Source organism: Engystomops pustulosus, chromosome 1 (assembly GCF_040894005.1).
Source record: "Engystomops pustulosus chromosome 1, aEngPut4.maternal, whole genome shotgun sequence".
Taxonomy (NCBI): domain Eukaryota; kingdom Metazoa; phylum Chordata; class Amphibia; order Anura; family Leptodactylidae; genus Engystomops; species Engystomops pustulosus.
The window spans coordinates 213,269,620-213,381,086 of NC_092411.1; the positions used below are offsets into that span (position 1 = coordinate 213,269,620).

General features: G+C 39.9%; 1 protein-coding gene across 3 annotated transcripts; it reads left to right on the forward strand.

Moving 5' to 3' along the window:
* The first annotated feature begins 30,770 nt into the window (after positions 1-30,770).
* On the forward strand, positions 30,771-96,678 carry LEF1 (lymphoid enhancer binding factor 1). 3 transcript variants are annotated; one of them, XM_072119324.1, is made up of 11 exons: positions 30,774-31,499; positions 38,796-38,853; positions 44,050-44,180; positions 62,411-62,543; positions 64,446-64,536; positions 69,940-70,062; positions 70,944-71,106; positions 77,194-77,301; positions 78,943-78,991; positions 80,662-80,705; positions 95,012-96,678. In XM_072119324.1, the coding sequence occupies exons 1-10, from the start codon at positions 31,281-31,283 to the stop codon at positions 80,697-80,699; spliced, it is 1,113 nt and encodes a 370-aa protein (XP_071975425.1). In that variant the 5' UTR covers positions 30,774-31,280; the 3' UTR covers positions 80,700-80,705; positions 95,012-96,678. The 3 variants fall into 3 exon arrangements, with proteins under 3 accessions (XP_071975424.1, XP_071975425.1, XP_071975426.1); XM_072119323.1 differs by lacking the exon at positions 80,662-80,705 and having other exon boundaries at positions 30,771-31,499; XM_072119325.1 differs by lacking the exons at positions 30,774-31,499; positions 80,662-80,705 and adding an exon at positions 32,957-32,980.
* The last annotated feature ends 14,789 nt before the right edge of the window (positions 96,679-111,467 follow it).

Consider the following 111,467-nt stretch of genomic DNA (forward strand, 5'->3'; position numbering starts at 1 on the left):
TAAAAGGGGTTGGCCACACATATAAGAAGGTTTACCAGGGTAAGTACAATACCGTATTAGGGTCCTTCATATTGTACTTAGCCTGTTAAACTTTACCCATCTGCCAATAAGTGTCATGGGTCACGTGACCCACCAGCAGCACTTTCGGAACTTTCTATGATGTCCTGTGTTCCACAGACCTCCATCGAGAGTCCCCTGAGCTAACAGAAGTGCGCAGGTCACAGGACATGACAAGAGGATCTAAAAGGGTCCAGGGTCACATCAAGTACAGAATGGGTACCTATTAGGGTATTGTACTTGTCATGGTAAACTTTTCTAAGTTTGAACAACCCCTTTATTTATGGAGTCAGAGTTGCAGTAAAGGATCCATGTTTGAACCCTAAAGTGGGGTTCAGAGGTTTCTTCTAACATATTTAAGAATCAGTTCAGTAGTAGTTCATCGGTTCAGTGCAGGTGTTTGCGGTTCAGTAGTTGATTTTTTTTTTGTCCATCCACACCACCACTCTCACACAGACAGAAACTAACGACTGATTCATATGTATTACGCCAACATCTGCCCTTCAGTACATGCCCTCCTAATGGAGTAATTATCACACCACTTTTGCTCTCGCAGTAATCATCCACTTATTAGCCCTCTGATCTTTCGCTTCCCTTTGATAGCATTACTCCTTAATAAGTTGTATAATTCTATGTTATAATGAGTTATTTTACATTTTCCATGTGCATGTTTACCCACCAAAATCAAATATGAAAGCCACACTAGATTTTGTTCTGACTCATAATTGTAGTTGTTTATATTGTAATAGAACATCCATTATTTTCCGATCATTATCAGAACTGTCTGTGCTTCAATATACAAATCTTCTGAAGGTGTATTAACCTGTCCTATGTAAAGGATACAAACTTTCTTAACAACAGGAGAACCCAAAGAGAAGACCCATCATCTTCCCTGGCATATAATCATATAATCATTGTATTTCCAAATAAATACCCGGAATATAAGAACTCTGCATTGTACTGTCCTTCTAGCAAGAATTGGGTGTTCACCTTTTGAGGGGAGTCTAACACTGTCCAAACACAACCCTAAAGGGATTTTCCCATGAAGCAAAGTTAGGCCCTATCCACGGGATAGGGCCTATTTTGCTGAACAGTGGGGTTCTCTGTGCTGAGACCCCTGAAAATTGCGAAACGATGGGCCCCTCTTTTTACATTCACAGGAACATATACTCGCCTGGCCATAGGCCATATAGGCCACGTCAGAGTGCTGGAGAGGAGAATGTATGATAGTTGTTCACCCCTCCACTCATGTCCTATATTTCACTGTACACAGCCATGGTGAGTCGACGTGTGCTCACCACACCATGACCTGGCGCCACAGGTGTCAATGAGGACCGATATCAGTCCCCATTACGATTGTGTGAATGAGGCATAAAATTGATGATAACTTATTCTGAATCTTATTTATCTAAACTCTAAACTATTATCACAAGGTCAGTGCATGGGGACCTGATGTCCCACATAACATTAGGGCTCATTTTCGTTTTTTGTGAAAGTTATTCCAAATTCTGTTATCGAGGACTTAAATAGTTAGTATTCACTGTAAACAAGAATATTCATCTATGAACAAGGAGACATTAGTGAAAATGTGGTTTTAGTGTAGGAGGTGGAATGGAGACATTCAGGTTGGAAACGCTGATAAATGCAATGACTGCAAGCATGTTGCTTCATGTACCGTAATAGTTATTTGCAGGCTGGTTATGTCTATGTGTATTATTTATAGATTGTTTATATCTAGAAATATCTCATGAAAAGCAGATAAAGGTGAAGAACCTATATACAGATTGACTCTTAAAGACTGCAAACAGAAGAAAACATGTTTCTACCTTTACAGAGCATTACAGAGAAAGAACAGGGTCAGGAGAAATAAAAGAATTGAGGACCCTGTCCCAAGGGCTTCCACTCTGTGAGCAGGTAGCGGTGACACAGGAGTGATTGTACAATGGTCCAGCCATTCTTTATAAGGTATAAGAATAAATAAGTAAATAATAAATCATTCTGCATGAGATAACATCTCTCCATCCGCTATGTTTCTGTACAGAGGTCATGGTTCGTTGGCCTGCAGATTAACCAGTATGATAGTATAAAGTACTGAGGGATTACATAGATGAGAGGAGTAAACAGGGATGGGTTAGTGAAAAAAGAATCAAAGTTGCATGGAGTTAGGGAGTGTCATAGGCCTGCTTGAACAGATGGGTTTCTAGAGCACATTGAAAACTTTGCTAGTTGGATATTAGTCTGATAATACGGGGTAGTGCCTCCCCCTGAATTAGTGCAGCTCAATAGAAGTCCTAGACATGTGCATGGAAGGTTCGGACTGAAGAAAAGAATGATCTTAGGTCACTGGCAGATTGACGAGCATGTGTAGGGTGACAGACTGAAATAAGGGTAGAGAGGTAGGATGCAGTACTGTGCAGAGCTTTGTGGATGAGGGTGATTAGGAAGGAGACAGCTGACTAGTTCAGAAATTAGAACAGACTGGAGGCATCCGTTTATTGTGTGAATTGAAAGACAAGGCCCGCTGTTACATTGTTACATTAAAGAAAGATTGAATAAGAGAAAGTTTCGTAAGTGCAACGATAAGGGTTTTAGAGATTTCAATGGTAAAAAATTTGCAGACTGGGGGGGACTATAACTGGAGGCAGCAGGGGGGACTATAACTGGAGGCAGCAGGGGGAACTAGGGCTGGGGACAGCAGGTAGAGGACTATAACTGGGGGCATGAGAGTAACTATAACTGAAGGCAGCACGGGGGACTATAACTAGCGGCAGCTGGAGGAGCTAGGAATGGGTGCAGCAGGGGGGACTAGAACTGGAGGTAGAAGGGGGTGGGACTATAACCAACACCAGGAGGGGGGAACTAGGACTGGGGGCGTGGGGGAACTAGGACTGGGGGCAGCAGGGAGAGGACTATGACCAACGGCAGGAGGGGGGAACTAGGACTGGGGGCAGCAGGGGGGACTAGAACTGGGGGCGTGGAGGAAATATATCTGGAAGCAGTGGGGGGGCTATAACTGGAGGCAACATGGGGGGAGTATAACTGGAGACAGCAGGGGGGAACTAGGACTGGGGGCAGCAGGTGGAGGACTAGAACTGGGGGCATGGGAGGAACTATAAATGGAGGCAGCCGGGGGGACTATAATCAACAGCAGGAGGGGGTAACTAGGACAGGGGGGACTATAACTGGAGGCAGCAGGGAGGGACTATAACCAACGGCAGTGGGGAAATAGGACTGGGGGAATCAGGGGGGACTATAACTGGAGGCAGCAGGGGGAGATGGCTGGAGGGGGGGAGTAGGATTGGGGAAGCAGGGGGACTAGAACTGAGGGTGGGGGGACTAGAAATGGGGGCAACAGGGGGAGAACTAGAACTGGGGGCAGGAGGGGGGACTAGAACTATGGCAGGAGGGGGGAGAACTGGGGGCAGGAGATAGGGAAACTAGAACTGGGGACAGAAGGAGGGGAACTAGAACTGGGGGCAGGATGGGAGGCTGGAACTGGGGGCAGGAGGGGGGAACTAGAACTGGGGGTAGCAGGGTGGAGAACTGGAGAAGCAGGGGGAGAAGTAGAACTGGGGACAGGAGGGGGGACTACAACTGTGGGCAGGAGGGAGGGGGAACTAGAACTGGAGGCAGGAGGGAAGGGGAACTAGAACTAGAACTAGAACTAGGGCAGGAGGGAGGGGGAACAAGAACTGGGGGAAGGAGGCAGCACCCCATTTCTGAAAACATAAGCTTTAAAGATACTCACTGAGTAAGACCTCTAAAAATATCCACTGGAACTTTCATGATTGAACTTATTGTAAGTGTTTACTGGAGAACTCTTTTGACTGCAGCCTGTTTGTATCTCTGCAAGTCACAGATATATGTCATTAGTTCATGATATTGTACTGATACAACTGATCAATGAAATTTAAAAAAAAAATAACAAATAAAAAATAAAAATGTCCGCTGGTATCAGGCAGAAATGGAGCTGGAGCTTCCACAGATTGGACGTGTTTTTCTAGCACATTCCACAGATGCTTGATTAAATTGCTTATTAATAGGCCAAATCAATAGCTTCAATGGCAGATCTTCATATTCGGTAATATAGGCGGGTACCCAAAGCCTTCGGCTTCCCAGGGGTCCATGCCCACCCATACCCTGGCCCTATATGAAGATCGTCATGGCCAATAGCTTCAGGTTAAAAAAAAATGTATACTTGCCACCGTCTTCTTCTCCCTGTGGCTCCCTCTTCTCCTCCTTTTCCTTTCCTCTGCTGTGGACATTTTATTAAAGGGGGGCTCTGCCTTGGATATTTCATTAAAGGGAGGCTCTGCTGTGGTCATTTCCATAAAGGGACCTCTGCTGTGGACATTTAATTAAAGGGGGCTCTGCCGTGGACATTTCTGTAACAGGGAGCTCTCATGTGGATATTTCATTATAGGGGAGTAAGTATGGCGCTGTCATCGGGTGGAGAAGATTAGGCTTCAGGGCACAAGGTTGGTTTGGAAACTGAGGGGCCCTAGTTGTGTGAACGGCCCAAGGCCCATGGGACAATTAACCCACCATTGAATATCTTTAACTCTTTTGTTCAATTTCCTCAACTCTTTCTAAACCATTTTTGCAATATGGCAGTGTGCATTAAGTTTATGGCGATAAAAATACAAAAACATCAAATTTTTTGACAGTTTTATTCCAAAACTTTTCTGTAAGATAGGCTGGGATGCTTGAGCCATAAAACCAGTATCCACAGGAACCAGATCCTATCATAAAACACAATGGTCTGATGTAAGGGAATTCTGATGTAAGGGAATTCTAGCAACATCCATTACAGAGGCCAGTAAAAGATGATGCCCTGTATTGCGGAGGTCATATCTAGAAACCCCCATCTTGCCATCATGCTATACACATCAAATAAATATGTTGCATAAATCATCTTTCAGAGATGTTTTTCTCCAATTACTCTTTCTAGATCTCTGCTGTTACTGTATCAAAGGCCACTGAATAGCACCCCAGCAACAGGAAGCAACTAAATAATTCCCAAATGATTACTACTGTATCATCATGCTTAGTATGTATGTGTTCAGGACATTATGATGAAAGTAAGACCCAGTAGGATGCCCACATGGTAAGATATTGTCATATAAAGATTTTGAGGCATAAAGGTGTCGTAAAACTCTAAAACTCGTAAAGGGGCATTACAGTATTTTTTGGACTATAAGGCGCACAAAAAAATCCTTTGATTTTCTCAGAAATCAAAGGTGCGCCTTATAGTCCAGGGCGCCTTAAATATGAAACATACTTACAGAAAACAGCTGCCTTGAACTGTGCACAGGTCAGCCACCTGCTGGTCATTCATCCTTATAATCAGGTGGGCCTTATAATCAGGTGTGCCTTATATATGAACCTGGATGTTTTTAGCAGGCATTTATTGATGGTGCACCTTATAATCCGGTGCGCCTTATAGTCCGAAAAATATGGTAACTTTAAACCTAGCCTTCCTCATGTCATCACAGGAGGGGGGGGGGGTTAAAGAAAATCTACCATTTGATTTGATGCATTATGAACCAAACATACCTTGAGAATGCTGTAGCTGATGCAGGATCATATCTTGCTTAATCCCTGAACTGAGTGGATTTGCTAAAAAAAACAATTATAAAATTCAGAATAACGAGTCTCTGACACTCCTTTGCCTGGATCTATGCTTCTCCTCTTACAGGAGAATGATGTAATCCCTGACAGACAGAAGTAATCAATCGCTCACCCCCTTCCCCAGCTGCTGTGTATGAGTGATCTGGTTCAGGTTGTTTACTCCTGTCTGGAAGAGTACAGATAGCTTGTGTAATTTGTTTATGTACTGCAAAAAGCATACAATCCATTTTTTCTAAGGTCCTGAATGTTACAATTGTTATTACAGCAAAACCTTTTAACTCAGGGATTAAACAAGACATGACCCTGCATCAGTGTAGCTACAGCATTCTCAGGGTATGTGCTGCATAATGCATCAAATCAAATGGTAGAAAATTACTTTAAGGGTGGATGTTGGAATCTTACTTAGGTAAAAGTGTCACCATTTGTAATCATCATTCTTTGAGGATCCCTTGTGGATAGATTGATCCCTTCCCCAGGCACCAGACTTATAACTTCACGTAATTTATTACATTCTTTTTTATCCCTTTTATTTCACCAAACTTTTTATTTTTGAACTGTATTTATAAGTTTGTTTACCCCTTTGTTTTGGAAGCCCTGTCCTTTTGTATATTAACTTCAATTTAATAAGAGCCTTCTTGTGTTCTAATGATTCCATTAACTCAGAAGAGACGTTTCCTAAATTATTCGCTTAATGACAAGTGGTGGCAGCTAAAAGTCCATCATCCTCACAATCCTATTTAAAGATGCCATGGCCATTAAAGAATACAAGGGTCTTATTGGGGTATAATTGGTTCCATGGACCGGCAGGGACCCGAGGTCTCCACGCAGAACCTATGTTTTCCAACAACCGATTTGGCAAGCTCCGTGTAGCGCTGTGTAAGTTGTGTGCAATATAAATAAAGGAATTATTATTATAAATCGAAATAGCACCTTTCCTTCAGGCAAGCACCAAAAAGAAAAAGATATTATAGATTCATTGACTGTGACCAGTCTGTTATTATGAAGCAAACTGTGATGTACTTAGTGTTCTGATACCTTTCTATTATAGCCAGGAGTGGACCGGGAAAAAAAGTGGCCCTATATTTTAGGCTGGGCCAGCCTAGATGGGCGTGGTCAACACAGGTGTGCGGGGTCCAGAAGTCATTGGTGGAAGATTAGCAAAATAGCAGTAAGTAAGGTATCCCTCAGTTATGATAAAAACTGGATGACAATATCATGGATTAGACATCATCGCCTTAATGAGATACAGGCAGTCCCCGGGTTACGTACAAGATAGGTTCATTAGGTTTGTTTTTAAGTTGAATTTGTATGTAAGTCGAAACTGTATATTTTATACCAGACAAAAACAGTTTTCCCCAGTGACAATTGTAGTTTCAAATTTGTTTGCTGTAATTGGACCAAGGATTATCAATAAAGCTTCATTACAGACACTTTACAGCTGGTCATTACAGCCTGGGACTAAAGTAACACCCAGAGAGGTCACCAGAGGTCACAGTGGGCAGAGGGGTCCATTTTTAATGAGGGGTTGTCTGTAAATTGGGGGTCCTTAAGTAGGGGACCGTCTGTATACTTATAATCTGTACAGTGCCCATGAACCCCCCCAACATACTTATAATCTGTGTAGTGCCCATCAGTCCCAATCCCCCAGTGATATATTCATAATCTGTGCAGTGCCCATCCATCCCAATCCCCTGCAATATAATCATAATCTGTACAGTGCCCATCCGCCCCAATCCCCCCCACAATATACTCATAACCTGTACAGTGCCAGTGCCCATCAATCGCAATCGCGCCCCCGCAATATACTCATAATCTGTACAGTGCCCAGCCATCCCAAACCCCTCCGCAATATACTCATAATCTATACAGTGCCCATCTGTCCCAATCCCCCCACCCCCTGCAATAGACTCATAATCTGTACAGTGCCCAGCCATCCCAATCCCCTTCACAATATACTTATAATCTGTGCCCAGTGCCCATCAGTCCCAAGCCCCCCACACACACATTATACTCATCTGTGCCGATCCAGCTCTGATACCCCCTCCCCCTCAAAGCAGTAAGTAAATAATCAGCTCACAATTCATTTTATGAATAGTGGTGGCACTGTGGCAGTAATTATCCATATTAGACAACCCCCTGCGGCTGCCCGATTACTAGTGGTTAAGTGCTTGTAAAAAAAAAGTTAACTTACCTATTCGGCACTACCACATGCTACTAATCTGCTTCTTCGGGACGCTCCTTGTGAGGAGGAAGCTCTCAGCGTGCAGCACAGTACAGGTAGGATGACGTCTGTGTGTGCCAGCGCGGGACTGCTTCAAGCCCCGTACGCCGCTGAGCAGCCTGCGCAATGATGTCATTGCAGGGGCTGCTCTGTACAGCAGCAGCGTGTGATCAGCGGCGGCGTAGCACCAGCGATGTGCTACTACTGCTGCCTCACCTGTCAGTAGGCCAGACCGGCCTCAGACCGGCCCTGACCTGTCGGCCCACCGGGAACGGCCCGGTGGGTTGAATAGCCAATCCGCCCCTGATTATAGCAATAATTATGTGAACAATTTGTACTTCTAAGACCAGGGGTTGGCAATTAATTTACCCATGGGCCTCATGAGAAATAGTATAAGGGCCGGATGTGACCCTCGGGCCGTACAATGCCGAGATCTGTTTTAGACCATGACTCATTGTCATTCCTAAGACCACTTTAGACACTATACATCGGGACATCCTGCAATGGATATGTTCTAACTCGATCATCTACTCACCACAATCTGTCTATTGTCTAAATCACTTGTGTCCTTATACTACCCAAATTCTCAGCATCTAACCTATCAATTTCATTAACTGACTGTTCTATTGCTGTCTTATATCCAAACATTTGACAGGTGTCATTTACACACAACAGCAACTGTTTTGCCAGTTTTTGCTTTAAATGAATCATATATTATATACTCAGTTTTCTGCTAATGGACTGTTTGGAAGGTCTAACACCATGATGCAACTACCGATTACTGCCATTGCAAAATAAGTCCCCTTTAGAATATTCTAGAATATATGTTTAATGACAAAATGTATTAATTTTTATATATTTATTTCATCCATTAGACATTGAACCTTACTAAAGCATATAACAGGACACGCAGCTGACAAGGGATCAAATATCTAGTTTCTGATTTCCTGCTTGGTTGATCTCAGGCAGTCAGATAAGACACAAATTTGTATAAATCAACTAGAACCACCTACAAAAATACATTCCTGTACTTGGTAACTAGTCAGAACTGTGTTAGGACAGCATCCCAGTACTGTAGGCATCACAGATACTTCTGGAATGGTCAGTGGGGTAAACCCTGGGTCCCCCAGCACAACTCTGCAGCTTCTACACCCTCCTTTCCTCCCTGGCTCTGCTGTGTATTGTTGGAAGCTGTCCAGTCTTGTGTGTTATGAGTGTGTGTGTTTTTTTTCTCTTTTTCAATCCACAGTTGAGCAGATCCAACTCCAAGCTCTTTGATGTTTGCCTGAGTCTTCTTTACCCGGAAGAAAACACTTTTGCCTGCTCAGCTGGGAGCTTTGAGCACACGTGGAAAATGAAAAAAAAATCCTTGCACAAGCTCCAAGTTTTTTTTTCTTCTTCCAAATTTAGTCACACAAAAGGGGCCTAGAGGAGAGAGAAGAGGAGGGGGAGGGAGTAGGACAAGGAGATGAAAGGGACTGCCGCCTGGAGATGAAAGGATCCAGCCTGAGCAGCCAGAGCCCGCCCTAGTGTGTGTATGCAGCCAGTCCCCCTACACACCACAGTCCTGCAGCTTCTCACGCAAGCCTGTGCTGCTGCTGCACACCACTGAGTCACACACGCACTTACGCTGTATACCACTGTGTCACAGCGCTTGTGTATCACCCCACTGACTCAGACACAACTATTACATATGGTGTCCACCGCTGTGTCGCCCTCTTACAATACTTCTGGGTGACTCACAGATTGTGCCCAGTGTGCGGTTCCTTGGGCCCAGCAGACAAAATTATTCTGCGGCTAACCTTCCATTAACCTCTAAAAAAATAAACCTTAGTTGCCTTCAAAGTTGCCTTTCATTGGTCCTCTGACCCCCACTGTAAGGTTGACCAGTTTAACCCTGCTTGTGCAATACACAACTGTGTAGAGATTCATCGCTTTTACTGAGCAACACCAATGTTACATCCATCCAACCTATGTAAGAGCATGAAAAGGATTTGTGAATACAGGACTGTAAATAGACCTAATCAAATGTCTTCAGACAAGGACACACACAGAATCAGGCAACCACATGTACTTGCCAGTTGCAACCTATAAGTGCCCTTATAATAATAATGCCCCAATAAAATTGACAATGGCAAGAGACAAAGGCCAATAATGATATATTAATGGTTTAACTAGTAAAAATGGGTACTTAGCAGTACTTTAAATTGTACCCTATACTTCCATGACCGTCATTATGAGCAAGACATTTTTGTTTGCCTCTCAAATGCACATTGATAATATACAAAGTGATGTACCAATGAGTAGATATTACACAGTCAAGTGAAAAAAAAAACTGTGCAAAAATAGCAAAAAATGGCAAAAAACAGAGCATGAATATGAGCATGATGAAAGACAAGGGAAATTACATACTTTTTTCTAAATCTTAAAGGTGTGGAAATGATTAAGTACATCTCCACAGTAATAGTACTGGAGCAGCCTGTTCTGGTTGTATGGAGTACTTATCAGTACTTGATGGGGCCCCCTGTGAGGAATTGGGTCCTGTCCATACAGTAAGTGACAAGGGGGTGGTCTGTGAGCCCTGCTGGCTCAAGGGCCATTTCACAATAGTGATATCTGAATACAGTCATGTAAAAGAGATAAGAGACACTGCAATGTTACAGTTCTGGGATAATATACATGGTCATTTCATAGCACGGGGATAATACATATAGTGATGTCACAGTACAAAAACAATGTACACAGTGATGTCACAGTGCAGGAGCAATATACACAGTGATGTCACAGTACAGGAGCAATATAAACATTGATGTCACATTAAAAGGATAATAAACATAGTATTGCATTATATTATAGTCAGGCCTTGCAACCACCATCATGTTTTTCAGGGGGTGGTGGGTGGCTCCCTGCCCATCACTGTGTGCCAGAAGGCAAGGGGTGCAGTCATCTTTTCTGTGCTCACCTCATCTTGACTAAAAGGGAACACCTACAATGAAACACTATAGACATTATGATGTGTTACAATTGCCTATGGAGTATAGAGCAAAAACTCCAGGTCATAGAGTGAATGTAACCCCCAAGTTGAAAGTCATTTGGCAGCTCTGGTTTTCTTTCCAAAAGTACTTTCCATTTAATGACACAAGTATGGGGACGCCAATAGAGTGTACATAGCTGGGAATCTGAGTATTACCTCTGGCTGAATACTCTAGTTCTGGCACCAGAGGCTGATTGTGGGGGAACCACTTACGGTATCTCCCAACTTAGATGATGGAGAAAGAGGGATATAAGTATCAGTGGTCCTAAAATGTTAGGGTCCATTGGACCATAAACACTCAAAATAATATTGTGATGACATTGAGGATTAAGACTAACCCAGCCATAAATAAATTCTGGGTTCCTCCTATAACAGCATTAAAAGTATTCAATGAGTTGTCCAGCTTATATTTATTGATGACCTGACACTCTGAACCCCAACTAGTCAGCTGATCCCTGCTGCATCAGCTTCTGCAATACATAACACTATTCTCTGTTTACTTGATGTTAAGGGGGGTGACTTTCAAGGTAGCAAAAAGAGGCATTGTTTTTCCATTTAACACCTTGGAAAACATATTTGCATACTTCCCAGAATTCCCTAGTGGAGCATCTATGGCTTTAAGTCTCTACATGCCTTTAAAGGAAACCTACCATTTCAGATCGTCGGTGTAAGCTGTAAACACCGAGCACCAGCTCAGGGTGAGCTGGTGCCGGTGCTTAGTTTCGTTAGTGTTATAAACCGCAGTATCGCGGTTTTAACACTTTTTAAACTTTATAGCAGAAACTGTCGCGCGCGCGCCTACATAGGAAACGCCGCAGGCGTTGCGCGCGCACGGTCGCGCACAGCGCCGAAGCGGCTTCTGCTATAAAGCTTAAAAAGTGTTAAAACCGCAGTACCGCGGTTTATAACACTAACGAAACTAAGCACCGGCACCAGCTCACCCTGAGCTGGTGCTCGGTGTTTACAGCTTACACCGACGATCTGAAATGGTAGGTTTCCTTTAAGGTGGCCTTAATTGCCAATCTCTCCTTAAGGAGAACACCTACTGTCACACCATTCTCTGTTAGTAGCTAGGGTAGGTAGATCAGATGTAGAGCATCATTCATATTTACAAAGTGCTGTATGCACACAACGTTCAGGGATTCACAATCTTTCCTGAGACTGTCCACGAAACATCCCCACTAGGGGACAATAGTTTATGGGGGAGCTGATAACCAGGAACTGAGTGACTGGCTGCAAGTGTCATGGTAGCCCTGCGCTGGTGTAGCTCTAATCCACACCTGTCAATGCCAGCAGGGTGCAGCAAGAAGAGAAGGAGGCTGCATGACAATTAAGATTCACCCTGGGGCACTCCCTGCGTAGGTGACAGATCCCCAGGATATGGTAAAAAGGAGGCCCATGATGGTGGTGGCTGCACAGGGAGGCACACAGAAAACAGAGATAATAATTCTTTATATAGTGCCTATAGATTACGCAAGCGCTGCACAAAGCATGCCAAATTGGTCCCTATCCCCATGGGTTTCAAAATCTAAACTACCTACCAGTATGTTTTGGAGTGTGGTAGGAAACCGGAGGACCTGGAAGAAACCCACACAAGCATAGAGAAAACATGCGAACTCTTTGTAGATGTTGTCCTGGGTGGGACTGGAACCGAGAACCCCAGCGCTGCAAGGCAGAAGAGCTAACCACTCAGCCACCGTGCTGCCATCAGTGATAATGTAAACTTAGGGTTCCTTTATTAGAAGAACTCTCAACAGGAGTCCATTAGCAGCAAGTAACCGCTAGTAGAATGCCATTCTCTCAGGGCAAGCAGGGCTGTTAGTTGGCTAGCTGTAGCAGGATAATAGTCCTCTAGATAGTAGGAATTTGCGGTGAGTACTTTCCAGGGAGCCAGTTCTACTACCAGCTCTACTACCCTAGCAACACAGAAGCAGCAATTAGTGTGTTCAAATCTCAGGATAGAAAGTCCAAATAATAAGACCCAGAACTCCTGACTGAGCCTTTATAGACTGGCTCTGTCTAGACAGTTCTTGGCTGCCAGGCAATGACAGCCTGCAAAGCCTCAGGAAACTTACAATAGTTTAAGACATAAACAAAACTCTTAACCCTTTCAGGTTACACAGGTTATACAATTGATTATGCACCTATTCTCGCAACTTAGTGGTGGTGTTACATCATGCAGCCCACATCAGAGGGATAAATATATTAATAGTACCTGAAACAGTATAAGTTGGAATAAGTCTTAAACTAAGTGATACCTGGGCTGTAGAGCTCAGAGGGGTGCACAGTCCCACTGGGTCCCGTAGGCAAGAACTCTAGGGTTAAATTTTGTAAGGGATCCATGCACCATCCTTGAAATTCATTATCCCTGTATCTTCTTTGACGAGAAATACCCAAACTATCCCTGATGATAGTCATCAGTATCAATAATGCAGAAAACCTTAAAGGGAACCTGTCACCAGGAGACCCATTTTTAGCACTCCCCCAGTCCCCACAGAGCATAGTACATACACTGCCAAAGTGTTTTGTTTTTAAAAATTGGTTTTACAGAAAAAAAGATATGTTATATTGTACCTTTCATTAGCATCTGCCTTGTGACTAGGCAGTTGCCAATTGGGAGGGGCTGGAAAGGAGCAGTCCCCCCCCCACCTTTGGGAAATTGCTTCTCCATGTGACCTTTTCAAATATTTGAAAAAAGCCTTCACTGAGCTTAGCCACGCCCCCTGCTCCTCTGCAGCCAATCCCGAGTGTTTGAAAAGGTCACATGTTTCCCAAGGGTGGGGGGGGACTGCTCCTTTCCAGCTCCTCCCAAAAGGCGCTAGTAGATGCTAATGAAAGGTACAATATAACATATCTTTTTTTCCGTAAAACCTATTTTTTATACAAAAACACTTTGGCAGTGTATGTACTATGCTCTGTGGGGACTGTGGGAGTGCTAAAAATGGGTCTCCTGGTGACAGGTTCCCTTTAAGTATATTAAAAAGTAGAGTATATGTTAAGTAAGTAGTTATGTTAGAGAGGGGGTTTATTTCAGGAAACATATTTTATACCCCCTATTATAGAAAGTCAAAGTTTATAGTGAAGTGATAATTCATTGATTTCAAGATGGAGTGTGGAATGTTAAATTTCCTTCAAGCATGCTGTTGTTACCCCATTACTAAAGAAAGCTTCCCTGGACCCATCCAGTGCTGCTACCTACTGACCAGTCTCTAATCTCCCTTTCATCTCCAAACTCCTGCAAAGCCTGGTTTATTTTCAATTAACCAACTATCAACTATCAATCTGGTTTCCACTATATGTCCTGTACTGAAACTGCTCTTTCTATAGTCTCCAATGATCTCCTCACCTCTAATTTCAATGGGCACTATTCTCTCCCCATTCTTCTTGGCCTCAAGGCAGTGTTTAAAATTGTGGAACTCCAGCTCCTTCTCAGGATGCTTCACTCTGAAGGACACTGCACTATCTTGGTTTTCTTCCTATGTCTTACCACACACTCAGTGTCTCCTTCTCTGGATCTCTCTCTTCTCCTCTTCCTCTCTCTGTTGGGGTTCCTCGTGGCTCAGTCCTAGGTCCTCTTCTTTGTTTCCTTTCACTGCCTCCATTGGACAAACCATCAGCAGATTTAGATTTCAGTATTTTTTATGCAGATCATACCTAACTATATAAGTCTGCACATAATGTCACTCCCGCCTTACTGCAGAACACTAGTGACTGGCTTTGTGTTGTCTCTAACATCATGTCCTCTCTCTTCTTGAAACTTAATCTTTCGAAAATGGAACTTCTTGTCTTTCCACTGCCTACTAAACAACCTGACCCTGATCTCTCCATTTCTGTATGTGATGTCACCATAATACTGAGGCAACAAGGTCTTGGAGTTGTGCTGGACTTCAACCTCTCCTTTGCACCGTATATTCAATCTCTTACTCACTCTTGCCATATGCACCGTAAAAACATTTCTAGAATCTGACCATTTCTGACAATTGAAACCTTTAAAATGCTAATTGTCACTCTGATTCACTCTTGTCTAGACTATTGTAAATCCCTACTAATCAGTCTTCCACTCACTAACCTCTTTCCTCTACAATCCATCCTTAATGCAGCAGCCAGGCTTGTCTTTCGGACCAAATGGTACATGGATTCCTCCAGTCTATTCCAGTCACTGCATTGGTTGCCAGTTTCCTTTTGAATACAGTTTAAATTAATCACCCTCATGCACAAAGCTCTGCATAATGCTGCACCTGTAACAGGGTTCACGTTAGAATAAGAAGGTGGAATACAACACAGGAAGAGGTGTGCACCCGAGGGGCTCCTCGAGTCTTTAACCCCAGAAGAGGTGGTGAGATTGAATGCCGACTGTCTTTGATACAGAGTAGAGCACTGACATTCTTTCTATAATGCTGCACCTCCCTATCTCTCATCTCTTATCTTAGTCTATCGGCCAACCCATGCTTTTCGATCCACCAGTAATCTTAGATTACTGTGTTCCTAAATTCAAACTTCCCACTCATGTCTCCAGGACTTCTCCCGAGCTGTGTCAATTTTCCCTACCCTGGTCTATCAGACTAATAACCAAGGATTCAAACATGCTCTTAAAATGCATTTATTTAGGCAGGCTGATCACACACTTATTAACTACATGCAACTTCAACTCTCTTCATTAAACAATTCTGGGTACTCCCCCCTCTGTTATCCGGAAAATACCAGGTACCAAGCTATAGGATTCTCTGCAGTCCCATTGACCTTGGGCTCTGTTCATAAGATGGCAGCTGATGACTGGTTCAAGCAGCAGCATTTATATTTATTAAACTATATTTATTCTATTACCTTATAAAGAATGGCTGGACCAGTGTACAAGCTCTAACACCTCTTGTGTCACCCACTTCATCTTCATAGACTTTAAGCTCTCACTCCTATTGTTCCATATGACTCTGTGTTATTACTCTGTGATTTCTTATTTTATTTGTATATGTTCCCCAGAATTTAATAGCACTATATAAAGATTATTATCATTCTTCTGTGGTGGTGTTTGTAGAGTAAATTCACACTTACTGCCAGGTCTGGCAATAGTGATCCAATATCCAAGAAGATACTAGATGATCTATTATCAGGAGGAGCCTTCTGAAAAATAGTGATTGTTCAATGTGGAAAACCCCTTTAGGAAATTGCTACAATTGAACAAATACCCCCAATTCCTCGAGGTCCCAAAATACCCTGTGTAAATGAAGCAGCACTGCTTATGGGTGATCTCTGCTCCATTTACTTCCATGGGAATAATAGAGATAGGTCAGTATAGAGCTCCATAGTCTCATATATGTTAAAGGACCTTTGTTCGTAATTTATCTGTTCCCAACCTGATATCTAAATGAAAGCACATACACTCACCGGCCACTTTATTAGGTACACCATTCTAGTAACGGGTTGGACCCCTTTTTGCCTTCAGAACTGCCTCAATTCTTTGTGGCATAGATTCAACAAGGTGCTGGAAGCATTCCTCAGAGATTTTGGTCCATATTGACATGATGGCATCACACAGTTGCCGCAGATTTGTCGGCTGCACATCCATGATGCGAATCTCCCGTTCCACCACATCCCAAAGATGCTCTATTGGATTGAGATCTGGTGACTGTGGAGGTCATTTGACTACAGTGAACTCATTGACATGTTCAAGAAACCAGTCTGAGATGATTCCAGCTTTATGACATGGCACATTATCCTGCTGAAAGTAGCCATCAGATGTTGGGTACATTGTGGTCATAAAGGGATGGACATGGTCAGCAACAATACTCAGGTAGGCTGTGGCGTTGCAACGATGCTCAATTGGTACCAAGAGGCCCAAATAGTGTCAAGAAAATATTCCCCACACCATGACACCACCACCACCAGCCTGAACCGTTGATACAAGGCAGGATAGATCCATGCTTTCATGTTGTTGACGCCAAATTCTGACCCTACCATCCGAATGTCGCAGCAGAAATCGAGACTCATCAGACCAGGCAACGTTTTTCCAATCTTCTACTGTCCAATTTCGATGAGCTTGTGAAAATTGTAGCCTCAATTGTAGCCTCAGCCCATCTGCCTCAAAGTTCGACGTACTGTGCATTCAGAGATGCTCTTCTGCCTACCTTGGTTGTAACGGGTGGCGATTTGAGTCACTGTTGCCTTTCTATCAGCTCGAACCAGTCTGCCCATTCTCCTCTGACCTCTGGCATCAACAAGGCATTTCCGCCCACAGAACTGCCGCTCACTGGATGTTTTTTCTTTTTCGGACCATTCTCTGTAAACCCTAGAGATTGTTGTGCGTGAAAATCCCAGTAGATCAGCAGTTTCTGAAATACTCAGACCAGCCCTTCTGGCACCAACAACCATGCCACGTTCAAAGGCACTCAAATCACCTTTCTTCCCCATACTGATGCTCGGTTTGAACTGCAGGAGATTGTCTTGACCATGTCTACATGCCTAAATGCACTGAGTTGCCGCCATGTGATTGGCTGATTAGAAATTAAGTGTTAACGAGCAGTTGGACAGGTGTACCTAATAAAGTGGCCAGTGAGTGTATATTGGGTCAACATAACAGAGATAAAGTTGTATTCTTATCCATTGCATTTCCACTGGTTATGGACAAAACTCTACTCTAGTTTTTCCAGACCATGCATGTTAATTACCAGTGCTTTAAGATAGGCTATTAACATGAAATCTGTAGAGTGTGAGACCCAGAACCCCAGCCAAAAGCAGTGCCCATGTATTACAGTGTTTCAGTTTTACTGATCTCAGCTGATTGTAATACTGTAGTTTATATATTTAAACTAGACTAAAAAAAAAAAACCATCGGTGGCCGGGAGGGGGCTAGTTAAAAAAAATAAACGTTTACTTATCTCTGCGGTCCCTCCCGTTGTCCCGCCCTGCCATCTCCCGGGCCCGTTCTCTATGTAAACAAACAGGGGCATGGAAGCTGCCCACCGTCCCGCATTATACAGCACTGGAAATAGGGACGGATGGATGTGCCCAGTCAAAGTTAAACACAGCGCGGCTTGCCTGCCCCTGTTTATTTACATGGGGCAGGAACCAGAGAGATGTCACGCCGGGAGGGACCACGGAGGTAACTAAATGTTCATTTTTTTAACTTGCCCCTTCCCGCCACCAATGGGTTTTTTTAATGCTCTCAGACAACCCCTTTAATGACCTATCCTGATAGTTTAATGGGGCTTCTATGTACCCTATAAAACAGAATGTTGCTCCTAACATTTACACATTGCAGTTTTAAGATACCTTGTTTTGTTATGTTCTTATGATCTTTTGCATTGATTGAGAATGGTATTCCTATTGGTAAATGTAAGAGAAACTTATATTGTTTACTGACATGCTTAGACACTGTGTCACTTGAGAGCAATGACTCATGTGGCAGCGTGTTCTGCAGCTCTTTGAAGTGATAGGGTCCCCTTGCATTGAGTCACTGTCAGGTAATAAAACCTTCACAGATTGTAACCTGGTGGTGACTCAATCCCGGCATGCCTGTTGAACTAATGTACACAAAGAATATCTGTTTTGTGGTGGCTGCAGGCGCTTTGTTTCAATGTTGGTCTTGTTTGTCTCCTCGAAATTCTCTTAGTTTCACTCTAGACAAATTCCTGCAACAAACCTAATGACAAAACAAATATAGGGGCTACCCAGATGTTTTCATGGTCACAATCACCCCCACAAAAGAGAAAAAAAAGTTAAATTGCATTAGTCCTAGATTTATATTAATCAAGTCAATTTATGGGCCGAGATGACCATAGACAGAAAAGGTTTATGCTACTTAAAGCATTAGTAAATTCTAATTTGTTGTCTCTCAGCATCAGCACTAGAAGTGGTTCTGTAGCTCATCATGGGTTATACAGTAGTTTCTAAAATGATGCTCAAGAGCCTGAAATCTCAGTGCCAGAGTCAGCTGTAAAGCACAGCACAACTTCACTGCAACAATGAAAATGGATTTTCTGATGAACAAATCTTTTCTATCAGATTGCTGCTTGCAAGGATGTATAGTGCAAATCATTGGGTGACATTTTGATTATTTTTGCAACTATGCCCCCTCCACGCCACGTGGACATGGACGGGACATAAGGGGTTGAGCGTTACTGCCCCTCGTCTGCCTACTTTCTAAAAGCCTATGAACATTCACCATTTAATGTTTGCAGGTTTTATACGCAAAACGACGACAGGCGCTGTCTTAATTTTGCCATGTGACACTACCTCCCGACGGATACGTCAAGAGGTCTAAGCCTCTTCATGTATCCACTGTGACAGGGAGGGCATGGCTTGCAGCATACGCTGGCACACGGGCGGCGGAGTATGATAAATTCCCCCATTATCTTTATTTTAAGACCAAAATGTTTTGAAGGTGTAATTCTATGTTGGGATGTTGTCTGGGATAAATTATTTTATTAGTGGCCTCAGTGGCTCTAAAAAAAATACTAATGCTTACATCTGTAGCCTCCCCCTCCACTTGTGGTCCAGCACAACTCCTCCCATCATCAACCGGCCATTGTCGATACATAGAGGCTCAGTGATGATGTGGTCCAACCGTGCACACTAACCAAGGTCTAATACTGTCTTCAGGTGCAAGCTGTAGTGGGTTTGTGCCGGCGGTAATAGGAGGAGCAACCCTGAGCTAAAGGTGGAAACCGAAGTCATTTTTTATTTTTTACCTCAAAACCCTTAACACCTTTAAGACCATGTAGATGCGCTGTGCGTCAGCACAAGCCAGATCCACCAATAATAAATAATGCAATGATCAGCCCCTTGTTTGCTTCAGCCTTTTATAAGACAAGTACATATAAAAATAATGATCTCATGTGTATGGCTATTGATGTGCAATTATCTATGCAATGTTTGTTTAGAATTTGAATTACTATCATTATATCTTCATTTGTTGACTATTTTTTTTAACTATAGATCTATATAATACCACTCCGAGGAAGATGATCATGACCAAGCGACTCTTGGCCTCAGTATATTTATACCAGGTTAGGGATATGAAGCCTATAAGTGAATCCAGCTGGCTAAACAGGGCTTACAGATTTTGTATGATGCTACAACTTGCATTGAGTTACAGTTTTAATGTCCTCTTTAACAAAGAGATGACATAAAGAACCTTGTTTATTGCAGTTCTTTAGTGGAATTTTAACTTCCATTAAAAACAGCAGACCTGTGACCTCTTTACACGATGTTAAAATTATTTCTATAGAGATCCATGGATGAGATTTAACAACTAAATTTTTACTCATGTCACATAGGACATTTCTGCTGCAAATTTCTCTTAAAGGGAAATCAGCCTTAGATTTAACCACTTCTTTATGGCAATAACCTACATATCTAGCGGTGTAACAATTGTGATAGCAGATTTCTGATTGAGTGAATTCTGCAGATAAGTTGCTGCCTGGAGAAGATATCATGAAGTTCTGTATCAGATGAAGAAGAATTGCCACATGTGAGGACTCCACCAGGATAAGGAGCAGTCAGCACAGAGGGAGCAGGGGGAGAGGTGACAGCAGTCGTGCCCGATTTATACAGTGGGGGCAACTTAACTCCAGGGGACATTCACTTTTTTGTGGTGCTCCCACTGCTTTTTCTCCTTTATGACTCATTTAAAAGTGGTCGCTAACCCACAGTGGACAGGCCCCTCCAAGACTGTTGGGACACAAAAAATGATGGTATGGTGTGGTATATGGGTTACAAATATAGTGGAGCCATTCTTCATCATTGGAGACCTCAATGCCACTGGATATCTGAAATTGCTATATGACGATGCACTGAAGATGACACGTTCTCTGAGTTTTAATTTATTTGGCCCCCGAAACTGATGATAGATGCCCTTTAATTTTATTCATGTTTTACATGTTTTGTATTTTTCTTTACATTAATCACATGTACAACTTACCTGTCATGTCAATGCATCACATACTATTAACAAGTAGCAGGTTAATTTGTGGTTTATTTCTAGAACGTTAATATTGTGTGGCCTGATCAACCTTATATTGATTGCAACACAATATCAAACTTTCTAGGATTTTAAGGCATAGTTGCATGAATTGTGTAGTAAAGGAAAAGTTCATGTGTAATGAAAAGTTATACAATTTTCCACTATACTTTCTCTATCAGTTTCTCATGGTTTTCTAGATCTCTGTTTGCTGTCCTTTTCTAGCTTCTAGGTTTACTCCCAGTGGATAGAAATCTGTCCATGTTCCCAGGTGAATGAGCCATTATTATCACAAAGAATAATCAGAGCCGTGTAACAACTTGTGCACCTGCATGTCCATCACATGACCATGGATAGATTTCTATGTATTCTATGTAAACATAGAAGCTTTTTATAGAAAGATTGCAAGCAGAGATCTAGAAAACTGTGAGGAATTGATACAGAAAGCATATTGAAATGTTTTCCCACATGGAACCCAATTTAAAGAGAATCATTCTCCTTTCCCTATGTATTCAGTGACAGATAAAGTGTCCCATGGGCCTGGGCTGTTTACATGACTAGGGCCCCCCAGCATCCAAACCAACCTCAAGCCTAATCTCCTCCACCTTGACGACACCACCACAGCCCATACTGGCAGCCCCATTACAGAAATGTCCACAGCGGAGCCCGTTTTAATGAAATCTCCACAGCAGAGCTCCCCCATTTACAGAAATGCCCATAGCAGAGCCCCTTTTAATAAAATATCCACAGCAGATGCCCTCCTTACAGAAATGCCCACAGCAGAGCCCGCCCTTTACAGAACTGTCCACAGCAGAGCCCCTCTTTAATAAAATGTCCACTGCAGAGCCCACTTTAATGAAATGTTCATAGCAGATGCCCTCTTTACAAAAATGTCCACAGCGAGTCCATCTTTACATAAATGTCCACAGCAGAGCTCCCTTTAATCAAATGGCTACAGTAGAGCCCCCCTTTATTGAGAAGTCCACAATAGAGCTGCCACCCCTTTAATGAAATGGCCACTGCAGAGCCCCCTTTAATGCAATATCCATAGCAGATGCCCTCCTTACAGAAATGTCAACAGCAGAGCCTCCTTTACAGAAATGTCCACATCAGAGCCCCCCTTTAATTAAATGTTCACAGCAGAGCCCCCTGTAATAAAATGTCGACAGTAGAACCATCCTTTGATGCTATGGCAACTGCAGAGCTCCCCTTTACTGAAAAGTCCACAGCAGAGCCCCTCTTAACAGAAATGTCCACAGAAGAGACCCCCTTTACAGAAATGTCCCCAGAAGAGACCCCCTTTACAGAAATGTCCACAGCAGAGCCCCTCTTTCATAAAATGTCCACAATAGAACCCCCCTTCAATGAAATTGCCACTGCAGAGCCCCCTTTAATTAAATGTTCATAGCAGAGGCCCCATTTACAGAAATGGATACAGCAGAGCCCCACTTTACAGAAATGTCCCCAGCAGAGCCCCTCTTTAATGAAATATCCACAGTAGAGTCCAATTTAATAAAATGTCCACAACAGAGCCCCCCTTTAATGAAATGTCCACAGCAGAGCCCCCCATTTACAGAAATGTCCACAGCAGAGCTCTCCTTCACAGAAATGTCCACAGCAGAGCCCCCCTTTACAGAAATGTTCAAAGCAGAGCCCCTTTAATGAAACGTTCACAACAGAGCCTCCCTTTAATAAAATGGCCACTGCAGAGCCCCCTTTAATAAAATGTTCATAGCAGATGCCCTCCTTACAAAAATGTCCATTGCAGAGCCCCCCTTTAATGGAATGTTCACAGCAGAGCCCCCTTTAATAAAATGTCAACAGTAGAACCATCATTTGATGCTATGGCAACTGCAGAGCACCTCCTGTAATGAAATGTTCACTGCAGAGCCCCCATTTACAGAAATGTCCACAGCAGAGCTCCCCTTTACTGAAATGTCCACAGCAGAGCCCCTCTTAACAGAAATGTCCACAGAAGAGACCCCCTTTACAGAAATGTCCCCAGAAGAGACCCCCTTTACAGAAATTTCCACAGCAGAGCCCCTCTTTCATAAAATGTCCACAATAGAACCCCCCTTCAATGAAATGGCCACTGCAGAGCCCCCTTTAATTAAATGTTCATAGCAGAGGCCCCATTTACAGAAATGGATACAGCAGAGCACCTCTTTACAGAAATGTCCCCAGCAGAGCCCCTCTTTAATGAAATATCCACAGTAAAGTCCAATTTAATAAAATGTCCACAGCAGAGCCCCCCTTTAATGAAATGTCCACAGCAGAGCCCCCTTTACAGAAATGTCCACAGCAGAGACCCCCTTCACAGAAATGTCCACAGCAGAGCCCCCCTTTACAGAAATGTTCACAGTAGAGCTCCCCTTTAATAGAATGTCCACAGTAAAACCCACCTTTAATGCAAGAGTGTATGCAGAGCCCATTTTATTGATGTCAAAACCCCCTGTCTTACTTTAAACTTCCTTCTCACCTCATCCTCAGGAATTCTCTTCAGCCAGGTTAGCAGTATCAGCATCAGTGAGGAGGCAGGCTAGTTCACTGTATTCTGCAGCTCCTGCAGGAACAGAGGACATCAATAAGAGGTCCTCTATATGGTCTGTGGGGGAGGGGTGTCTTGGTGACAGGTTCTCTTTTACACCAGATGATCAGTATCAGACAACAATAAAACCTGATTATCTACATTGCCATTGTCTTCTCTGAAACATCTTTAAACATGTCTACCTAACTGGGAATTAATGGTATTGAAGATCCCCAATTGACAGATGAACACATCTGATTGGTAGAAATTACTTGCTGGCATTTGATCTTACGTTTCCATAACCAATAATACTTAGGAGTCTTCCACCACTGTCAACCATTGCACATCAGAGCCCCCTTTAATGAAATATCCATAGCAGATGCCCTCCTTACAGAAATGTCCACATCAGAGCACCCCTTTATTTAAATGTTCACAGCAGAGCCCTTTTTAATAAAATGTCGACAGTAGAACCATCCTTTGATGCTATGGCAACTGCAGAGCGCCCCCTCACCACATCACTAGTTTGCATAGCTAAACTATGCTAACAAAATAGTATTTTTGCTAAATTATTGCAATACAATAGCAAAATTTTAAAACAAACTGTGGAATCATTAACAAAATTTCAAGGACATACAGTGGTTGGCAAAAGTATTGACATCCCTGCAATTCTGTCAGATAATACTCGCTTTTTTCCAGAAAATGATTGCAATCACAAATTCTTTGGTATTAATATCTTCATATATTTTGCTTGCAATTTAAAAAACACAAAAGAGAATGAAAAGCAAGTCAAATCATTGTTCATTTACACAAAACTCCAAAACTGGGCCGGACAAAAGTATTGGCACCCTCAGCCTAATACTTGGTAGCACAACATTTAGACAAAATAACCTCGAACAACCGCTTCCGGTAACCATCAATGAGTTTCTAACAATGCTCTAATAGAATTTTAAACCATTCTTCTTTGGTAAACTGCTCCAGGTCCCTGAGGTTTGAAGGCGCCTTCTCCAAACTGCCATTGTGAGGTCTCTCCACAGGTGTTCTACGGGTTTCAGGTCTGGACTCATTGCTGGCCACTTTAGAAGTCTCCAATGCTTTCTCTCAAACCATTTTCTAGTACTTTTTGAAGAGTGTTTTGGGTCATTGTTCTGCTGGAAGACCCATGACCTCTGAGGGAGACCCAGCTTTCTCACACTGGGCCCTACATTAATGCTGCAAAATTTGTTGGTAGTCTTCAGACTTCATAATGCCGTGCATACGGTCAAGCAGTCCAGTGCCAGAGGTAGCAAAGCAGCCCCAAAACATCAGGAAACCTCCACCATGTTTGACTGTAAGGACCATGTTCTTTTCTTTGAGGGCCTCATTTTTTTCACTGTAAACTCTATGTTGATGCCTTTTCCCAAAAAGCTTTACTTTTGTCTCATCTGACCAGAGAACATTCTCCGAAAACGTTTTAGGCTTTCTCAGGTAAGTTTTGGCAATCTCCAGTCTGGCTTTTTTATGTTTCTGTGTAAAAAGTGGGGTCTTCCTTGGTATCCTACCACACAGTCCCTTTTCATGCAGACGGCGTCGTATAGTACAGGTTGACTCTCTTGCACCCTTGGACTGCAATGCAGCTTGAACTTGTTTTGATGTTAGTCAAAGTTCTTTATCCACCATCCGCATAATCTTGCATTGAAATCTCTCATCAATTTTTCTTTTCCGTCCACATCTAGGGAGGTTAGCTACAGAGCCATAGGCTTAAAACTTCTTGATGACACTGAGCTCAGTAGACACAGGAACATTCAGGTCTTTGGAGATGGACTTGTAGCCTTGAGATTGCGCAAGCTTCCTCACAATTTTTATTCTGAAGTCCTCAGACAGTTCTTTGGTCTTCTTTCTTTTCTCCATGCTCAATGTGGTGCACACAAGGACACAGGACAGAGGTTGAGTCAACTTTAAACCATTTCCACTGGCTGCAAGTGTGGTTTAGTTACTGCCACCCCTTTTAGGTGCCACAGGTAAGTTACAGGTGCTGTTAAGTACACAAGTTAGAGAAGCATCACATGATTTTTCAGTGCCAATACTTTTGTCCACCCCCTTTTTTATATCCAATTTGGCTTTTTGACAATTCTTTTTGTGGTTTTCAATTGAAGACAAATTAAATGAAGATATTAATACCAAAGAATTTCTGATTGCAATATTTTTTTTTTAAAAACTGAGTATTATCTGACAGAATTGCCGGGGTGCCATTACTTTTGCCCACCACTGTATGAAAGGACTGACTAATCCAAGTGAAACATCAAAAAATAAGTTTTAGCAAAAAACATGCTTTGTGCATTGTGGTTGGAGTCTGGATCTCTAGTTATGCATGAACTGTGTTGTGTTTGCGGCTGGCATGGTCCACAGTACACCATCATCAAATATGGCTTATATTAATCTGTTTATGTCAGGGGAGTTAGGATGTCTTTTAAACATAATACTTAAGAAGATTAAAGTGGCAATATTGGACTCACCTGTGACCTCTGATTCTCTTGGCGCAATTCACTTAGCATCACTTAGCATGTACCACACTTTGAGCAAATCCAGAACAAAGTACATGCTTTTATTTTTTAAGCTTACCACCGCTGACTACTTTAGACATATGTACATCACAAAGTCCAAAACTAGGTTGACATGTCCTCTTCAATTCATTGATGTTGTAATGACACAGAAGATGTGGGTCACCATTTTTATTTGCCCAGGGTTTGAACCAATCTTAATCATACCTTAGTATACAGGGCAGACAGTTTCCAATTAAGCCATGAAATAAGTATAGCTGTTTTTAACCTCCCAAGATCACTGGGCATTATAGAAGTGATACTATGAATCCTGCAAACTTCTCTGAAATACAGGTCCTTCGGCACATGAACGATGGCAAGTGCCTGAAGCCGGTCGGTGTATGATCCCAACTATTTTTACTAACATTGTGAATAAAATAGTTTGTTTTAATACCTACAAAATTGCAATTCCAGCAATATTTGGCTGTTTACAAGCTATTTTTTTTATCATGTGTTGCTCCCCTCAACATGTCCATATCCTTATATATTTCTCTAGGAAATATTAAATTTACTATTCATACACAAGTACTGGTGTTAATATTAATATTACTTTTTACTATTATTGTACTTTTTGTGCTCATACTTGTATTATATGAAGGGACATCAATGGTATTAAAATATTTGCAAAGAGTTTGTATGTTCTCTCCGTGTTTGCGTGGATTGATGGGTCCTCCGGTTTCCTCCCACACTCCAAATCATACTTGTAGGTTGATTAGATTGTGAGCCCCTTTGGGGACGGGGGCCGATTTGGCAGGCTCTGTGTAGTGCGGCGTAATCCTTAAGCACTATGTAAATATGGGAATTATTATTATTATTATTATTATTATTATTATTATTAAAATGTAATTCAAGTCCAATTCAATATTAAGGCCAGGTTTGTAAATGAAGAAGCTCAGAAATGACAGTATATGAATTTTTTAAATATTTTTTGTGTCCTGTATTTGAGGAGACCACTACTACTTAAGGAAAGAGTTCAGAAAATATTCCTGGTACTAATGCTATAGAAAATTCCATCTCGAGTACACTATTTAAATAGTTTTTTTCTGGATTAAAGCATATGGGGATAGTATATGTTTTGGACAAAGACTGATGTGTTGTTAATTGAGATGTTACCCTTTGTAGCTGTTTAATACTCCAATACAAAGTCACAATGTCATTTAATTTAACGTAAACCTATTCAACACCTTCATATTATTCTGTAGCATTATTTTTTAGAAACATTGTAGTTGCTATAATGTAATCCGCAATTGCAAATGACAGATTTCTGATTTCAGACTTCATGAAAATGTTGCAGAGATTTTTATCACTGAATCTATGAATGATTATGAATGATTTTTTTTATTGAGGTACATTTATTTTACAATCATTGACCAGATTAGGCCTAAAAAAGCACAAATTAGATTGCTTTGTAATGACACAATGTATCATGTACACAAAACAAAAAAATACATTCATAAAATTCAACATTTTATTTCCATCAAGAATTATAACATCTCTGTGATCTGTAAATTAGAACATAATAATAATAATAATATTAATAATAATAATAATAATAATAATAATAATAACTGTTCTTCCCATATTCTAGGCCTACATAAACATTAGCACATGAGTCAGACACTACTAATTTAATGCCCAGTTACAAGATCTTATTGTTCGTAAATGGAATTATGCAATGTTATCACGGTTCTTGATAATTGAATGCTTATTATAATCTTCCAACGGAACCCATAATAATTAATAGATGAATGCAGCTAATATTTGTAATTCATTGGGGTAATATAATAATATCTCCCCTTTTATTCACAAAGCACAGCTCTGCTAGATTTTGCCAGAGATACAATAAAAACATTTCTAAACTGAAAAAAATTGCAAATTGAAAATAATGTACATGTCTTTATTATAAATATTATTTTTATGCGTATCCAACAGAAAATTAAGTTAGAGGTAGCTTTAATGTTCTAATTGTCTTCTACTATTTCTGCCACTTACTAACCACACACTCAATGTCTTACATAAATGTCTCGAATGCAGATGTGATTTTAAAAGGAAACGGGCTTTACAAAAAAAAGTATTTTGATGTCTGTTTCCCTCCAGCTTTTTCCTTTCCTGCTCTCATAATAATCAGCATCCTTTCCTACTCCCCCTTATCACTGTAATCTCCTCCTCCCCCAAATATTCCTGCAGGTTTGTGTTGTCTACAGTTAAAGTTGGCGTGCTGGTGAGGTTTCCTGAGCTCATGTAGTAGACATAAATCATTGTACCTCTTTTGTATGTTATAGAAGAAAAAAAATCTGAAGATGAGGGAAAAATGGGAGTGGGATAACGTGCTGCCCACATGAAAGAGTTGGGAGATAGGGGAGGCTGCAGCTCATAGCATCTCTTGTAATGAGGCTTCCAGCTTTCTGCTCAGCCTAGAATAAACACCCTGCAGTCTTACAACTTCCTCTCTACTTAAAGCAAGAAAACAAACGTGAAATTCATTAGTCCTTAGAGCACATGTCAAGCTGGTCATGGACGTAATGATTTGTCACACAGTCCAGCCAGAAATTAATTAGAAAAATTCATTATTTATATTTATAATGCAACATCTTCTTCTCTAGAGCTGTGCGTTCTGTTATTATAGAGGCAATAATTTCAAAGATGACAGTAACAGGATACAATAGGGGAGAGCCCTGTCCATAAGAGCTTACAGTCTAACGGATTGAGGCTATAGGAAACTTGTTATGTCTGCGGATAGATAGACATAGATAGTCACATTTTATTTACATGGTTTTACTTAAAAAATTAAGCAGAAACCAAATATTTGGCTGCGTTACAATAATTTCTGGGGCATTCACCTGCTGAGAAAATAATAAATCCTTCTTCCTAAAGATGGTTTGGAATTGTAAGCAAGGAAGTCAATTGTCTTTCCCTGAACCAATTCAATTGTCCAAATCTCAAGATTTCTAAAAAAAAAAATGCTCATAACTGATTTAGAACAATATCAACCTTTATTGTTATTGTGTTTATAAAACAAATATTGCAAACAATGAATCATATTAAAATTAACAATGCATGCATCTAAGGCTTCAATTTCTAGAGTCTTCAGGTGGTGGTTTGGTATATCTAGTAAATGAAATAAAATAGAAATAAATGGTTTATGGTATATAATTATCTATCTATCTTATTCTCTGTCAATGTATTTATTTCTATAACTTTCTTTGAATGCAATAATATATCCATCAGCTATATTACAGCTTCTATTATTTACCTGTCTATCTCTCCTATTCTCCCTCTATCAATGCCTTAATCTAATTTTCTGTCTTCAATAATCTATAAATCTGTTATATTATCTGTTTATCATGTTATTCTCCATTTATCAGTGCATTTATCTATGTAACTTTCTTTGAATTCAATAATCTCTTTACCTTCTATTTTGTATCCATCAATCTAGTGTTCTTTGTGAATGAATAGATCATGGTTGCATTTGGGCAGATAATACAAATATTTAGCATATACTCAGCTTTTTTTCCTGTCTCATGATAGCACCCTGCCTTTCTTGCCCTATCTCCCTGCAGTGCAGTCTGTGCAGGGAAAGGTGCTCTAAAAATTAGTATGCAAATCCAAGCAATTAGCATGAGGGTGAAATAGGATTTACACAGGCAATATGTGTGATTCTGTGCTAATGTGTCACCAACTTCCAAATAACTGGCTGCCCCCTATCTTGTCACTTTCTATACTGCATGATAATACCAGAGAGGCTCACTTAAGTACTTTCTTGCTCTGTAATGTCTTATTTTGTCTGCATATTGTACCCCATAAAGCGATGAATGAATATGAGGGTGCTATATAAATAAAGATTAATTATGATTATTAATATTACTGCATGGTGACACATCTGCATCTGAATCTATAAGGACGGGTCACACTTTATTATACAACGCATGATGTGCACTTTTTTATGTTATATCTGAGAGGTGCAGTGGGTGCCAGTGAGTGCAAGGGTGCAGTGCAGAGGGTGCCAGCATGAATCTGCAAGGAATGTGCTCACCTCCAAATCTCAGCTGGCCTTCTCCTTACAGGAGCCCAGAGATTTAGCAGCATGCTCCTCCACGTCCTCTCTGCTAATAAAAACTGCTGAGATCCCTTCTTCTATATCCTTCATCATTCAAGTGGGATCTATATGGTGTTACTTGTGTTTGATCTCAGCTTATACTCACCCAGCATCCCAGTATTAGAGAGCTCTCCTGCTGCCTGCAATTATTCATACATACATAATCAGACTAATGCAATATATAGCAATGTAACGTATATAACATTTTCTATACATATAAAATACTTAGTTGCTTAGTAGCAAAATATCCATGAATATATCTCATAGATTGCAAGCTCTTGTGCGCAGGGACCATTTTCCTATTGTTTGAAATGACTGTATTATTACTCTGTGATGTCTTGTTTTGTTATACATGTATATATGTACACATATGTATATGTACCCCATGATTTGTAAAACGTAATATAGATTTCTGATTGTGTGATTATTGTTATGTCTGTATAATGTCCGATGAAGTTTGGCTGGGGGGGTCTGTGGTCCATCCAGGACATGTACACCTGCCCCACTTATTAGATCTTTCTCCTGTGTTTGGCTTAATTGCAGTTATTAGGAGTATTTCATTTTGGGCTGTGTTGTCCCCTCTTGTCTGCCCCCTCCTCTATCAGGGAGCTGTCAGTCAGTGCGGCGGCTTCTCTTTCATCTCTCTCCACCGCCTCCTCCTCCCCTCCAGCAGACAGAGAGGAGCGGGGGAGGGGGGCACAGGAGGAGGAGGAGGGGGATGTTAAAGTTACATTACACAAACACACAGGGAGAACACAATCCCACCCAGAGCAGGACGTGGAGCAGGGGCTGCAGGACAACGTAATGGAGTAACCTGGGCTTGGTGGGCTCTATCCTGTGAGGAGAGTAACAAAGAGGGATCAGTGCTCCTCAGACATCCTCCTGGTCTACTCAGCCCTGACTCACTGCCATCTTACTCACAGTCACAACAAACTTTTTGTCTGTTCCCTGCCGCCTTCACAAAGGAGAAGAAAGTTTGGATAGTGACACCACAAGGCTTGTCCTCGGGATCTCACAGCACAGGTGAAGCCTGGAGAACCAAGGAGTAAGGAGAAACTTCTCAGCCTGGATTCAGGGATCTGCTGCTACTGCTGGGTCTCCTTAGGGTGGGGGAGATTGGGCATTTTCTTTGGTGATTTCTCATCTCCTGGGCACAGAAGTGGTGTCTTCTCCTGTCACAGCCATGCCTCAGCTCTCTGGAGCAGGGGGAGGCAATGGAGGTGGTGGAGACCCTGAGTTGTGTGCTACTGATGAGATGATCCCATTCAAGGATGAAGGGGATCCCCAAAAGGAGAAGATCTATGCCGAGATCAGCCACCCGGAGGAAGAAGGAGACCTGGCAGACATCAAGTCTTCTCTGGTGAATGAGACTGAGATCACCCCAAACAGCAACAGCCATGAGGTAACTACAAGTCACAGTCCTAGGAGCCACCTGGGGGTTCAGCATGGGGTGGGGGGTCCTGTTTACATGGAGTGGGGTCAGCAACATCTATTTTCCTAGAAAATTCAAAATCCACAAGAGTGTAAAACTACAGAGGGAAGCTCTTCTCTAGACCATGGTCTGAGCTCTACAATGTGTGCATGGTCTTCATGTGTTAGTTTAGGTCAGTTTCATGGTGTGTCGTGCATGCATTGTATGGAGTGAATGGATATGTAACTTATTTATGTGTACTTTTTAGGAAACATTCTGATAGGATGAACATATATGTTACAAATTGTATCACCTATATCAAATCTGTCCTCATACACGCTGCATAATAGTGAACACATCATTGTGGTAAAACCCACCTAAGAACTGCGTGGGCACATGTGCAGAGATCAGATACATCTACATTTTTCTATCTATTATTTTTCAGCTATACCTTACATGGAGAATACCATCCACATTTCTCATTTTCACTGAAAACACACAATCATTTGGAGACCTGCACTAAAAGTTAATATTTTAGCTAATTTTCTAATGTTTTGAATTAGTAACTCTGGAAACCTCATTTTCCGTTCTCAGTGTTTTTTTTTTGAGTGACCTTCTATGGAGTACATGACTCTTTGGCCTTAGCATGTGTCACATCCATTGACCATGTGAGCAATAGTGCTAGGTTTCATTTTTGAAACGGTGTATGTAAATATTACACAACTAGACAGTTAATAAGCAATTGTTTTTGTTGAATATTGATTGTGATGGTACCGTATAGCCATGTGATATCAATATTAAAGGCACCAAGTGTCAATATGTTATTTTTGCAGAAAGCAGCCATGTTAATAGTAAAATGTGTGGCATTGATGGTATGTTTAATAGGTAAAAAGAAAAACACAGGAAGCAACAGTTTGTCACAGCTGTGCAAATGAGCAGAGGCTGACCACAGGTGACTGTCTCCAAGTGCTGGCCAGACAGCACTTCCAGGAGGGGGTTAATTGGATCTGGGGTAGGAGGGGAGGAGATCTTCCTGTTATACCATTCATTTAGTAAAGAAAATGTTACCCATCACTAGGGTCTTCATTGACTTGTTCATACATATTCTACAATTTAGAACTTTTTTTTTTCTTAAAAAAAAAATATTATTTTTAAAATTTGTATTAGTAGATTTTTCTTTCACATTAATCAGACTTCTTATAAGTGACTTAATGTATATCTTCAGCTGGCTGTCCAAAAGATTACATGTTTATTATTTTGATATTTCCCCAGGACTTTTTTTTTTTTATGTGAGAACTACATGTATTTAATACATTAAGTATCAATTGGATTTTCGTTTGGAACATCTAGTCATTGTTTTTTTCAACCACGTTGTTCATTGAAACATTTGGTTTTAATTGTCAAAAGTTGGACACTGGGGTATAACAAACCTAGTCTCCCCCCTTTTCTGTGTGGGGGATACTATCATGCAGGTATAAGCATAGCAGTGTAAATAGTAGACATGATGATATCATAATGTAATACAGTATAACGTGTCCAGAGAGAAAGTCCTGCTTCCAGCCATGTTTTTGGCCCATGGTGTTTCTGGAATTCCCAATGAGTGGAGCATTACCTACTTTATGACATCATAGTGTGACATAAGTTTCTTGTAATTGCTGTGTTACATATTCAGGACACTTGTCATTTAAACTAATTGTTTCCCAGCAACTGTAATGGCAACACACAAATGTCTGGAGTCTCCCTTATCTTTTCAAGTTCTGTGTCTGCTTTCTTTTGCCTGTATGTAAACTTTTCCTAGTCTATCTAATCTAAGATTAACCCCTGTAAAGCTATAGCCCTGACTCAGCCCTTTGAATTTTGTTTAATGTGAAACTCCCCTACAGGATCAGATTGTGTGTGTGTGTGTACATGTATGTGTATAAAAACTTACTACAGCAAGTGGTGAATTAATACATGGCTTTTGCTTTTTATGCATGACCCCTCAATCTTTAGGGAACCTCCATAGAGAGACCACCATCCAGGCACTAGAAGGATGTGTCCAGACAGAGGAGAAAGTTCACAGGAGTTCTTTGGCCTCCTGTGAAGTTTCAATGAGGCAAACATATGTCATGAACTCTATTTTTAATTGGTCTTTCATTGTATATCTGCCACTATATCTTCTCCAACATTGATGAATTGGCCTAACATGAACTCTATCAGGACCTATACAAAGTCCTTATATTGTTAGGCCTTTGACTGGCTACATTGTCAATACCCTTGACTTGCAGAATCCAATGAATATTATGGGTCATTTGGATAGAAGCAACTATACAGATCATGTAAATCATGTGCTATATTTTTATCTATAGGAAACACTTTCAGAAATTTATGGCCAAGTATACTGTTTAATTATTGTTATATTATTGGAACAAAAAGATTATTTATGTTTTCCTTTTTGTTATATGGACTAATAGGGGTTAAGCATAAAGTCCACAGGTCTCATGGCAATTTTTGGAAATTTATTTTTCAATCTCAGATTGGAAATGCCAAACTTGTTTGCACATTTATATAGTTAGGACTCGCTGTATTATATTTTGGCTCATTTGGTGGATAATTGTTTTAATGCATTTTGTCTTGTGGATTTTAACCTCATCAGTGCCAAGTTCACAATGCTGTGCTTTTCTCAAGGTAAAAGGTTTTGCTGAAAGAAGGCTCTTGTGTTCACAATTGGGCTGTCATCACACTAGTTTCCCCATAGCCAGCTGTGCTCAACACAAGCAAAGCAGACTGCAGGTGAAGGGTGTATTGGCATATTTTGCAAACATGCACTCAGAAATAAGTGCGCCCACCTTGAGATGTTACAGTGGTTTTCCTTTTAACGATTTTCTAACATTTGACAATTTATCATTTTATTATCAGACTTGCATTATTTTTGAAACATAATTACCGTATATTGCAATAAAGGAAAAATTGCTTAAACCATGCAGAAATCAATAATGATACCGGCTGCACATGAGCTTTGATCACAACCGCAAGCAATTCATGGGAACTTGGTATCTTATTGTTCTGCCTTAATAATATTGGCATATAATGAAAATAATGGTTGGATTCATAATTGTATTTTTCTCAATATAATTTAAGATTTTAACATTGTGGAAATTCTATAAATTTTATGATGGACATGCAGGAGACTCTTGATGGTTATGTCAGCCAAAGGATCCTATGTGATCAGATTATATGTGGTGTGAAATGTCCCGATAATCCTTACACATAATGATTTGCCCTGTTTTTGCTAACCCAAATCACATATTTATATAAAATACTTTGACTATTACTGAATACGCAATCCCTCATTGTAGGTACTGTACATTCATCACTCTGTGATATCAGACGGGGGTTATTATATGCTTCTAGTCCTTAAATTCCAAATTGGTTGCTTTAAGAACCTCAGTGTGATCTTTGTATTCCCTCTGTGCCATCAATGTGATAAGTTGTAACTGTCAAAGGGTGAGATTATTTATATATGACTTTAAATAATGTATTGAATGCCATTTAAAAGTAATATGGTATCTATTTAACAACTTTACAGTAGATGACCAAAAATGTGTCTAAACAGAAACAACTTGCCAGTTACATTCCTGATCTATAATGAATTTATATTAGTAGAAAAAAAAAAAAAAAAGAGTAGTAAATAGGAATAAAACCACTATTCCCAAAGAAACCTATTCCCATCGGCTAGGTGCTATAGTTGTTACTATAGACGCACAAAGTTGCACAGACGAGGATTGGCTGAATTATCTGTGTATCCAGAATGTTCCAATTAGTTAGGATCTGATTTTTTTTTTCTCCCCCACATTCTCAGTGATGATGACGACCTAAAGGAGGGATTTATCATACGCCAGCCCTCCTACGGCCACGCCCCCCTGGAGTAGAAGCGGTGATAAATCTCCTCCAAAGCCTGTGTATGAATGTCCTTTGAAGTATACATCTTTCGTGAACTAACGACTATTGGATCACAAGTTCAAACTTGTCCAACTTTTTTTTCTTTTCTTGCTTATGTTCCTTCATTGGTTGGCTGAAGTGAATGCCTGTTGTTATATTTCTCCAGATTAATGTTTTTATTGGATAAAATCATCCATTTGGATATATTTTAGCTCCAGGCACATAAATGGACATTGCTTTTATCCAAATTCAGTTCCATGGCGCCATATGTGATCCTCGACCAGTTCAGGGCACATTCTATTTCTGCACATATTTGTGGCACGGGCAGTCTTATCTACTTTCATAGGTGTGCAAAAGAACCTCGCACATCCAGGACACTGGCTGCAAACAACTGACCAGGGGCTATGATTTGCATGTAGGCATAGGCCACGTTCACAAAATGCTTTTTCATGTTGTTTTCAAACGCATTGCATACACATGTGCGTTTTGGGATGCGTGTGCAATGTGTTTCAAAATGCAATGAAAGCACATTCCAAATTGCATTGTATGAATGCAGCCCTAGACAGTGTGGCCAACTTTGCTTGACAATCATTTGGTTTTCTTTGTTGTATAGGTTAACAGAGGTAATGGCATTAAGCGGAGCATAGATTTTAGATCTGTCTGACAAACTATATATCTGACAAACTCTGGTTTATTATGTATGAGCCCACCCCCTAATACACATGCAGTTGGCTATCTGTGCTTATAAGGAGAGGGTAGAAGAAGACGGTCAGGCTCCTCTAGAAATGGCTTATTTCACCAGGGGATTGAATTCCAATCCCAATGTACTTTGATGGGAGATTCAGTTGGATCTTAAAATATTAGGGGTGCGGCATTATTAAAATGAGCAGGTTAATGCAGGTGCACATGGAAAATAGTTGCTGTCATGCCACCTCTATACTTCATGACCTACTCTAGATATGTGAATCATCTGTAGATCCATTACATTCAAATGATACCTGTAGCCGCCATTTTCAGGATCTTTTATCGTCCGGGTAATGTTTTGATTATTTAGCAGAATAAAATGATTGTAAATGAACTTATGCATTGTGGTCTAAGCTTTGTACCGATTTACTTTTTTTTATCTCATTACTTACTTTACCTTGAATACCATGTAGTGAAACAATATATGCTTTATCCTCATTACATTTGCTCTGGCTAAGCTGCTTTTGAGTAGCCTCAAATGTGGTTGGGAAAAATATTCCATGTGACATCTGATCTTTCCTGTCCACACAGACCCTGGCTGACCTGAAGCTATAAACTGGTGTATATTCAAATGTTACCAACTCTATTTTTATTAGGAAGCAGTAGACTTTTATGCACCTCAAACAAAAAAAAAAAAATAAAAGCTGCAAATAAAAAAAGAAAAAGCCAAAAAAAAAAAAAAATCAGAAGGTGAACGGAAGACCTCTATTTACATTCCGTTTTTCATTCCTGTTATGGTGTTCTAGAAAGGAGAGTGTAATGAAAAGCTCAGGTGCAGGTGTGAACTAGACTTTACCTCCTACATATTTACATACCCTGTAAAATGGCACCAGGGATTCATATCTAGTAAGTTTGGTGAATGGGATGCAAAACTGTTTATCTGTCAATTGTAGAGTGCTTCTTGCAATGTTTCCTCTGGGGAGCGCTTGTGTTAGATTACCTCTCTGTTTTATATATGGCATACTACTTTTTTTTTTTTTTCTAAATCTGAGCATTTAGGTGGAGAGTTTATAAGGCTGCAGTGAAACCATGTGCTGATGGGAATCCACTGATCAACCACAGTGCCAGTGTTGGGGCTCCTTTCATCATGATACAAAGTGTCCTTGCTTGCTGGTGAAGAACGGCAGCACCAAACTGCCCCTGGCACTGAGTTTGTTCCTTGGAATACCACCAGCACAAGGTCTTGTTTTCATGGACTGAGCATGGTTGTGTGTCACTCCCATAAAACCTCAGCTTCCAAAATAGGTGCTTATTCCATACGTTTGGTGTTGCACATTCAATCAAATCCCTACTTTTCAGTATATTTTATATACAAATTTATAGTACTATGGTCTGATTATCTGCAATGGTAACAGGCCCATGTTTTGGAACATAGGCACTGTACCAGAATGTGCAGGATGACAGGGGACCAGGCAAGGGATACCTGGGGCGACTATGAGGAGGCTGCACACTCCTTTTCAATATCACCTTTTTGTGGGAAATCCACATTAGTTCCCTACTTGGCAAAATAGGTATTGGTTGGGTTGAGCTTTGTGAGTGCAAGTGTTTAAGCCTTCGTGCCCATCTCCTATTCAGTACCCAATGTGACTTTCATTCCTTAAGTACAAGCTGCTTTTTCTTGGATAGTGCATGTATGTGTCTCTTAGTTTAAATGTTACTCCCTATATAATGTACATCCTGTCATAATATTTAGTTAAAGGCAGCAGATAAAAACAAAAACACAGCCGTACAAAGAATATTTATTTAAAAAAAAAAGGGACTTCCAACACTCAGGAAGTGGATTAATGAACAGATGCAAACTGGGTAATTACTGTCAGATGGTAGGCCCTTTAATTTATAAAACAAATTATCTGATACCTTGTTCTAACAGGAAGGAAATGTAGTAGTTAATAGGACATTTTCATTGTTCGGGTTATGCCTGCTCCGCTCTTGTGCCAATTATCTTGGTATATTTTGTTTACTGCAGGCACTACATTCGTTGTGGGGGTTAGAATTATTAAAGGAGACACCGACCTTGTACGAATCATATCCTCCAGAGACCCCCTTCCATTTGTCATCTTGAAAAGTCTATTCAAATCATCGAAGGTTGACTGTAAAGTTTGTCTTAGGCCTTATGATAATTTCTTATGTCTATGACTAATATATAAAGCTAAAGTTCATAGACATGTACCAAATTGTGCATTTCACCTGCATTTCATACTAAGAAGCAGAATACATTTTCAAGTTTCATACAAGTTTCTATTTGTCATACCAGACAAAGTGAATAGTTTCTTATCTTCATTCTGTTTGTACTAGGCCTTCCGTCACACTATGTTCATAATGCAGCCATATTTGCTAGTATTCTCATAAACTTGAAGCTTTACAATAACCATGTATTGTAGATTAGACCTTATTGAATTAATACATGCCACCATTGGGTACAGTTGTCACATAAACAGGAGTATGATAGGCCACAGAGTCAGAAAAGGTTGCTCTAGAACTGTTAAATCATTAAAAGTATTAATTATTTACTAAAAAGGGCATGTTGGGGTCTCTATGTGACTGGGTGTGTTTGTACTGTACAAATGCATAGACATATAGTTATTTTCTTCTGGGCCATAATATTGTGTGTGTATTTCTCAGATTGTGAGAAGAAGACCGGAGTCTTACCATGAAAAGTCCAGAGAACACCCAGATGATGGTGAGTTCAAATGATATATACTCAATAGGAGCAATATATTAAAAATTACATATTGAGAAAATGCCAATGTTGTACCTTTACCTTCAATAAACGCTACTGGAATATTTTCCTTCCAACCCCTTATATACAAGAACTCTAGAAAAGCATTCATGTGTTCTAAATGAGGAGCGAGAAAGTTGATGCCAGTCATGTCTGGGGATCATCTCTTCTGGGGTTGAGGAGAACTAGAATCCTCCATAAACACAACAGTAACAGTAACTTATACCACCTACACATAAACTTGGTATACATTTAACATGTAAGGGGCGTCTTGACAGCAAAATGCAGCTTAATCGGTGATAAACTAATCACAACCTTTATTTAGTTTCATATTATACTGCATTTGAGTGGTTACAATCTTGCCTAGGTAATAATAGCAGGGTATAGAGAAGCTGGTCACTTGATTGTGAAGGGAGACTTCATTCTAAGAAGTGATTGACATCTGTGACTGCTATAAAGGGGTTGGTTTTCTGTACAAAACATTTAGCTACAAGCTCAAGTGTTACCTTGTTCTGTTTCCAACTTTAGTGGATACATTTTTTGGAATATCTACATAAGGCTACAACTATTTTGTAGTCAACAAGCTAGACAGCTGTGCTAAAGAATAACATCAACTGACTACATTACTACTTTTCCAGTAAAAACATACCTTTTAGTACAAAAACATTTCTTGAGGTAAAACTGGAGGACCCTGATTGAACATGTTTATGTATTTTTCCCCACATTTCTTTCCTAATCAGACAGTCTGTAGAGGGTTGTATACAAAGGCAAGTGGCCAGATGGTATAAAGTCTGAAACGGTGTTTTGGCCAAAAACAGTTGTTAGAGTAAATGTAGTATTATACTGAAAAAGATACTTCAAGAACAGAGGGAGGCAAACTATGGCTTAGGTGCCAGGGCCCTTAAAAGATTTCAATTTCACATCAATTGTACTATATGTTTCAATATGGCTGCCCATTTAACATAAGGATTGTCTTCAACCACCACCCAGAAAATCAGCCGTTAATACGGCCAAATGAAATAGGTGGGTGTAAAATTATATAAGCCTGTGGTTCATTTTCAGAATTGAAATTTATATTTTTTATTTGGTGGAAGGTCCCTGATAATTTCACACACAGATGTAAACAGAGAATGTAAAATAAATGTAAAAAAATTATTAAATTTATAGTTTTACATATTCCATGGCCTTTATTTTGTTACGGATTGTTGTACAGAGCTGTTTGTGATTTGTGCATAGGTATTCCTGGCTCCATGAATAATGTGGTACTAGCACATTCCTTGACACCTAGGTGTCCTGATTTTAATTTGATGTACAATGCTGCCCTGCTGTGGGTTAAACTATGTAGGAGGACCATATGTTACATTTGTATCACAGTCTGAGTTTAATTGCTGTCAATTGGCATGAATAGAAGCAATTGTTCATGTGACAAGTATTCATAAGGAAAGCAGGGGTAACCTAATATAATAGCGAGATGCCAGCTAGTCCCGTGTAGTGGTCACATTACACAACACTTCTTACAATGAGCACTGTTTTCATAAATAAATAGTTGCCTACAATGAACAACTGACATATTAATACTCTATGAATGGAAAGACGATTGTGGTTTTACTAGCAGCTGACACATTAAAAACATAGCGAGAGTGCACACTCAAGTATCACCTCTCGCCAAAGAAAAGCAAGCAAACTTATATCATAAACTTTCCTAGTGCTGCTGGGAATCAAAATTTTAAAATAACCCCCACAACATCGAATGGTCATTTTTATAAACAGTTTTTTTTTTTTTAATTTGACATAGTGTTTCTTTGATTTTATTGTAAATGAAAGGAGTTTTTGAGTATTAGAACTTTAATAACACATCATTATAAGATCAGTTAGGGTCCAACACCTAGAAACACCCCCCCCCCCCCCCCATTGCAGTGATTCAGTATAGCCACTAGACCAGTGATGGCGAACCTTTACGAGACCAAGTGCTCAAATTGCAACTAGAACCCATTTATTTATTGCAAAGTGCCAACACGGCAATTTAAGCAGTAACTTATTGCTCTCTGTTCTACCACAAATTCAACAGCAGAAGGACCTCCAACGATAAACTGCCTCTGTCGGGATCGTCTCACTCTTTCTACAATCCGAAGAAGCCAAGGATGTGTTGCTTTAAAATAATGCTGAGAGTACCAGGTCAATTCCTTGAGTCCTGTCTGGTGAACTGGTTGGGGCAATGTGGCTTGGGTGCCCACAGAGAGGGCTCTGAGTGCCACCTCTGGCACCCCTGCCATAAGTTCGCCACCACTGCACTAGACTAATAAGCAGGCAGTTTGATTCCTGTTTCATTATCAGTGTATCAGCAGCTGAGAAAAGTTGATCTGGGGGCCACTAAATGTTGGACCCTCACAAATCTGATACTGATGGCTTACCCTTAGGATAGTTTAGGAATATGTTTGGCCCATTAAATTAAATTAGAAGAACCCTTAAGTAGTCAATCCTGCAAAATGTCAATGATGTAATGATGTTATCCTCTTATCAATGACTGTATTTCTAAGTTGTCAGCTCTCTTCAGGGCCTTAGCTGTGTTATCACCACGCACTGCATGACATATGAAATACCAATGTAAACAAGATATTGTTTAATAACGTTTGGGATACATATGAATAAAATCCTTAGCATGATTAGGTTATGTTAGACTGGACAATAAAAATAGTGGTCTCTCTGGCCATGGGCAGGCTGTCCAGAAGGTCATTTGTAGCTACTAAGTATTATTTACTATCCTAACATGCCAGAAGTCCTCTTTTAGCATATGATAGCTGAGACCCTATGGATACATTTTTATTTTTACAAAAGAAGCATACTTTTTTTAATAGAGTATTCCGTGTAGTTCTTCTTATGGAATTTTCCAGCAATGATGGCAAAAGGAATGTGGTTTATGAAATATTGACAGCTCCTAATATTTTCCATCTTCCTTTTCTATTTTTAAAAGTAACCTGTCTCCAGGTTTTACCCACTAAACTAATAGACCCCTTCAGTTAGGGTATGAAATATCCTTTCTAGATTTCCCTCTTTCATGTGAAATCTCCCCCATTTACCTATAACAAATCAATATCAAAAGTGAGGAAAATAGGACTCTTTTCACATGAGAGAAGTTTGGAGGTTGCAGGGGTACTTTTACTACAGAAGCCCCTATGTTCTGTTATATAGCACCTAAAACATGCTTTTTGTGCAGTATTTAAAATAAAAAGCTCCTACTTTAGAGACCATCAATCTTATGGTTCTATGAACTATAGAAGATGACAAACAGAAAATTAAAAAATTAGGCAGGAACTGGATCTTTATCTGCCGCTCACATTTCCAACCATGTCTTTAGCTGCTTGTACCTATAGATCTGTATTTCACAAAGCCATAAGCCTGATGTGATCTGAAAGATAAAATTATTATAATAGCGGCGGCTAGTAGTTTTCTGGCGTAAAACCAGTTGATAGGTTCTTTAAGTATGTTTTTTAATCCTTTCCACCAATATAACATAATCGGCCCCCCTCCTATACACTACACCCTATAAAGCTTGTGAGACCTGTAGCAGGGAACGTGTATGCTTACAACCTCAATATGGATCAGTCCGGCCTGTATGAGACAGATACCTGTGAGGCGTGACGGGAGCTCTGGCTCTTATCTGCTTGTGGCCTCCAGGTCTCCTGTTTTGTAGGCAGAGTGAGGTGCTTGCAAAACAGGTGCACAACGTGTTGGAACATTCACACAGGTGACCATGTACCTCAACAACGATCACAACAGGTACATAAGATCAAAGGGGAATTTTCCTGCAGCTCTTTCTGTGGTATACCTTTATATGTGATCAGTGTCCAACCACAGGCCTTTATGTTGGGTTGAAATGGACAGAGACTTCATCAGCACTTGACCTCGCACAGGTCCAACATTAAAACTGCACCTTTCTCCAGAGAGGACCACACTATGGAAGATTTGTAGATTACTATTTAAATGGGACATTTCAAGACACAGAGGGAAAGGAAAGAATGAGAGTATAAATTATTGCAGAGATGTAACACCTGACAAAGTGGTCTTAACATTCATGCCAGCTGTATACCTCCCTATCTCTGACCTGGGGGCACAAGCAGATAAGAGCCAGGGCTCTCTTGTCTCTCCTCACAGGCTTTTAGTGTGTTTATTACCATCCTGTGGTAAATAAGATGTCTCTTATCTATCTATCTATCTATCTATCTATCTATCTATCTATCTATCTATCTTTCTGTTGTTTCAAAGTTTATTTTTTTAATATTTCTGAATGATCACCGTTCTGTTGTGTATAAAATGCTGTGAATTTTCTGTTTATCACCTGATTACTTCTCTTCTTCGGCTCTCCATGGCTGACACGGTACCAATCTATACTACTAGCGGTCGTATGGTCATGCAAGAAGTTTATATAGCACCAACCTATTCTACAGTGCTACACAGAGCTTGCCAAATCATGGGGCTTGTATCAACCTACCAGTATGTTTGGGAGTGTGCCATACAGTCACTGTTTGGCGGATGAACAAATTGTATCCATATAGTTTGCCTTTGTTGGTAGTACATTGCCTGTGTACACATAGCAGGGATGTGAATAGGAAAGGCTGTGTCCCATAGTCATAATGTGCATTTGCCAAAATTCACCCTTTCAGAAGTTAATTCTTGAAGAAAAGCTGCTGGACGCTCGATACCTGGGGCACCATAGGCTCTATGTTCACTACAGTGGTTGCTAGAACCTGGCAGAGGGGTGATGTGCTGCTGAAAAACACTCTTGAGGTGCTGCAAAAAACATGTGATCACAGAGCAAAGGAGCGAGTAAGATAACCCTGTACTATTTTAAGTAGCAATTCACCATAGCAGAATCAATGCTACGGGTATGGCATTGATACAGAGTTTCTTGGTCTTTGATCTGACTTTTAAAGATGCTAAATATTTTGGAGCACAGTATTAGGATCCCTAATCAAAAAGGAAAGGGTAGGGGAGCATTTCACAAATCCATGTGTAATTGGTGTGCATATTAATATGTGGGCAGTAATACAAATCAACATTTTACTGCCACTGAAGAGACTTTTGTCTTGCTGTATTGTCTGATAGATAATCTTACATTGCTTTTTCATAAAACTTTTTTTTTTTTGTGGTTGTGAATAGGAAAACATCCGGATGGCTTATATAGCAAGGGCCCTTCGTATCCTGGATACCCATCTTACATCATGATGCCAAATATAAATAATGACCCATACATGTCAAATGGATCTTTGTCTCCACCCATTCCTAGAACAGTAAGTGCACTGTGTTTGTTTCTTCTGAGATTCTATCCAGGTCAGATTTCTGTGCAATGTTTATGAGCCTTCAAATTCTACTTGGCAGCACAAAGCATAAAATGGGTTATTTTTGTGTGAACTGTGTCTTTATTGTCTGCTGTAGTTTGTGAAGAATTGGAGTATCTTCTCACACCATTTCTTGATGCTATTTGCAATTACCGGTGTCCATCTACTAAATGATTTCTTGTAAAATGTATATTTACTTTGGCTCTTGGTTTGTTTTTAAACCCCAGAATGGAGAGAACTGGTAAAGTGGAATGTTTTATATGAAATGATGATTGTTGTAATGAAGAGGGAAGGAGTAGTCTTTCTTTACCCATCCACTTATCTTTGTATGACTGCTAAATTTCAAAATGTTTAAACCAAAAGTTTCAAAACTCTTCTTCATCTAGAAGTTCTTTGAAGGTGACAAGGTAGACTTTTTCCATGGTGGTAAATGTCAGTATGAAAAGGATCAGGCCTTGCCCATTCCTTTTGTTTTCAAGGGAGCAGCTTAGATCCATTTTATCTTTGCAGAAAACTTGCATGCTCAACCAATCAGAAAGCTAATATCTTTGGGTAGTCGGGAGAAATGAGGCCTGCCCATAAGTGTTTATTCAACAACAATCTAAGCCCTCATACACACAATCATTTTTTTTCTTTTGGTGACACGACTGGTTTCCTTGTGGCTGTCTAAAGGCTTCATGGATTGCTATGGACTCATGCACACAGCTGACGATTCCTCACAGCCGTGTCTGATCCCAGGGCCTGTGTTTGTGACTCTGCTCTCCAATAGACGTCTGAGGCTGCACGTGAATGCACTACATTTGTGGGTTGATGGCCTAGTTACTATCACATGACTTGTGGGCTGTCTAAACTCTTTGCCTCTAAAACTGCAAAGAACATGGGGAAAAGGCGACATGTGACTTATAGTGGTGGAAGAATTGATAATGACATAATTAGCCAGCCCATAGTTTGTGTTTTGAATGTGTGTGTGTGTTTGTTTTTGTTTTTTTTTTGTTTTTTTAATCGACTTTACGGACCCATGGTCTTTGGAAGGTAGATCGACTGTTGACACAGTGACCACAAAAATTGCCAGTAGAGCCGTATTTTAGTGGTGTAGGAAAAACATTCTTGTGCAAGAGGCCTTATGCTTATGCCTAACCCTATAGAAGGAAACTATGGTTGATAGAAACAACCTGGAGATTAATATATTACATACAGAGAAGTGTTGACATTTTCAGACTGTTGTAGGTTAATCCTATTGGAAGCATAGCAAAGGCTCAGTCTCCTATCCTCCACCAGCATGACATGTAAGAAGTGGCTTTCTTTTATTGTAGCTTTATGCCTACATTGGATAAATATCCAATAAATTAATGTATTCATATGTAGTCATTGACAATTAGAAAAAAAGTGTATGGTGTTGTTTTTTTTTTTGTTTGTTTTTTTTGTTCTCTATGGTATCTGACAATAATAACCTGTGAGTAGTTAGAATGCATGTCGTGGTCAAATTGGCTACTGACTGAGGTTTAAACAAAAAAATGTACCTTACATAAAAGGGAACAAAGCATGAAGATCAGAGCGTTTTGTGAAAGGAGGTGGGCTTTTTAACACCAACTAATAAGGTGTTTGTTTTAACACCTCCAAATGCCAATGCTTTGACCAGTTGTTTATCATGCAACAACAGTGTCATATCACCAAAGTGGTATGTTTAAATGCAAAAGCTCCTAGCCCCTATAGACGTGCTAAGGCTGAGCCTTTGTTCCCAGATGCTTTTCCTCCCTTTAAATCCTCCAGCTGTTTTATTGAAAGTGAGCAGTCCACGTGTTCCTGGCACATTCGGGGCAGAAATGGGTCCCTGCTACTTTCATCAGTGTGAAAGTGAAGGCGGCTTCATGGGCAGCCACTGCTAACGAAACATGTTACTGTCCACAGATGTGGATCTGGAGCCTTTTAAGTCTATATTATGTTACATGACTAAGTTTTGACTGAAGAAATGAATACCAGCTCCACACAACACATTGCCTTCATATGAGGAGTAAAATCTGTTTCGAATAAGAAGACATCATGTTAGGATTCTTTGTTTTCTCAAAAAGCTTGGGCCTACATTGACTTAATTTAAAGCATTCTCCAATTTTGCCACATAGAGACTGTGTGTAAAATGGGCTGGCACGTGTTGAAAGATGCTTTTTTTTTTTCTCTAGATGAAGTAAACAGAATGTGTGGCTTGGCAGACTGCGGGAGCCATATTCTTGTACAATGTATATTTATGACTTTTCTCTAGCCTAAAGCTCTGTGCAAAACAGCTAAAGGTGTAAAATGTTCATTTCCTGTTGACATCTTCATGAACATTTTTTGCCTCCTACAGAAGGGGTTAACGCCATAAACACCTGTAGTGCTGTCACTCTGTAATGTATATGCTGTCAAAATTCTGTCGCTGAGAGCTTATCTCTACGGCTGACAGTGTGATGCTGTATATATGGCTATACTGTGTATGTGTCTAAGTTACTTGCCTAGGGGTGATTGTATGGTGCTTGTCAGGTACTGTATGTCTTCTACCTCCAAGTACTATGTTGAACAAGAACATAGTTCTAGTATAGGCGAGTATAAGGTCTGGTGTAACAACTGCCTCCATTTGTGAATGAATCTCTTCTAATGGCAGCTGCACTGCTGCCTCCAATAACCAGGACAATCTAACCGCCTTCAAAGATTCAGCCAGCTGATGATGAAACTGGATATGCTTCCTGTTGCTTGACATTGGGATTGAGGGACAAGCCATACTGGCAAGCAATGCAGAATGAACATGCCTGTTACATTCTTGTTTGAGGAATAACTTCAGTAAACAGCCTAGAGAAATGTCCTTTTTCCGATCCTTCCAAAAAGCCTTTCCCACAAGCTGTGGAATATGCAAGGCTCTCATTTTCTGTTCTCCTTGCAAATACATTTCAATAGGCTGAGATAGCGATTGGCACAGGATGACTTTTTACTTTTACTATGCTGTATGAGTACTTTTCCTTTTAATAAACAGAGCAGACTACTATTTCAGGGATATTTTATAGGATAGGTAAGAATAGGGGAGTCAACATTCAGCTATCTCACCGATCACCTGTTGTGAAAAGGTTGTCCCCTAAGTGAGTCTTGTATCCACTTCACAATCCAGCAAAGTCATGTCCATTCATCATATGGCCTGTTTCCACCTCCATCCCATTCAGGTGGAGGAGAATGACCTGCAAAACCAGTTTGGAGTAAAGAGATTGTAGGTCTCATTTGAATACGGCAGACTCTCCAAACCGTTGATCATCCCATGCCAATCGGGAATTGATGAACTATCCTAAGGATTAGAAGATCAACGTAAAAAAAAAAACATTAGCTGCTGCACAATAAGCTACTAAATGTAAGTGCAGCATAAAATGACTACTACTCTGTAGGTCTGGTGAATTCAGTACTTCTGGTTCCTGGTGTAGTGGAGTGCTGTGAGGAACGCTCTCCTCCAAAATAAACAACTCATTTTTCTGTTCTCCTAATTGCCAAAAAGCTAATTTTACATTATATTTTGGCTAGTAGTAGTACAGACCTGTAACTTTTAATATGTACCTCAAACATAATGTAGGTGTAGAGCAGCATATTATAATGACCGATTTTCAGTAATTTTAGCCTTCAGCGTATCAGTAGGACAAATGGGTGATTTTGCAGTGGTTCCTGAAAGTCTATTTACCAGAGTGGATTTGCAAATGGGAAACCAAATTGTTGCTGAACTAAGGTTATAAATGCAGCAGGAGGGTTCAAGGTAAATACCCCCTTATGCTTCATATTTTGGTGTCTTTCGCGTTTTAGATGGAAGACCTCTTTAATAGAACACAGCTTAATGTGATCTCCATATCAGCCTCCATAGACCATAGTGGGCATTTATCAAGTCCAAGACTTTTCAAACCAGTCATGATACCTCCCTCTCCCCTCTGCAGTGTGTGCCGATTTATATATTTGGTTCCTGTGCAATTTACTTAAGTAGGTGACAGGAATCATTTCTAGTAAACATTTGGCATGAAGTTGGTACGTATGGCAGAGCCTGTTGGCCTCTCCCTAGCACATTTAACTCCACTCTTTCGGGATGTGGCAAGGACAGGTGAAAGACTCCTTTTGATTGAGCAAATGAAGTAGAAAAAGATGCAAACCATTGATTTTCCCTTCTTCTCTACACCAATAAAGTGATAAATGCCCCCAATGAGTCCATCTTGTGTGTTCTGAACAACGAGTAAAGAAGTTTCATGCCTAGAACAAGTCTTAAATATGCAGAGAAAGCCATAGCAATGACAGTAAGCAGCTAATCTTTTCTTGACAGTGAAGTGTTAAAGTTTCAAAGCAGGAAAAAGTGTTTTTTTTTTTCCTTTTTTGTGACCCATAGCTGAGAGCTGACGCACAGTATCAGTTTTTCAGTTTACCTTTACTTTCACAATATATCTTTTATATATCGCTGTTCTTCCTGTAAATGTTGTGTAGGTTCTAACTAGCATCATAAATCACTTGAAGGGTATATTTAGCCTTTTACATACAGAGCATACTCAGCTGAAATGATATACCACAGTGTGTCCAACCAGAAAATAAAAATGTGGTTGTGTGTGTCAAAATGCCCAAGGTAGTTCAGCTTGTGGAAATGTAACTAAAGGTGGTGTGATGGTTCTTCATCTCGCAGGGTTTTTTTGTAGGAAGGGAGTCCTGGGTTCATGTCTGATGAGGACGACCTTAATGGAGTTTAGTTATGTATTCTCCATTTATGATCTATAATACAATGATAACATTGGTGGCTTCCACTGTAATTCCTATATGTACTTGCAGAGAAATCCAATAAAACTTGTAGAAGACTATGACTGATACACATGCCCAAATGTAGATGGTGCCAGCAGAAGTGGCCATGCTGGTGTGTAGGATTGATTCTCCCTTCCCTAGCATTCCTACATTTTGCTAGAAAAAAGGAGGACATACATTTTTGTGATGTGTAGAAACTCCATACAGAAGAAGCGATTACCTGCATTCCATAGAATTTGCCTAATGTGAACCGTAAAAGTCATAATGACTCATTTTAAAGATAACTTCTGTTTTAAACCGTTCTCTAAAAAGGGAGAAAATCCTCTCCGGAACTTGTTTTGGGTAGTCCCTTATTCAATGCCCTGGTTGAGCACCTTGTGTAGTAGAGGAAGGGTATTCCTTGGTACCCCCTTTTGTTAGCAGTTTGATTTGCTAAAGATTCAAGGGATTTTGTATCACTAATATGTACCATATATACTCGAGTATAAGCCTAGTTTTTCAGCACAAAAAATGTGCTGAAAACCCAAACTCTGCTTATACTCGAGTAAAAAAATATAGGTTTTACCACGTTTTTGTGGTAAAATTAGGGGCCTCGGCTTATACTTGGGTCGGCTAATACTCGAGTATACACAGTACCTTATTCGGTTAATAAAGTGATATAGACTTTACCAGTCTCCATCATCCCCATGTAAACTATTCTATTATGCAGGAATACATTTTTTTTTCTAGTTTGTGTTGTATGGACATTGGCAATTTACTGTTCGTATACAACCAGCCACTTTGTGTGACTTTTTCTTAATTATAGTTATCTGAATAATTATATTTAGTCTGGGATGAATAATTATTTCTCGCTAGAGAACACATTTATACCACATTGCTGATTAATCTAACGCTCACTCAGAAGGTTTATCTATTATAGTCCCTGGTTAATGCTCGAAAAAGTTATGAGGGATTAAACCACATCACTAATAATTAAATTAGTCAATGTTGAGTGAATCATACTTGTTTTATCACAGATGATGACTACTACTAAGTATTATGAGATAACGTATAAGTGGAAAGAATACAGGGGTGAATCCTTTACTCATACACCAAGAACTTCTGTCTTCTATTTTAATATTGTTATTTCACTTAATACAACATCTAGAGCAGTGGTGGCGAACCTATGGCACGGGTGCCAGAGGTGGCACTCGGAGCCCTTTCTGTGGGCACCCAAGCCATTACCCAGGACACCATTTAGGACTCAATACCTTCTCCTGCTTTCACAGGCAGACTAGTACATGCCTCGTTCAGCGCTATTTTAAAGTGATTAGAAGCTAGATTATCATTGTAGACCCTTCTCCAGACCTGTGATTTATCCTATTAAGGAACCTTAGAGGGAAACTACAATAATAATCCGAATTTCTCTTTCTTTCTACTGTATTGGTGTCCTCAGGATGCCAATACATTTGAAACCTGTGAGTTACTTTAGTTACTTTATGTTGAAAATATGTGGCTTTTGCTTGTAATTTCAGCACTCAGTCCCCAAAAGGTTCGCCATCACTGATCTAGAGGATAGTTGTGCATAGAAATAGGCTCTATAAACATTTGTGGTCCTATTAGGCCATCCACACGTGATGGCTGGCTGATATATCTGAGCCCCCCCCCCTTGAACCCGTACTGAGCTTAGTGTGTATGTGTTGTTTATGTGGAGAGGGGATAAGTCTCTGGTGGCTACTTATCTCCCTTCAGAATAAAAGAATGTGCCATTTATTAAACCATGTCCATTTCTTTCCTCACTTTTGCCTTAAGGAAATTTGTAATACATATTTTTTTTTTTTTTTTTGGTCTTCTTCTGATCCCACAGATATTGGTGGTCATGGCCAATATTTTTGTATATGGCCTGCTTTGGTACTGGTATACATCAGTGTTGGGAGATATGGATTGCTTGCGCTAATAGTATTTTGTGTGAGGAAAGGGGGAACCCAGTTAAAGTTCATGTTACACGCTGGAGAAGGGCAATGTGACTATCCATAACTCATTTCACTTCTTCATGGCAGCAGCAGTGCAAACATTCTCTGTTGTACATCCAGAGTTGATGGTGACTCATGTTTCCATTATCAGAGTACGTATTTTTTTACTTTGATCTACTTGAGTATTTTTATAAAGTCCTCAATGAAACCAGATAAACATGGTGTCTAGTAAACACTGTAAGAGGTCATGTCGGCACCAATAAATTGAATTTGTCTGATGGTGGGAAGACCCTATTAATATGGACTTAATCAATAATGGCAGTGAAAGGAGGACAGTCGGGGTGTTATTGCAGCTGTTCATATGCTGAGATAGAGCTTGTTGTCTCTTTCTACTTTTTCACGGACACAGGCGGCTGAAATAACTAAGCTAGACTCTCCTGCTACACATGAAAGCTTGCACGTGATTTCAACTCTAGACCATCTACATTGTGTTACTGAACTAATCCTATTGTTTTAAATGGAAAAAAATGCTGTTTTGGCACTTTTGTAAATGGTTTCTATTATTATAGAGCCCTATAAAACATGATCTATATCTGTAATATGGCACCCATAGACTTCTGATGTTGTAGAGGTGTTCTCCTCCAAGATCACAGCTGACTTATTTACCGCTGCAGAGTGGCCCTACACATATTAGGGCTCAAAAAAACTAAATAACAGTTCCCATTGTCATTATAATTGCCTCAAAAAGGCTATTAATGAATCACGTGGCTAACATATATTAAAGAAAAAATGTGTTAAGATGCGTTAGTCATCCCTTGAAACTCCATGTTTTAACTTTTGAAAAATAATAGCTCTATTTCTTTCGAAGGCTTTTATACAGGTATACTATGTGACTTTTCATGGTAGTATGTACATTCGCTGAACAAAACTATTCTCCAAAAGACATATGTTAACAAAACCTGTTTTTCGCTTCCACTTTAGAAATTTACAAAAACATTTTCACTAAATCACTAAATATTGCTCATTGTGAAAATAAAATTCCATAATTGTATTGTCCATATTCTTGGGAAGAAAAATTTAAATTAAATTGAAAATATTCTGAATGCTGACAAATGCCTTTTTAAAATTAAAATAGCATGGGCTATTGGAACCGGACACCAGCGCAAAATGACATTCACAAAGTGACAGGTTCCAATAGCCTATGCTATTTTAATTTTAAAAAGGCCTTTATCAGCATTTGGAATAATTTCGGTAGTTTCTAAAAGTTTATTTTAGATTACATGACCCCCTGCCAGTAGTGAGTTCCGGGGGAAGGATTGCTGCAGCAGTCTGTGTGCCTGTTTCGGTCTCCTCTCCCTCACACTCATCCAACTCCCTCATCCCACCTTCTGTCTTGTGCAAGTGAGGGAGGGGGATGGTTGGTGATTAGGAGAGGAAGAATGTGTAGGCACACAAACATAGACTGCAGCAGCTGCCTCATAACACGCTCCACCCCACCCGGGACTCTCCACAAGCTGCTGTCAGGGAGCCTGGTAATGTGAAATAAACTACTATAATAAATGCTATAAAATACTGAAATGTTAAAGGAAACCTACCACCACGGATCTACCTATAAAGGTAGATCAGTTGGTAGGTGGATCTATAGGACGTGAGGATAGCCCTTTTAAGGGCTAATCTTCACATCCCCAAATATGTAAATTTTCTAAAGCTGAGGCTACACGGCGGGCTACTCCATGCCCTGTCTTCTCGGACGAGGACATGCAGCTACGAGGAGCTGCGAGTCGAAGATTTCGGGTAGGAGGATCGAAGCGGCTACTGGGGCGATGAGTAGCCGCGCCGTGTAGCCTCAACTCCAGCTACTCCACGCCCCAGTAGCCGCTTTAGAAAATGTACATATCAGGGGAATACAAGTTATTAAAAAATTGCGGCTATGTGAGAATTGGCCTTTTTAAAAGGGCTATCCTCACGTCCTATAGTTTACCTACCATCCGATCTACCTCTGTAGGTAGATCTATGGTAATAGGTTCCCATTTAAAGGCATTTTCTAAAAAAAAAACTGCATAGAATAGGCTATTGGAACCTGTCACCAGCTAAAAATTACATTCCTGGTGACAGATTTGCTTTAAAATGTATGTCATATTATTGTTTACTATTACTCTAGCTCTATATTGTGACTTGTCCTGGATTTAGTTTCCTATCCCTGTTAATGTTTTTCTGGAGGATGTTTTGCATTTTTATTGAAATGTTTTTCTCAAAACATCCTCCTTTTTTTTTTTTTTTTTTTTTTTTAAATGAAGAAGCTTTAAAAAAGGTACCATAGCTATCATGTTACTGTATCATATTACCATTTGTATGAGGAACCAACCAGACTTGATGCTGGTCACAAAGGTTCACATTCAACTTGTTTTGTTGGCCTGGAGGCATGCAGAGGGGAGTATTTTGGTGAGGTCGGACTCTTTTGATGAAGTAAAGTTAAATGGCTAGGTATGTGTATCCAAAACATGTTAACAGCTTTAGAATGGAAAGCATTTGTAGCTTAGAATGTGAATGTTAGAATTAAAGAGCTGAGAAAAGCATTATCTTTAGCTTCTTTTTTTAGCATGTTTTTTTTTTTTCTCTACTTGGAGAAAACAGCTATGGGTGATGTCAGATCCAGAACTGAAAACATTGAAAGTCCTGGCAGAATGTAATACAGCTGCAGTCCAACATGATGCTGAAATGGGGTTGTGAGAGCATAAAGGCTTTCCGTATTCCCAGGGCGCACAACTGCTTGCGGCCTTGGCTTTGATCTCTTCAAAGGCGGCTGCCTCCTCCTAGATGGGGGAGACTTGGCTGCTGTTCGCTTGCATTGAAAAAAGGCAGAGGTCTCTATTCAGGCAGAAATCAATCACTGTGCAGGAACAATTAAGTGTAATTCAACCATCATGGAACCAGGATGAGATTATGGGTTTGTTACCTGAGTGACTGCGTGGAGATGGGGAGCAGGGGCCTGCTGACACGCCACATTCTGATGACAATAATAGGCACATGAGTGATGTGGCAGGCGGGGGGAGACACAATGACAAATCATGGTCATGCTGTCCAGCCGAGCAGAAAATGAGGTTACAATTGAGAGATAATACTTGCATATGTAACCGTATTTTGGCAAGCTGGGCAACGTAAGGGAATGAATACAATAGGACCCCACTTCAGAAGAACGTAAAAGTGACTGCTATGTGAGATAAAACTACTGTTCAGAATATCAAGATTGACATATTGTCAGTCAATATGAATTATTTAAATTGCTGTAATGATATATATTACAATTTATAGTCATATGACTACCAGCTTTTTTGGAGATGTTGTTGTTATTATTAATAATAATTATTGTTTTTTGTTTTTTCAATAAAAATGTTCTTGTCTAAGTATTTTTTTTTTTCTCATATCTTAAGACCAAAGTTACAGAATATTTCCTCCTTTTGTCAAGGCTAGGGATATTTAAAATTTTATGTGCCGCTGTCTGACTGAGATGTGATTTCCTTTGCATAAAATGGAAATCCACTCATTTTAGCACTTTTTGGCACTTCACAGACCTTGTCTAAGACTGAGAACAAACCTTGTCTCCTTGATGTACGTTATATTAATGACACATGTCCTGTCACTGAAATCCCGGTCATGCCTGTCACAAGATAATATGCAACGGCTGCGCATCTTGTTCTCGGAAACATAAAAATTACAAGTAGGAAATCCTTACTAACCAATTGTAGCAAAAAGTGCCAATTTACCCCTTTATCCCTCTAGGGAATGGCCAATTAGGAAAACAGGCTTTAGAAGCTTATTAGGTTGGCAGTGTCTAGTTATACTTGGAATAGCTTTGTTGTGGCATGTTTGTCTCCAATAAGTAGGTGTGCAGGCCAAAGCACAAACAACTTTAACAATGGTGGTCATTAAGAGAGAGCCATGAATAATGTTCTGCACCATCGTCATATAGGGCAGTGGTACATGACACACATACAGTAGATATGGCTAATGGATATTACAGCTGTCCATACTTGAAGAGAAAAATAATGAATAATTGATAGTATATCAGTTTTGTTGCTTTCTTCACCATTTGTCTTTGAAATCGTCTTGAAGTTCACTCCTAGCCTGAACAACACCTATCGAGGCTTCTGACATAAAAGGATATTTTTCGTAAGGAAAAATAATATATTTTATTCTAGCAAACGGAGTCCCGTTGGCCTTGTCTTGGAGAATCAAGGATTGTACATAGAGGTCAAAGAGCAATAAATAAATGAAAATAAAATGAAAAAGCAACAGCAGGAGTATGAAGATACATCGATGAGGAGTTTAGTACACAGGGCTGCATTTACCTTTTAAGATGTGCAGGCAGAGACATCAGAGGCGTGAGAGCTGCTTTGAGTTACAGATCTTCAAACAATATAAGTCAAAACAAAAAATCAATTCCTCCGGTCCCTGGGAGCAGTTATCTAGAGATAAAAGAGAAAAATAAAGTTATGCTAAAGCAGAGAGGGAAAAGGAACTGATATGCCAAGGGTACACGGAGCATGAGCATAGCTGTAGTGGACCTCGTATGAGCCAACATCAATGAATTTTTTTTCTCATCAAAAAAGTTCAAGCTTGCCAACTTGCTTCAGCAAGGCTACAATCTGCTCCAGGGCTGCCCAAGGCTTTAGCTTCAGTAAAATTCTTTTTTATTTTCTTTCGCCTCCCATCCACTTCTTAAATGTAATCACATATGAATTGTTTTATACACTACCAAAGCAATATAGGACAAAGTTGGTCACAAATCTATTCAGCCAATTGAGAGGTTTGTGTAATGGAATTCATTATTCTGAAATGATATTTGACATCTACACTACTGTGTAAAATGAAATTGGTCAAATCAAATTGATCAATGACTCAAATCCACCTAGTTGTACGCAGGGATCTCAGGAGCAAAACTGTGGTCCCTTTGTTTCAGAACAAGAAAGGGTAAGGGAATGTAGAGACAGGTTATCTTTTCAGGTGACCATGTCTTGGGACAACAAAGGTCAAGGGCGTGTATGTCCTACATAGACGCAGAACAAAGGACAAGGCATTCATGTTGTAAAGAGTGGCGATTGCTCCGCATGAAGTTTTTTTTGGTGGCAGAAGATCTACCGTGTTCTGTTCGTTTGTGCATTTAGGAAAGGGATCAGACTCCCGTATAACAATATACTTGGTTTATTGCTTAAAGTGAAGTTTCTTTATTTAGCAGGCATTGTTAATATGTTGGCATCAAAACACCAGTGATGCTGTGAAGTGAAGAAAAAAATGTAGGCTCTCAGTGGTGGTAGTAGGTTTGTACTGAAGAGCTACTAACATGGTGCCATCCGATGTTGTGTGTTCACTGCACAGCGGGATTGGTGTTTTGATAAAGACCGCAAGGTCTACATATAAGCAATGTAATCTAAATAAAGAACTTCAAATTCAAGCAATATACCTAGTGTGCCTAGTGTTATTTTATGGATGCTATAGAGAAAGGGTTCATGAGGAAGGGGGCCAAAGTCGGGTTAACTAAAGCAACACTGCACAAGACTCCTTCCCCTTAGGAACCTCTAAGGGTGACATGAACTGTCACCAAAAAGGGCCCATTTAATCTCTGAAAACAAAGCTATTGCAACCTGCACTTTGGTATGAAGCTTCTGTATGAACAAAATCCAAGCAACGATGATTGTTATCCAAGCTGAAATATTAAATACCCCAAATATGCCAGTATTGACTTTAATCAGAAGATTAAAATAGATTTTGAAACTCCACTTCTATGTTGAAGTAAAGGTTGGCTTTTTTTGAATATCTGGGAGTACAATCAATAAAATTACACTTTTTGAATATTGAAATTGGTATTTAGCAACCATAACAGTTCTAGCCCGGGGATACTTTACCATACTGTGTAATGGCTATCCAGTTAAGTGTCCAGCAGTGGTAGCTGTAAGACACTGTTTATATGACTGGAGACTTTTTTTTTTTTTCTTGTAACAAAAGTATCTGTACAGCAGAAATGCCTGACCTTTCCCAGGCCTTTGATCATACTAGCAAGCTGTGAGATAATGAACAGTGACTCAAAAAAAGGAGATTTGGAAAAGCCTCATGTTTTCACACTAATGGGCTGATTTCCACATTCAGATGTGTCACATTAAACACAAACTCCTAGTTTCTAGCATGAGCTGTGATATGTCAATGTGCTTTCTTCTTATTAAGCCAGGATGAGAGTATAATATCTATAACCTAAGCTTTGTTTTTTTATAAAATTTAGGCCAGATTTCAAGGAAAACAGTTTTACAAATATATACTGTTTTCTACTGGCCAAACATGCCAAAGACAGATATTCTTTTGTGAGCTGTATGCCTAATATAGGTGAATATACATTAGTGTAAATTACATCAATAGAACACACTCATTTGGTGCCAACTCTTCCCCTGCCCCCCACCGCTTCCATCAATGTTATACGGGTATGAAGGATTGAGCATGTTGATTTCGCCATGCCTGATCCTTTTGTTCTTGGGGAATATAAAGCAGTACCAGAGAGGCTATGAAAACATTAACATGGGCCAGGGGAATAGTTGTCAGCTCATTGACAATTTGGCAAGGCACTATCTAAAGTTTGTGGTCGTCTTAGTTGTGTTTAAGTAGCCAGAAAATTAATATTTAATTCTGTTTAGAAAAAAACATTTTAGCCTTTTTATTTTGGTGATGTTTAAATTTCTTCAACTTTTATATAAGGTTGGTACTGGATTTTAAATGCTCCTATTGATCTGTTGAAAGTTTGCAGGTAGCTCAGTATTTCAAAAGTGTAAAAATAACTTTTCTTTTGGTCTTCATCTACTATAAAATGTTTTATTAATGTAAATGTTATGCCATATAACAGTGCTGTGTAGCTTATACTTTGTGAAAGCAGGTCCCATATAAGTCTATACATTCACAACTGTGGCTATTAAGTTTGTTAACTTGTTAATATACTCCATTTATAAGCATCTGACAGTATGAAAGCAATTAATGGATGGGGGTACAGAGGAGAAAGAATGGCCTTGTCTCACAGCTAAAAGTTACTATTTTATGTTGTATGTCAAAGGTGAGGAGTCCAGGGCTCTCCCATGGATTAAGAACAATGTCTTGTATTTGTAACTGTGGTCAGTGACCACAGTTTCTTTTCCCATAACCATGTAACTGCTGAATTGGGCCCTTTTGTCTGTCCTTAATGCAAAGTGTAAGTTTGACCTCTTTCATCAGTAGTTGGACATGCTAAATATAGAGCCATTCATTCCTTTGATGAAATGGAAGCTTCTATGTCCTGTAAGGTCACATCTATAAACTAGAACCCCCTGCTTCCATGCTTCAAATAGTTTATACATCTACAAAACCTCTTTCATAGTTTTATTATGTATCATAATATGAAATATACCGGTTATTTTCCTATCTACAAAGTGATGACTGACTTTAAGAAAAAAAAAAAATCTACGACTGCACTTGTTGTCAATACCTAATGTCACATCCTAGTGAAGCAGAGAAAGCCTTCCCTTCTTGAGTAACAGGGTGCAATTTAAAGTTGCATTACACTTTTTATTTTTTTTTATATATATTTTCAGTTATCAGATTTTTATTTATTTATGTTTTTTGTCATATCTCCACCTTGGGATTTCTTAGAGTTACATATTCCCATCCAATAACTGTTTGCAAACTGACTGAAGTATTAACTGTAAGAAGAAGTCCACTGAGGAAAAATCGGATTAATTATGGAGTATGTGGAAGAAGAACAAACATTTTGTTTTGAAGATGCTTATTTCCTTTGTCTTCTTTTAACCAAAGAGACTTTGCAAATCATGTAAGGCCTCTGCTATGTGCATTATGCACTGGGGATCGCATATCCAGAGAATTGCCTTGAAAACGGAAGAGACACTTAGGGGAAAACAGATGTGTTAGCAAATCATAAACTGCTTTTGCTTAGCTTTGTGCAGCACATCAGAGTGTGAAGATGGGAGCTTGCAAGTATTTTGCCAAAGGACAATGAACTACTTCCACTAATTACTTTTGTTAATACATGAGAAACTTGTGTAGCTGACAGTAGGTCATAGGGCAGGTCCTTCTGGATCATGGCACCTAAAGGCTTTAAGGATTATTTCTTCCTGGGAAGCTCCCAACATTGATTATCAGCACCAATATTGTGTATACTACACATTGACTTGCATGTTCATCTTCCCAAATGTGCTTCTTTTTAGGACGATTGCAATGAGTGATCACAACTAATCCGTCAATCAAGAGTTTTTATTGGCTTCCCGATTTGGCCTTTCATTGTCTGAACAATCTTTCCTAAACGAATACTCCCATTGGCCCAGAATTACTAAAGCCCCTGCACCAGTTTTCTTTTGGACTTTGCGCGTTCTTTCATGTGCTTGCACATTTATTTAAGGAGTATCCGAGACACATTTATCATGCAAAGTCCATCAGAAATGTTTTGCATGCACCGTGTTAGAGGTGAACCAAAAAAAAATTTGTGCACTATGTCGGAGCAGTGCAAGGGCGCCAGATTCATGAAGAATGGCCACCACAAATCAAGAATCTGATGCCCTCGGCACAATACATAGGGAAACTGCACTGGTTTTTTTTGGCCATTTTGTGCAGATCTAAATATGTTGGCAGAACATCTTTTGTTAATAATGTTATAAAAGATATTTTAACCCGTTCACCAAGCCCAAAAATTAATTTTCAGAGCTCTGAACAGTTCTTGCCTATGTTTTCAGATCTATTTTGTGAGGCAGTGCCAGACCAATTATTCCAGGCCCGGACCACCCATTTGACAGAAGAGTTCCTAATAGAATGATGGGTTCTATAACTACCCTAACAGCCTGGCTCCACCCATCTGACCATGGCAATCTGCAAATATTGATTGACAATTGATTGCTCTGGAGTAATGGCGTCTAGCCAACCGCTGCAGAATCTAACAATGACTATTTAATAATTCCAGGGTTCTATTTGAAAGGGGAGATGATCCAATCTCTTAGCAATAATTGGCTAGGGAACTTCTAAGTAAGTCCAATTGATTTGTATTTCATTGGCTGGCTCTCATTTATAGGCAGTTGAAAGCAAATATTGTTTAATGAATCAACCGATCTCTTAAAATAGGTAACTGCATTCCATTTTGAATTGAACAAATGGGTAAGAAGTACTTGGATATTTAACAATATTCTATTAATACCCAAGTTACCCAAGTGTGATTCCAAGTTAGTCTCTCTGGGAAACCATTGTACATATTAAAAATATTCAAAGTGGGCAGAGCTCAGTAGTTGGCTAAAGGTTTAGCCTCAAGGACAAACTAAGGGTAGGTGATCTTGGTCCATCAAAGGGAGAGTGATACACTGTACAGACGGTTGGTGTTATGTGTCAGCTTAGATGTTAACTTGTTATTCTAATGGGGATGTTATTATAAATAATGGAAAAAATAAGGTACCAAGTGTATTATATACGGATATGCATCAGTTCTCATTGACAAGACATAATGTACTCAATGTGTTATTAGAAAAAAAACACCTCAGTTTTTTGTACTGTATTAGAATGGAAATTCTGCATACAGCTGACAAACAATATGATTTTTTATTTCTTGAACTTTAAACCTTCTCTATATGACAGAATATCAAAAGGACAGTGTAGGGTCAAGCTGGATTTCCCTCCGGTAGAACTCGACTCATGAATAATAGTAAGATATTAGAATTCTTTTGTTATTTAGTGACAAAAAGATCTAATTCTTGACACACCTACCGGCACTGTGTTCACTATGCAACTGGCAAAAAATATAAGACAAGGCCAAAGCTTAAATTAAAATCCTTAGGTTCTTATCTTCTTCCCACAGGAAAGCAAATCTGTGTTGAAAACCGTAAAATTAAGAGGAGAGCTAGGATGGCATAATTTAGTGAGAATTCATGGTGCTGGATTTTTTTTTTTTTTTTTTTTGAGCTTTATGACTGGAGGGATAGGCCAGACATTAATAAGATACAGTAATACAACTTCATGTGGTCTGTAAGAAAAAGGGAATGAAAACAAAATGAAAGAATGCTGCTTTTAGGTTTTTTTGCTTTTTATAGGTCTTTTTTGTTTTAGAATTCAATGCTATGTTATTTATTTTGTTTCATTTATTAGCAAATGTTTTGTTTCTTAAGAGTTGTAATAGTACAGACCGGACAGGACATCTGTGTGTGTGTTTGAACTTGGTGACATTAGCACATGGCTCTCTTGTGCCCTCCCATCCTACTTTTTTATATTATTACAAAGTTTGCCCATTCAAATTGGTGGATAATCCTGTGAATTGTACTAACACAGCCCCGTTGAAGGGACAAGATATGTATTAGATAAGAGTCTTCTTTTTCAGTCATGGGCTGTGTTTCAATTAAAGTGAATAAGGGTAGGTGGAAAAGGAAAACCACATTTTTTTTTTATCTATTGTTATTAATATTAAATGCAGTAATGTGCTTTTATAAAGAAGGCTATTGGGGGATGTCATACATGTAGTGTATTACCTGCTGATTTTACTACTTTACAAGTATAGTGCATGGAATTTATGTAAATTTTCATTTAATTGCTGTGGATCATGTTGTTTAATTCAACTTTTGCAATGTCATGGTTGAATCACAACAACAGGAGCCCCTGCCACAACAAAATGTGACATAGAGCATTAGAACATTGGAAATCAGCCGATTTTTGACTGGTTTTGATGCTGGTGTAATAAATGCAAAATTACGTTACATGTGAAGATGGCCTCAGAGGAACTTTACCTTCAAAATCAACTATGATAAACTAGCAAGAATACTTATAGATCCATGCACATCACTGTGGTATTATCTTATATATGTTAACTGTGGCCTCCTTCCTTCTAAAATAAATGTTTAAAATTGTGCTAATGACCCTACCCTAGACCCTCTGTGATCTGACTTTACCGACTGTTACACTGTCCCTCAGAATTTTATCCCTCTCTCTGCTCAATGTAGTTTCATGGAAGCAGAAGAGGTTTCAGCAAACAGTGGAAGGGGGAAGCGGTAATGCCTCACAGAGCCCTTCTGGCTCATTAGCATACTTTTAAAATTTGATTTTTAGAAGGAAGAAGGCCATGGATAACACATTTTAGAAGATTACCACAATCCTAGTGCCTCTGAGTAAGTGTCTCTGGTTTATCGTGCTTAATTTTGATGGTGGATTTCCTTTAAGGTTGGATCATTAAGCACCTTGCTATTAATTTATGTCTAATTGCTTTGTGTAATTATGATTCTGGGTAGAATGTCTGACCATACACCTTACCAAATGTCAAAAAGTTCTTTCATACTAAAATTATGACAAGTAATTTCTGTAGTAATATACATGTAAAGATTTGCGGTTTCAGGATTTTTTTTTTAAATGCAATATTTAAGATGTATATTTATTTATATTGTAACTTTCTCTCCATTGTTGCAGTCAAACAAGGTCCCAGTTGTGCAGCCATCACATGCAGTGCACCCCCTTACCCCTCTCATCACATACAGTGATGAGCACTTTGCGCCTGGAGCTCACCCTTCACATATTCCATCAGATGTCGGCTCAAAGCAAGGTATGAATTATTGCTCCAGATTGCTCATTTATTGATTTCTTATTCATGGCAAAACCAAAACTGATTGTTTTGCGACACATGCAACATGAACAGATTCGACAATTTTTAGACCATATAACTATAATGGCTTAATATGCAAATATAATGCCTATGCTTTATATCAGTCTTTATAGACCTATAGCCACAAATATTATAGCTATATAGCTGCAGTTAAACCATCCCTTATCTTTTTTAAAAGGCATTTACAACTTCTATCTGGGGCATAAAAAAATTAAAAGCACAGCTGTGAGAAGGGATTTAATTTTTAGGGTATAAAAGCTTTTCCAACTTTTAGTGTGATTTTCTTTAACAAGATTCTTGAAAATAGTTCTTGAAACTTTTCTTCCGTTTCAATCACAGGAGATCCCTCCCCTTCCTATTTTTTTTAAATGGGATTTCCCATGACCTAAACCAACACCAAATCTAAACCACTAAATCTAGGAGTAAAATGTAACGTAGTATTTGTAGTTCCCCCATCTTGGTTGGCAATGGGTTGTACTGCCTTTGACTGGGAAAGGAGTCTGTTTGCTTCTCAGCAAAAATAAAAACCCAAACAAATTGAAAATTTAATTTTATTTTCACATACTTTCACAATTTTAGAATTTCATTATTTTAATAATCTTTTTGTAAATAGATATTTTAATTACCAATAATGTTTAGAAGTATATGACTTCTTTTTTTTTTTAGTATCCTGGTATTTCTCATGTGATATATTCATTTAACAAAAATTGTTCAAATGCAATACAATATACAAAGAACATTGACCAAATTGAGTTTATTAGATTTAATTTCATTCAGCAGAAGAAAAAATATCAAATCACTTATAGCAGAGAAAACTATTTAAAGTGAACACTCATCAAACATGCAAGTAATAATAGGAGTTAATCGTGTTGATAATTCCATTACCCGTCTTATGTTTGCATTGAGCTCCAGAACCATGGTGCAGGAAAGCTGGCATCCATTTGGGAAAGGATTAGGTGATTGTGGCAAGGTGTTTGGTCTACTTGTTGTAGGGTTTTCAATCCCTCTACAGTGAAAGAAGATGTGCAATTTCTTATGGGATTTTTCTCCATATAATTTTTGTTCTACAAAAAGTACTACCAATGCAAAACAGCTTGACCTTGCCGCCCAAAGGCGTCAGCTTGATGAAGAGCTTAGTAGAAGCTGCACTGACAATCGGGAGCCAAATGAATCATATCAAGAGTGAGCATTAGAAGCCTTAAAATGATTCATAATTAGTCACTGATCCTCTGTGGTTGAAACGGAGAGGAAAAAAATGCAATGCAACCTTTAGGGAATGTAAGTTAATGGACAAGCCCTAATGTAATGTACCTAATCTAGGCTGTATTTAAGCCTATTTTGGGCAAATGCATTTTAATTTTTTTTTAATTTCTTCATTTAAAACTTTTAAAGACAACATTATTAGGGGAAAATTCAAGTACAATAAAACTGCTTATTTTCTCCTGGATTTTATTTTTAAGCATATCTATCTCAGCGTGTAATTTTAAGGGTTAAAATCAAAATCAGAAATTGCCTAAGCACCTTATAAATGTAAATTTCATGGTTATTGCATTATGCATGCTGTTCATGTATATTTTTCCTCATCCATCAAAAAATAGAACAGAACTGGAGGACAGTGACTAATCCATTGAGGGCTGAGAAGGAATTAATGTCCTCCGGGGTAAAATTGCAGCACTTACCACTTCTTTGCACTGGAACCTAACATTATTTGTTGTACATTACAGTTAAAGCAAGAAAAAGAAGTATTGATGTGACTGTCCTGTAACTCTGCCTACTGTTATATACACACACACACATATAGTCTTTGGAAAATGAGATATTTTTTCGGCTTTTTTTTAACAGGCATGCACAGGCATCCTCAAGCACCTGACCTACCTACCTTCTACCCACTGTCTCCTGGAGGTGTGGGCCAGATGACTCCTCCTCTCGGCTGGTAAGTTTTAGGAATACATTTAATATTGCTAATAGCACAAGAAAAAATGTAAAAATGTATTTTTTGTAACAATTCTTTGCATACATAGTCTGGAGTTTCATAAAACAAGAAGAATAAGAACATGTTTCTGCATATTGGAGGGGCAGGATTGCCAGTTAGAACAAACTACACAAAAAAACCCCACAGCAGATGCAGGGGAGGATTTATCGAGCCTCTGCTCATGATGAAGTCCCCACCCCTAGGGCCCTTGGGATACATCAGGAGTCTCCAAACCCTGAATGTATTTGCTGGTCGTGCTTTGCATTGTAACAGTTCCTGCCTTGAGTAGAATTGCACTGTAACTTGCAAGCTTTCAGTCATGCAAGTTTGGTAAGTGCGCAGCACCGAGGAAGGGGCACCTCACGCCAGACCACTCCGCCACTGGCCCCACCCCTTCCACGCCCACCATGGCGTGATGGTGTATTAAATAGCAATTACTGGCAGTCCGATATAATTGCAATTATTTTGGGCTTAAATGCCAGAAAACCGCAATACAATACCTGATAAATCTCCCCCAAATGACTGTTGATGGATGAGCATCATCCACCACAGCTTCTATGGTTTTGCCTGAAAAGTAGCACATCGGGGTGCTGTTTTTCTCTTCAGAACAACCCACACCACAGTGGAACCAGACAGATTCTAGCATGGCTGGAGTCTGGCTCTGAGTTGTGGTCTCTCCAGTTCTCTTTAGTCCATTAATGGATGTGGACTCATGGACCTAGCAGCGTCCTAATGGCAGAAGCCATTACCAAACTTTCTAAGAATAGAGAATGAAAAAACTGAAAAGTATTGCTCCCATTTACGAGAGAATAGTTAATTTGCCATTCAGGAGGTGGGAGATACAATATGACATTTTCTTTTGAGTATACCGTATATACTCAAGTATAAACCGAGACCCCTAATTTTAACACAAAAAACTAGAAAAAGCTATTGACTCGAGTATAAGCCAGGGGTGGAAAATGCATTGGTCACAGCCTCCCAGTGTAGGTAGATGGCCTGCCAGCCTCCCAGTATAGGTAGATGGCCTGCCAGCCTCCCAGTATAGGTAGATGGCCTGCCAGCCTCCCAGTATAGGTAGATGGCCTGCCAGCCTCCCAGTATAGGTAGATGGCCTGCCAGCCTCCCAGTATAGGTAGATGGCCTGCCAGCCTCCCAGTATAGGTAGATGGCCTGCCAGCCTCCCAGTATAGGTAGATGGCCTGCCAGCCTCCCAGTATAGGTAGATGGCCTGCCAGCCTCCCAGTATAGGTAGATGGCCTGCCAGCCTCCCAGTATAGGTAGATGGCCTGCCAGCCTCCCAGTATAGGTAGATGGCCTGCCAGCCTCCCAGTATAGGTAGATGGCCTGCCAGCCTCCCAGTATAGGTAGATGGCCTGCCAGCCTCCCAGTATAGGTAGATGGCCTGCCAGCCTCCCAGTATAGGTAGATGGCCTGCCAGCCCCCTGTAGTAGGTAGATGGCCTGCCAGCCCCCTGTAGTAATAAATAAAATAATAAAAATAAACTCGGTACTCACCATTCCGGGCAGCTCCTCTTCTATCTTCATGTGTGCAGCAGGACGGCGACTGCTCCGTGCGCACGGCCCGGCCAGCGCACAACTATGATGTTAGCCGCTGCACAGAGCCGTCATGTCCTGGCACCGGCCGGAAGAAAGAAGAGGCGCTGACTACGGAGCTGCCGCAGACCTGCTGCTCACATGAAGATGGAAGAGGAGCTGCCCAGGTTGTCGGAATGGTGAGTACTGAGTTTATTTTTAATATACCCGAGTATAAGTCGATTGGGGAATTTTCAGCACAAAAATTTTACTGAAAAACTCTGCTTATACTCAAGCATATACAGTAATTTATATGAAACTTTAAGATGGTTGTTTTGAGAGTTATGTAGCAACCAAATTTGCTGCAGTATTATAATGGGACACCGCATATTCCAGATGCATGCCACGTGGGTTAAATCATTAGGACAACACCTGTCCATATCTGAACACTGACTGGTAGATGGGAAGTGTGTTCTAAAGCTTCACTTTTATCTGTGTTTTCATAATATTTTGCAATTGGGATCAAACAGTATAGTGCATAGCTTGAGCATGTTAAGTTCAAGTTCACACACTCTTGTGCATGGCTGTGTCAGTCTGTGCACAGCAGTGAAGGCTGATTGTGAATCATTCAAGTCTGTGATTTAAGCCTCTGTTCACACCACTCCCTCTTTTCCCTTCTTCTGACTCATATAAAGCAAAGATTTATCACATCTACTGAGGCATAATCCTGTCTGGGATGAGATAGAGTATGACGATCTTATTTTGAGGATGTATACAGTTTATTGAGGCAATCCTCCTCCCACTAATACACATTGCAGCAGTTTTCTGGTTGAGCATCTGTGCAAGTCTTGTACTGGTTGTCAGTCACCTTCCTTTACTACAAAAATCTGGAATAATTATTTCTGGTACTATTCTCATATTGTAGGGTAGCAGTTTCAAATATTGTTTAGCAAATCGTTCAGTTCAATATGATACTTTATTATATATCTTATGAGAGGAAATTGACTCTATCTCCTCTTTTGAGCCACTAGCCTAAACTGCTAAACACTTAGGTTAACACACTGCGGATTACGTGTGGATTTACCATGTAATACATTAGATTTGTAGTGTGTTCATAGGATTTGCCATCCATCCCATACAACGTCAAAAATGTGCAAAAAAAAAAAAAAGTCAGTCACTTATTGCTTTGGACTGTGGTATAGAAATCCATCTTTGCAAAGCAAATGTGGAGCTTTGCCCACTTCAGAATCACAGCAGTAAAGGCATCGGACACCAGCCGATCACTCAATTGCGTGGAGTTACCCTTGCTTTTCTCTCTGATGCTTCACTGAAGACGATCTGAAAAAATTTTTTCCTGAAAGAAATAACTTTCTTTGGTGCTTTTTGAAATGCTCAAAAGCTTAAATTGGTGTAAAATAAGAAATTGAGCAAACCTTACTCGTTCCCCACTGCCATTTCTCAGGTCCCATGGCCATTCTTTGCTTTTGGCCCTCCAACAGTGTAAACACATTAGCCAATCACTCGGAGCAACAGACTGCTCCATTCAGTGGTGACTTATTGAAATGTGGAGGTATGGATACAGAGACCATAGGGTGAGTATGTGCTATGTAGTGAAAGTTACCCTGAGCTTGGAACATATACTTTTCCTATCTCTATGTCATTTCTACATACATAAAACCAGTGATTACCAAGCAGTACAGTCATAACTTTCCCTGTAAATTGTAAATAACATTTTGTTTTGTTTGATTTATTAACCTTGGTTACGGACGATGTGCATGTTTACCATTTTGAGTAAAGAAAAAAAAATTTGACTGTACCACAACATCTTTATTTATTGGTTCATTGGTTTATCCGTTCGAGGTAATCGAGTAATTCTTTGTTATGAGCATCTCCTATTAGTCATTGTCTGTAGTGAATAGAAATGGACCCCCGTACAAGGCATAATCTGTAGATAAGATGCAGCCATTTTCATTTTGTTATATTGGCAAATGTTTGATGTGTATACCTTCTAATCTGAGTAAATTACCAGTATAAACATCAAATTACAATGCCAAAATTATGAAACAAAGCTATTTTGCTGCTGTTACAGATAATTTTAAACTATCTGTAATATTGTCTAAGTGTTTTTTGGAGCAAGTATATGTTTTCCCGAAAACCAGCAAGGGCACATCATATACAGTAAAACCAAGCACGGTGACCCTCGCCTTTGACGTAAATAGGAAAGATGTGAAATGGTTCTGAAGCTTGACTGAATTTGGAAAAGGGCTGCAGTTTTCCCGTTAATGTTTGTCGTTTCCATCCAGGTGTACAGGTTTCGCTGCCTTGCAATAAGACTGTGGGTTGCAGTATTTGGGCCATATTTTGTCATATAGAAGATGACTTGTTCAGTACTGTCTAAAGGGTTACATAAATGGATTTACTGTAATAGTTACCAACTCCATTGGTTACTAATGAGGTATAGAGAATGTCTAGTAGAGATTTTCATGTTGGTGCAATAGTGGTTGATTTTTTTTTCCCCAGATGTTTTGCTGGTTGGTTTGTAGCTCCAGAGTTATCAGGGTTGTACTTTTGAGATGGATTCACAGAAATAAGATTTGGTTGGCATGTATTGTTTCCTTATACCTGATACTGGTAACCTGCATGGGCATTCTGATCACTTATAACAGGGTTTTTTCAAAAGCTGGTGTATGTTTTCCAGAAAGATTAAAGGGTTGTCTTTTCTAGATAAAAACAAAACAAAAAACATCTTTCACCCCTTACCTGAAACGTAGAGCTCCAAAAATATCCTATGTTCTCGAAAACTTTCCAATGTATCATTGCTGCAGTAATAAACTTTTTTTTTTTTCAATGTATGCTCTCTGATTTACATCAAAGAAATATAAGAAATGGATAACCAGTAATCATCTTAAAGGTTTCATGACATAACATAAGACTTGACTCTTCTATCTTTATTTCTGTTTCTTGATCCTGTTTGTGCTGCATTTGCCCTCCCATAGGCTTGTTTTTGAAATGCCCAAGATTTTCACACCCCTAATGTGGAAGCAAGGACTGTTAACTGTTAACGTGCACAGATACAGCACATTTCAGCGCCAATGCTGAATATCTCCTCTTTGAGACGATGCCATGTTTATCTTACAATAATAAGATCGTTACACTGTCCAATGCATATGCAGTATTATTTTTAGAATATCAGTATTTACTACACAATATGCAAATACTAATCACAAATGTTTTGTTACCTCTTCACCCCTCGCTTCGGGATGACAATGGTCGACAGATTATCCCTACAGTATAATAGCTGACAATCAAGATGTCTAATCTTCTGCACTAGAATAATCCCAATCCTTCATTTCATGCCTGTGGCCTATTCTCCCAAATAAAGACAATTCACTAAGTGCTAGGATTGTCAGCGGAGCAGCATTATAGACGCCTGCAGCTTTTAAAGCCATTTTTACATGAAATCTGTCAATCAATAACCCTGTTTGAACCGAATTGATTGAGCCAAGTCGGCGAGGAATGAATCAATTATTCTGTCTGAACTATTCTTTTTAAATATGTTAATCCAGTTCAAAGTGGAAAGCAGTTCCAATCAGAAAGAAACACAATGTCGTCTAAGCAGTTCAAAGCGCGCGCACAACAATAATATTTCCACTAGATTGCAGAATCCTGCCTGTTAATTTGTGTCTGGATGATTTATAATCCTTAGCGTGGCAGATGTGTGCCTGCTTTATGGATACTCAGTCTGTAGGGTAATCGGTAATAACTATTAGTGAAATTGCTAAGAGATGCACTTTATTTTTAACTGTCAATTAACCACTGCTTTTTATTCTAGGTATTCACATCACATGGTTCCTGGTCCCCCAGGTCCACACACAACTGGAATCCCTCACCCCGCTATTGTCAATCCTCAGGTTAAACAAGAACACCCACACAGTGACAATGACTTAATGCATATGTAAGTATTACTTTCAAGGTATTCAGTGGGTTATTGGAGTAAACACTATAATAACTGTAGTTTTGAGTCAAGATGCATCATGGGTAACAGTCTCAGAACAATCACAAAAACAGAAGGTGAATGGGATGGTATTTTGTTCAATTTCCGTTCACCATTAGCTATAATGGAGCTTTTTGTTATTGCTTATTAATGGCAGAAAAAAGACGTGGTGTGAACTTAGCCTAATTTATAGCACAATAAATTAGCCTTGTGTTGTCTCTTTCTGCACCTCTGATAGTTAACAAGCTGATACCCTTATTTCTCAAGGGTCTGATATTCAGAATGGTAAGACCATGAAAATTGTGACTTTACATAATATAAGTAAGGTGGTCCCTTACTTAAAGACACCCAACTTGCAAACGACCCCTAGTTACAGATAGACCTCTGTGACCTCTGGTAATGCTCTCTGGATGCTTTCCTTTAGTCCCAGGCTGCAATGATCAGCTTAAAGGTGTCTGAAGCTTTATTGATAATCCTTGATCCTATGAATGCACAAAATTTTGATTGTCAGAGACGAAACAAAAATTCTGCCTGGAGCTACAGTTATAAAATATAGCAGTTCTGACTTGCATAAATAATTCAACTTGGGTACAAACCTAAAGAACCTATCTTGTACGTAACTCGGGGACTGCCTGTATGACATTTCATGGAAACTATTAATAAAGTTTCAAAAATTGATGTCTGTACAAATTCGGAAATATGGTTCAGCGGTTTCTGAGAACAGTGGGGAAATAGGCAATGTCATATAATTAGTTGCAAGTGAATATGAAGCTATTAATTATATTTGTTCATTTGCTCTTTTCTGTGGTTTTCATCACAATGTGCTCTTCTCTTCCATTTAGGAAATCTCATCACGAACAGAGAAAAGAACAGGAGCCAAAAAGACCTCATATAAAGAAACCGCTCAACGCTTTTATGTTGTATATGAAAGAGATGAGAGCGAACGTCGTAGCGGAGTGTACGCTTAAAGAAAGCGCTGCCATCAATCAGATCCTCGGCAGAAGGGTGAGCTTTCTTTTCCTTTTTATGGACCTGTGTTCCGCACTACAAAACCCTGATTTCTGCCCATGTGACCCTTTGGCGCTCGCTATGATTGTGCTGTTGCTTGGCAACCTCCTAAATACACAGTAAATGAGGAAGTGAATGGTGAGTGCTTGATACACCTCTGTACTGTTACACGTCCCAGAAGAGTCGTTTAGAATGGACCAAAACAAAATGGCTTTAAAAGAATACTTTGTACTGTCTCCAACAAGATATCCTTAGTGCTTCCTGTGATGGTAATGCTTGGGAATTCCATTTACATCATATTTGAAGAAAATCTGAATTTTACCTGAAAGTCTTGGCTTTTATTCAGTGGTTGAACCCTAGCTGCTGCACTCAACCTCCCTATGCACATGCATACTTTGTTTGGCAGAGTGTGCATGGGTTTTAAATGGGAAGAGAGGAAAAACCTCCTTCCGACTTCTCAACATTGGCTATTCTTCAACCAGAACAAAAATAAGAGAAACTGTCCAATCCATGTCCTGTCAGGGGACAGACACTCCGCCATATTATTCAGGCACTGGTCCTAGCTCAATTGATGGATCCAGTTATTCATATTTCAATGAGCCATTAAAGGAAATCTACCATTAAACCCAAGCATGGATAAACCAAGGACACTTACTCATAGATTTAGGATCTGGGAACTGCCCTATTAGCCCTTCTGGCTCAATAGCATCATTTTTATAGTTTGATTTTAGAAGGAAGGAGGCGAAGGATAACAAATATAAGAATATTACCACAATCAAAGTGCCTGGATCTATGAGTAAGTGTCCTTGGTTCATCCATGTTTCATTTTTATGGTAGATTTCCTGTCACCGGATTTTACCCCTTTAAATAACTAACCCTCTCAGGTATGGTATGAAATGTTTTACTTCTTTACCTTTAAAAAAAATTCCTCCAAAGCCATGTACAAATGAGCTGAGAAGTCATATTTTCCCTCAAATGAGTTTAGAGGCAGGGGGAGTGTCGCAATGTGGTACTCTCTTGTTAGTTTGTGACATTTAAGCACATAGACTTGAGATGTATCAACATGGGGAGAGAAGAAAGAACTGGACCGCACATCCACACATTATACAATGATCTATTGCTGCTAGGCTACATTTTCACAATGAACGTTAGGTTCTTAGTTACATTTTGAACAAATTGAATAAGCCCAATAACCAGTTCACAATGATCTTATTTTAGAGGGTGTTTTGTATGGTGTGTAAAACAGATGATGTCAGCCAAAAACACAGTGTACTTTCATTTTCTTTACAGAAATCACTCATCCACTTCCCATAAGTAAATGAATCACTTTTGCTCTTGATTTCCTGTGACTCATACACTTCCAGGAAAGCTGTGACCCTGTCTGCTTGTTGTTCTCAAACCTCATGTCAGCATGTTAATCCATGGGGTTACCGCTACTATAACATATGTGCAACATTTATGGGGATCATTTAAAAATAGGTCAAAGTTCACTCAATGAATGAGCAGCCTATAAATTAGCTTGAAGCAGGACCTGGATGTTAAAAATACATATGGCATGTGACGCATATTATCCAGTGCATGTGCAAATTCGGTTATAGGGTAACCCTAAGGCTACATTCACACAAACGCGTGATTTCTCCAGTCCTGTATCTCCGTGCTGTCAGAGTCTGTATGAGTCCGTATATACATGCCGTCCATATGTGCATGTGTGGCACCGTATTTGTACCGTATCCATATAGAATACGCCAAAATGATGGATGATCATATGCCAAATTATGGATGACTGACTATTGGCTGGCTGACAGAATGTACTTCAGGGATTGCTCCGAGAGTACACATTAACCATATCCATAGGACAGCAAGGAGGGCAAAACCGTTTCCAGTGTAATTAATTTATTTTTTCAACTTCATGTATTTAGTGATGGTGACGAAACCTTGAAAATGACCACTTAAAAAAATGTCCTATGGTAAATAAAAGCATACTGTAGATAATATAACGTTACAAATAATGTTATTAATACGAATACAAGAACTTTGTGATCCATTTTCTTGTCTCAGAAGAATAAATAATGTGCACAAACTTTATTCTACTCTGTACATTTTATTCTGCGCCCTACAAAAGCTAAAAAAAAAACTGGTGTTAATAACCTCCTAATAACTAGTGGCCAAATACCTCTCGGAAACCATGAAAGCCTTAATTTGGTTACTTTCCACCTGGGTTCCCTTTCTTTGTTTTAATGAAATAGTGATTCTCTAATCTGACATGATCTATGTGACTCATTCATTTCAGAGTTTTTTTAAAGTCCCTACAAGAACCCACAGAGCTTTGTTTCCGTCCTCCCTTATTCGATCACATTTCATGTAGTCCCTTGGGCTCTATAGAAAGGACTGTGTAGCTCCTGGGACTGTGGTTTCTCTTGGCCCTGTCATGTATTTCTTGTGTTGTGTCAAATTATATGACCTCTGACCCAAAGAGGCTCTAAGTTGGTGAACATTTTGGATTTAAAACGTTGTTCTTTAACCTGTTTTGTTTTGTCTTTTAGCACTACTACTCTAGACACTTTCTGTTTTATACTGACATGGCCTTGCACACCCACACACGCAAACAAAGGTTTCTAGGGCTTATATGTTTTCCATCAGTATGTACATCCTAGAACTATTTCAAGATGTTTTCATTGATTTGACTGAGAATCTGTAATACTAGATGGTGAGGTGCACATCCCGTGGATGACTCCACAGTCACACTGCAACCATTGCCACCTTTTCATGATCAAAAGTTGTAGAGGTTTTTATAGTTTTCCTAGTTATTCTTAGTCCTGAATCCAGTAATCCCAATGCAAAAAAAAAAACCTGCAGTCAATGTCTACCCTTGAAATAGTTGATAACCGTGAATCAAAGCTGGTATTCAATGGATACAACAAATGTCATGGCCGGGATCTTCATAGCTGCAGTTGACAGAGCTTATAAAATATTGTTCTTGTTGGTAGAATATTCAGGTTTTTACAATCATAATTTAAGCGTTTGTTTGTACCGAGATCACATTAGCAATGTCATTTCCATTTTTCTGCTTCATTCTCATGTCATGTCATTGTCCTTTTTTCTGAATGAAAAAAAAAATGCAAAAAAATTGAAACTGTGGAACGAAACTGAAAAAGATGGATCTAGTTTTTGCATTTTTTTCCATTGTCGTCATTTTTATATTGCCTCAGTTAATTTACAAAAGGCTGTCTTTACACTACCAACTGACCCATAGATCCAGGCACAGTGACTGGAAATCTTATATTTGTTACGCATGGAATCCTTCCTTATGAAATCAACTTTTTAAATTATGCAAATATGTCTGATCTGAAGGGCTACCCTAGTCCCTCTGTGATCTGGCTTCAGAGGCTGTTAACACGGTCTCACCCATACCCTGCTCCCTCAACACTGAGAAGTGTTGAGGAAGCCGGGGATAGGGTAAGACAGTGTAACAATCTGTAAAGCCAGATCACAGATAAGCTGGGTTAGCCTCTGAGGCTCATTGGCATAACTGTAAAAGATTATTTCAGGCCTCATGTACACCATTGTGTGGTCGCCTGGGCCATAAACTGGTTCAGCACATGGTCAGGAGGGAGGACCCAGGTGATCCCCACACTATGCACACCGTAACTGGGTGCCATAGGCTTCCATCACCGACCCCCATATTGTCATGTGCATGGAGTCTAACTGTGGTAATCTTCTAATATTTCTTATCCATAGCCTCCTACCTTTTTAGAGTCCCTGGTTTGAGAAAGCTTCCTGTTGTGATCAGCAATGTAAAATATCAGTTTTCTGCAATGCATGTGTTTAAATTAAAAAAAAAAACAAAAAAAACAACCTACGGTAAATTAGTAATTTCTCAGGATGACAAAAATATATTGTGTGAAGTATGTTGTTATAGCAGATCAATAGTGAGTTAGATCCGCTCCAGATGTTGAGGAAGTGCTAATACAGGTATTAACCGTCCGTATGTAATTAAGAGTGGTGGAAGCATTGCAAGAGCTAATTAGGTGTCTTTTAGCGAGTGGGAATAAGCATTAATGACTAGGCGCCACTAGAGAGCTTCTAGACCTGGGGCCTTTTAACACCAACCGTGTTATTCTTTCGGCTACAAGCTCGAGTAAGCATTTATGGCATCGGACTCGTACAGCGCATTTTACCTTGGCCCAATTATAAACACATTTCCTGTCAATTCTTCTCCTTGGTTATTGATCCGCAGCTCCTGATACTTATATTTTTGCATATTTAAAATGCATGTTGTCGGGGATAAGCAACTATCTAATCTCCATGCCTAAGGCTATCAGGCCCTTCTCTTCTAAAACATGTACAGCCAACATTGCATTTTCCTGGCAACATAATGCCTATTCACGTCCAAGGCACATATGTCACTGTGGCAGCTGGAAAGCCAACCATAAAAGTGGATTATGGTGACACCATTTGAAGGAGTTAAATTGATTTTGTGACACATAAGGCTATGCTAAATCAAAAACAGGTATCCACATCTCACACATTGCGGTGTCAGCATCCTATATTGCTGTACCGCAGTGTTTTATACTACGCATTGTATTTTAATGGGGTGTGGGTGCAGAAGTAACATCAAATGTTAGATTGCACACCATGTTCTGACAATTGGTCCACTAAGATTAGGATTCCGGGTTTGGCTCAGAAATGCTAATAAATTCTTAATGTTAGTATCTGTTCCTTAGCTTTTATCCCATTATACTAGTCCTAATTCAGCTTTCTGGCCAATTATATTTAGCTAGGTCATATATTTAGAAATAGAAGGTTTAACCAAATTATTGATGTGTTACAACCATTCTTGCTGCCCAGTTGTTAACAGGCCTGTAGTTACTTGCTTTTAAGAGGAAAAATATATATTTTTTTCTTTTATAAAACTTCTGTAGGAAATGGGATGTTCCCTTCTTCCTGACTCTTTTGGAAAAACAATAAATGGTTTTGGGCTTTAAAGTAAACCTAGATTGAGTTGGAATACCATTCTGTTTCAATACATTGATAAATTTGCTATGTTATCTCCGGGCTATTCTATGAGTTGCAAAACTGTTTTGTCTTTTGCTATGTCTCACTTCACTGTCACTTTTAACCTGGCCTTTAACATCTACCAGGAAATCTACCATCCAAATCAAGCATGATAAATCCGGGACACTTACCCATAGGAGCCTATACAAAAAGAAAACCAGAATTCCATAGATATTTGATACTTTTTGCACAATATTTTATTTATTGGAAGCATTTGTTTAAAATACAGTGAGACAAGGCTTGTATAGAAATGTCAGCCATGCTTGAAAGGACAACACAAAACTTCTGGGGGACGTGTTATATAAAGGGATTGCAATAGTAACACCAATAATATATACACTTGTTGTAGGTGCCAGGAATGGTACATAAAGACAGATAAAAAATTCACCGATTTCACATGGTAGTAAACATAATGGTACATGGTAACCTTTGGTGTAATAGGTACCTGGCACACTGTCCACACGTCCAACCCAGAAGACTGACATCCTGACACGAGTTTTGGCACACTGCCATCTACGATTGCCAGTAGTAGATTAAGAGTCCTTATTTGAGAGGACTATTTAGTTATTACGCAAATCCCTCTCTTTTTTTGATGTTCAGATATTGCTTTGACACTTACCCATAGACCTAGGCGCTGTGACTCTGGTACTCTTCTTATATTTGTTATCCATGGCTCCATTCTAAAAAACAAGTTTTCAAATTATTCTAATGAGCCAGAAAGGCTATGGAGGTGTTAACCAGAGCTCCTCTGTACTGTAACTTTACTGGCTGTTACATTATGCAGGAGCACTTCCCGCTCCCATTGTGTGCTGAAACTTCCTCTGCTACCAAGAGGTTACAGCAGACAGAGAATGGTAGATTTCCTTTAATGGAATGTGTTAAATTATATTTAGTTGTCTGTGAATATGCTTAAATTACAAATTATACACTTTAATATTGTTCTTCTAAAATAAGTTTTATTACATATTTTCAGAACACCTTCTCTTCATATGATGTCCATGCATTAAATATGTAATCCCTTTCTTGCAGTGGCATGCTTTGTCCCGTGAAGAACAGGCCAAATATTATGAGTTAGCCCGAAAAGAAAGGCAGCTACACATGCAGCTATATCCAGGGTGGTCTGCAAGAGACAACTATGTGAGTATTTGTCTGTGTATGTCATCTGTATTATCAGCTGGAACTTTAAGGGGAAAATTCTATGGGGACTGGGGCAAGAGTGGTAAAAATACCCTGCTCCGAGCTTGCACAATGCAGGGAACAATAAGTGCTAAGTGTAGTCATCAGCCATGACTTAGGGGTTCATAGCGCACCAGAAACATGTAGGCTGTGTATTTTCCCGTTTGCACTTATTGGAATTATACCTGCTGTATTTTAATGGAAGTATTTGGAATAAAAGTGCTTCGCTAAGGAAGACATATACATTTTAATCCACGCTGGTGCGGAGTGGAGCTGGTGGCATATACCATAAATATTCTTCTCTTCAACCGCACTATAAATATGGATGGAGCATCGGCACACTGCAGTCACCTCTGCATTGAGGCAGGGACATTCGCGCAGTGCACTGGAGAGGAGAGGGGTGAGTGGTGATCACCCCGCTCCAAAGTGGTGCATGTTGCATTGTACCGATGGGGAAAAGATAGAGCATGTTCTATCTTTTCCCTGTGCACAGTACGGTGCTACATATGTGGGGCACTATACCGCCGCCGGGTGTATATAGCAGTCTATGGGGATGTATACATCTCCGCACGTGCATTGTGAAAGAGGCCTTCTCTTGTACCCTATTCTCATGAACTGTGGAGATTTTAGTGCTGTGACCACTAAAAATCCAAGTAATTCCATCATGTATTGCGCTGGCAGTTTGTGGCTGAGATGGTTAAAATCCTCACAATGTCAGAATATCCGTGTGTCAGTTTGCATAGACCAGGAACTGCAATAGCTGTAGCGCTGGTATAGTCTTCAAATGATTCATTGACCGATAAGTAACAAGGAGACTCCAGTAGAATATTGTCCAACTTCTTAATGGTTATCTTTCTATTAAGGAAAATTATTGGTAACACATCCAAATTCATAACTTTTAGATTCAAAGTGGCCCAAGACTTTACACCCGCAAACTTTCACATCCAGTCTACGTGGCTGTAGAGCCTTTGTTCAGACAAGTAGTTTTATCTTTTCTCTAGGGAGCAGCTTTGGCTGACAAAAGTAACATCATTGGCAGAAATGTCCCTTGTTGGCTGCCTTCCACTCCATCCCTGTGATCACTCTTATTACAATTGCAGCTTTTCAGTAGAACTGGGATTATTATTGGCTACAGAATCGGGCAGCAGAATGTGCACTTCTGTACTGCAGAGCTGTATGAGTGGACATGTCTAGTAATGGGCAAGTGTTCCAGCTGTATTTCCAGGCCAACAGAGTGTCTACATTCTACATCCTTTTATGTACTATGGATCTGAAAAAAATTTCAGATCAAGGGTCTCCGGTAGCGTATATTTCTGATTCTATTAGTATTACAAAAGGTTTATATATTCAAAACAATATTATTATTTTTACAATGAAAACATATCACCAACATGGATATTATGTATGGTTATATTTTCTTTTAACAGCGGTTAGCTAAATGCTGATCGCTACAACAGCAAATGTGGTGTCTTGGAGAAGGGGGAAGTATGCTTCTACCATACACCCTATTAATACTATTGGTGTATACATCTTATTATATTAGAGAATCTTAAGCCATATAAATTCTATAAAAGTGACAAACTTGTATTTTTGTTACTGCAGGGTAAAAAGAAAAAAAGGAAGAGAGAAAAACTCCAAGAATCCACATCAGGTTAGTTGTATTGTGTGAAATCTGCTGTCAAGGAGACCCTTGACAGCAGATTTCCAGCGGGAACTGCAGACCATGCGGCACGAACAACAGGCGCCATAGCGCGAACCATCTTCTGCCACGTGGTCTGCAGTTCCCGCTGGAGATCTGCTGTCAAGGGTCTCCGGTCGCGGGGACCTATGTAAGTAGGGTCCGCTGCCCTCCTCCAGTCACTGTCGAGGTTGCTGACAGTTGCCGTGTCTGTGGAGAGTCGCTTTAACAGAGCTGGTTGCGACCTCTCCGCTCGGCATCCAAACCACGCCCCCGGACCTCCTTCTAACCCTGTGCCTTATAATCCGTGTGCTTACTATATGTGGAACTATATAGGAACCCGGCCTTTATTCATAATGCGCCTTATAGTCCGGTGCACCTTATCATCAGGAAAATACAGTATTGGATTTTTTACTTTTCTAGATCTGCCACTTAAACTTACGTTTGTTGAGTTTGCTGGATACATTCCAAATTTCTGCTGAGAAATGGTTGTAATGTCAGTTATCATATTGTCAATAAGAAAATATTAGAATGTATAGACCCTTTCTGGTGGTCAGTGACTGGTTATCTCGATTGAGAGACATTTCTAATGAGGATTACAACTAATCTCTAAAACATTTGAGCTGTCACCGCACCACGGAAAGCACAAAGATACTGACATTTAGAATTGTGCTACACTCTTGACCTTGTATGACCTTAACCTCTGTTTTGCTTTGACCATTTGGTTTGCATGTCTTCTATACTGGCTGTAATTTCTTACAACAGCTGTCAAAAGATCCCAAACATTATGTAATATTATCGGTTACTCTTAAAGTCCCATTTGCTCCTTGGGAATGAAAAGCATTGCCCCGGTAAAGAAAAAAAATTACAAGTGTAGTCATGCACAATACATAGACTATTAATTGTGAAGGTGGGTGCAGCTTCATATCTACAGTGCAAAAGTTCTATGTATTGGTTAACCTCTAGAATGCATCCAGAAACCGTTATTTGTGGTTCTCTTCTTTAACTTTTGTGTTTGCTGAACCAAAATATTTCATATTCTTTCACAAGGAATACACACTACAGAAATGTGAATGTCAGATTTGTTTACTTATATTTTTGTGATTTTCAATATTTTGGCCTTTTTTAGGTGCACATGACTAAGTTTAGTAGCAAAGAAACTCCATAACTAAGATATCTTACCAAGTTACATACAATTGCTAACAAGGATGTGTAGTTGTTTTCTTTAAGAACATAAAAAACATTTCTCTTTCTCTATGGACATGAAAATAGACCGATGACCATTATCCAAAGGTCACTTAAGAATTGCCACCTGGGTTTTATTGACTTCACAACTAGCTATTGACCAAGTATGACCTTTTATGCTCCCGTGGAGGAAAATGTGGCCTTTTGTACTATATTAACATATGCAGAGAGACATGGGGTTAGTGTATGTGGACAAAAAGTCATTCCATTTGTGTGTGTGTATATAGCATTTATACATATTACAGTATTTGTGTGATGTAGAAATTCCGTGCATATGAAGTAAAACATTGAAGGCTGGTATAACAACCATTTGCTTAAATAAAGAGACCTAGTCATTTATACATTTTTGCAATATTTCAATCAACAAACTTTTGTTAAAAGACAAAAATTTTCTACAGGTGCAGGCCCACCAAGAATGACAGCCGCCTACATCTGAAGCATGGTAAGAACATCTCTTTAGCTCTCATATTGTAATAAGATGGGATAAGCCTTGTACTGAATTGCCCATCTACCTTAAACTAATTCTTCATCTGCTAAAGAGACCGGCTACTTTCTTGAGATGGAAGAGTTGTTTCAGATCTGTTATTAAAGGTGATGTAACCACAGTATCACCGGTTTGCAAGTAATATATACTCACAATGGTTTTTATACCGGCTTTGTCATAGTTTGTAGAAGTAACATGCATTGTAAAGACTTCAGATTGCAGGCTGATTTAAGGCCATTGTCCAATTAAAGTAAAAAAAATTCTCAAAAGCATAAAATAAAAAAGAATCCATACTTTCCTGTCCGTTCCTCCAGGGATCCAGCACATTCATCAGTCGTCCTGGTGTTGTCATTGTAGATACTATCCAGTTTAGTTTTATAGTATAGAGACCAAGAGGACTGGCACAGTTGGATGTCCACATGAAAGTTAAGGATTCTATTTAAAGGGTTAAAAAAAAAAAGAAAAAAAAACAACAGTTGAGGAAAGGAGATTTAACTGTTAAAGGTTTCATCTTGTAGATGCAAATTTTAATGCGATATTAGCGCATGTGTTAACCTTTGTGTTTTGTTACCAATATGTTAACATCATGTTTACATTGTGTTTTGTAAACACAAATATGAACAGTAATGTAATTTGGCAAATGTCCTCTCCTCAGATGTTGTAAACGCAACTGAAACGTGTGTGAACGCGACCTGAAGCAGCAGTGTGGCTTGGATCTTCAGTTATTTTGAGCCAAAACTAGGTGAGGCAGAACATACAGAGTAGGTACAAGTCCTTACATAGATGAGGTATAATGGAAAGACTTGCACCTGTGTGTTTTTCTACTCTGGTTTTGGCTAAAAATAACTAGGTCCTGGGAAATACCTTGGGTCCAGTTCACTTCCCTGGTTTTCAGAGACTTTATGGGTCCTCTTTAAAGGTCTACATGTATATACAACCACAGGTAATTAATTTAATCAGTTACACAAAGCAATACTAAAAATGCCATTGTCACTAATAATAATGATTTACCAATATGCGAAGGGTCCAACTAATTGTAATAAAATAGTCTAAAAAATACCGAGATTCATTTTTTTTCTACAGATAACCTGTAAAAGTCATCAGACTAAAGTATGTGTTCCATCATTATTTTGTGATTAACTAAAGACTTGAGGCAGAGAATGTCTCTACTATTCGCGTAGGGGGCCTCCATTTTGGCTACCATAAAATGTTGACTGTACCGAACAGCATTCCAGACCACTGGCTCCTGAAGTCTTTAAGGTCCAGCCAAAATCGTGTTGCTGCAAGTTCCTGTCAGCCAGGACATATTTGTAAATTTATGTATGTAATTTGTGAATTAGTTTTACAGTTGTTTAAGCACTCTGTCTCTTTCCATCCCGAGTCTATAAAATGGAATCTTAGAATGGCAGGCATTTCCTTTCATCTGGCACGCTTCCATTGTTTACGGTCTGTGTGGTCTGACTCCTTGCAATGCGCCACTCTCTGGAAGGGCCCTCTCTTTTTAATAAAGACATCTGTTAGGACACGGACAAAGACGTTCTGTTGAGAATCCTCAAACACTGCAGGAAACTAGTTTTGCAGGGTGGTGAGGATATTCGGTACAAAACTAAAAGTTCTGTGGGCATTAAATGTGAGAAGTATTTCTTTGGCAGTTTTTTACTTTCCCCCCCCCAAATTTCCAAGAACACGATGTGCTAATTTTTATCTGTGCACCACTAACATTTTATTGTCTGCATGCCGGACATATGGAAAGCATGTGTTGTGGTATAAGAGCAGTATTTGCTGTGTTGTGTATTATGTGCTTGGTCATTCACGTGCACTACTATGTCACTGTCCTGTGGTATGGTCTAGCATATTGTATCATATTGGAGGTGAACATGTTTGCTCCTACATTCAAGCACATTTGGCAGAATCTGTAGCTAAGACCCAGTTCATACCTGCGTTCTGACCTCTATAATTATCTTCGGTCACTAAAACAATAACAGAAGTATGACTGAGCTATTACTATGTCCATTGATTCCATTAATGTCTGCTTGCACCATTTCCATTAATGCTTTGTTATTTGAACAGAAGGTTCGATACAAGGAAACTTGGTAAAGTAGTGCTTTAGGCAGTCTTTAGCTGGCATAGGTTTACAATATATCATGATGTTGTATAATTTTTACCAGTGTCTCAAGGCCACAGTATTCCATTTGGCTTTAATCATCGTAGAAAGTTTCTCATCCGATTTTCTAGTGTTAGTTGTGGATACTAATGAAATCCACATCGGAATGTTACACCACAATTATTTACAGGCCTATTGAGTTGTGACATAATAAAACTTATTCCATGGATCCTCCTTCTTCTACCAGTTAGGGACTTTTTTTAACAAAAAATTCCTTCGGACAGCATTCATTATGCTAATGCAGGAACTGATCTTGGCTTCTACTGCGTTTTCTGCATAAAATCGAAAGGCGGCCGCTTTGCAGTGTGACTGCGCAAACTACCTGGAAGCCTCCAAACCAAGTGCTAGTGCATGTGCATATAGCCTCCGAGAGCTTGGTCATGTGCTATGACATGCATACTGGAGGCGTGCATAATTAAAATAAGTGTCAAGCCATCAGTGTGATGTCATGAGGAGGGCCAGAGCATAATTTGCATAAATGTATAATAGTTTTTGCAGTTACAGTAGACGCCAAGATCAGTTCCTGCATTAACATAACAAATGCTGTCTGAAGGTAGGTATAGTTAAATAAAAAATCCCCTTACTAAGTGGCAGATTTCCTTTTAAACAACCTCTTTCAAGCAGTAGTTTCATATAGTAGTTCATATACACTCACCGGCCACTTTATTAGGTACACCTGTCCAACTGCTCATTAACACTTAATTTCTAATCAGCCAATCACATGGCGGCAACTCAGTGCATTTAGGCAAGTAGACATGGTCAAGACAATCTCCTGCAGTTCAAACCGAGCATCAGTATGGGGAAGAAAGGTGATTTGAGTGCCTTTGAACGTGGCATGGTTGTTGGTGCTGGGCTGGTCTGAGTATTTCAGAAACTGCTGATCTACTGGGATTTTCACGCACAACCATCTCTAGGGTTTACAGAGAATGGTTCGAAAAAGAAAAAACATCCAGTGAGCGGCAGTTCTGTGGGCGGAAATGCCTTGCTGATGCCAGAGGTCAGAGGAGAATGGGCAGACTGGTTCGAGCTGATAGAAAGGCAACAGTGACTCAAATCGCCACCAGTTACACCCAAGGTAGGCAGAAGAGCATCTCTAAACGCACAGTACGTTGAACTTTGAGACAGATGGGCTACAGCAGCAGAAGACCACACCGGGTGCCACTCCTTTCAGCTAAGAACAGGAAACTGAGGCTACAATTTGCACAAGCTCATCGAAATTGGACAGTAGAAGATTGGAAAAACGTTGCCTGATCTGATGAGGCTCGATTTCTGCTGCGACATTCGGATGGTAGGGTCAGAATTTGGCATCAACAACCTGAAAGCAAGGATCCATCCTGCCTTGTATCAACGGTTCAGGCTGGTGGTGGTGGTGTCATGGGGTGGGGAATATTTTCTTGGCACTCTTTGGGCCCCTTGGTACCAATTGAGCATCGTTGCAACGCCACAGCCTACCTGAGTATTGTTGCTGACCATGTCCATCCCTTTATGACCACAATGTACCCAACATCTGATGGCTACTTTCAGCAGGATAATGCGCCATGTCATAAAGCTGGAATCATCTCAGACTGGTTTCTTGAACATGACAATGAGGTCACTGTACTCAAATGGCCTCCACAGTCACCAGATCTCAATCCAATAGAGCATCTTTGGGATGTGGTGGAACGGGAGATTCGCATCATGGATGTGCAGCCGACAAATCTGCGGCAACTGTGTGATGCCATCGTGTCGATATGGACCAAAATCTCTGAGGAATGCTTCCAGCACCTTGTTGAATCTGTGCCACGAAGAATTGAGGCAGTTCTGAAGGCAAAAGGGGGTCCAACCCGTTACTAGCATGGTGTACCTAATAAAGTGGCCGGTGAGTGTATAGATTCCCTTAAGGCAAGGCCTCTAACAAAATACATGGCCATGGTTTAAAGTTACATAAAACCTCTTCCACGGTACAAGGCCTTTTCGTGAATTGTTGTCAAAGGACCTTCAGTTCATTAAGGACACCCGACTTACAGACAACCCATAGTTACAGACAGACCCCTCTGACCTCTGGTGAAGCTCTCTGAATGCTTTACTATAGTCCCAGATTGCAATAATCAGCTGTAAGATGTCTGTAATGAAGTTTTATTGATAATCCTTGGTCCCATTACAGCAAAAAATGTTTAAACTCCAATTGTCACTGGGGCCAAATTTTTTTTTTTGTCTGGATCTACAATTATAAAATATACAGTTTAGACTTGCATACAAATTCAACTTGAGAACAAACTTCCGGACCCTATCTTGTACGTAACCCGGGGACTGCCTGTATATGTAAATAATATGTGTAATGACCCAAAGATAAATTAAAGTAATGCTTTTTGGCAGAAAGTTTTGTCATACGCACGTTTGCGATGCCTTGTTTTGTGTTCGTTATGGTTTAGCCTTCCATGCACTACTATTTAGAAATTCGGCCACACGTGTTTTGGATAGGCTGACACCTACTGGTAAATTTGTTCAGTGTTCTCAATTCTTTTGTTGATGAGCCACATTGGTAGTTCTGTATATAGTAGAATAATTAATAAAAAATAATGTTGCTGTAGTTGAAATGAAAAGAATGAGCAGGTTTTTGGTTAAAGAATTTTGTAAAGTGCATCCCACTTATTTTGAACCCCTGGAGCGGTTTCTTCAAACTGTAGATGTTTTATGGTTGTAGTTGGACAAATACTGGGAGTTTCTGTAGAGCTATGTTCTCAGTTGGTTATGCTTTCTTTCAACATTCTGTGATGGTGAATAACTAACCCCGAGTGGGGTTAGATACAGTCCTGTGTAATACCACCCAGCACCAGATGTCAGTTTTCTATTGCTTTTGTATGTTTCTCTTGACAATGGCTGACCTTTTTGGGCATTTTTGGAATTTTGTAACATGTATAACGTAATTGATTCCCCCATAGTTGATATGTGTGGTCTCCTAACCCCTTTGGCTGGCCATTTATAGGTTAACCTAGAGTTTTGGTTGTAAGAACATTTCATGCTGTTTCTTTAATAATGTGGTACACTGTTTCCTGACAATTGTAGCATGCGGCTCTTTTGTTGAATAAAGAGTCACTTGTGAGGGAAAATATCATGTTGCCCACCCTTCACTTACAGAATGAGACATCTGTGAGGGCTACGAGAATGCAGCCTTCATAACCTAGTCTCTAAAGTTAGATGCTGGATTCTCATGTTCCTGTGCACACATTGCGGCTGTGCCATCTGCATGGTATTTGGGTTCCTCCAAGGTGCATCCCTTTGCCATTCTATTGCCCTAAATCAGATCTTTCAATGTTTGGATTATTTTATTGATTTGTTGCAAATGTCACAGGTCTGACCAAACTGCTGACCTTCAAAAAGTCTTTATACTTTAGGTAATCTGATTTTATTCTTCACATGTAGACTTGAGTCACAATATTTACATGCAACATCAGCCAAGAAAAATGAAGATCCGTCCATCATTTGTGGTGAAGTTCACGTCACAAACACCATGAACCTAGAACTCTTCCTATTAGGTTGAGGTTTTGGTCTGAAAGCCCCAGACCTCACTCATATGGGTTCATGGACATGAACAGCTGCCATACTGTGCTTTCAGGTTGTAACATATAATCTATGCAGTTCTTCCAGCTTTGTAGTGGGAAAGGGTTTCGAGGATTTTGGCAAAAATATATGGCTTATATCCTACAAAGATCAAACTCTATAGTAGGGTTTACCAGTTTTCATTATGTAGTTTTGTGACAAAAGCCTTATCTAATTAATATGGCTTCTAGTAAATGGGTATTCTTTTACTGTGCATCTTATTTAAATTATTTAATTTTTTTTTTTCTTTTCAATATCCCATTGTGTCTGTTCACATACAAAGATTTCCTGGTGGAGTAGCTTTATGGGAGATTAAGGCTGCGGCCAGTATTAAGTTGTAGAGGCTCACGGTGACGTGAGGTTTGGATGAGTATAGCTTGTTTGTTTATCCCGGACAACCACTTTAAATTATATACAGTATAGATTTTAGATTGTAAAGTATTTATGAATCAAATGCCCTGTAAGCAGAATGAATTATGTCTATGTATGGCTTGACAAATCTCAGTTGACCGCTACCACGTTTGCTGTAATTCTGGTTGAAGATTGCCTCACGGCTTCACAGCATCCCTTGAATGCAAAGTGCAATACCGGCCTACGTATTAGAGTTTTCTATAGAACCACTGCCAAGTTTATTGTCATGCAACCCCCAGTGTAAAATCGGTTTACTATTATGTCAGTACTTGTATACTTGTACCTGATATTGACATGTTAACCTAAATAGGAATACTAGGTACGCTGTAAATATTAGCTGGAGGTTGTAAAATGGCACAGTATTAACGGACTACCACTAGGTCTCGATCAGACCGAACCACAGTTATTTCGGCTCAGTTCAATGGTCTTGTATTACTGTGTGATTCTCTGCTTGGCAGAATGAGTGAAATAGTTCTGTAGCTTCTTGAAAAGCAATTCTGCTCTGGGAATGGTTTGTTCTTGCTTTATCAGTAAACTCCCAGCAGTGGCATTAAATATGAAGGACAAATAATAAGCACACAGTGGCTTTTATTCAGCACTGATCCTAGGACTTCACATATGTAAAATGTGACTTGCAGCACTCTCTTTGAAGCCTAACCACAGCCAGGGTGCTGTAATTGCAGCCTTTGATTGTGCCGACTTTACTTGTGGATTGGGCCGTGCAGCGGCATGCCTGGCTTGGCAAGACTTCAGCAAAAAGCCCCCCAGTGAAGTCTCAGATGTGGGCAGTCCTTAGTCTGTGAGCTGCATGCCTGTGGTTTCTTGAAAAGAATCCTGATTTGACCTGTTTTTCTGTCTAAACAGTAATGCCACAGTTTCTTTCAAAGGTGCTTCTCAGATTCTAGGTCTTGAGCCCCTCACTGCTCACACAAGGGCTACCGGTTACTAAAGCAGATTGTGTTCTTATACCAAACATCTATAAAAGTCATATATTATTTCTTTGTTCATTTGAAACTAATAATTGCTTCTAATAGCAACATGGTGCACGTTGTATATTAATGACATTGGCACTGAAAATTGCGTTCATTGTGGTGTGAATCCACTGCTTACAACTCACCCCCAATTCCCATCAGTAACTCTAATAAAGCATGGATACTGTTTGTTTGGAATATATTTGTCACGGCTGCCATATTTTATTAATAAACAACATTAACAAAAATACAATAGTAAAAATTATTCTTATTCCCCCCCCAAACCCCATCCATCCATAAATCTTAATACCTGAGATAAATGGGGAGGAGATTTCTCCTTTTGAAGGGAAAACTACCCGCAAGTCCACCCCCCCCTTCACCCTCCGATTTCGTCAACTCCAAGGACCTGCCCCCAGCCTGCTCAACTGCCAACATGACTCAGCTGCCTCCAATACTAAGGCCAGGACTCTTCTCCTGTAGTGCCTAATGGTCCTCAGTGACTCTGCTACACCCCCAGAAACTTCAGTCGACCCATGCCGCATGGTTCACTCCTTTCCAGGCAGTGTCATGCTGACCTCCGCCTACTCCATTCGTGTTTGGACTGTCTTTGTCCCTGTGTCCTGGGCATAGGCAGGACAGCACCAACTGATTCTGAAAATGTTTGTCTTGAAATGTCCCTGTTTTTCATTATTTACCAAGTACATAGGATATTTTATATATTGCATCATCAGTATGTCACTATTACTAATGTGACTGTGGGTCTGTGGTGAACCTGCTCTTGTCATGCAACTCTACAATAAGATAAACTCTGCATCTTGTGCTTTTTACATATTCATCCAGCTATTACTAGCTGAATATTTTCAGTTAGTGAAAAATAAATCTGTTTGTTGGTTCATAGATTTGGTATGAATCTTAAATTTCTCTACCACTATTTCTACTGCTGTATTTGAAACAATGTGTAATAAATTGTTGAAATAAACTTTTCATTCAACATTTGTGTTTCAGAGACTCAGAAAGGGTTATATACTTATTATTATTAAGTTAGATTACTGTATAAGCCAAGTCCACCAAAACTGGGAAAACCTATTGACTCAGGTATAAGCTGAGGGTGGGAAATGCATTGGTCACAGCCCCCCTTTAGTATACAGCCAGCCAGCCCCCAGTTTGCCCAGCACTTAAAAAAAATAAACTTAGATACTCACCTTCAGGTGGTCCCTTTGTTTGACGCGGCTCCTTTTCTGTCTTCTCTGCGATGCTCCGCTCCCTGCGGTTCCTCCTGTCTGCTGTTACAGCTGGCAGAGACGCAGCCATGTGTTCTGCCTGCCAGCGCACACTATGATGCGGCCGCCGATGACGTCATAGTATTCGCCAGCCAGCAGAGCGCATGGCCACGTCTCTGCCAGCTGTTACAGCAGACAGAAGACTCGAGAGGAGCAGAGGGAACAGAGCATCAAGGAGAAGACAGAAGAGGAGCCGCGCCAACATTGGGGCACCAGAAGGCGAGTATGTAAGGTTCTTTATTTTTTTATTGACTCATGTATAAGCCGACAGGATTTTTCAGCACATTTTTTGTGGTGAAAAACTCGGCTAATACACGAGTATATACGGTAGATTGGATTTATAGCACCATTAATTCCATGTTACTTTGTAAGGGGTTTACATACATTACATTAAGACCAGAGCAAATTCAAATACAAAGCTACAATGATCAGAAAATAGGTGGAACGAGGACCCTACCCATGAGGGCTCACAATGTATCCCAAGACAATTGGAGAAATTTTGTTTCAGACCAAATAGATTTTTTTTAAAAATCCATTAATTTTGTATGTATTGAATCTTTCATTTCCTTATTTCACTTCCCTATAAATAACAATTATTGTGTGGTCTCTTCGGTGTTGCTGGCTGCCCCTTACATGCCCTATAAATAGTACAGGATAGGGTACAGGTAGTCCCCGGGTTACGTACAAGATAGGGTCTGGAGGTTTGTTCTTAAGTTGAATTTGTGTGCAAGTCGAAACTGTACAATTTATAATTGTAGCTCTAGACAAATTTTTTTTTTTTGCCCCAGTGACAATTGGAGTTTCAAAATTTTTTGCTGTAATGGGACCAAGGATTATTAATAAAGCTTCATTACAGACACCTTACAGCTGATCATTGCAGTCTGGGACTATAGTAAAGCATCCAGAGACTTCACCAGAGATCACAGTGAGCAGAGGGGTCCGTCTGTAAGTAGGGGTCTTCTGTAAGTCGGGTGTCCTTAAGTAGGGGACCGTCTGTACTTGGTACTCTCCAGTTATTTTCTTCTTGGCCAACACCCCTCTCAGCGAGGCAGTCCTATTAACCATTCAAAGATAATCCTATTCTCCAACAACTTTCTGTCCACCTTACAACCAATGGGATGGAACATTCATGTTACTGGGTGTTTTCAAGCTGATGTGTAAGGGTAGTGTCAACTTTATTCACATGGGTCAAGTAATGGCCCAAGCACATAAAGTTGCAGTGGACATGAATGGCCACTGCTCTATTCACATCTGTGGGACTTTTTCTATATCTCTATGTAAAGAATATTGATTCACACCCCTACTTCATTCGTTGTGTGTTCTCGAGATCAGACACTGACCCCCTTAAAATTTAGCTTCGTTCTTGGTATCCCCTTTTACACTGTATGATTTGCATATGACTATTATGTTGACTTGCATTAAAGTTAAGTCAATCATCAGCCAAACTAGTGTTCCTACAAATGCTTGTAACAACAAAATCACAGATCCTGCGCTTATGTCTCCACACTTTACATATGCAAAGATCTGAAGGCAGAAGGTCAGGAAGTTCAGTCCCATGGAAAGTGACACTCTCCTAGACAACTAGTAATCCTCTGTTTCCATGGCCAGGCAGTTTCCTATCCTCACCTCTGAGGCATGCTGTGGCTTTAGCCACAGATACTTAACTTGTTTATGTTCATTCTTAAAGATTGAACTTGCTGAAAATACTTTTAGCACTTCAGTGTGGTGTCATAGAGATCAAGGCAAACTACACATCATATATACTGATACATGGATGTAAAATGTCACATAGTATTAGGTGGTGTAAAGTATGAACCAGCAGAATACTCCTGCAGCTTACTGCAAGAAATTAACTTTGGGAATGTTCCTACTCCAAAAAGATAATAATTTCTTTTTTTTTTTTTAAACTGAAAATAATATATTGACCCCTTCAGGACTGCCTTGGGCTATATACGTCCTATTTTCACATGCCCTGAGCAGATACCACTTTTGTATATAAATGTCATTAAACTGTCATTTCTCCTGAACCGTAGCATCTGGAAACATTTTGATGTCCTATTAAGGAGGAGAATCTCCCCTTAAATACAATATCAGAATTGTGTCTCTGTGTGAAACAGAACCGAAGATAAACACCGTTAGGCCCCTTTCAAACAACTGTATATGGCGGCCATGTGGTAGCTGTACGATTGGCAGAGGGCATAGTTTGCCATAGCAGTACTGTGCACAACACGGTACAATGAGCAGACACGTGTGTCACCGCCTCATGCCGTCACCGGTAAAAAGATTGAGTATGCTCTATCTTTAGCCATACGTATAACCCAGCAGCACACCGCCCTATGGCATATGTTCTTGTAAAAGTAGCCTTAAAGGGGTTTGTCCTTAAAAGAAAATTCTCAAATAACAATCCCCTAGTGATGTTTGCACAATAAATATAATTTTTAACCCATTATTTTACAATTTTACTCGTTTTATTGCGGTTTTAGTTCCGATCACTCCCTAGGTGTGTGTGTGTGTGTGTGTGTGTGTGTGTGTTCATCCTGGTCTTGGTGGGAATACCCCTTTAAAGACACTGTAAAAAAAAAAAATAAGTAGATCAATATCTTAAGTTCTATTTCGCCTAGAAACGCAATCCTAATATATTAAAAGGTGAGATTCTCCTCTTTGATAGAACACCATAATTGTTTTTCTAGTTACCACCGTTCAGGAGATATGATTGTTTGTTTGAATTGTGCCCCCTCCAGCCTGTCAGCTGAGGGCAGAATGCAGGATTTGCTGCAGAAAACATTTAGCATTTTCCAAGCACCCTCTGCCTCTGTGCTTGGAAAATGATGATGGGTTGACAGTTTACATATTATAATATATTTTGGTTTATATAATTATACTGCTTAGTAAACTATTTTTATTGGAAAAATTACAACAGCATATTTTTTCCACATTTTTAGTTAGCTGCTAATTCTATAACTTGATAACATTTTTTATTTAAAAAATATTACAAAAACAATAAAAATTATTATATGTAAAGCATATTTAAAGAGATGCAGAACAGGACTGCAAAAATTGTCCCGGCAATAAGGCACCAATGGCCCTCAGTCACAAAGGGGTTAGCATACATACATACATACATACATACATACATATATATATACATACATACACACACACACACACATATATAATATTTAATGATCATATGGTAAATGTTGCATAGATGTTGGCTCATTTGTAGTACTTACTGGGGAGAGATACTATGATGATTAACAAACCAGATAGGATAACTGAATAGAACAGACCCTTATTTTTATTGATTGATTATTGTTCTCTTTACATAGCCTGCATCTCAAGAATCTTAGAGGGTTATTCTTTTTCATAATTATGTTGATTATTTTAGCATGATGAACAGTTTTATAATTTACAGTAGTGCATGTATCATTGTTGTGCTCTTTAGTTAGAGTTGCCACTTGTCTTCTATTAGGCTCCTTATGCAAATGTGAACGTACAATACATGAAGCACTCAAGTCTAGGATTTCAAATAAAAATACTCTTGTCTCACATGCAAACATCTTTCTATGTATGTATTTTGCCAGTCTTAATGCATCATCATGCTTAAGACCTTGATCTAGAACATTATTATTGGAGACTAGTAAATGCTAAACACAGTAAAGGGTTAGTGATTTGTTAAGTTATCCATAGAAAATATCAATAGAAGATTGTTGGTGGAGCTCCAAGTGTCAGAACCCCAGTCAGCTGATTCTGGCTGTAGATGAACGGAAGGTGAGCTGCAGTACCGTAGTTTAGCCACTACACAAAGATTAGAGCTGTAACAGGCGGTCCCCTACTTAAGGACACTCGACTTACAGACGACTCATAGTTACAGACGGACCCCTCTGCCCACTGTGACCTCTGGTGAAGCTCTCTGGAGGCTTTACTATAGTCCCAGACTGCAATGTCCAGCTGTAAGGTGTCTGTAATGAAGCTTTATTGATAATCCTTGGTCCAATTACATCAAAAAAATTTTAACTCCAATTGTCACTTGGGCAAAAAAAAAATTTGTCTGGAGCTACAATGATAAAATATACAATTCCGACTTACATACAAATTCAACTTAAGAACAAACCTACAGAACCTATCTTGTACGTAACCCGGGGACTGCCTGTACTTCAAACTCTCTTGTGTGTTCGTATTGACAGCAGAGGCTCATATACACCCTGTATTATACAATGTAAAGGGAGTCTGCCGGCGATTGTGATTGTACAATATATTGTTGGGTATTGGCCCAGTAAATATGTTGTAATATATTTTTTTTATGTTGATAGTAGCCGTAAGATTGTGAAAAATGCATCTGTATTCCAGAATTGCATGTGGACTTTGCATTGGGATGCACTGATTTCTTATAACTATTTAAGGAACTGCTGTAGAGTCCCTCCCATCTGCTTTGAGTATGGAGGAAAGGGAGGGGTTGGGGAAACAGTTTGAATTAAGAAGAACTGAGAACATTGCAGGGTATGGCCACTTAACCCAATGCACAAAGTCCAGCTGCAATCTTGGAACATAAATGCATTTTTTCACAATCTTGCTACAAGCACTATATAGACAATTGCTAGCACACTCCCCTGAATGACACTTACCATATTTTACTAAAACCTGTAAGATTAAAAAATGAACCAGAACACGTATGCCTTTATGCAGAGATTGGGCAAGATAGCTGCTGGCCAAACAAGTGAACAGTCAACAGCTTTTTTTATTTGTATGGCCAGATTTAGAAAAGCAGGTAGAGTAGATGCTTCTTGTAGATACACTAGTAGTCCAGTAAAGATTTTTTTTTTCTGTACTAAAAATCTTTATATGCCATCAGGGACATAAACTTTAAAGCTGATCCTCCATTATTCCCATCAGGCCACATTTGTGTCTGGTAATGATGCCGATCATCTCCTCTGAATTGTACATTCTTTACTCTTTAATTCCCTAGTCCAAGCAATGCTATCACTAGGTCTTTTAATTCCATCAGATTTCACGGCCCCTCTCTCATTGCAGAGGTCTGGAGCAGATCTGCCATAGTTATTATAACCTCCTGACTTCAAAGGCAGCATAGGGAAGAAGTGGTCTAAACACAGCGGAGCTGTATTTCTCTCAGTGTAGCAGACATTCCTGGCTCCTAATCTGCTGCAGCTCTGAATCACGGCTCTTGTATCAGGCTGCTGTGAACCTACGGCCCTGGCGCCTCCGGGACATTCCTCAACAGGAAGCCCAATGTTTTAATGTTGGGCTGAGAGGAAAACCTTCCCAGGAAGAGCAACCTGGACCAAACCCTTTGAACGTCTGGGATGAAAAGGCTAAAAGTAAATAAAATCTGTGGGGTGCTCTTGTGTTTCTACACAGTTCTCTTGGATAGAGTTAACTCCTTCTTTATGACGAGAAGTTTAGTAGACTTTGCTCGAATGCAGGAAATTGGGACATGCCACTGTTCGGTGGAAAAATATGAATAAATAGGCAGATGGGTAGATCGATCGATTTACGTTTAGAAATTTCAAAGTAGACATATCATTTTGAATATGAGATACTCCTAGACATACACATGGTAAGAGCTCCCTCATGTGTCTGATCTCAGTTTTATATGTAGTCCAGTATTTTCCCATGACTAAGTGTAGAATTTTGCAATGAATATTGTTCCCATGTTAAAATCGCAATAGAGACAGAGTACTAAATATATACTGTGGTTAACCAAATACATTTTTATTTTTATGCTATTGAATAGATCAAATAACTGAAAGCAAAAAGACCATCAATATCTATCAAGATAATGTGTACTAACTCATTGTGATATATAATGGCGACTAACCTGTATTTTTTTATGCATTGCAGGGGGGAAAAAGAACTCGTTCTCAGCTTGTAAAGCAAAGGCAGCAACAGCAGGAGGACTCCTGGAGATGGAAGCTTGTTAAACCTCCCCAACGTCTCCATTAACAGAAACACTATCCCCAAGGAGTCTGCTATTGACATTGATATGCCACTGCTAGAGACACTGTATCGTATAGACAATCACTGCCTGTAATTTGGCACCACTGGTACCAGGGGCTTTCATGTACCACAGCTAGATCCCCAAGGATGGAAGACATTGAAAGAATCATCGGGATATCTCATCCATCATACTCACACTTCCTAGCTGCAGCGTTCAATACGAGCGCAAAGTTCCTGAAGTGACCCAGCCACAGACCAAACAGAGTGCTGATGTGGACATAAACCATGGACAAGACAAACCTCTTTTATTTAAGAATGGAGCAAAAGGATCAATTTTTGTTTCTTTTTTTTTTTTATCATTGTATTGTTTATCTCCATAAAACTTGAATGCTTTTATATATCAGATTTAGGATTGATTGATGTATATTTTATTAGTCAGGGTATAAACTAAACCCCGATTCCCTTCCCACTTCCTGCAAAAGCAACAGAAAAAGAAATACATGGATGGATAGGCATCCTTCGATGCTTCCGTTGTGAAAAGGTTCGTACAAAAAATATAATGTAAAAAAAATATATAGAGAAAAGAGTTGTTTTTGCGGAGACAATATATGACATTGATGTCGAAGTTATATATTGGTAAGACAGGCAAATGTTCTTAAATTTAAATATTTCAAATATATGGTAATTAGGGACACCGTTACATGGTGATTTGTGGAAAATGCATCATAACCTGGGAAGAAGATTAGTAGCACCAACTTAAAATTAGTGCTGAAGGCAGTTATTCGAGAATAAAGGTCTGTTCACACTGGTGCCCTAGGGGCTATTTATTATACAAAACTCCTAGATCTCATTCCTCAATTGCGGGCGTTGTTTAAAGGACAACAAATATATCATTTGGTCAGGAAGACATACCAAAGGTTTCCCAGTCCTCCTATAAGCTCACGACGTTCAAGTAATATTATTGTACGCTGCCATTATTCGATCTCATGTGTTGTACAGGAGGTGGCAATAAGGTGCATAAATAGTCAAATTCTCAGACGCCCCCTATCGTTCCTTCCTTCAACAATGTTTAAAACAATCCCTTATGTTTCACAAATAACCATGTCCTCTGTCTTTTACCTGTTTATATTAAGTCAAACACATATAGCTAATATATAATTCATCTTGTAGGAAGACATGCAGAGTCTAATATTTGGCCCATTCAGAGAACCAATCCATAAGTCACAAGGAAAGGGTGATGCAGTTTTGTGTATTACTCCTTTTATACTTTATGAATAAAAAGAGCCCAGCACTTGGATTCATTGTTACAATGTAAATTGTTCTATATCGTATTTGTATTATTTTCTTCTGCTAACCTGTAGTGGGATTTGACGCCAGTTGTAAAAAAAAAAAAAAAATGGAAAAAAAAGTTTTGATGTGTCCCTTTTATCAATAGCAAAGTACAGGCTTTGCAGAAAGAAAATTGTCAATTCAACTTTTTTTTGGTCATTCCAATTTGAGTTAATGTGCTGAGCATATGTTTTTAAAAAAAATTAAAAAGCTTTGTAATAAAACTGAAAATACTATACGAATTGTGGCTAAGGAAATCCATTGTGTGTTTTTCTTTTTCTTCTTTTATGTTGATGGGTCCTACTTTATTGCATGCTGCATTGTGACCTATACTTTCACAATTACAGGTCCAAAACTATTAGCACGTGAGGAAGGGGGCTGAAATGTGATGACCTGTCCACAGGATAGCCTATAAATGTTTGGTATTGGTCCAAACTCAAGGAACACTGCAGACCGAACAATAATAAATGCACAGGCATTTGGGTAGAACATGGCTCTGTATGGACTCTTACAATCTCATACCGTGACGACAGCGTAACCTATAATTAAAGAAACTCCTCAGCAATTTCATGCAGCCCATGGTAAGGGCAGCATGAAATTGCTGACAAGTTCCTTTAACCATGAGTAGCATGAAATACTAGCTGGCTCCTCATTACAAAGAAGTCTGGTGTTTCATAGAAAACAATGTGGGTCATTGTCCCAAAACTTCCAAAGAGAAAAGCTAGCCCACAATGGAATATTGATTTGAAAACGAGAAAAAATGAAAGTGCAATTTGATTGGTTGATGTGGGAAATCAAGACCCACATTTGATAGTTTAATAAATATCCTTCATCCTTCATTTTGAAGAAGATGGGCAGAGGGAGATGTAGTTGGACCAATACCCCATTCGGCATGTCACGTTTGAAAACAAGAGGACACCTTTCAAGCAAGTCAATCTGGAGAAGCAGATTTTTAAATTGGTTGTCCAACTGCTAACATTTAAAGGGTACAAAATGGATCTAAATCTTTCCTGGTTCTGCTTGACACATAGTTACTTTTTTGTAATGAGTTAAGAGAAATTGGAAAGTATGGTCTGGGTAGGACCAATGAAGCATTAGAACAGGAACAGAGAGAAAACAATAAACGGTGATTATATATATTTATATATATTTTTTTTTTTTTTTACCTAAAAAAAAAAAATAAATAAATAATGTAGCCAGCCAGCCAGTCGCTTTAATGAGCTTGAGGAAGAAGAACCATTTTGAAACTTTATCCAATATAATATCAGTTTTTATATATTCAAACACATTGATGATGTATATATTGATAGAAAAACTTGTGAGAAGTCAAAAAATGTGGTCATTTCAAGGTGTGGGCAAAGACACCGAATGCACTTGTGGGAAAAAAAAATGGTTCAAGCTCCTAGCTGTCACACTTTATTGTGGAGCACCCACCTCATATTTTTCGAACTCCATTGGTAATTGATCAATCATTTTGGATGATATTAGATTATCCAGGAACAGGTTGAACACAGCTACACAATAATTGTTTATGCTAGTCTATAATAATGGCACGTTCATCAGTACATTCTCCTAACACAGTTTAAAATGCAGTTTAAAATAATCACCCTCATCCACAAAGCTCTGTATAATGCTGCACCTCCCTACATCTTTTATTCATTTATTTATTATTGATTTCAGAGCATCCCCAGATCTTCCGAAATCAAGAAGAAACGTACACTTGCCTTTCTCCGGTCTTTGTCTGTGCAGACATCAAAACCATTTTGCCCACCTGCTACAGTCTCTGGCTGTGTAAGGCTATAGTGGCTGTGCTATATGGTAGTGCCTTTGTGTACAGACAGAGAATTATGGTAATAGGAGGCACAACGCTGGGCCAAAGTGCCAGAGAGGTTCCTTCTTGTTTTAAAAGCACTATGGGTCATCTAATGTGCTGAACAAACCCTTTAATCTGAGGAAAACATCTCTCTATGCCCCTGTAGACTGCTATAGTTTCTATCATTTAGAACTCCCTAGATTATTTCATACTGATTTCGCAAGCTCTGTGCAGTGCTGCATAAACTGTGTGTGCTATATAAAGGAATTATTATTATACATTTTAATGAATTTAGATTAACTGCGAATAGTTTTATATTAAAGTGTAAAAAAAAAAAAAAAAAAAAAGGAAAATATTTATATATATATATATTTCTACTCTTACTAATACTAAATAGGATGAGGAGTGATCTTTCTTCAGGAGAGAACGCCGGTCATCCAAACAACTAATCCAGAATTTTCTGATAGTTGTGAATATGACGGGTGGTTAAGAGTCTTATCCAGGATGTGGACGGTTCTTTACAAGAACTTGTATAAAACCACAACCACTTTTCCAAAACAGTAAACTGATATCCTGTGTAGACTAAAGCGAGAATAACACCTAATAATAAATGCAGGACCTGAGACACTGGAAGACTAAACATTACAAACCATTCTCATCTTTTCTGGACAGCCCTGCAATGTACAAAGAGATGAAACCCAACCCAGAGGGCAGAATATGATTGCCCTGTGGTCAGGAGAACTGGCAGCACTTGCATCTGCCATCTAATTGACTTTCAAATGATATTCACAGTGTTCTTAAGGAATGATGAATAAGTCCTGGGAAGTGGTACAAAAAACTGCAAGCTACACAAGATCCAAAACAAGCAGAGAGCACTGACTGGAAATTAAATGTTTTGCTTATATCTTTGGCGTGAAAATGGCTGACCAAGTTAAATAAATATGCTCCTCCTAAAACAAACAGCTATTTTACAGCTATATATAGACTTTCTCCATTAATGTACGATATGGTGACTATGTGTAAAATCTATAACTTTGTAATCATTGGTCTTATGATCTGACTTAAAGACTATACAGACATATGAGATGTGCGATTTACCCCCATTTTTGTCATTACAGTAGGGTTGAGATGAAATCAAATTATTGAACCCACAGGCTTCTGCCCTTCCTTATTGCTTTGCATTTTCATTAATAAAACATCAGTCTGGCCATATAAATAAAGATGTATTATTGCTATTATAAATCCCAAAATGTGATGAGCTCCCACTAATGGTAGCTATATACACTCACCGGCCACTTTATTAGGTACACCATGCTAGTAACGGGTTGCACCCCCTTTAGAACTGTCTCAATTCTTCGTGGCATAGATTCAACAAGGTGCTGGAAGCATTCCTCAGAGATTTTGGTCCATATTGACATGATGGCATCACACAGTTGCCGCAGATTTGTCGGCTGCACATCCATGATGCGAATCTCCCGTTCCACCACATCCCAAAGATGCTCTATTGGATTGAGATCTGGTGACTGTGGAGGCCATTTGAGTACAGTGAACTCATTGTCATGTTCAAGAAACCAGTCTGAGATGATTCCAGCTTTATGACATGGCGCATTATCCTGCTGAAAGTAGCCATCAGATGTTGGGTACATTGTGGTCATAAAGGGATGGACATGGTCAGCAACAATACTCAGGTAGGCTGTGGCGTTGCAACGATGCTCAATTGGTACCAAGGGGCCCAAAGAGTGCCAAGAAAATATTCCCCACACCATGACACCACCGCCACCAGCCTGAACCGTTGATACAAGGCAGGATGGATCCATGCTTTCATGTTGTTGAGGGCAAATTCTGACCCTACCATCCGAATGTCGCAGCAGAAATCGAGACTAATCAGACCAGGCAACGTTTTTCCAATCTTCTACTGTCCAATTTCGATGAGCTTGTGCAAATTGTAGCCTCAGTTTCCTGTTCTTAAAGGAGTGGCACCCGGTGTGGTCTTCTGCTGCTGTAGCCCATCTGCCTCAAAGTTCGACGTACTGTGCGTTCAGAGATGCTCTTCTGCCTACCTTGGTTGTAACGGGTGGCGATTTGAGTCACTGTTGCCTTTCTATCAGCTCGAACCAGTCTGCCCATTCTCCTCTGACCTCTGGCATCAACAAGGCATTTCCGCCCACAGAACTGCCGCTCACTGGATGTTTTTTCTTTTTCGGACCATTCTCTGTAAACCCTAGAGATGGTTGTGCGTGAAAATCCCAGTAGATCAGCAGTTTCTGAAATACTCAGACCAGTCCTTCTGGCACCAACAACCATGCCACGTTCAAAGGCACTCAAATCACCTTTCTTCCCCATACTGATGCTCGGTTTGAACTGCAGGAGATTGTCTTGACCATGTCTACATGCCTAAATGCACTGAGTTGCCGCCATGTGATTGGCTGATTAGAAATTAAGTGTTAACGAGCAGTTGGACAGGTGTACCTAATAAAGTGGCCGGTGAGTGTAATCTGTATGTAGTAAGCTTCCCATAGTGTTAGAGATAATAGCCAAAAAAAAAAAAGAAAAAAGTCAGCAACCAATCTATTTACCAAAAGCTGTTTGTTTGATGCACAATGCTTGACAAAGATTTATTGTGAATCGAAATGTTGCACTTTTTTCTATGCCTGTGTGAATAAAGGTTTAACCTTTTTTCATCATATTGGATGCTGTGGCCTTTTCTTCTTTTTTTTAGCGATAATAGCCCCCACCTCCCAAAAATTAAGGTAGTAATTATACTGATTACTTGTGTTGTTTATTATGTGTAAATACAGGGTAAATAAAGTTTTGTTCTATTATATTCTATATAACCTGTATAAAGGTGGTCCCCTACTTAAGAACTTACAGACGACCCCTAGTTAAATACGGACCTCTGTTAATTGGTAATTTACCGCACTTTAGCTATAACAGCTATAAACCAGCTTTTTTGTTCTTATGACAATCCAATATTTTTAAAATCCAATTGTCAAAGAGACCAAAGAATTTTTGACTCAGGTTAAAATTATAATGTTTCTATAAATTTATACAGTTTCAACTTACATACAAACTCAACTTAAGAACAACCTATCTTGTATGTAACCTGGGGACTGCCTGTATATGTAGTAAGCTCCCCCTAGTGGTGGCTGTGTAAGCTGTATGCAGTGTGCTCCCCTAGTGGTGGCTGTGTAAGCTGTATGCAGTGTGCTCCCCTAGTGGTGGCTGTGTAAGCTGTATGCAGTGTGCTCCCCTAGTGGTGGCTCTGTGCATGAGGCCTTATTGTGATTCAAGTATGTAATGATAAACTTGGACACAACATTAAGCGGAATTAACTGGAACTTTTACAGTCAGTGCATGAGCATATGGTCTGTTGGCAATTTCCAACTTCAGGATTGCAAGAGAGTTGTAAAGATAGTTGGTCACGTTTCCATCCATCAGCTTGAATACCAGCTATGGTGATCTACTTAGCCAATGTGTTATAATCAGCTGCTAGGGGCAATGGATATAGTCAAATTTTATATTATATTTCCAAAGACGGGCCTACACAGTTTAGCTCACTATGGGGAATATTTTTAGAAGTTTCTTATGGTTAATACAAGAACGATTTCCTATTGCAGTGCGTATAGTGATTTGTACGTGTTGTACTAGGTGTGTGCCACTCATTCTGGATGAACCATGAATAGTGATGAGTGAAGCAGAAGAGCCCTGGTCTTCTGTCTGGAGAAAGGTAGAATAGTTGAGGATGCCCTTCTGGCTTGGAATGGTTCAGGTTTAGATGGATTTTTCAGATATTTCCATATGACTCCATAACTGGATGGGGTCTTGTTACTGTTGCTTCAGGCAGATTTTCACAGTAGGGAGCTGGGGCCTAGTCTGAAGATAAAGAACAGCCTAAGGAGCTGTGTCCTCAGCACTTCCTGAACTGGTCTTCTTTGAATTCAGTCAGAACAGGATCATCCTTTTGGTTCACAGCATGGACATGGGACACCTCTCCCACAGAAGGATCCAGAGCAGTGGTTCTTAACCTTGTTTGAGGTACAGAACCCATCAGTTTCATATGCACATTGACCAAACCCTTCTTTAGTGATAGATCAAATATGTATATGTATTGATCTCCATGGCCGAGGATCCGCCGATCCCGAGACCGTCTCACCGAGAATTCGATAGAGCCCCGGTTAACCCCATAGCGCAGTAAGACGTACCCTTACGTCTTGCTGCGAATGGGGAATTATGAAGAGGCCTCACGGGCAGAGCCCTCTTCATACTCACCGGGCATTTGCTTTATAATGAAGCAAATGCCCGTCGAAAGCACCAATCGCGGGTGTTCACCCTTTTTTCCGCCGCCGGCAAAGCTGCGATCGTCGCTCCTCGTGACTTCATCACACAAAGATCCGAGGCTATCATGATCTAGGCTATCTATTACAATGTGCCATTTGCACATTGTAATAGATGGTGTCCAAAATCCCCATATACTGCCATACTGCAGTATGGCAGTATATGATAGGATCAATCAGACAACCTAGGGTTAAAGTACCGTAGGGAGTCTGAAAAATAGTAAAATAAATAAATAAAAAAAATTATATTAAAAAAACATAAAAATTCAAATCACCGTCCTTTCCCTAGAACTGATATAAATATAAATAAACAGTAAAAATCATAAACACATTAGGTATCACCTTGTCCGAAAATGCCCGATCTTTCAAAATATAATAACCGTTTTTCACTGCGTTTAACCTCATAAAGGAAAATAGCGTCCGAAGTCGCAAATGGTATTTTTTTTGCCATTTTGAATAACATTCTATAAAAAGTGATCAACAGGTCGTACAGTCCTAAAAATAAAAGCATTGAAAACATCATGAGAAGTCGCAAAAAATGACACCTCCCACAGCTCCGTACATTACAGTATGAAAAAGTAATTAGCGCAAGAAGATGGCAAAATGAAGAATTTTTCTGTACAGGAGGTTTTAATTTTTGTAAATGTATGAAAACATTTTAAAACCTATACAAATTTGGTATCCCCATGATCGTATTGACCCAATGAATGAAATAGACCTGTCATTTGGGGCGCACAGTGAAAGCTGTAAAAACCAAGCCCACAAGAAATGGCGCAAATGTGTTTTTTCAGCATTTTCACTGCATTTAGAATTTTTTTCCCGGTTCCCAGTACATGGCATGGAATATTGAATACTACCACTACGAAGTGCTATTTGTTACGAATAAAATAAGCCATCACACAGCTCTTTACATGGAAAAATAAAAAGTTATAGATTTTTGAAGGTGGGGAGTGAAAAATAAAAATGAAAAAACGAAAAAGGGCCTGGTCCTTAAGGGGTTAAGGACCACTGATTTAGAGGCTTCCAGGAGAGGGAGTGAGTTCCCCCAAGTGGTGGCTGTATAAACTGTGTGTAGTGAGCTCTCCCTAGTGGTGGCTTTATAAACTGTGTGTAGTGAGCTCTCCCTAGTGGTGGCTTTATAAACTGTGTGTAGTGAGCTCTCCCTAGTGGTGGCTGTATAAACTGTGTGTAGTGAGCTCTCCCTAGTGGTGGCTGTATAAACTGTGTGTTGTGAGCTCTCCCTAGTGGTGGCTGTATAAACTGTGTGTAGTGAGCTCTCCCTAGTGGTGGCTGTATAAACTGTGTATAGTGAGCTCTCCCTAGTGGTGGCTGTATAAACTGTGTATAGTGAGCTCTCCCTAGTGGTGGCTGTATAAACTGTGTGTAGTGAGCTCTCCCTAGTGGTGGCTGTATAAACTGTGTGTTGTGAGCTCTCCCTAGTGGTGGCTTTATAAACTGTGTGTAGTGAGCTCTCCCTAGTGGTGGCTGTATAAACTGTGTATAGTGAGCTCTCCCTAGTGGTGGCTGTATAAACTGTGTGTAGTGAGCTCTCCCTAGTGATGGCTGTATAAACTGTGTGTAGTGGGCTCTCCCTAGTGGTGGCTTTATAAACTGTGTGTTGTGAGCTCTCCCTAGTGGTGGCTTTATAAACTGTGTGTTGTGAGCTCTCCCTAGTGGTGGCTGTATAAACTGTGTGTAGTGAGCTCTCCCTAGTGATGGCTGTATAAACTGTGTGTAGTGGGCTCTCCCTAGTGGTGGCTGTATAAACTGTGTGTTGTGAGCTCTTACTAGTGGTGGCTGTACAAACTGTGTGTAGTGAGCTCTGCCTAGTGATGGCTGTATAAACTGTGTGTTGTGAGCTCTCCCTAGTGGTGGCTGTATAAACTGTGTGTAGTGAGCTCTCCCTAGTGATGGCTGTATAAACTGTGCATAGTGAGCTCTCCCTAGTGGTGGCTGTATAAACTGTGTGTAGTGAGCTCTCCCTAGTGATGGCTGTATAAACTGTGTGTAGTGAGCTTTCCCTAGTGGTAGCTGTATAAACTGTGTGTAATGAGCTCTCCCTAGTGGTGGTTGTATAGTCTGTGTGTAGTGAGCTCTCCCTAGTGGTGGCTGTATAGTCTGTGAATAATGAACTCTAACTGTGGGGGGCATTTAAAAATGAAAAAAGGCACAGTTAATCACTTAAAGAACCTTCTTAGGATAGTTGATTATTGTATATCTTTCAAGCACGTCAGTATACCCATGGATACCCAGAAAAATATATATAGGGAATGAGTGCCTTTATTACTGTGGTGAAGGAAACAAGACTAACATCATTGTTACCATGCTGTGAAATAATTGCTTCTTCTCTGAGCTATACAATAAAATCCCGCTAGTTACTCAGTATATGGCAACAGGCTTCGTATTTGTGTTACTATATGTGTGCATATAATGAATGTAGGGTCATCAAACAGTTGTGGCTTCTGTTATAGGACAGATTACTGCAGTGTAAGTTATTTGAAACCTCACAGCCTCTTTTCAAAGGCATTGAGATATTTTATTGTTTAATCTGTATTTAATTTTGGCACATATCCGTTTCCCATTTGGCATCTTCCTGAGTAAACCAGAACCATCTGACCATCTGCTGCCTCAAACATAGGGTGGTGTATGCGGCATTTGTAGGCTTGTCTCCTCCTGCCCAATGCAGACGGTTATGCTTATCATCATGCTTCGGCTAATGGTCTTCATATTGTTATCATTACATCCAAGAAAGAAGGCGGCGTAATTCAATCAGTATTTCTACTGGGAGCAGCAGGACAGGCTCATACTACAATACAAACATGACATTACGTTGGAAGTTTCTGAAGTATAGAAAAACTTTATTGGCTGTAAAACTTCAAGAAAACCCAGAATTTTTGAGTCATAAAGAAAGATGTATCTTTTTATTTTGTGTAGTGTAGTCGGTGTAAAACCTGAATTACTCCTATTACAATATATAATTTAGACCTTAAAGGGGTATTTCCACGAAGACAAGTTTCTTAAATATACTCAGGATCACAAAATAACACATTCTCTAATACCCTGTTATAAACATTTCACACATATAAGTTGAACCTGCCTCTGTCAGTCCTGGTGTACACAATTTCAATTGCCCCTAGAAACGACCCTGTAACTTCTGACATAGAGTTGGATTTCCGTGCAACGCCGTGAAGCTGAATTTCTCTCTCTCTCCTCCCTGCACTCTAGCCCCTGCAGTCCAGGACGGAGCTCACACTGATACACAGACATGGAGGAGAACTACAAGCTACAGCAGGGGCGTCGCTAGGTCAAAAGATACGGGGCTCGTGCCCCGGATCTTTTGGCCAGTGCCCCGAATCTCCTCGGGTCGGCAGATCATCTGCCCCGCTGCCCGGGAGATTCCTTCCCTCCCGTTCTCATCACGATCTGTGTCCTCAGATTGTGATGAGAACGAGTGCAGGCGCTGCTTTCCCCTGCAAGGACCTAGCCTCCGGGAGTTCCAGAGGCTGAAAGACCTGTGATGATGTCATGATCACATGACCTGCAGGGGAAAGCAGCGCACAGAAAGAGAGAGAGAGCTGCATCGGTGAGGTGAGAAACATGATAGGGACTAGGGAAGGGGGAGAACATTGTGGGGCACATTATTTCCTGGGGGGCTGTGTGAGGCACATTATTTCCTGGGGGGCTGTGTGAGGCATATTACTTACTGAGGGGGGGGGGGCTGTGTGGGGCACATTATTTACTGGGGGGACTGTGTGAGGCACATTACTTACTGGGGGGGCTGTGTGAGGCACATTATTTCCTGGGGGGACTGTGTGTGGCACATTATTTACTGGGGGGACTGTGTGTGGCACATTATTTACTGGGGGGACTGTGTGAGGCACATTATTTACTGGGGGGACTGTGTGAGGCACATTACTTACTGAGGGGGGGGGGCTGTGTGGGGCACATTACTTAGTGGAGGGCTGTGTGGGGCACATTATTTACTGGGGGGACTGGGTGGCTGTGTGTGAGGCACATTACTTAGTGGAGGGCTGTGTGGGGCACATTATTTACTGGGGGGGACTGTGTGGGGCACATTATTTACTGGGGGACTGTGTGGGGCACATTATTTACTGGGGGGACTGTGTGGGGCACATTATTTACTGGGGGGCTGTGTGGGGCACATTACTTAGTGGAGGGCTGTGTGGGGCACATTATTTACTGGGGGGACTGTGTGGGGCACATTATTTACTGGGGGGCTGTGTGTGAGGCACATTACTTAGTGGAGGGCTGTGTGGGGCACATTATTTACTGGGGGGACTGTGTGGGGCACGTTATTTACTGGGGGGACTGTGTGAGGCACATTATTTACTGGGGGACTGTGTGAGGCACATTATTTACTGGGGGGCTGTGTGGGGCACATTATTTCCTGCGGGGCTGTGTGAGGTACATTATTTACTGGGGGGACTGTGTGAGGCACATTATTTACTGGGGGGGCTGTGTGAGGCACATTATTTACTGGGGGGACTGTGTGAGGCACATTATTTACTGGGGGGACTGTGTGAGGCACATTATTTACTGGGGGGACTGTGTGAGGCACATTATTTCCTGGGGGGACTGTGTGAGGCACATTATTTACTGGGGGGACTGTGTGAGGCACATTATTTCCTGCGGGGCTGTGTGAGGTACATTATTTACTGGGGGGACTGTGTGAGGCACATTATTTACTGGGGGGACTGTGTGAGGCACATTATTTACCGGGGGGCTGTGTGGGCATATTACTTACTGGGGGGCTGTGTGGTCACATTACTTACCGGGGGGCTGTGTGGTCACATTACTTACTGGGGGGCTGTGTGAGCATATTACTTACTGGGGGGCTGTGTGGGCATATTACTTACTGGGGGGCTGTGTGGTCACATTACTTACTGGGGGGCTGTGTGAGCATATTACTTACTGGGGGGCTGTGTGGGCATATTACTTACTGGGGGGCTGTGTGGTCACATTAAAATAAAATAAATTATATTTATTGTGTTAACATTACGAGGGAATTGAAATTTAAGAATTTTCTTTCATGGGAAAACCCTTTTAAGTTAATTTTTGTGTGTATGGATTGGAAGCAGAAGCAATTCTATGTGCCCAATTAATTGGAACTGGTGTGTACTGCATAGTCTAAATATTATCTGTATCAGATGTGAAACGCGCCAAAAAAACATTTATCCTCCTGGGAAGGTCCCATAAACATTAGATTTGAGTCTTCAGTGAATGCTCATCTAATGTCTGTGGCCAACTTTACAGTGTATGTTTCCTTTCAGTTGGCTCTTCGTGTGGTTGCAGGCCCTGACCTCTAGGTTTCACATATATTCACGTATATTGCACCTCAAAAACATTTTCTAAATCCTCCCATTTTTAATAATGGCAACATTAAAAACGCTAATCGTTGGTCTCAATCACGGTTTCAAATTGGAGTTTTTTTTCACTGAACCCATTTTGGCTTACAGACACATACAGATTGACAAATCACTGAAGCCAGGAAGGGAAAACCAATCGTGCCTTACTGATCCACTCCTTTCAATGGGCTTTTTCACACTTTTTTTCATTGATGAGTGTCAGTTTAGAACCTGTCCTTTGTGTCTTCACTGACAAAAGTGTGAAAAAGCCCACTGAAAGGAATGGGTCAGAAAGGCATTAGTGAAGTATCACTGTAGCCAGTCAGAGAAAGCCAAACTGTTTTTCTCCATAGGTCCAAATTGGGTTCAGTGAATCACTGATGTGAAAAAAACACCAATGTAAAACTACCCTTAGGGTACAGTTACACGTACCACTAATGCTGATTTACAAGCGCAACAGGGGCCATACCCTTACTCTCTAATAATCGAACGTACTTCCACTTACTAAACTACCTCATCAACCTGTCCTTATTGCAGCAGCCAGGGTTTCAGTCCAGACGCTACATGGATGCCTCCAGTCTGCACTGGTTGTCCATCACCTTCTATATAGTTTAAACACCCTCATCCACAAAGCTCTGCACAGTGCTGTTCCTCCCACCTTGTTGACATGACTGACTGCAGTGGACACGCATGTATGTCATAACTGCAGGTTCACACAAGATTAGTGGGAACCATTGTTTCCATTAAAAAAAAAAATTCCCTCTGAAAAAATGAAAACCTGGATTACCCCTTTAAAATAAATATACAGCTTTTAATACTATGGTTTTGAAAGTTACAATATTCTGTGATATTAATTTATTGATTAGAATTTTTTTTTATGTTACTAACCCTCAAAATGCATACTGTTTCAAATTAATTTAAATGTGAAAAACTGCAACAATAGCTAAATAAGCAAAGAGATTTTGATTCAAAATGTACTTTTTAAGTCTTTACTCACTGAATTTTCATGGTATGTGCACTAAAGATATTTCCAGGTCAAATTGAAGTCTACAGTATAATAAAAATACAGACTCAGATTCAACGTCTTTTTACCTGTCCAGCCATCACTGTTTGTGCAGGTTCCATGGAGACACATGCCCTTTAAATGATCCAAAATTAGCAATCAGAAATCACCACCAGGGGTGTTTTACCGCTAACTGCAAATTGTCTATCCATTGAGCTCTATAGTGAACAGTATGCGCCCTCTAGTGGTAATGTGACAAATTTGTGAGCAGAGACCCCAATTATTAGTTCTGTATGGTTATCAATTCTGCAGCATAGAAACTGGATGACTGTAGATTATATCACCATATGCCTAGAGGTTGGTTATCCATTGTAGAGAACCAGGCTTTGTGATATTGATGCGTAGCAAATGCAGGATGCTCCAGGGACAGGGACAAAACAGGTAATTAGTTCCCTCAATCACAGGAAATGTCTGTTTACCAAGTGAAGCACCAAACTTCTAAGGACAGGTGACGGCCACCGCTATGTTATCTCCATAAACAAGAAGTCCGCTATAGAAAGTAGACGCAGCTACATGTAGAGTTTCCTTCCTTGTACGGTTTCCTAGAATCAGCAGGTAAGACATGTAGCACTGGTGTCTGCCGGCTGCTTCCTGTGCTGGACACTCCAGAATTTGGCCTTTGTAGGATACAAGCCTTTAACCCATTCAGTGATAATCTCTAAAATTACTGTATGTCTAAACCTTATAATTCCCCTACACCTCATTATACCTTGTTATCACTTGTGGGTTGATACAAAATCTTGTAGGAGGATTTGTTAGGCTGCATTCACACGTACTGTTAACACCTTTTCAAATGCATCAGAGCAGCTGATAAGAAGAGAATCACCTAATTACATTGATGTCAACATTGCGTTTACAAAACACATGCATTAACATAGTGTGGTTAACACACACATACATTTGGTAACACTATGTTAATGAATGTGTAAATATTGCGTAAACACATTCATTTTGTAAACACAATGTTGACAGCAATGTAATTAGGCAGATCTCTTCTCAGTTGTTATGATGCATTTCACACATGCGTTAAAGCAAACAAAATGCAACATGGGAAAGTACCCTAAAGGTCGGCGGCACACGTGGCGTTTGAACCCGTTTTTAAGCAGTCCGTTAAAAAAACCGCATGCATTTTTTGAAAAACACATGCGTTTTTTGAATATGCATGTTTTTTTTAACCGGTTTTACCAATTATCTTAATTAAAACGGGTCAAAAATGGATTCATATTTAAAAAACGAATGCGTTTTTTAACGGACTGCTTAAAAAAAAGCCCAAAAACGGGTTCTAATACAGAAATTGCCCCACATTTATCAAAATTTATAGGTGCAGTTTGCCTGTGTAGTGTACAGGGTGCGCCAGATTCATGAAATGTGGCACATGGGCTTCATGAATCTGGCGCCCCCTGCAGTGCTCTGACAGGAGTTCACAAACTTTTTTTTGGAGCTCCTTTAACATAGAGTGTACAACACAATTCTGTAGGACACTGCATGATCAATGTGGCGCACAGGAACGCCCCTTTCAGTGCAGAATTTTGTGTAATTCAGGTGAAGTGCAGCCGCAGCATTTTATAAAAATACATGTTCAGGCAGTTTGCACTAAAAAGAACGTACAAAGTCTGACAAAAAACTGGTGCAGGGTCTTAAAGGACATCTACCAGCAGATTATTGCTGGTAGACTGTCCTATAATGGATGCTTGTTATCTCTAGGGGATGATGCAACCATCTCCAGCGTAAGCTAGGGTAATAAAGAATTTAAAAAAAAAAAAAAAAACCTGAATCTGTCCCCATCTTACAAGTGGCTTTGCTGCACCTTAGTGTAAAAGTACTTACTAATACGCAACTTCAAGTTTTTTTTTTTTTTGCTTACAAGAAAAACTTAGCCTAAATTCAGTTTGCACATTTGGTGGTATACATCACAGAGGGCCTCCTCCCCTGAGGGTGGGGACACTGCCAATGTTCAGGGTGTGCCCCGATTGATCTGGACAGTGACATCACTGGGTACTGCTGCATCTGCCCCCTTTAGATTTCTACTCCACCGAGTGTACACCTTGAAAGATGCAGCTTGCTGCATTTTTTGCTTCTTGTATCGTCTGCTGGTAGAAGTCTATGGATATGCACAGCGTCCACACCAGGTGTATCAAATAAACAAGGTGCAAATCTTGCCTTACTTCGCAAATATGGAAGCAACAAAGCGAGCAGGCTTGACTGTACAAGTTATTTCTCGAGATGTCAAAATGTGCAGATTTGTTTTCTTAAACCAAAAATGAAGTAAAGAAGGGAGGCTTCATACAAGTATTAACATAATAATACTTATTATAAAAATCCCCTTTTTTCTGGCAAAAAAAAAAAAAAAAAAAAAAAACACAACACAACACACAATGATGGACATGACAGTACAGCTACCAGGCTGTACACATTTGCCCCCTTAGATTTTCAAGTAGAATTTAGAGAAATTACA

What these genes read in the sequence shown, in the direction of transcription:
- LEF1 (XM_072119323.1), top strand. Translation starts at nt 31,281, where the DNA reads ATGCCTCAGCTCTCTGGAGCAGGGGGAGGCAATGGAGGTGGTGGAGAC. An exon ending in CAAACAGCAACAGCCATGAG is followed by an intron (nt 31,500 to 38,795) that starts GTAACTACAAGT and finishes TGTATTTCTCAG; the next exon opens with ATTGTGAGAAGAAGACCGGA. An exon ending in CAGAGAACACCCAGATGATG is followed by an intron (nt 38,854 to 44,049) that starts GTGAGTTCAAAT and finishes GGTTGTGAATAG; the next exon opens with GAAAACATCCGGATGGCTTA.